This window comes from Sinohyriopsis cumingii, chromosome 15, assembly GCF_028554795.1.
Source record: "Sinohyriopsis cumingii isolate HCF-2022 chromosome 15, ASM2855479v2, whole genome shotgun sequence".
Lineage (NCBI taxonomy): Eukaryota > Metazoa > Mollusca > Bivalvia > Unionida > Unionidae > Sinohyriopsis > Sinohyriopsis cumingii.
This window is the reverse complement of record NC_142975.1, coordinates 50,383,614-50,527,792: the sequence shown is the minus strand read 5'-3', so window position 1 is coordinate 50,527,792 and position 144,179 is coordinate 50,383,614. Positions and strand designations below refer to the sequence as shown.

Genomic DNA, 144,179 nt, shown 5'->3' with positions numbered 1-144,179 from the left:
TGAAAAAAAGAAATTAGCACCAGTTATGAGGAAATGCTACTGCTCCAATGATTGATGACACAACAAGGATCTCTGTAATTTGTTGGCAAACTTTGATCAGAACTTGGCCAGGTCACTAGCATTGTTTCCCAAATGGAAGCTGTTTTTGGTTCTTGTGTGGTGTCCTCAAAGTTGCTTCATACAAAACATGATTTGTGATAGCAACGTCTTCATCTTGCTGGGTGAGTGAATTGCATGCCCCTTTGGTAGACGGAGACTATCTTCAGTTTCACGCAGATGTTTTCAGTAGTTCTAGTGATGCAACCAGGATTTGTGGCCAAGTACGGGTTGTTCCTTCTGCACCTAGATATTCTGAAACCTGCTTTGTGCTTTCAAGTGGTATGTGAGACAAATGGAAAGCATTCATTGATGCTGGCAAAGACCTTTTCTCCCAGTGAAAGAGGGAAAGCAAGACATCACTCCTCATGCTTTGGATCAAGTGGGTGATTTTTCGCTCAGAATATTCTGAGACACCTCATGAAAATATCAGTTCATTAAATTATAGTAATCTCTGTGAGCCTCATTTTGAATGCAATTCTTTTATCTGATACATTATTGATGCTATTGGCTGGCACACTGTCAGCTGTCTCTAGCTTTATCTTCACAAGTTAGACTTGGAGAAGTCAACTGAAGAGGATGGGTCTAGTGGCAGTTACCCAGAGCTCCATCAAACCTTAATATCTGTGGTGTTGGTAGCTGCCTATCAAATTTCAAGGGAGATGATTGTATCTTGGAAGAGTTAGTTTCCTTAGATAGATTTTATAGTCTAAATTGTATATCAGTAGAAAATAAACATGTTTCTTTGTGTGAGGGCTGGATTCAAAGTTAATAACAAATGTAAATGTAATCAGATAAATATTCTCAAAGTTACATAATTTGTTACAAAAGTTTCCTTATTCTAAAATTAAAAGTCAATTACTACAGTAGAATCTTCCATGTTAAAATAAAATTCTTAAATAGAAGCATTGATGAACATTTTTTAACATAAACAATGCAGTTTTAAAGGCTGACTTTATCCCCTATTTCCATGCAATACAAAATCACTTCTGATTCTTTAGTTGGTAAAGTATATTTTTTCCTGTTTATTTCCAGGTGTTCTCCCAGGCCACCTTACTACCAACCAGACATTTGGGCCTCACGTAAACTTATTATCATGTTTGATTTAGAGTTGCACTTGCACTTTTTCCAGGTTCAATACTTTACAAGTCATAACAAGCATTTAGACCTGAAAATGTATATGCTTTCTCATTCCATAAATGGAGAGTCCATATAGTTGAATTTCACTTTGCAGTACACATACCCAGTTTGCACCTAGGATCCCAGGAGGAAGAAACACTGTGTCCCTAAACCAGCAAATTTGGGGACAACATTTTAAATGGACAAAGCAGAAAACTAGTAAAGATTACACTAGGAGCAGTACAAAAATGAGATATTCATATTTGCTTTGTTAATTTTTCCACCCAAACTTTATCTTCTAAACTGAACTTTGATATTTCCTTGCACACTTACAACTCATGATAACATGTTTGAACATCTGGTTAACCTGAAATGAGCGACACCATGGAATTTTCTATTCAGGATACTTTAATATTCCCTTATTATTGACCATTATAATAAATACACTTTTTCAGAATTTCTTTTCTTTTCAAATTAATAAATCACTGATATAATGATAAAATATGTATTTGCTTATATTTAGTGTCCTTTGTTATTAATCAAACCACAATTTAAAGTTTGACTACTGTTGGTGTGACTTTTACCTAGAAAATACATTACACATGTGGCCGTCAAAGACTTTACATCTTGGCCAGCTACTACAAATCATGAATATGTTCATTGCCAGATGTGTTGTTTTAAGACGGATATTATTGCTTTCGTCGGTGGGAAATATTATCCTATAGTATTGTCTGCTGGGTATAGACCTTTGGCTCACGCACTATACATACCACACAATACTACAGGAGGACAGCTTGCTACAGGAGAACTCAATAATAGATTTATAATATATGCCAATGAGTCAGCAGTTTAGACTCTGATCTTTTGTTGCAGATTGCACCTGCAGAAAAGGTTCCACTTTATTCACTTGAAATAATAAACAGTAAATTGAGCATAAGGCCTGATCTGCCATAGCAGTAAATAATAAACAGTAAATTGGGCATAAGGCCTGATCTGCCATAGCAGTAAATAATAAACAGTAAATTGGGCATAAGGCCTGATCTGCCATAGCAGTAAATAATAAACAGTAAATTGAGCATAAGGCCTGATCTGCCATTGCAGTAAATAATAAACAGTAAATTGGGCATAAGGCCAGATCTGCCATTGCAGTAAATAATAAACAGTAAATTGAGCATAAGGCCTGATCTGCCATAGCAGTAAATAATAAACAGTAAATTGAGCATAAGGCCTGATCTGCCATTGCAGTAAATAATAAACAGTAAATTGAGCATAAGGCCTGATCTGCCATAGCAGTAAATAATAAACAGTAAATTGAGCATAAGGCCTGATCTGCCATGTAGCAGCAGCAGCAGATCCAAATCTGTGTTACTTACTGTTTGTGCAGTTTATTGAGAAATAAGTCATTACCATTGTTCAGGTCATGTGTATGCCGATATTAAGAATTATCTAACTTTGTCTATGTTGTGAACTCTCTGCATTGAAGGTGTATTCACTCTTTCAGTATGGTTGCACCATACTGAATTGATAAGGCTAGTTTTTCATTAGATATATTTAAGCCACAAAGTTAATTGATAAAGAAACACAGAGTATGCTGGGTTGTAATTTCCAAGAAAATCATTATGTTTTAGACAGATTTCGGCAGGTGCTTTTATGCCAAAAGGCATCCAGGAATCAAAACATGTTATTAATAATGGATTTTTTAAAGTTAGTGTTTATGGTTATTGCGGCATGTACACATATCAAGTCAGATACATAAATACAATATTTTCCAGTCTAAACAGGGACAGTCTCTCAGTATGGCAGGACAGGCACAGCCACAGTTGATCAGCACACAAGCACCAGTGCGGTTCTCACAGGCACAGCTTGTGAGCAGTACAGGGCAGATCATCACTTCACAGCCCATGCTAACAAATCAGATCATGCAGGCTATGGCAGCAAATCTCCAGCAAGGAATTCCCATTGCACATCAGCCCATACTCTCAGCTCCTAATCAGTCACCTACCATCATAACAGGTAAAAGTCTGAAAATTTTTATAAGAGGTTGATTCAAAAATTAAACTTCCCAGAGCTGTGTATGAATTATGTATTGTTATGTTCTTTTCTCACATACACAAAAGCACCAAAGAACCATATATACCAAAGGCATTCTAGTTATCACTTTTATGTTGGTTTTGTTGTTGACATAGGCATTATTAACCTTTTGTAAGTCATAAAACTTGATTGGTTGTAACTTGTTGTAAGTCATGAAATTTGGTAGTATATTTATTTTGGAGGGCATCTTTCACCGTGGGCAGCATAGTTCACAGTGAATTTTCTTGCTCTGGTGACTTCAATTATGCCATAGCATAGTAGATGAGACATAGTATCCCAAACAGTTTATAGAATATAAATTTGCCTCTTTAGTCATGCAACACATTTTGGTAACTTTAGCCTAGTTTTCGTGCATAATTAACATTTTATGTCAATTTCTTATGCTTGGGTCTATGTATTTCCTACACTCAAATCTACTGTGATGGAAATTACATCTTTAAAGTGTGAAATTTTTTAAAGTCTGTTGTTCAACAGCTTGCATTAAATACTTTGAATACATCAGCTTTTGTGATAGTAGTATGCTCTTGTATTTATCTTGCATCCATAAAGAAACATCACCTCAGGATAAATCTGCCATATCTTTATAGCATGCAGGAAAGTACTACTGACTTTGTATAGCTATATTTCTTGATTGTTAATACTTTATGCTATAAATCAAAGAGTAAATACATCTTAAAGAAGCATTAGATGCATTTGCTGACACAAAATGGAAATGAAAGTGTATGTTTTAAAAGAAAAAAGTCCATACAAATTTTTAAAAAATTTTCACCAGGTCTGAATATGTAAAATGACAATAGCAATAAAGACTAGAGTAATAATAAAGGGGACCATTTTGACGTTCACTTGAATAATTTTTATGGCATGGTCTAACGGATGAATAGGTATGGTGGTGTGCATGTACTCTGTATTGTTTATGTGAGCAAGATTATTATGCACTGCTGCACATGCATCGTGAAAGCGCTGCAAAACCTATTCAGATATATCGCCCAATCGTAGGAGTATGACAGCTAGTAAATTCAGCCTTCTCAACTAGTTTTTAGCAATAAAATGCTAAAAGTCATCTGCTCACATAGGTGGGAGTCATGTTGGAGTGATCTCACTTTGGATAGAGGGATTGACACTAGGTCCTGTCTGAATTTAAGTTAATGCTAGGCAGGACTCTCTTTTATAAACCTTGCAAACTTGTATTTAGTTGGTTTCTTTTTAACTTTTGGAGGGAGTCCAAGGAGTTTTCTCAAACATGGAAGGATGCTCCATCAATGTTTCTATCTATTTCTCGTTCTTCTGTTGGAACAAAGGTACTCACTTTATTGGTTTAGCTTAGTCATGCAGTATAAACATCAGCATCATTTTGGTTACTTGACCTGTTGTTGGTATATGTTGATTTTAAAATGTGAACTTGTCCTAGTATTTGAATTTGGACACTAATTCTCTAATATCAAGCCAAAAAGTTGAAATTCTTATGTGTTGGTCATTAGTGTCCTCATTACGGTAAGTTTACACAACATTGGTTTCACCTGTATGGACTTTATTTAGTTGTCTGCATGTGCAGATGTTAACACAATGGGAAGGACTAAGTGCTCAGAGTACAAAGCTTAAAGCTGGTAATGGATAACTATACCGCATGCCTGAAATGTGTGCTGTGCAGTTTGAGTCATACATGCAACATTTACACAAGATATACACAGCATCTGTGGATCCACAATCTTAGCCAGACTGGAAAGAAACACCATCAAAACAATGTTGAAATCAGATTGTTCACCTATCAAAAGAAATCAAACAGACCATTTCATCTTAGGCTTTAGACATAGCTCTAGTTCCACCTTTACCTCCACATTTGTACCACTCTGGTGGCCTAGTGGTTAGAACTTTTGCCTTGGATGTGGGAGGTCATGGGTTCGATCCCCGGTCGAGTCATACCAAAGACTTACAAAAATGGTACCAACAGCTGCCTCACTTGGCACTCAGCATTAAGAGGTTAGTGCTAGGACTGGATGGCCTGGTGTCAGGATAATGTGACTGGGTGGGGCATCATGCTACATGTCTGCGGCTTGATGCCCCAGTGCTAAACATCTCTATAAACTGTCACACTGCAGACATCGTAGTGATATGACTGAAAAATTGTTAAAGCTACATTAAAAATCCAAATCACACACACACCTTTCCACATTTGGAAAAGACCTTTCACTCGTACCTTTAGGACTAATTCCAGCTAGGTACCACATCACATCTGAAAATGCAGTGGCTTTAGAGCTTGATTGGTAGCAGTAAATACTGGCTCCCACAAGGCCTCGTCTAGTGCATGTAGGGACAAATTACAGTGATCTAATATCTTCCTGCCCAACCTTGCATCTTACATTCAACACCACTACGAAGGAAACAGTTGTCATGCTCCATCCCACCTGGATACTTTCATCAGATATTGGTCAGACACAATCAAGACCAATTCTGTTAAGTCCTTTTCTTATGCCTGAGGGGACTGGTTGCAATTATCCACTATCATGTATTCAATCCTAGCATCATATGAATGTATAGCCTCTATGCTGGGTAGTACCACGATAGACCCATGTCAGTCCATGGCAAGAATAGTGTCACAGCTTCCAGGTGCAATTAAGGCCCAAGTGTGGTACAGAGCCATTTAGCAATCCATGGCAGTTAGGAATCAATGTATGTCTGGTATGATTATAGATTCATTTCATTCCAGTTATGTAGTCTAGTAGGTCCAGGATTGTTAATGGACACATCTTTCAATGGCCATCACAGATCTATGCAGACAAGTTACAGACCAATGTCAAACAGCTCTATCATGGCTAATCATGGCCTACCAACCCAGCTATGGTGATGATACATTCCAGGATGCAAAGCGCCGTGTTTTGAACCAAAGATGGTGCACACAGCGAGAAGTAGACAACTTCTGCTTCATCGTGACTCTCAAGTACAGACCAGTGACTATACATTATGTACTTGTCAGGACCCTAAGATCCTTTTTTAGGACATAAACTTTTCCACGTAATAGGAGACACTGTTCTGATGATCTGTGGATGATCGATGTTGTTTCAGAGGGCCTCCAGACCATGTTTTGTATTCATACCATTCTGTGATGTTGCTCCTCAGATGTCACAAGAAACCTGTACCAAGTGGACATCTTGCTGCCACAGTACTATGGCACCCTTCAGCTGGTCAGCCTTTTCATCTGATCACATGGTGCACAATTGAAACACTTGAGATGGGTGATTTCATAATCAGAGACAATAGACCAATTCGTGACACTTGCTTGTGATCTTAATATTAGAGCCTGTGTCTATAGACAGTTGGGTCTTCATGAGAATAGGCATTTGGTTTGTTCTTCAGAGCCACCTCCACTTTGGTGCCCACTTCCTGTCTTCATTTCAAGAAGATAGCAGGGTGTGGCCCCAGCAGGAGCATACATTGCTTATTGATCTCCTGGAGATGATGGCCATAATGTGTTTTAAATTTATCAGGAGGTGCTGTGTGGAAAGAACATTCTCATTCTTCCACATTGCTGTGGCTATTGCATCAGAAGCAAGGGGGAACACAGTACCCATATCTCTGCCTTCTGGCTTGGGATTTTCTAAGATGGTGTCATCTTTAACAAGCCCACATACATGAGCATACTGATTGTTTACTATACAGAATCAGCTAATCTAAACTAAATAATCTTGTTCACTCCTCAGTATTCCAAGGAATCTGCACAAGCTGGTGTTGACCATCCATGGATTTGTTTGCTACATGGTGGAGTAGAAAACTATCAGCCTTAGTATTTCTAGACCTAAGTCCAAAGGCCTGGACATTCTTTGCTCTTTCCATGAACCAGAATAGTCTATATGCATATATATTCCTTTCAATCCCTCTGATTTATATCACAGTGTATTGTACTATGATTTCACAAGATTTGACTCTGCTTCAAGTACCTTAGGGGATTGGAGATGGGTCCTTAATTCCGTCCACTGACTTGTTCTCCTAAATTAATGTAATTGAAGAAAAATCTAATTTTGAAGTTAAATATATTTCTTTGATAATAGTTACCTCATCATAATATGGTCACACCCTCCCAACCTCCCTGATGATTTGTCTCAAGCAGACAGAATGTGTATTTCCGTTCAAGTAGTTACTGAAGCAGGGATGGGATTTAGCGACAGTCCCACTGTCCAAGGCGATATGACTTTTTTCTTACTCCCACCAGTGTGGGCAGATGACTTTTAGCTCTTTTATTGCTTAAAAACTAGTTTGCAATGGCAGCACTCCTAAAGTATTATGATCAGGTAAGTGTCAACAAAGTTTCTTAAGTGGACCAAACCATCTTACATAAATAGTCCACTGGAATATTAAATTGATGGGTCATTCAGATTTGCTGAAATCTTGTTTTGTTCTACTGTTAATAAATATTGTACATACCAATCAGTGCTAACAAAAACGATACAGAAATTATTTCCCTACTTTTTCCTTGTAAAAATTATATATATACAGTGTATATATATATATATATATATATATATATATATATATATATATATATATATATATACACACACACACATATACACACACATATACACACAAATCAGTTATGTCAAATTGGCAAATAATGACTCTATAAAAGACCACTTCTTCTGTGAAAGTAAATTGCTCTTTTACAACAGAAGATCTCTCACAAGAAGTCATTACCTAAGGCATATGTGCTTTAAGAATGTGGTGATAAATGACAGGTGGTTTCTCATATTGTACTGTTTTACCAACAAAATGTTTTGTAAATTGGATTTGAACAATACATTTGCTAAAACATAATGCACTATTGCATAATAGATAAAAAGAAAAACTAAAAGCTTTTAAGTTTTCAAATAATGAATTTGCTAACATTTTACTGCGTGATTGCATATTAATCTATAATGAATTTTATCTCATGAATTTTGAAGCAGTTTTATGTTTAATATGTATTATGTATATTTAATTTGTATTGTGTGATTGACCTTTATCCATAATTGAGGGTAGGAGTTGGGCAAAGCTGACTAATGTCTTTTTTTTGTAATCTAGACTAATGTCTTATTTTCAAGCTAGACTAATGTCTTTTTTTTAAAAACAACATATTACATTGCTAATTCATTTCTTTGATTTTAGATTTTATATTAAGATATCTATTACTTGGAACTAAGCATGTTATGTGGCCTTTTGACCTTGGAAGTTTCTAGATCTTGTTTATGAACTTGATGGGAAAATGACCCTCATCCTGGTTGTGTTATTGTGTCTGTTTATATTATATACGGTAGAAGTAAACAGAATTTCTCATTCCATATTTTGACATCAGTCTTAGTGGAATAAATTTTAGTTGTGTTCATTTGAGAGTTTTAATTTATTTATTTAAATTGTTCATTGGAATTACAAAGTACTCATTGATTTAGAAGTAAACCCATACATGCCAACCATTACGCTTTTGGCGTAATCATTCCGCTTTTTTTTCACTAAATTACGCTTTATGCGTATATGTATTTGGATTACGCGTTTTTGGTATATCCCCCTACTCAAAAAATTAATAATATGTTTTCTCATGCATGCACCTTTGGAAGCCTCTACTCCATTCACATACATGTGCCTTTGGACGCCTCTATGCCATTCTCATGGAAGCGCCTTTTGACGCCTGCTGTAAACATCAGCCTTTTTGAGCGGTTTTCGTAGCGTCACCTTCTGGGAAAAATCCCTGTTAGATACTACATTCATTGCTGTGAATGACCATTACTTCAGATCACGTAGTCGCTGTTTATGCTCTGGTCGAAATCTGCTATTTAAAGTAACTGGGTCGTATTCTCCACTCTCCAAAATGGAGGTCACTGAGTTCATTCGGTATTTACCAAGTTTTCTTGGTTAGAATCACAACTATGAAAGCTTCAATAGCTTAGATAAAGGTTCTGATATTTATGTAGGCAGCAATTAGTTTTTATACATTATCAAATTCAGATGTAGACACAGACAAAGAACTTGTAAATTTCGAGTATGAGAAATGGTAGATATGCTTGGTCACGCGGCTTCTCTGACTTGACGGTGAACAAATTCTCTCAAGATTTTCAAGCACATAAAAATTCTTCCGTGAAAAATAATTACACAGCTATAATGATCGGACTTTACTCTTAAATTTTTCCATACATAATATATGTGTACCAAAAATGTAAAATGGTTAAAATTGCTGTTAAATGTAACATACACTGCACTGCTTAACAGTGTATATTGGAGTCGAATAGGTAACGTGTTCTATTTATAGTGCACTGCACTGGGCAACTTTGCTACATGTGTATCGAAGAGCTAAAAAGCCATACACTCTTTAGAGTCTGTGTAAGAGACTTTGACAATGAAAAGGGCAAAGTTAGAGTGCTCTTCTTTCATTATCAGAATTAACAGTAGATTCCACTGGAGAAAACATTTTTGTATTTGCTTGATAATGCTTTTGAATAAATATAACTGTGAGAGATTGTTCAGTATTGTTAACATAAATAAAACTGAATTCAGATCTAGGCTCAGCAAACCAGCACTTAGTGCTCTACTAGTGTGCAAAACATTCATAGTCTCAGCTGGTACAAAGCATTTTGAAATGCAGTACGAGAGTCTATTGCTTTTTAAAGCTCAAAGTGTTATATACGAAAACTTGAAGCAGTAATTGATGTTAAAAGTCCAGAGGGATAGATAAATCATTTTGTATATATGCTCATTGAATTTTTATCATGTTATATGTGGATTACTCTTTTTCTGCTCATGTTACTCTTTTTGTTCACTTGGATTACTCTTTGTCCTTGCCAGGGGTTGGCATGTATGTAAACCACTATTATGGAATTATTGTGAATGAATTCAATAATATTTTGGATTATATCATTGTGATACATCAAGATTGTTGGTACATTAGCATATTTGAGACTGTTGGAAATCTTTTGGAATATTGTATACTTTTGGACTAGTGATAGATCTTTTAGAATTATTTGGGATTTAATTCACAATACTGTAAATTCTTTTTAAATTTACTTTTTGTATTCTTGGGAAATAAATTATTTGTTGAATTTTATAAAACTTGTTGTGTTTGCTCTTTTCTGTTACTTAGTTTAACTCATTCAGCTACAGAGATTTTTGCCTAAGCGGGGCTAGGAAACGCATTCTGGAGGTTAATTCTGAATATGCCCAAATACATCTGCTTCCAAGAGATTTTTGTTTAATTGGTGGCCTAGTTGTTTTAGAAACATCATTTTTTATTAGCTATTTTGCTCACGCATGTGCAGTAGGGTAAAAGTTGTTGAATCTTTTTGTTTTGTTTTATTGGACCCATTATTTTCATGTCCTGCCCACTTTTTAGTCCAGATCTCAAAGTTATCCTACATTTTGCAAAGGTTTGCTTGTCTGTGTGCAGCATTTACCAGTTTGCCTTAGATCTCAGGCCAAAAAGTCTCAATCCAGACACAATGGTACTGACAACTGGCATATTTTTGGTCTTGAAAATTAGGTTTTTCCCTCTGTATTTTGTAATGGGAGTGAAAAGTCCAGAATATATGGTATCATTGTAGAACTACTTCTGCCTACTTTTGTGTATCTGAAATGACCTGGATGTTAAAGAGCTCCAAAATAGGGCACAACCTCATCATGCCTAAGGTTGATACTGGGGCCTAATGAAGTTATGATCATAGAGTTGTAACATATGACATCTTTTGTTTATGGAATCTCCTTTGAAACTGCTTTAGTTTTAGGCCTGGGAGAGAAAGATACAATATGATGTACTGCTGTCATAATGGCTTTTCATTTTGTTTTTTAGGTCAAGGTATTTACCTTCGACCAGCCAGTGCCATGCAGCAGCAAGGCATCATGGGAGTCCAGGCAGCTGCTATTAATCCAAACATGCGGGGAAATGCCCCACAAAACCTACAGGTAAACATGTCCTATGTAAATATATGTGGAGACATTTTTGGTAACTTCATTAACACCTTTTGTGGTCTCAGTTTGTCACATCAGCACAACATACACAACAACTACAAGACTCCTATGAAAGAATCGAAGAATCAGAATTCTGTAGCCAACTACTCAAAATTTATATTACCATTTGGATGTATTGGTTAATTAATAGGATGAGTGTCGCATGTTTCAGACAGCAGTCTTGACGCTAACACTTCCTTGTTGATTTGTAACTAAATGACCATTTGACTAGTCCCAGTGTGACTCTGTGTGTGAATTAATGGGTATAAATTTTGTACCACCTTGTTACAGCAATGCAGGAATAGCATTTAATTTCTACATGCCCCATCATGACAGTGTTGCTGACATATAGTGTTATTCTCTTCTGTTTGTCAGCCCATTACACCTTGATTACAGATTTGAATTTCTACTTTGAATAAATTCCCAATCACAGTAGCATAAGTAAACTAAACTCCACTTCCTCCTGAATCCAACCCTCCTAAAAAGATGAAAAATGTCATCTCTTCTGTCTATATACCATATAGACAAAGGAAAACTCTCTTATCCATTGCCACATGTTACCACCACAAGGTTGGTTTCCATCAACTGGGTGTTTACCAGCTTTAAGCTTTCAATCAGTACTGGTGCCATAGTACTGCAAGATATCCCCAAATCCATGAATATCTTTGTGCCCAGGATCCCTCTAAGTTTAGATCTGGCCCATCCTGTATTCAGAGTGAGGTGCCCGTCGGGCTTGTGAAAAAAAAGAAGAAATAAACTTCTGTGGAAATTTTGATCACACTGATGAAGTGTGTAAATGTATTTTAAAGATGTTGACATACCTGGCATAACATGGCGCAGTCTAAATCAGATCACCTACATGAAATTGAGATCTGATTTTAATCAAATTGAAGCAGAGTGTGTCATGCTAAAAATATGATTTTGTACTCCCACTCACCCAACCCCAGAGTCGTGTTTAGAGAAAAAACAATTTCCAGTATACTTCACACACAAAAAAAACGACAACAAAAACTAACAAAAAGACACCACTTTCAATATATGTCAGTTACATGTAACTATAAACGGTAAACAGTCGTAATTGGAGCCGATATAAAACTATCCCTTGGGCAGTTTAAATATCAGCAATTAAAAGCAAAAAGGTCAGGTATAAACCACCATTTCACATATTACTTAATTGGCTGACAATAGCTGTTTGTGAAGGCTGCAGTGGGTGATCCCATTGCGCTAATTTGCATCGCTAGGATTAGGAATGGAACAACCCATTATAGGTAAATGAAAGAAATGCTACATGTGTGCACAAGAACAAATATTATTACATTATTGCCTTGAATGAGAATGTTTAAGTCATATGTATTATAGTTTTGAAAAGTTTGTGAACAGTGGCAGCATTTCTTTGAAGTCGGATTTTTCTGCATATATAGATTGCAAAGCATGATTATTTCATTTGTCAGAATAGTGTTCAAGTGTAATTCATTTATGAAGCTGATTTTGGAAGCAATTAACTATCAGCAAAGCCCAATAAAAATAAATTTCAGAACTCTTGGTTAACAGTTTTCCTTTGTGAAGTATGCCAGTGAGAAAAAGAATAAAAGGGGGGGGGGGCTATTAATTCTTTGCACATACTGCAAACAACACATTAACATGCATCAACTCTATTCTGACCAGGATTCACTCAGAGAATCCAGCAGAGAAGTTTAAACACCAGGACCGTCCAGTCCCTGCTGAGTGTAGTAATGAACACAAATGACTCTTACATTACCTTTAAACCCCTATCTGCCCAGTTGAATTTATAATTGAGTTGTAGCTATTGCAACTTTGTGTGACGGCATGCCTCGTGGAGAGACAAATAATGTAACCTCTTGACTCGGATTTCCTTGTTGCAGTCCAAGCCCCAACATAGATTCTATATGTATAGATGCAGGTGAGATACAGATAGTACACCTTATTGTACAGATACAGGTGAGATACAGGTGGTATGTGTTATTGTATGGATGCAGGTGAGAGACAGGTATTATACATCATATTATAGAATCAGGTGAGTTACAGGTAGCTATTGCAGCTTTGTGTGACGGCAAGCCTCGTGGAAAGACAAATAATGTAACCCCTTGACTCGGATTTCCTTGTCGCAGTCCAAGCCCCAACATAGATTCTATATGTATAGATGCAGGTGAGATACAGGTAGTACACTTTATTGTACAGATACAGGTGAGATACAGGTGGTGTACCTTACTGTATGGATGCATGTGAGATACAGGTAGTATGCATCATAGTATGAATGCAGGTGAGATACATGTTTGCATTATTGTATGGATGCAGGTGAAATACATGTAGCATACATTATTGTATTAATGGATGTGAGATACAGCTAGTATACATAACAGTTTGGATTCAGGTGAGATAACAGGTACACTATAGTATACATTATTGTATGGATGCAGGTGAGGTACAGGTGGTATGCGTTATTGTATGGATGCAGGTGAGAGACAGGTATTATACATCATAGTATGGAATCAGGTGAGTTACAGGTAGTATGCATCATTGTATGAATGCTGGTGAGATAAAGGTAGTATACATCATAGCTATGGATGCAATCAGATACTGGGTTCTGCTGAACACATTTTATCAGGTGGGCTTATGGCATGGCCCTACATCTGCAGTCCATTAAGATATTTGTGTGTAACATATCTTGGATTTGGCTATTTCATTGATCAATATTTAGAATTTACAATAATGTATTGGCAAATCTATTGCCTTTGATCTTCATTTATTTTGTTCGTTGTGTAAATAATCAGGTAAGACCATCATCAGCTGCCATACCCATACAGAAGCAAACTACTGCGGCTCAGACAGGGAAGGTCATTTTGCCATCCACTTCTAAATCTGCGACTGCTAAAATACAGCCCAGCATTAATACCAACGCATCAGGGACCAAAGCCAACATCCCCTCGCTGAAGTCGCCAAAAGCCCTAGGGAGACCAAAAGGCACTGGAAAGACTACAACAGCCGCCAGTATTTCAGGTATAAACACAACTATCTGTTTGCGGTAAAATGCTATTAATCCAGCCTCATGTTCTCACCCATTTCATACAGATAAGCTGGGAATCCATTAGAAGGTGTTGACAGATAACCATCATTAATTATTAGCATAGTATTTACTATAAGATCTAAATTTTCTGTCAACATGTTTAACCCCATTGCAAGAAAGTAATTTTTCTCAAGCCTGCTTTGATGGAAGATTGACCTAGCAATAACAATGGTATCATATGTTCATCCATACATGTCTGTCCATACATCCATATATGTCTGTCCGTACATCCATACATGTCCATGTCCGTACTTCCATACATGTCTTTTCAGACATGTCTGTCTGTACATCCATACATGTCTGTCCATACATCCATATGTGTCTGTCCATACACCCTGCATTATGATCAGTATTAATGTTTTGTAAACTAAGTGCATTGTTTTTTCCTCACTTTCTTGTTAAATAAATGTGTGCTTAAAATATAATTCTTTGTTGGTTTTATAGTGAAAATGTCAAAAAACATTGGATCAAAACTGCTGAAGTTATAATGGTTTAAATTGTTATGTTACAATGTAAAACTTTTGTCAGGGTGTCAGACAGTCAGTTAAGCAACATGATTTTACAGTCAGAGCTGTACAAATTGTATTGCCTGGCACCCATGACTATTCCAGTGTCTCAGTCAGACAAGTGCCTTTTAGCAAAAGTGAAAAAGTCAACATATGCTATTTAAAATGTGATACTTAAAGATTGGTTCTTTTGTGTGGATTTAATGCCATTTTGTAGCATATGATAGGCTTTGAGTGGAAGCCAATATGTTTTAGTGGAGAAAAAACCCAGGCAAATCCCATAAAGAACCACTAACCCATTGGGAGTTACTGGCAAACTTTCTCGCAATCTGACAATGACCAAGCAGAGACACCAACAAAAGTGGTGTCAGTCGTCAGTAAAGGCAAGCACCTTAGACCACTTGGCCACCTGCGACTCTCTTAATAATAAACAGCTGGTGACTTATTCTTAGCTGGAGAAGGACAAAAGAGGATTTGCAAAGGAGTATGTTGAAACATCCTTTACATGCAACTGAAATGGGCTGCCTAACACCTTAACTGTCACTTTACAGCAACAATAGTAATAACTTGGACTGGTTACTCATTGTTTCCTTCTAAACAAATGTGCTTTCTGGTATGGGGGCCCCGAAAGGCCAAGTGGTCTAACGTGCTCTCCATTATGGATCACTGCCATCTCACCTCTGTCTTTGTGGGTATGAGTGTAGGAATCGGCCAGTGTGGGTATGTGAGAAAGCTTGCCAGTAGCTTCTCGTGGGTCGGTGGTTCTTCCCAGGGTTTTCCCGGGTTCTTCCTCCACCATTAATACTGGTCACCATGCATAGTCTATTGTGTGCTGAAAAATGGCGTTAAACCCCACAACAACAGCAACTTTTCTGGTATGATTTGGAAAACCAGTCGGAATGACAAGTATCATGTGCTGTTTTTTTTATACTCAAGCATATCATGTTTACTTAGGTTATCTTAGTTGCCTGGTCAGTCAACTGTACAGTGGCAGTTTACTCAATTCATGTTTACAGCATTAAAAGTTGGGTGCAAGCTGTGTTTCAAGCCATATGGAATGATCTCAGATTTGACTTCTGTTTACCTGTCTGTAATATAAAGACAACAAGAAAATGTTCAATTTTGGACAGTTTGTATAATTTGGTTCATGTTTCATTCAGTGGTATTGTTCTTTATCGATATTGCAAGTCTCTGTCTACAGAATAAATATTGGGATTTATTAGTGATATCAGACCAAATCTAAATGTGACATATGAGAAATTGGTCAGGATGTCACTTTTCAGAAATTACTTGTCCTTGACAAGTGGGTGAAAAAATGTATTTGTACAGTCCCAGTAGTCAGAAAAACTTAGAATCCTAGATGATATTGTGTAATCAGTTCAACATGGCCCATCTTTAGAGTGAGCATCAGTCTGTTTGAATGTTGAATAAATAAAAACTGACTGACAATTTGTAGCAGGTGAGTGGAGCTTTTGGTATCATTTGGTTGTCTAGTGATATAGTACATTATGATACAGGAGTCCAGATTATCTGTTGATCTATATCTAGTCTGTATATGGTATCTGTCTATAAAAGAAGAGAGAGATGAATTAATCTTTGACATGCTTAGAAATAATTTTGAAATTCTATCTGTTGTGTAATTTTTTGGGTTGAAATGATTCAGCAATATATCCATCAGTCGATACTATTGGTGTACTGATACACATTGATACAAGAGGTGAAAAATTGATATAAAACTGTATTAGCCATAATTGATATAAAACTGTATTAACCATAATTGATATAAAACTGTATTAACCATATGCAAATTTGTTAAATTTTTTTACAGCAGTCATGGATAATTATTAGTAAAAACAGAAAAGACTACTGACAGCATGCACTTACCTTCTACAAATTAAAACAAAGTGACATGGTTCATAATCCCGCACACACACGCCAATTCCAACAGCATGTTCAGCATGAGAAACATTCCAAATGTGTTCCCGATGTACAATGGAGTACTTTACTCATCATTTAATCACTTTTATGGAAGTATCTTGATGATTTGTATCTTATCTATTTTGTTTGAATTTGTAAGCTACACTGCTGGTGTGTAACACCTTAAAATATGTTATACAGAATTTTCATTAGCGGTTATTGTTTGTTCCTGTGTAGGGTAAACAGTAACCACCAATCAGAACTTAATGTTGCTTATTCCCTGCATGACAAACATAAAGTATCGGAAAAGGAACAGAGATACTTCGTGCAAAAGTGGTCATTAACCTAATCTGTAAAGTACTTAAACATAGATGCAACCAGGGCACCTTGCAAATTTTCTTCGAATTTGTTCACTTGGAGACCAGTAGTATGTAAGGACTCACACAGATTAATAGAAAGTTGAGCATATGAAAGTGTACTTGGTGTAGTATGTAATTTTTATTTAAACATTCATCCATACAGTACTTGTTGCGATGTAAGTCATGCCAGTAGAGGTATCAGAGTACTTGTCTTCGTGTCATTATTTTTCATGTAGGCAACATTTATACATCTGAGTTCTTCAGCTTGACATGAATGGTTGTTAATCTAAATTTGATTGACACATTGTGCACTGGAATAACCATTGTCTTAGTTTGAACTTTGTTTCAAGGAAGTATCAAAATGGTAAATTTAAATGATAATTTTTTTATAAATGATAAATACCCTGACCCCACAATAAGTGACTATTTGCAGATGGTTTACCTAGTTGGCAAGAGAGTGCATGAACTATGCAAATTAACAACATTAGTCATTTTAATTATTTATTAATTTTTGCTTTATCTTTATTTTCATTATATAAGAGCAAATTTTATCAGATTTGTAATAAATATTATGGTCACCATGGAGATAATCTTGTAACTGTTGTGTGTCTTAAATCTCAAAAATATTATAAAAACTTTGACAAAAACCCTAAATATAACCTAAATTTTTTAAATTCAGTTTCACTTATAACTCTTTGTTAAATACCAGTCCAGTGTAAATGCTCAATGGACAATAATAGACAGCATGCCAGTCAATCCCCTTTCAGTTGTGATATTTCAAAAATTAAATGTAGAAAAGGCACAATACCAAGCCTAATTAAAATACAGACCATTGAAAAGTATAATGTAATTTTCATTTTTTAAACAATTTAGCCCAGCAGGATTATGTGTTACAAAACTATATATCCATATCAAGGTTAAGAGAAATTGAACTGATAAGAATGAGAAAAATGAAATTAAGAAGTAGAAATATTTATTTCATCAGATTACCTCTGCCCAACAACGTGCTATGGCATTGATAGACTTAAAATCCTGATAAAGCATTATGGAACATATAAGAAATCTGGCATTGTAGTCAGTAAGGAATGATTCAAGAAAGTGAAACTTTTAGTGAAATTTTTTATTTTGGAGAAGTATGCAAAAGTAATACCTGTGAGCTCTGGAAAATTGTACATAACGACCATAAAGAACATTACCCAACATATTCAGGCTAAAAAGTTAGGTATGTAAATGCCCCTTAAGACAGAAGTCTGTGAAAGGAGGGTTCTCAGCACAGAACAACATTCATACACAGATAAGGAACAGATTGCACACAGAAACAACAGATTAATGCTTATGCAACTAAAGGTGACATCTTTTAAATATTTTGATGCCACTAGAGCTCTTACAGAGTGGAGCAGGAAGAAAGAGAGATGGATATTGAAGTGCTAGGTAAATGTTGAACTATGGCCATTTCCTCATCCCTCACCATTTTTTCTTGTCTTCACTTACTTTGGTGACGAAGGAAGAGCCCCTTCCATTTAGATATGATCATGTTAGCATCTATAATTAAATTGTACGTGATGAAAAAAAAACTGAAAGGTTCCTTTTAATGCTGAGTTCTTTAATCAATGACTGAACATGCACAAAGGATGAATAAAATTACCACAGAATTGCCGAGGTAGGCAGATTTCAAACTTGCTACCTGCCATCTTGCGTAAATTTGTATTTTTTAAAAATAGAGTGGGAGTAGATGATGTAAATAGTTTTCCTTTCTCAGTAATAAAAACAAGTACCTGTGGCCATGACTTTTTGTTTGCATCTGCAGGAAGTACAATTTTGTTTGGTATTCATCCCCACTCCAAAACCTGGACCTGTTCTAGATTTTTATGCACGAGGAAATTGCATTATTTCTTCTGTTTTGAAGATATCATAATGTCTTCAAGGCTTGAGTGAGAGGTGTACTTGGTAATAAGATAGTCTTTAAAGTATTCATGCCCTGTAAAAAGAAGGACATGGTGACTCAGTTGAATGCGGCATATGATCAAATGGAGCAGCCTAAAATTTTGAGTAAAAATCACTGACAACTAACAGGTAGTCTGTTTAAAATGATTTTATTATCTTGCGAAGAATGGGAATGTTGTCTAAATAAATAATAAGTATACATCTGTCTGTTTTCTGCATTCTGGAAATACATCCAGTATGTTAGCACACATGAAAGGACATCATCTACCTCTGACAGACCTTCTAAAGATGGAAAGACCATCAAGTTCATATGTGTTTCTATATGTAGTACAGGTGTAGCTTAATAATTTTGCATAAATTTATGGATCTGTTTCAGACCAGTTAATATTGTTATCACATATCAGTGTGTAGAATAATTGAAGACAGATTCTGTCATATAATTCGGTCTGTTTCTCTGTCTTTATCAGTCCTTTTATTTATCATCTTTTGTGCTTGCATTCTTTTCAGTATCCTATATACTGCAGCTATGTTGAAGATAAAACTTAAAATCAACTAAACATTTTAACATTTTCTTTTACATGCTTTTCTCTGAAAAATTAAATCCACAAAGTAATTTGAACTTTCTAAAATAATTATTTTTCTCACCTCAGATAATTATTTTTCTCACATTATAATCTTAAGTGAAATTATGGTATGGCCATGTGTCCAACTTCTCAAAGCTCTACATGGTTTCAACCAGACTTAACTTGGAGAGCTTCCTAGCATGAAGGCCTTTCAAGTTTGTACAGATGACTCACAATCTGCAATCATATATAGCCGCTGTTACAAAAAGTAGGAACAAAAAATGAAGCGACTTGATATTCTTAAAAAAGATACTAAACAATTTGATCAAATTTTACACAAGACACCCTGGCATAAAAGTCTTTCAGATTTATACAAATGATACTGATCTGCTGTCAAATCTGGTCACCATTACCCAAAGAAGGAAGAACTTCAAATGACTTCTACTCAAAAACCAAAAAACATAATGGACAAATGTAATAGAAAACCATGAGAGAATTGACAAAATTTGACAGAAAACCATATGACATAAGTGGCAAAATTTGACAGAACCATATTACAAAGTGACAAAATTTGACAGCGTAAAGGCCTTTAAATTTTGTATGAATAATATTGTGCTTCAATTGCAGAATGGCAGCTTATACTAAAAATATAAAGCCTCAAATGACATCTTTACAAACACTGCTGGACAGAATCTGACCACATTTGAACAGAAAACTTAATGGAATAAAGTCTTTAATTTCATCAAAATTATCCAGTAGGCCATCAAATATGTCCACCTTTGCTAAAAAGGAAAACCTTTTGAATATCTTATGAAAGAATGCTCAAAAGAATTTTTTGTTGTAGGATTTAATGCCATTTTTCAGCACATGATAGGCTGTACATGGCGGCCAGTATTAATGGTGGAGGAAGAACCCGGGAAAACCCCGGAAAGAACCACCAACCATCGAGAAGCTACTGGCAAGCTTTCTTACATACCCACATTGGCCAAATCTGAGACTCGAAACTCACGCAGACAGAGGTCAAAAGAACTTGACCAAAAGCATTATATCATATGTAATCTTTCAAGTTAAGGAGAAATTATGCTGATCTGGTATTAAATGAAACTAATATTACTAAAATTATATTAATTTTTACAAGAACATAAACTGCTAAACAGAATTTGAATGAAATTTGTTTCAAAGCTCTTACTAATTTGGTCTTTAAAATTTGCACAAATGATGCAGGTCTGATGGCAACAATGGCCACTGTTACTAAAATGAGAAATGTTGTCTAAAATACTACTGTCAATAATTTAACCAAATTGGACAAATAATGTCCATGGCAAGAAGGCCTTTTATGTTGGATCAGTAACATCAATCTGCCATCAAATTTAGCAGTAATATTACAAACAAAAAAAATTTAAAAAATTAAAATGTTAAAATCCTTTAAACACTGTTTCTCAGGAACTGATCAACAGACTTTTCACATTTGCAAATTATAGTTCATCCATCTAATATAATGTAATTACTTAAGGTAGAAAAAAAAACTAACCCAATTTTCATAGCCAACTGCCCTTGCATTTGGCTTTATGTAGATGTGAGAAGGTTGAGTGATATCAGTCCCACTTGTGCCTCATGTTTTCCATATAATGTTGAAAGAAATTCTGAATTCTTTCTCAGGTATTTTGTGAGGTACTTATGTACCAGATTCATACAATAATACAAGTAATGAATCATGGCATAACATATATATAATTAACTTATGGTATAATACACATATAATTAATTCACAGTATAATACATATATAATTAATTCATGGTATAACACACATATCATTAATTCATGGTATAGTACACATAATTAATGGCATAACACACATATAATGATTTCGTGGCATAATGCAAATAAAATGAATTCATGGTATAATACACATAGTTAATTCATGGTATAGTACACATAATTAATTCATGGTATAATACACATAATTAATTCATGGTATAATACATAATTTATGGCATAACACACAATGATTTCATGGCATAATACAAATATAATGAATTCATGGTATAATACACATAATGGATCCTTGGTATAGTACACATAATTCATGGCATAACACATATAATGATTTCATGGCATAATACAAATATAATGAATTCATTGTATAATACACAGATCGGATCCTTGGTATACCACACATATAATTCATGGCATAACACACATATAATGATTTCATGGCATAATACACATTGAATTCATGGTATAATACACAGAATGGATCCTTGGTATACCACATATAATTCATGGCATAACACACATATAATGATTTCATGGCATAATACACATATAATGAATTCCTGGTATAAGACACAGAATTTATCCTTGGTATAATAGACAAAACAGACTGTTGTGTAGATTTAATTTATATTGTTTGTTGGCTTTTCTTAATGGATATATGTTATGAACATCTTTATTTTGTACTTGACCTTGTCCAAAATCAATTTAATGCTGTACCTGACCAGTGACATTTATTTTATAAACAACACAGTACATAGCTAATAAAACTTGTCAACATTTTATAAAACTTTTACAGGGTACCCATCCATTCTAATGATCAGTTACCTGGGTACCTGATCAATGTGAAATTTATCAAACATTTACAGACCTGAAGTTAAGTCTGCATTTTTTTAAATTCACAGTACCCAGTTAGTCCTACAATGTAAGACATCGACACTGATATTTATGTTTTGGGGGATCGAGGTCATTTTAACCTAAATAATGGTGTTGTTTACCATGTTCTGATGTCTACTAACATTGGAATGAGAAATCAAAATTTTAGAAATATTACACACTTTGCAGCACGTATCGATGCTTTTCTACAAATCAAAGTCCTAATGTTTTGGTTGGACTTTACTTTGATATCTTTTATCTACTAAATTCAAATCCTCACTCAAACAAATCGACATGATTTAAAGTTCCATTGGCCTACATTTCAGTTGGCTGGAATATGATGGAAGTGGGGAATGCCAAAATTGGTTAAAATGACGATAAGTATCTTGAATGAAATGAAGCTATCAAAACAGTTGAATCGGTATTAGTATATTTTTATTCATTTCATTAAAGAAACATCCTTCAACTTAATGGATTCTTGGAATCATACACATACACTAGATTCATGGTATAATACACCTACAACAGGTTCTGAAGTTTTGTTTTAATGTAAGGTTAAATTATTTTAAAAGGCTCCAGTGGCTCTCCAGCAACTGTTCAGACCAAGACAAGTGCCCAGATGTCCAAACCGTCAACTCCTACAAGCCAAGCAGCCCTAAGTCTTACAAATCACACATCCAAAAGCCAGTCAGATTCTGAGCTTGAGGTTGGCAAGAAGACAGCTGGTGGCAGTGTTACTGTGCCCCTAGCTGTTAAACCTGCTAAAGAAAAGAAAGAGGAGGAGGATAGTAAGGTGTGATTTCAGTCTCATCTCTTACTACTCGTCCTTCGTAGATATAGTAAAAGATGGAATGCATGTTATGTGCATGTATAAAGATTCATCAGATTCTTAAAGTAGAACTAAACTCCTTATAGAGGGAATTTTAGCAGTGCAAATTGTTAATTATTTATCAGTCAGCACAAGATTACAAAAGCGAACTCCATCAAACTGACCACTTTAAATATTATAACTTCTTTAGATCAACAGTTGCTAAAATTTAACAACTCGAAGCTTAAAGTCCTCTATATTTAAAACAAGATTGGTTACTTTTATGTCTGTCAAAAATACTTCATCTTTATGCTACATTACATAAATGTTGCAGGATTTATAACTTGTTAGATATCTTTTTATTTCTCAGCAGAATTGTTAGATTTCAAGTATGTGACTGAATGCTTTATTACTCACTTATAAGTCGAGTCCAACTGCAAACTGCACAGATCTAGAGCTGCTGTCGCATAATGCGCAGGCAGATCTGGGTCTGTGCAGTTTATTAAGAGTAATGAGTTTAACAGATATATACCCCAGTCTTCCGGTGCATTATGCTATGGCAGATCAGGATCTTTGTTGTTTGCAATTTAACTTATAAACATGAAATCTCAGTTGCAAGATAAAATCCCAGGAGTTATCAGTTAATGTATGTTTCATTGTAAGAAAATTGACAACTGTTGAACGTTTTTATATGATGCATAATGAATGATGTAAGTTTTTGCATAAGTAAAATGCATCTGTTAGAACAATTGTGTCTGTGACTTTTAGTTGATAGCTTGTTTCTCAGTTCAAAGCTTATTGTTGTATTGTTTATAGGAAAACATCTCAAAGGTTGGTGCAGTTTCAGTGCTAGATAAACCAAGAGAAACACCTATGTTAGAGTTGAAATGTGGACAAGATAGTCCGATGCCTGTAGCAGAGAAACAGAGAGCCATAGTCAAGCCTCATATCCTGACTCATGTGATTGATGGCTTCATTATTCAGGAGGGTCCAGAGCCATTCCCGGTACGTAGTGTGAATTCACTGTTTTTCTGGAATACTAATTATAGTGGATTTCTTGGTATGTAATTTGATACCGACACCCAGGCAAGGTATGGATAAGTGAGATGCTATAAACATAAAAATGACTTATTTAACAAATGAGAAAATATTTATTGGACTTGAGAAATTATATAAAATTCAAACAGAACACAAATGGTATTGTTGAAATCATAGTTTCCAGTCTTCCATACCTGACCATGTATTGGACACATGAACATGTGATAGTAAATAACTAAAAAGTGGCATTTTAAAACAAATCTAAATCTTTTCCCTAAACTTTAATTTTACCTGAATATCTTTGACAACATCCCATCCAACCATCGCATTGTGACACATAAAACATATTAAAGGATCATAAATATAATTATATTTGTAAATTCAAACTTATTTTGTGACAAATACAATGCTTTGCAAATAAAATTTAATATTTTTTAAAATTATTTTGTCACTTACAATGGAGTAAGCTGTTAATGTCATTAAATTCGTCACAAGTTTACTAGGGAATTTCAGTATATGTCATACTAATGGAAACTGCGAAAGTACTGGTACAGTGAAAAAGTAACTGTGTTACGTACCGCTGAAAAAAATCGCCATGGTATACCAGTAATTATTGTATGCTCATTTTTTTCTCCATTAACTTTACATTGTCAGAATCATTCACTATTTTATGATATTGAACTCACATGCACTTCATATTGCACTCGTAAAGAAACTACTTTGTGTTGTAAGCAAACAATGGAAGCAGATGCCATCACTTTTGAACTGTAAAGCAATCATGTACACTCATGTAGTAGGCGCTTTATGTTTTGGTTGATTAAATTTGTTTCTGAATGAACTAAAGCAGATGTTTCCTGGACTGCCACACACCAACTGCTTTGCTACATTCCGTGTTAATTTTTTTGATACAATGTTTCGGATATAGGTGGGCGATAGATGCCAGATTTCATAAAATTGCTGGGTGCCTGCGTATAACATGGAAGTGACAAAGATTCTTTTGCTCCATTATTTTCAAATAAATAAGGTACATTTTTAATTCATTAAAGTTGGCAGTGATTATGATAAATGAGCAATACCTGATGCAGTCAAAATATCACAAAACTGTCAGGCAATGGACAGCCAATATCATAGCTTATAACAGTGTTGTCCAATGCGCGGGCCGCATGCAACCCATTGGCTGATTTTAATTGCCCCTCCAGAGCTCGAGCACCTATATAGCCATTTCTTTTCAGTTTTCTGCTGCAGCACTCGGCTTCAAAAAAGACATTTTTCAGTGGCCCATGGTGTCAGAAAGGTTGGACAGCACTGGCTTATACATATGGTTAAGCCAGTACTGCAGTATGTAGAGAATCATTTGAACACCTGGTTTAATGGATGCCATTTGCCTGCCTGCACTTAGATACTATGAGTTGGGCATTGATTATTTGCACCATTTTGACCATTTTGCATGTATTTGCATGCATATTTACTGGAATTCCTTTGTTAATCAGTATTATTTCCATCATGTACAAATAGAGGTTCACACTTATAATGGGGAGATATGTCATGGATAGTTTTAGAGTGCACAGAATTTGTATTGCAGTTAAATCAATAACCTGAGGGTGGGGCTACTCTAGTAGAGACTGGATTATGGTCACCTGTGGAAAAAGCAATGTTAGGGGCCTAGATAAGTTAATGGTATCACACTCAATTTGTACCATGGGGAAGCTGCAGTACTCAGTTGTTAGAGCATGAGACTCCTAATCTAATTGTTCTTGGTTTGATACCCATCCTGACCAGACCAGGTTTTCTTGGGAAAGACACTTAGCTGTATTTTTCTCAGCATGATATATCCAAATAAACTGCTGAAACTGACGTGAAAGCCAAACCAACCAAGCGACTTTGGTCCCAGGTTCTGTCTCTGACTCAGGCATATGTGAGTGGAAAGTGATCACTCCTCAGAAGGGGGTGTTTTCTCCAGTTTTTTTTGGATATCAAGAGTGTTTATTACAAGTTGAAAGAGCATTTTGTGCAATCAGCATAAAATAAGAAGGTAAAATGGCAGTGAAAACAACAGTAAAATGTAAACTTAACCAGTATTGTTGAGAATTCAGGTTATATCCCTTTTTTTTGTCAAGGTGCAGAGATCCTCACTGATGACGGAGTTTATTCCACCTAAACCTGGTCAGCCCATAGAGCAGATTCCCACTTCACCCCAGAACAATGATGATGTCTTCCCCACAGCTTCCCCCAATGTGTGTACAGATTTTTCAGGTGAGGATGGTCTTCATTTATCAGCAATTGTATCATTTTGAGTACAAAAAAACCCACTATACCCCAGCTTTAGCATAGTCATTGACTTATCCCTTGGGTTTAAGGTAAAGCAATGACTTCTAACATTTTTTCAGCTAATACTTATTTATTATTATAGATTTACTTCAATGCATTAGTCACTACTCTTTTTGCATTGTCGTTAGTTTTATGAAATCTACAACTTACAACGTTTAAGGAAACCCTCTTTCTGATGTATGGTTCACATAGTAAATCATGATCAATACTTGTTCAAACAAACTAACAATCATACGGTGTAAATTATTCTCTTCCTTCCAGCATACTACCAATCATATGGTGTAAATTATTCTCTTCCTTCCAGCATACTACCAATCATACAGTGCATACAATTTAAATTATTCTCTTCCTTCCAGCATACTACCAATCATACAATGTAAATTATTCTCTTCCTTCCAGCATACTACCAATCATACAGTGTAAAATATTCTCTTCCTTCCAGCATACTACCAATCAGACAGTGTAAATTATTGTCTTCCTACCAACATAATACCAATCATACAGTGTAAATTATTGTCTTCCTTCCAACATACTACCAATCATACAGTGTAAATTATTCTTTTCCTTGCAAGTTGTACCAATCATACAGCGTAAATTATCTTCCAACACACTACTAGCCATACAGTGTAAATTATTCTCTTCCTTCCAACATACTGCCAGTCATACAGTGTAAATTATTCTTTTCCTTCCAAGGTAATACCAGTTGTACAGTGTAAATTATTCTCTTCCTTCCAACATACTACCAATCAGTCAGTGTAAACTGTTCTCTTCCTTCCAATGTTCTACCAGTCCAGTCATACAGCATAATCTATTCTCTTCCTTCCAACATACTACCTCAGAAAAAATTATGCAACCTGAGAAAGAAATATGCCACTAGCAATAAGGTTAGAACAGTGCTCATTTCTTATACTGTAGTATCATTTATTTTTCTAGGGCTGAATTTTCGGTTTTTTAATTAAAAAAAAGAAATTTGTGTTGGTATTTAATTTCGTTGTTTTGCCTGTCATCGTTTTCATGTTACTGTGTATTTAGTTTCATGGTTTTACAAACTAGAGATACCCAAAATAAAGAATACAAATGAATACAACTATGCTGATTCAAATGGCTGTCGCTTGAATGTTTAAGATAATAATAACTCACGTATGAGCACAAAAATCAATGCTCTGACACGTTCATTACTTACACAGTGTTTTTGTCTGAGTAAGTAACATCAGTGGACGCTGACACTGACATGAATAAAACCATGCCTGTGCAAACTGTGGTCAAGTGAATATTTAAAACAATACTACTACATGCCACATGTTTGACTACAAATCAAACACATGAAAATACATCTTTTTTTTGTTTGAGTGCTCAGCTTAAAAATTTGCTGATGCCACCAAAGTGCAAAGATTACAAGTAAATTGTAAGACAGTGGATTCACCCATTTGTTTTCACCTGCCTTATGTACAAACCAACTTGAATCACTAGATTTGACAATGACTAAAGAGTACAAAGAATTAAAATCACGAATATTGTTTATTCGTTCCTTCATTTTCACTGTAACTGGTGTTTGAATACCTTATGCTTTTTCTTGTTTCTCTATTTCTTGCTTATTTCACATGTTGATATAAGGCAGTGAGTGGAAATTAGTTTTTTTTAGGTGAAATTCACACCTGTTTAATTGACAATCATGTTTACCCAAAGAGTATTTTTATCGTAACGGTGTGTTATATCAGTGTAACAAGACTTTGTTTACTTTATGATTTTCTAACCTTAGTTGGGCTAGTCTCTCATTTGCAAGACTAGGCATCACTACATAGGTTTGTGAACCAGAGCATCCTACAGTGATACAGCAAATATCACAACAGCTTTGGCAAGTGAAAATACTCTCTATGTCCCAGAAAAGCAGGGCATGGGGAAGGTATTGCATTTCCAGTTACAGCCCATATTTTCCTGTTGTGCCTTTAAGCTCAGATTGTCTGTTGATAGATTTGTCTGTGACACTTTTTGTTCCATTCTGTAACTGTTATGCCATTGCAGATTAAATTGATAACACTTTGTACAATAATGTACCATCACGATGAGACGTGTTAGGGTCATGTCTTCAAAGGTTATTGCTTTTGCTTTTTACTTTCTGCCTTGTAACTCAAGACCTGTCTGTTTAAGTTTGGTTAAACTTAGTGCAGTGTATGTCTTTACTAAAACATGTGTCAGGTATCCTAGTTTAGAAACTACCTTCAAGACCGAAATTGAAAGCTCAGACATGGTCATATTTTTTCAACACACTGTCTAATAATATTTTATTGACATTTAATGATTATTAGGTTCATTCATTTTGTTGCATTATAGAGAGCAACAATTTCTATTGGTCAGATTGTATTCCTCTTGAAGTACACAAACTAATTTATTTTTTAAATTTAGAGATAAAAGAAGAAAAAACATTAAGTTTTTTGGCCATGTCTTTGATAATTCTAAGGAAGGTGTAACTGTATTTGTAAACTTTCTAGGGGAAGCGGAGCCCATGTTACGTTGTGAATATTGTCTCAAGTACGACCTAGCCTCCCACTTCCAATGCACGAAACGCTTTTGTTCCAAGACCTGTGCTAAGCGTTATAATGTAGGATGCTCGCAACGCCTTGGTCTCTTCCGAGGGAGGGGTTCAAAATCTACCTCAGGTACAGTCATGTCTTTGTAATCCAGCACCTTTAATATACTTTAATTTTGTGAATCTGACACAAAATTGTGAGTTGTCGGAAAAACAATGAATTGATTGCAGACCAGATTCTTTCCACACATACAACAAACAAGTAATATAATATGTTTTGAACCACAAATTTTTACATTGATTTTTTATTTCAGGGTAGAAAAAAAATGGCATTTTTAGTATTATTTTTTAGTATGAAAATTTTTTTTTTATTGTGTTCTGTATGACACCTAAAAATATTGGAGGTTGATATAGCTCTGCCAAAGCAATAATGCAGTTTATTGAATCACTTGAATGTTTTAATGTATTTACTTGTGTAAAATATGCACCCAACTGCTACCAATGTAGACCCAGATCTGCTTCTCATAATGCTCCGGCAGATCAGGCCCTTTATTCTCATATTGCACTGGCAGATCAGGCCCTTTATTCTCATTGCACTGGCAGATCAGGCCCTTTATTCTCATATTGCACTGGCAGATCAGGCCCTTTATTCTCATTGCACTGGCAGATCAGGCCCTTTATTCTCATATTGCACTGGCAGATCAGGCCCTTTATTCTCATATTGCACTGGCAGATCAGGCCCTTTATTCTCATATTGCACTGGCAGATCAGGCCCTTTATTCTCATTGCACTGGCAGATCAGGCCCTTTATTCTCATTGCACTGGCAGATCAGGCCCTTTATTCTCATATTGCACTGGCAGATCAGGCCCTTTATTCTCATTGCACTGGCAGATCAGGCCCTTTATTCTCATTGCACTGGCAGATCAGGCCCTTTATTCTCATATTGCACTGGCAGATCAGGCCCTTTATTCTCATTGCACTGGCAGATCAGACCCCTTATTCTCATACTGCACTGCAGATCATGCCCAGTATTCTCATAATGCACCAGCAGGTCAGGCCCAATATTCTCATAATGCACTCACAGCACAGGCCCAAAATGCTTACAATGCACTGGCAGATCATGCCCAATATTCTCATAATGCACCAGCAGGTCAGGCCCAATATTCTCATGATGCACCAATAGGTCAGGCCCAATATTCTCATAATGCACTCACAGCACATGCCCAAAATGCTTACAATGCACTGACAGATCAGGCTCAGTATTCTCATATGGCACTGGCAGATCAGGCCCTGTATTTTCATATTGCACTTGCATGCACAGGCCCAAAATGCTTACAATGCACTGGCAGATCATGCCCAATATTCTCATAATGCACCAGCAGGTCAGGCCCAATATTCTCATAATGCACCAGTAGGTCAGGCCCATTTTTCTTCCATTGCACTGGCAGATCAGGTCCATTATTATATTGCATTGGCTCATCAGGCCCAGTATATCAGTATATAACTAGCAGATCAGGCCCAGTATTCTCATAATGCACTGGCAGATTAGGCCCATTATTCTTGGATTCGGCTAATGTGGTTATGTGAGAAAGCTTGCCAGTAGCTTCTCATGGGTCGGTGGTTCTTTCCAGGGGTTTCCCGGGTTCTTCCTCCACCATTTATACTGGCCGCCATGTATAGCCTATCTTGTGCTGAAAAATGGCATTAAACCCTACAACAACTTATAATGCACAGGCAGATCAGGCCTAGTATTCTTATATTGCACTGGCAGATTGAGCCTAGTATTCTTTTTTGACTGGCAGATCAGGCCCATTATTATATTACGCTGGCAGATCAGGCCCATTATTGAATTGCACTGGCAGTCAGGCCCATTATTATATTGCACTGGCACATCAGGTAAATTATTTTATTATATGCTCATTTTTTTCCCTGTTAACTTTACATTGTCAGAATCGTGCAGTATTACCCGATATTGAACCCGCGCGACAATACACATATAGCATTCACGTGCATAAAGGAACTACTTTATATTATAAACAAACAATGGATGCAGACGCCAGCACTTTTGATTTGTACACAAATCATGTACACTCGCATAAGATGCTCTTTACATTGTGGTTGTTTAAATTTGTTTCTGAATGAACTAAAACAGATGTTTCGTGGACTGCCACATACCAGCTGCTTTGGCACATTCCGCATTGATACAATGTTTTGGATTTAGGCTAGCTACAGTATTTAACAGACGCAAGATAAGGTCCTTACAAATAACATACAAGTAACAAGTCATATACTCTCTTCTTTAGCTGGTGATAAGAATGGCAAAATAAAATATACTTACAGTTTTACATCCTGAATTTCCTCAAAATGTATTTTCTTAATTCTGCAAATCTGAATTACATGAGCCATGTCATAGGTTCTCAATCTGGATTACACATTTCAAAATTGTACTGTAATTTCGATGATAAGTGCAATTTCATCCTCCTTACTGCACTCAGAATGAAATAAGCATTAAATTCCATGGCGTCTTTTTCATAATTGCAGTTGAAAGACTTCATATTTTTCCCACATTATGATTTCAAACATTCAATGACAGAAACAGAAACACATTTGCAGATGTCAACACGCTTCTCCCGCGCTGCTTCAGGCCGATGTATTTCATGTATAATTTGCACAGATGAGTCCAGTCCAAAATCACAAACTTCCGTAGAATCAAAACAAAATACCAAAATCTATTCATTGCAGATGAAATGGAAAAGTTGTTGCAATGCATATTCATTCACAGTATGACTCCAAATTTCAATTTTAACTAGACACGCCATTTTCTTTCGAAAGTTATGTTGAGCACACGACTAAGTTCAAATTTATCTGGGCGGAGTTATGTGCGCACTAATAATGTTGATTTGTGTAATGATGAATATGCTCTTGTGTATTTAGTTTGGCATGTGGCATACATTCATTTACTTTGTTTATTGTAGTGTATTTTGTTTATATAATTAAGCCTTAGGTAGAATTTAAAAAATGAGCATATAATAAGAAAGGTTACGGCATTTGTATGGGAAAATATGAACTCGTTTTGTCAGAAGGATATACTGCACTCCCAAGGTTGTGCAGTATTCCATCCAAAAACTCGTTCATATTTTCCCATACAAATGCAGTAATCTATAAATATTGCAGTGGCAGATCAGGCCCATTATTATGTTGCACTGGCAGATTAGTTCCATTTTCTTATATTGCACTGGCAGATTATGCTCAGTATTCTCAAACCTTTTGGACTCAAAACTCAAACTCAGGCTTTGAAACTAAATAAGATATGATAGTGAATATGATATTTCATATTTGTTATGAAATTTATGTACCTCTAATTGCATGTAGGATTACAGACTGTCATAGTTGGTATCTTTGAGCCTGTGTTTTGTGCTAAAGAAGTTTTGAGAATACCAGGCCAGGCAATCATAAGGTTATAAAACAGCATAGACCCCAGAAATTAACCAGGGTATATGTGTACACAGTTGTGGGCAAATGAGAAACATCTATAAATTGTGAAGAAAATTTGATAAATTTAAATTATTTTTTTATTTCTCAATTAACAAATATCAATGATGCAGTACCAAAAATAGTAGTATTGTAAGTTGGATGCTAAGGTAAAGAATGCAACCCAAACAGTTTTATTCCCATGAAACTGTCCATTTATTCTGAATCCACAAAATTTTGTCCCAACTAATATTTATGATTTTACACTAGATTTAATGGGTATCGATGATAGTTAATGCAAACCATGCAAGTAAACAAGGTCCTAAAAAATCTTTTAATAAAAGGAAAAGTGCCAAGATACTCAGTGAAAATAATCTTTCACAGGACCAGTTATATCTCCAACATTTAGTTTTTTGAGGCAGATTATAATTTAAGTCAGGCCGGTGTTTTTTTAACATGTTTTCTGGCTTGTTGTTATGAAATACACTTCATTATTTCCTCATGACCAAATTGCGGTACAAAGAAAAACTCGTCTCCATGGAAGGTTGCTAGCATACAGTCAACATTAAAATTGGTTTTAAAAATTAAAATCGTTCACTGATCAAATATTTCGAAGTGGCTATTAAGACTTGTACAAATATTTCTTCAATGGAGAGCTTAATTAGGAAGTGTCAAAAAAGTGAAAATCTTATAAGAGTAAAATAGCCATGCATATTAATTTATATGTGAAAATAAATTTGAATGTTGTGTTGGATTACAAGAACTGATTGTACATATTTGTTTTTGTCAATGTTGTTTTGGATAAAACCATTGTATGGACATGACAGTTCTGCTCAGCAGATTTGTCCATCTTTGTCAGCTTACTGAAATACACCATTATACATCAAGTCAGCAGACAGTATGGCTCTGTGCATTGCTGCATATGAACCACACTCTTGTGTGGCACCATGAACTGAAGTATATCAACCAGAGTGTCATGTGGCTCTGTGCATTGCACCATATCAACCAGCAGGCTCATGCCTGACTCTTTGTTGTGACGTATCAGTTTTGTGTGATTGCGACATATCACTTTTTGATTCCATGCATTACAACATATCGACCAGCAGGCTCATGCCTGACTCTGCATTGTGACATATCTGTTTTGTGGGATTGCAACATATCAGTTTTTGATTCCATGCATTACAACATATCAACCACTCTCATTGTGACATATCAGTTTTGTGGGATTGCAACATATCAGTTTTTGATTCCATGCATTACATCATATCAACCAGACTCTCATGTGGTTCCTGACATAGCTGGATGCCTTAAAGGTATGCTTATGAAAAGCAAGCAATTGATATGAATGAAATATTAATATGTTTGAAGTACTGTAGCATAACTAATTTTCATGGAAGTCTTTGTTCCTCTGAATGGTGTATTTAAAGACCCAACAAAAATTGGCCGCATATTATAAAGAAGTACTCTGCTATTTTGTATTATTTTACTGTGTTTCATTCCAAGAGTTCAACAAAGCTGTTTGATAAATCCATGTTATTTACGTAATCTGGTTGAAAATACTGGCTTAGTTAGCACCATTGCACTTTGATCGGCTCTGAATAAATCAAATGTTAACACAGCATACTAATCGCATTGACCAAAGGGCAGCTGGTCACATGCTTGGTTCACATGTGGAATGGTGACTTTATCCAAACTAATCAGGTATCAAAGTTGTTTTTTTTACCAAGAGACTGTTAATGCCATGGTTGTCAGAAAGTAATTGATGGTAAAATATTATGGTCATTGCTTTAAGGAAGGGATTGTACACAAGTATGTTAATATCCTTAGTTTCTTGGCTGCATTGGCTCCTTTTGATGCAAATGCAAGTGATATATTTTGACAGATGTTTGATTTGTGCTGATACAGGTGGTAGCATTAATCAATGAAGCATATTTTTGTTCTTTTATGTTCTTTATTTGAGGTATTTGTCGAAGTTAATCCATGAAATTAAATACTTACAGATATGCAAAACTTGACAGGCAAAACCACAAATTGGTCTTTTTTTCTTCAAAACTATGAAAATTCATACCCATGAAAAAAAATGAAATTACAGTAAATCAGCTTAAAGTTATGTGGTCAAACTTGCAACATTATAAGAGCAACTGGGTGCACTTTTAAGAGGGCAGGATGCTTCTCGATGGTGTATGAAGGGCATGGTGCTTCTCTATGGTGTATGAAAGATAGGATGTTTCTCCAAGCTGTAAGTAGGGTATGTTGCTTCTCCATGCTATTCTTACTTGGGACAACACAGATCCTGATTTACTGGTGCATTTATGCATATTGTTATCATTGCATTATGAAGACAAATTTTTCATTTTCTTCAGAAGGCATAACACGAGGTGTGAAAAAGAGGAGGAACATGTTCAAACGACGAGGTTGGAGAGGGAGGGGTGGAAGAATGACTGGACCTGGAAGGAGAGTAAGTGTTGGGGAATGTATATGGGAAACTGATAGTCTGGGTACCTGTGGGAAGAAGTTTGAAATAATGCTGTCTTCTCACCAAATGTCCCCAAGTTACTTTATTGTGACTCAAAGTACATATATTAGCAGGGCCAAAAAAATTAGCAGTAGTCTGCTAGTCTACTGCATGGTTAATTTCCAGTCTGACAAGTTGTTTTCATAATTTTAATCTGATGGCCAGTTAGCACTGGTGGGAAGAACTAGTGAAGATTCATCAAGACAGTGAATTTTTCAATCTACTAGTCCTTATGGCTACAAAGTAACTTATGTTAAATTCTAGGCCTGTGTTTGTGATGCGTTACTTTATCATTTGGCATTGATTTCGGGGTTGATGCATCATTGTCGTTTTCTTATGTATCTGCAACATTCTCTGAAGGATCTCCAGATTTTTCTCATTTACCAGGAACATTTTCTTATATATTCAAAACATTTCCTCTGGTATTTCCCTCACGTATCTGTGACATTTCTTCTGGTATCTTCCTCAGGTATCGGTAAGGTTTCCTCAGGTGTCTGGAACATTCCCTCTAGTATCAGGATAAATGTTTTGAAGTTTATTATCACATTAAGTAGTCACGACAAAAAGCAGAAAATGTACCCAGATGTAATATTAGTGAATCCATGTTTGTTGGAAATCATCCTTTATCAGTGTACTGGTTTACCACTGTATTTTTTCCAATTTTACATACCATGGTACTTTTTCACTTTACTATAGTAAGTAAGGAATTTATGGAAATTCCCAAGGAATCATGTTACAACTTTAATGATATTATGAGTTTGTTTTATTATTCGTGACAAAATAATGCAAAATGTATTCTTTGTTTACAAAAATGTTGTATCTGTCCCAAATGAATGGTAAATATTATAGTATAATTAAGAATATGTCTGACACATGTAACATATACCAATGCAGTGGACAATTTGAATATTGTGAAATCCAATTTAAGGACAAATTTTGGATTAAGAAGACCAAAATTCCATGTCGTGTTATTTGCTAGTGTATGTGAATGTGTTAAGTACATGTATTCTTTTGTAAGGACTACCAATCATCGAACAATTTTAAGTAGCATACTTGTTTTCCGACTGAACATTACATTTTTTCTCAGGTCCACTAAATGTTTTCATTTGTTGAATGAGCTTTATGTATACTGTTTATCGCCGATAAATATCTTGCCCTGGCATTGACATCCCACTCAAAGCTTCCCTGTTTATTATATTAATAGTTAAGCTAGAAAATGATAGGCTTCGATATCAACAGGATAGGCTGTATAATGTCAACATGATGTCTTTCACAGTATCAGCTATAGTGTAAGCTTACACAGCCAACTTTAGTTACAGCTTTTAGATTACAACACATACAACAATTAACATACACATAGCAAATTTGTCTACTAAAAGGTACTGGCCATTTAATTGGGGTGGCAGTGGGAGGGGCTGTGATTTTCTTTTGAGCTGAAATATTTTATTTTTTTATCTCAAGATAATTCATATTTTTCCAGATAATACCATGGATAGAATATGATGTTATTTTGCTATAAATCGGAACAAGATATTTTTCCATCTATTGACAAACAGAAGACAAAACAATTGTCACCCCCCTGTCCCAGAACATAAAATTTTTGGTACATAAAAATTGTGACATATCATGGTACGCTCCAAAATAATGCAGTTCAAACATTTTTTCTGGTACCCAACTCTAGTATTTTGGATGTCTCTTCCATTATGTTGATCCTTGTTTCTGTGCAGGGTGTAGAGAGGGGGTTATTTGTCAGTCATATTATTATTATTGTTCATATCCATATTTGTTTGTTTTGCAGACCTCCTCACACTTGGAAGATGAGGGTGATGATGAGCCTATGGAGGAGCAGAGTAGTTCACAGAGTAGCCAAGAGTCCAGTTCCACAGCCGACTCCCCCATACACACCCCAGTTCTCGAGATGGAAGTGGACAGGCCTGCAGCACCCAAGACCAATCCTGCCAGGTGGAATGTAAGTCCATACATAATATGATATGGTTTGTATGTGTTACTAATAATTTCCTCGTTTTTTGCCCATATTCTGTAGATATCTTGAAAATATGAACATATTTCCACAAGCAGTAGAAGACATACACCTAACTGGTGCCCAAGATTGGTCTTTCATCTCTGAGCCAGCGTAAAGCAAATTCAGTAGTTTTGGCTGAAGGTATTTTTCAACAGCTTGCTCATAAGGGCATTTTCATTTTAGCATACATGCTACCCAGGGAAGGCAGTCTTTAAAAAATATATGACAGGATTTCACAGAGTTGATATTAAAATGATAAGAAATTTCTAAATTGCATCTATGGGTGAGTACCCCACTTTAAAAGTGCCTTCCTTGGGTCCCATGTATGTTTTAATGGAACACCCCTAAGCTAAATAGTTACTAGGGAGGCCTCATTAAAGTAAACATTGTTAGAACTTTGGTTGTAATGGAACCCACATGCTGTGATACAAACTGTGAAACTGTGATTCTTCCAGGGAAGAAATATGATCCCTCCCATTTCACCCACATCCACAGATTTATGCACAAACCACAAAAAACTGATAGCAGTGAAAATAAATGAATTTACGGTAGTTGCTAGGGAAGGCACCAAAAACAACATTGTGAGAACATATATTGGGGATGTTGATATAACATATTTAAAAAAATGTATTTTCCATCTGCTTACTGTGTAAAACACAGTTACTACAGAAACAACCCAGAAACATGTTCTTAGAAATATTCCTTCCAAAAATCGGTTTAGTAGCTTTTATATTTGGGAGATGGCAAAAATACATAAAATACAGACTCTCTCTCATTGTTGTGCAATCTGTATGGTTGTCAGGAAATGAACAAAAACACAGCTTTGGTAAACTTATCCTTATTTACATTCCTACAAAATTTGATTACATTGGTTTTGGTAGATTTGCAGACATCAAAAATACATTCCAGCTTGCTTGCTATGGAAGCTTGATAAAGGAGCTGAAAATACCTTAAGCTTGAGGTCCAGGAAATTTTTTTAGAACATATGACCCAGCTGTTGTTTCTATAAAACAGTCAGATAGTCTCTGTGTGCCTATAGATTTTTGTTTAAAGTAAACATGTAACCAAATGATGCTGGTATGGCATTATTGAAGGGCCTCTTTCTAAATATAAGTGAAAGTTGATTGCAGCATGAAAATTGAAATACTTTAAAAACAAATACTTTGGGAATTGGTGTTGCACTTGGGTAAGGTAGAACCCTCCCCATTTTGGGCTCAAACAGGCATCTCGACTGAAAGAAATTTGGTTTGCACGCAATATCTTCAATTCTCCATTATCTGCAGTTTCCAAATTTTTGTTGATGGATTGCACTTGGTGTAAAAAGAAAATGACTGTTGAGTTTAAAGTCCAAAAGTCATAAGCCAAGGCCATTGTGACTGAAGGAATAAAAGTGGTTTCAGGACAATAACATTAGTTCTACATGACATACCTCAACCAAACTTTGTGGTTGGCTTGCACTTGGGGAAATGAAGAAGGCGATTGAATTTTTTTGTCAGAAGGTCAAAGGTAAGCTTACCAACTAAAAGATGAAATTTGTTATGGCTGGCCTTTTAATATTCTTGAATTGGTTGCACTAAATTAGATTTTGGCCATAGGGTAAATTTTATATTGATGAGACATTCGTACTTTATCTGTTTCTCATTCTAATTTACACTGGTATTAAGAATGCATGATTTCATTTTGTATGCACAATGGTTGATTCCAGTTCTAGCCTGGTTTGAGATTAAGTTTCTGCCAACAATATGCTTAAGTTGCTGCCAGTTTTCTTCTGGCTCTGTTTTTATGCATGTCCCAAACGTTTCGTAGTGATTTTTGGGGAAAATCATTCTGTTCACAATGCATTTTTCTCTTTATCTAAGTAATATCCAAAATGCATTGTCTCTGCCTTATATCAGTATAGGTTCTTTATGGGGTTGAAAATAGAGAGACATCTTGCACATTGCCATCTTTTTATGGACTCATTTTCTTCATTTCCTGATGAAGATGTATACATGTTTATCTTTACAGAGTTTTATTTTAATAGCTTATGTTAACACATTAAACAAAGAACTCATTTTTGCAGTTCATTTTATGAAACAGCAGGAACTAAATGACAAGCAAATTAGGTCAACATATAGCTGAGAAATTCCTTGATCCTTCAAACTCCTTACAATCAAGATCAGCTTATGAGTAAGTAATGTCGATTTTAATCAGATTGCCATTTTAAAGTTTTTAAAGGCCCACAAAACAAACGATGATGAGCATGTGTAATGCAATTAAGGGCAAGTCATAGTGGCAAGTTTTATTAGCAGTTGACAAAAGATAAAAAAAATATGAAAATGAAACTTGAAGAAAATTGAACTTTCACTGGAAAGAAGAAAACGACCCTGGATTGAATATGATTTTTTTCTTAAATGGGACATTTAAATGAATGAGTGGTTTTAAAGGTATCTGCAATAGAATGGATCAAACGAAGGTGAAACTCCTTTCATTTTCTGATCTTAATTATATTATTTTTGCTCACACACTTAAATTAAAATGCTCATGAATTTAGTAACATTCATACACAATGACATTTATGTCATAGTTTGTGTAACTACATTTCCAATGTGATCCAGCCACTTAGAGGCCCAGACCTAAACTAACCTTCTTCAAAGAAATCTGAAACAAGGATGGAAAAAAAATAATCAGCTTCTATTTTAAGCACCCAAACAAAACTTTGCTAGAATATTTCAACAGGACTATCTTGAATGTTTATTAAAAGTGGCTCGGCTGATTTGGAGAAGATATCAGAAATGTGGTAAGTGTTGGTGCAGCAAACCTTTCTGAGATACCTGTGCATTAAATCATTATATCCAACTTTAAGAATTTGAAGCAAGACAGAGATGCTCCATACTTGGATCATTATCCATATATTATTTGTACCTTGTTTGTTGTTGTTGTTGTTGTAGGTTTCAAGGCCATTTTTCAGCACAAGATAGGCTATACATGGAGGCTAGTATAAATGGTGGAGGAAGAATCTGGGGAAAACCCTGGAAAGAACCACCGACCCACGAGAAGCTACTGGCAAGCTTTCTCACGTACCTACATTGGGCGAGCCCAAGACTTGAACCTATGCAAACAGAGGTGAGATGGCAGTGATCCATAATAATAAGTGCTTTAGACCACTAGGCCACTTGGGGGACATTGTTTGTAATCTGTTTATGAAATTTTTAGTGGAAATAAATGCTCAATGCTTGTAAAGAAGCACAAATTAGATTTCTGTTTGTAAAACAAGTTTGACCCTTACTGGACCTATGCTGACCAAAACGTTTTAGGTCCCAAAACTTCAAACTTGAGAAAAAATTTGAAATATTAATATATATGCAAGATCTTATATTATGTTTATAAATATCGATACCAGATTTCATTTGCCTACCTGAAGTGGTGTTTGCATACTTGTGTTTCCAAGGTTTTTAAAGAAAAAAGCTAAGTGCAAAATGTTTTTAAAATGTATTTTTAAAAACTTAACATTTATTTTATTGACCAGAAAATCAAATCATTTCATCTACATATAATGACAAATATTCCAACAAAATTTTATTTGTCTACCTCAAGTTGTTTTTTGGTAAATCATGCTAACAAGATAAGTGTCAAAAAAGTTTGGTAATGAATTATTATTTTAAAGACCGTAATTTGGATAAGTTCGTCTGCATGTGAATTCAGATATGATTGTCAAGTTTCATTTAATTCCAAAAGCGTTTTTTAATTAACTGTGGCTGCAAGGTTTAGATTGCTGTAATAGTGAGAATCAAATCAGGCCATCTGCATTTTCAAATAAATAATATCCTTAAAATTACTTTTGCGATCCTCATTTAGATTTTATTTAATCATGTTAACAAGATTTTTTTCAGTCTAAGTTCAAAAAAGTGTTCACAAAAATTGAAAAATTACTGTAATGGCCTAAAAACTCGAAATAGGTGATCTTCATATGCACACAAATATGAAATATGATAACCAGATCTCATTTGTCTATGGTGTTTATTTATGCAGTTTTGCCAACAAACTTCACTGGGTAATGGACAGACAGAACCTAATCAAGATGCCCAGTTGGAGTCCTTAAAAAAATCATATGCAGAAGACAGTGAACATTGATATAGTGATCAAGGAATTTACAATTAACAAAACTATCATTGTACATCAAAGCTTCCAAAAAATAGCAAAAAAACAGACATGTTTCTACTATTAGGGTGACACTTTGTGCTTGAAATAGGGTATTGATTTTAAGCAGGATATGATCTCCAACAGGATGAGTCCCAACTGACCCATATTTGATATGCTGACCCAGATTTGATATGCTGACCCCACAGTAAGTGATAAAATCAATTAGGTTCTAGTGAACTTGAATATGTTTTTGTTTTCTGGAACCAGTGTTTATGTGCACATAATTTGTCTAATTTTGTTACAAGTACTTTCTTTTCTTTTTTTTTTCTTATGTTTATCCAGATGGTATATGTGAAACATGGAGATTTCAAATGAAAAGGTAGCTTTTCAAGGTCAGAGGTTAAATCACTGAAATGTGATGAATTAGGAGAAAAGCAAAATCTGATATTTTAAACTCTCCAATTGAAGAATAATGAAAGTTATTTTGCAAATATGTTCACCAAAGTCAAGAAAAAGAATCCATGTGGTCTCAATACCCATGAAACATACAAGTTGACCTACAAAATAAGCTAGGTCAATTGGCAAACATGTGTAAAACATGTTCAGTTTCCATTCTGCTGTAACCAACTGATAAACTGTAGAAAAATCATTTACTTTAAACAGCTAGGAGGAAAATGCAGCCATAAGTGCAAAGGTTTGACATTGTTATTTCAATGGCAGATAATTTTCAATGACAAATGCAATATTTTTCAGGTCATGGAAGTGTACGAGTTTATCCAGTCTTTACCTGGTTGTGCTCCATATGCAGAGGAATTCCGTTCCCAAGAGATCGACGGCCAAGCTTTGATGTTGTTGAAGGAGGATCATTTGATGACAGCCATGAACATGAAGCTAGGACCAGCCCTTAAGATTTGTGCCCGCATCAATTCTTTGAAAGATGAATGCAGTTAAACACGTTCCTCAAATCCAAATATCAAGCTGTGCTAGCTTTAATGATTCTAAAGAATACGTATGGTTATCATAAGCATAATCTAAATTTTCTCATGTTCAGCTGTCCATCATTGTTTTTCTGCTTAAGGTGATTCGTACAGTATTTTTACAATGTAGTCTTACCAACTGAATCAAACACTCACTTATGTAATTTCTTAAACTTTCTTAAACTTTCCATACTTTACCAAGTTTTAGGTCAAGTCCAACTGCAAACAACAACAATAACTTATGAAACAGTTTGAATAATAATGAATTACAGAATCCATTTCCAGTGAATATCATGTTGTATTATTTAAAGATCTTCATACATTTGATGTCAGATGAACATGAGTTTAAGATTCTGTACCTCACAAGGACTTTACAATACTCTGTGATGTTACTAAGCCATATTGTCATGAAAGTAATAAAGATCCATGTCGTGTTTCAAAAGTATCTTTTATATCAACTGATAATTTGATGAATAGTTCTGTCATCCAGTAATTTAGGGTAGATAAAAGATGGCAGTCTGCTTTATTGATATAGTCTAAATTTATCAGAAATTACAACAGGCAAGTAGTTCTAGTAGATTTCTTTACTAGGTGCTTCAGTGTGTTCACAGTTATTGGGTAAATACTTATGTAGAAAATGCACTTGGAATCAGTATGAATGCTGTGCTATAGTTTGTCCTTGATTAGCAAAGTAAACAATGTTCTTGTGTGTGTGTGTGTGTGTGTGTGTGTGTGTGTGTGTGTGTGTGTGTATGGTTCTTGACTGTTCATGCAAGTAAATTTCTGCACAGTTCTTTCTATATCTGTTGAGTCAAAGACATCATACTAAGGTTAGAAAAAAGAATGCAAATACATAAGGCAGTTGCTAAACATTCTGTATAAATTGGGATAGTGGGACAGGAGAAGGCCTGAATTTGGGATAGTGGGACAAGCTGAATTTGAGAAATTTGGGCACCCTGAATTAAGTAGAGTGGGACAACAGACAGACTAGATTTAGGAAGGTGGGACAGGCTGAATTTGAGATAATAGGACAGAGTGGTCTGGATTGGGGAAAGTGAGACAAGGAACGCTCTGAATAAGGTATAGTAAAAAAAAAGCTGTATGTGGTTCATTGAAATGACAGTAGGCATTCATATCATGTTCTGTCTGACTGATTTATTTTTCCAAATATTCTGTACTTTTGTTGTTAAAAAAATTGTGACTTATGTGTCTAAATGTGTATTTGTACACAAATATTTTGTGGAACATAGTTGCATTAGTTCTATAAAGTGTTGGATGTATTTGAACATGATGTTTGTGGTATAACATAATATTGGGTGTTTTTTTTACAATAAATTTTGTCATTTGTATGACAAAAGGATAAATTGTTTGATCCTTACATAAATATTCATATTCTGTCCCGTTTTTAAAATGATTGGGACACAATGAATATAAGATTACAGTTTGCAACATTTTATAGACAGTAGCTTTTATATAATTTGAATGTTATATTTTACATAAGCTGTGTGAACATATTTTCAGATTATTTTATAATTTGAGTAGCAGATGGTATTAATTGCATTCAGATAGTTGACATTTTAATGGAACTGATAGTTTTATCCTTTTTTTTAAACTAGATCATTGATGATATAAATTCTTGCAGATTTGCCATCAGTACTTAACATCTTGGACAGGGAATGCAGTTATTTTATCCTCACAAATGAATTATTGTTCATTCAGTCTTTAAATTCCTGATCTTTGTAAAGTACAAAAGGCACAGAACTTTGGACCCCTCAGTTCACAATGTAAATTTATGAACATGTCTGCAATGATATTGCTCCAACCTTATTAACACGACCCCCCAAAAAAGAACTGCGACTTTAGCCTTTGACCTTTTAACCACCCCATTCCTCTGTTAAGCTGAAATGTGCTAAATCTGTTTGCAATCCATGTATGGAAACAGAAACAATAGCTCAGTCCGAACCAGTGACCTTGATCTGACCATTGGATCATCCGTCATCCCCAAGAATGCTCTATGTACGCTAGTGAATTTGGTCCAGTTCTTTGCTAACATGGTCATGATATATTGCCAACTTGTTTTGCAGTCAAACATTTATTAAGCCTGTGTCACCTTTGTTTGTCATGCAGTTATTTTAATTCCTATATTTGTCTCTATTCTGAATGTATGATTTATCCACTGCCCACAAACCACTCACTGTTGTTCCTTTCTATCATCCACATGTAATGATGTAATCCCCAAAAATCAAAAGCTTACAAATACTCCGTATGAAAAGTGTACATGTAATATATTGTTAATGTAGTTCAGTTTTCTTGTTAAGGGAATGGGAGTTATGTAAGTGCTTTGCATTTCTTTTCCAATCCTGAGACAATTTCTTTGTAATATTTCTTTAATGAATAAGCTAATAAATATTGTTTAAACCAACTGACCATCGTGACCTTGACCTTTGCCTTCTTGACCTGCACTTAAGCTGCAGTATTTTATATGTGCTGGTAAACATCTTTACTATATTTGAGTTATGTTACCTCCAACAAGAGCATGTTAAAGCCCCCAACTTATGGTCAAAGGATGGCTTATTTTTATTGTGAAATATTTATGTTGATGTTGTAGATATTCTTTTTTGTTATAAAGTTACACAACCTGAAAGGAGAGTAGTTGACATGTAAAGTTCTACAGATCTAATGTTAGATATGTAGTCTGCCCAAAACAGTTTCAGAAATAAAAGCCATGACAAAGTGTTTCTTTTAAATGACATTCCAGATTTCTTCTTTCTTTACCGAAAAAGGCATGTATCCATTATTCTTTGAAAGAACTTTATTCAGTAATAGTGAGAAACACAGAGATAAAGAATACATCTTCACAAAGATGTTTAATAGTATTTATTAATCACTGAAAATATGACATATAATAATTTTACTGCACTTGTATATTCTTTCTTCTTCTTCTTCTTCTGCCCTTCATGTTCATTGGATTATATAATAACTATAATTCAGTTTCAATAAGCGCAGGATCTGTTCATTAACTAGTTTATTAGCAGTGACTTGTGCAAAGAATACCAAAAACAGTCCATAAAATTTGGTATATCCTTATATTTTGTTTGACTAATACCGTTCTGGTCAGTTTTCAGCTTTGGTTAGAATTATTATGATAATGAATTTATTGAAATTACTAAACTGACTACATTTGAAACCTTTTTGCAGCTATTTGCTGAAGCAAATCGTCCAAAGAAAACTTGAGGGATATGCTTCATCAGTCATCTTGTAGAGCTGAAATGATTAATCCTTCGTATGAATCAAAATATTTTTTGGCTTACTGTTGAAATAGAAAATTGGTATTACATTATTATTATACAGTAGTCCCCCTCTTGAACTGCCCCCCTGACCAGCACCCACTCACTTCTTAGGCAAGAATCCCTTGGCACCTACGAGTCTGTATTCAAAAGTACCCCTCAAGAATGGCCACCCCGCTAACACGGCCAGCATATTTATACAAAAATGTTAAATGTTCCCCTTACTAGCAGCCACTTTGTTTTTCAAATGTATACAGAACCTATAATTAATTCATATTGCGATGTAAGGTAAGTAATCAGATTATCTCTACCGTCGATACATGTCTCCCAATGTCAAGTTTCCGTTACTGAAAGAAGTATTGACTAAAGTACATGTAACAGTAAAATTAATATTGTATCATTGTCTATAAAAGCCAACATTTACAAGAAATGGGCTTAACGATGTTGTGATAGAGTTTTGGGCTTCACACATCTGTCGAGTTCATCTCTTTGATGATTACAACCAGACGTAATTAAACCGCTCCGGTGGCCTAGTGGTTAGAGTGTCTTTCTCAAGGCGGGAGGTCGTGGGTTCGATACCAGATTGAGTCATACCAAAGACTTACAAAAATGGTACTAACAGCTTCTTTGCTAGGCACTCAGCATTAAGAGGTTTGTGTTAGGACTGGTCATCCTGGTGTCAAGATAATGTAACTTGGTGGGATATCATGCTACATGTCTGCGGCATGATGCCCCAGTGCTAGACATCACTATAAACTGCGACACTGCAGACATTGTAGCGATATGACTGAACAATTGTTAAAGCTATGTTAAAAATTCTAATCACACACACCAGACATAATTGTCATCATAACCGGGTCAGCATAGGCTAAAAATAGATTTTGTGCATTAACACACACAGGAAACAAAACAGAGTACCAGACAAAGACCGAAAAATCACGTGACAACACATTTATGGCTTCCTTTACAAAGAATGCATTTCATCCAATCAACAAAAGTTTTGTCTGCATAATTAAATCGCATACAGTTAGCAACATCCAAATAAATCATTACCAAACATTAACATGTCATCATGTAATCAGAGACTTATTTTAGAAGAAAGTTGGTTATTTTACTAGCAGACATCAGGGGATGGGGGACTTGCCAAACAATTGTATGTAGAAAAGACTAGAATAAAACACTTTTTATGTTGAAAAGACTTGATTAATCAACGTCATAACCGATAAGGTGTTATTCAGCAGCAGTAGGAAAATGGAGCAAATGGAAAGAGAATTATATATGTACCAAAATTTAAATGACATTTTTTAATGGTTTTGCAATGTGCATAACAACAGTACCCCCTTGCATATCATGCTTACGCCAAGAATAAGAACTATTAATGTATATCTATTTGAAATAAGTCTGTTATTAGAACAAGAAGAACCTTTTTATAATTAATGTTACTTTTAAATGAAGATATTATATGCTTTGAAGTATGTAGCTTTCTTACTACGTACATTACATATACTTCTCACAAAAAATTAACACACACCCCCCCCCGAAAGGTCACCCGTCTTATAAGGCCACTTTCCCGGTGCAGAAGGGGTGGCTGTATAAGAGGGGGACCACTGTATATATATAAAAAATATTATATTTCATTAGTTACCTTGCAAATTTGGTATTATTGTGCAACAAAAACAAAGAAAAATGTAAACTCAGCAATATTGAATTAGCTTACAAAGGGATGACTTCAAACCTGCTAAATTTTAAACTTATACTTACAATGTAATGATAATATTGAGAAAAAAACGACGTATTGGTCATGGTTTTGTACTGCTTGGTTGATGTTGCAAGACAGCTGTTCCATTTGTTTAAGAGCAGAATAATTTTCTCTCTCATGAAAATTACTATATATTAAACTTTATATATTTTGTGAAACACCTAAATTGTCTCGGCATTCTTTGCTCAGAAATCTTTCATCTCTTGCAAAATACGCGATTGTATTTAGTGGGCGAGTCTTTGATTATTAATGGAATTGTGTGCAAGTAAAAAACAGTATTTTGCACTGTGTACTGCAGCTGAGCTGACAAGTTCCACTCATTGTAGTGGACATCTACGATTACACAGTTATATTGCTGTGACTATTAACTGGAGCAGTAAAACTTAATCCTTCCACTAGAAGCCGTGATGTGGACAATCCACGACTATCACTATGTCCTGTCTGCAAGAGACACAGCACAAAAAGGAGTAAGTTCACTGTTGGAATGTGGATTGTCCATAAAATGAGATGCGTCCACAGAGTGTAGACAAAGGGAAATAACTTTTCCATTACCTCCCCTTGTCACCTACAGGTGGCACTGCTTTTTAAGCTTTCACTGTGAACTGACAACAGCATTCATTTGGCCTCATGAAATCCATTGGAAATTAATGCTACTTTTCATCCCATCCATTGAGAATTTTGTTATTTTTGGATGTATTAAGAATTAATGTACAGGTGGTGCACATTATTTTTTAATTTTGACCAAAAAATTCTGTGAAATTTTTTAACCTATGCAGACTTAGTTTCTGCCCTCTCAGACCATGTGGTTCTACACAGCTACTTTGTAATAGAATGTGTTGAAGTTTTATTTATCTCTTCTGTTATTGCAGGTGTATCTGACGTTCTTAACACAGTTAACTATGCATTTCTTTCTTGCTTCTTTGCATTTTCTTGCTTTGACGTTTCCGAATTAACTATGATGGCTGTCTATGCTAATGCAAGAATTAAAAGCCAGTGAGAAATCTCATGACTTGAGTCTTGCATGTACAAATTGTACTTTAATCATCAGCTATGCACAGCTAGTGCTGAAAGAATAACATGGTCAACAGTTCTACGAAAATTCTAAGAAATCGAGTGATTTGGAAAATCAAAGAACCCAGAAAATACTGAAAATTTGAATATTCATCATAAAGTGAGTATTTGGCCAGCCTTGTGGGGGATGCCATTACATCTTGGGGAATGGAGTAAGCTGCTTCTTCCCCACCGTCTACACCGTCTCTGGATTTATAGGTTCGTTGTTTGGTACAACAAGCAATGACAGAGTTGATAAGTTCTGGCCATTTTTTTTTTCGTCGTCCGGTCGAGAATTCCTACACTTTTGGGGAGTTTCCACCCAATTCTAGGCAGCCCAAGTAGCGTAAACACACACACACACACACGCATGGCCGTCGGGCCTGTAAATCTGGGCGCAAGGGGTTTATGAGTGACTGTAATGAGCCATGCGCTTCAGCCGCACCTCAGTTTTTATGCAGTTTTGGCTGTAGAATGTACCTTCCAGCCGTCTGGCACTAGATTCATAACGTCTAGTGACACCTTAGATTTGATGATTTATCTGCTGCTGACCGTACCATCCAGTAATCCGACTCTCTATCTATTCCCTTTAGTGACTGTATGGCTTCCATTATATATCATCCTATGCCTCTTCGGTTTGATCCATGCAAAGATAACATTACCGGGGATCTTACTGACAGATCCATCCATCATCCTACCATCACCATTACACCGGCAGTACCTCCGTCCATACACTTGACACCCACACTGGCTGCTTTTGATTTCGACAAGCCGTCTGGACCGATTGGTGATTACATCCTACGGTTATGTTTAGCCATTCATTCATGGGTTACTCTTTTGGATGGTACCATGACAGTCTAGGAGACGAAGATCATGCCTCGTCCTTGTCTCTGGGAATATATTATATGGATATAGATCTTGATCCCGACCAAGGCAACCCACAAACTGAATGTGGGGATAAACCTGACGATGGTTCATGCTCAGGTCCCACCATAGAGTGGACTGAGTATTGCATTAATGCAGAAATAGGGGAATTTATGGGATGTTGCTCAACTAAGAACATCCGCCCCTCCCATCCCCATGTGCTATACCGGCATACAGGATCAAGGCCTCTGTTGTTTCTGATGGTGAGGAACTCAGTCCTTATTTTCATCTTTCCACGCAGTTGGGAAAAATCAAGGAAATTGCCGAGAGCCTATCTGCCAATGTATATGACCCAGGCCATTCCGAAGCTTTTATTTTTTTCAGAGGGTCAACGTCCAGTGTTGTTTGCGATCTCGCTATTATAAGACCTATTCCAATGACTTCACAGATCTCGCGGTGTTAAACAAGAACTATGTTGTGGTCAATCCGACTTTGCCTGCTTATATATAGTAGGTAAAAATATTCTGCACACCACTTTGAAGCTTGTTCGCAATATAGTAGTCACGTTTATGTTTTTGGACTTGGCGTTTCTTGCAATTTTTGGGGTTTGCAGACAAAGTCGGTAATGCGCATCCCTCCCTGACCCTGCGAACATCCCTTCGGATCACCTAAGCCGTTCGTTGGAAAGAAAGAGGGTAAGCGTAGGGATAGGCAGCCCCCTCCCCAAGAACTTCCCCTCCATTTTTATGCGCGGCACTCATCGCCTTGTACATCATCTCCTATTCATCATGAATGACGTCATCACCGGTGACAGTGATACACGATCGTTTGCTACACGACCACCCAAATCAGCTGAGATCCCACTCTTATGCGCGATAGGAAACAACGTTTTTCTGTTCCCACGTCTCCGTTTTCTCGCCGTTGACTCGTGTCCCAGACCGACTGCAAACAACTGTCCGGTAGGCGCCCGACTCTGGTTTGGTTTTGTTTTGTTTTGTTTTGTTTTTTTTTTTTGTTTTTTTTTTAAACAGCGTTGGATCGATCTCTCCGCCAACGAGTGGGCGATCCAAATTGTCTCCGAGTGGTTTCGGTTCTCGTTGTGCTAACCCTCTCCGCTTTCATCCTCATCACTCAAAACTGAAGTACCGTTGATCTCTGTAAAGAACACAATTCAGCAGGAGATCCGAATGCTCATTGGTAACCAGACAGGGGATATACACAATCTCCTGAGTTTTCATCAAGCTTTTTCTGGTCAGGACGGCCATCGGCATTCAAGATGGAGACGACAAGATGAGTCCGCTTCTTCATCCATCTGAGCGAATTTGCCATCTGTTTCAGTCCGACAGGCGCATATTCTCACGTTCCCGTCCATCCGCTCTTACAGAAATTACTGCGGTTTACATAACAACGGATTTTTTTTTATATCAGTTTCTCGCTTTCTCCCAGCTTGAACACAAGTCTGTAGGCCTTTACAACTCTACTCTATTGTGTCATATCCCTGTTCCGTGCGACTTAATTTACTTCCACGGTGGCTTACACGGGCATCCTCCAAAAACATATGATCATTTCCAGTGTAGTCAAAGGAAATAATAATCTCATTTCCCTTTCTTCATCTATATTTCTGATATATTGAGACCCATCTTTGTCCATCCCATCAGTTCGTCCATCTGGTTATCGATTTTCTCACCCACCTTAACCTGTCACGTCGTCCCCATCATAGGGTGGTCTGAATCGTTATCCTCACAGAATCCAACACGAAATGGATCACAACCAGGGAGTTTCTGCAACGCCTCTTATTTTATGCAGCAGCGGATCTATCCTGCTGCGTCGCATCTGCATGAGACACTTGTAGATGACATTGTTATTTCAAGTGCGCCCCTCCTACATGCCGCTTGATTACAAGATCTGCGTAACGAGTGAGATAGTAACATTCATGGACCAGTTGCGCAACCGAAGTTGGCTATCGAAAAGCCTCAAGTGCATCTGACTGTGTATAGACTCAAGCACCTGTAAATGGGACCCATCTATTACCAGATTTGGACACCAGCAGCGACCAGTGGGTTTCGGTGGACACGTCTCCACATCAGTCTTTTAAAGATGAAAGCGATCATCAAAGCCTTTAAGTTTTGTCAGAAAACTCTGGTTGTTGTTGTTGTTGTTGTTGTAGGGTTTAACACCATTTTCAGCACAAGATAGGCTATACATGGCGGCCAATATAGGAAGAACCCGGGAAAAAATTCGGAAAGAACTACCGACCCACGAGAAGCTACTGGCAAGCTTTCTCACATACCCACATTGGCCGAACCCGAGACTCGAACCCACGCAGACAGAGGTGAGATGGTAGTGATCCGTAACGGTTAGAGCTTTAAAACACTCAGCCACTCGGGGCCCCCAACTCTGTGGTAGTGACGTACCTCCTCAAACAGTGGTACCAAATCACCCCAATTAAGTAAACTTGTCATATCTCCTCTGACAATGTTGCTGAAATCTTGACGTATCTCCTCAAACAGTGGTAGCTAATCACCCCAATTAAGTAAACTTGTCATCTCCCTTATGACGATGTTGCTGCAACGTTAATAATACATGACAAAAGAACTGTTAACTTGACCTAATACATTTTAACTGCTCCTATTTCTTGATAAACTGACGTGTGCCAAATCTAATAATAGCCCATGTATAGAAACAAATGTAGCCAGTCGAACCTTGATCTTTTGTCCTTGGATACATGATTCCTGATCTCATGGATATTTCATGTACGTTAGTGAATTAGGTTTAAAATCTAATACTTATTCTTTGACAAATGATATAAAATTTTGTTTTCCAAACAACAGACTTGTCTTTGTCATATGTTTTGATCACACCTTGGTATTAGTATGTCAGAACGAACACTTCGACGTTCGTGTGCATGTTTGTTTGTGTGTCAGTATGTCAATAAATGTGCAAGTCCACACACTAGATTAGGTTCAGTGTTTAAGTTTCAATGTTGACGCTTTTAACCATCCTTTTATGCATAGCATAAATATATACAATTTAAAGGAGAGCCGGAAGGGGTCTCATTTTATTTTTTAGGTTTTGGGATAAATACTTTCATAGCTTTATTATGACATATTGCCTACATATTTTTCAGTTAAAATTTGCTGCACGTTTGTTTTACAACAGTGAATTGAATTTTTATATTTGTTTCTATGTTGAATGTATTATTTATCCGCTTGCCACAAACAGCTCACTATTGTTCCTTACCATCAGTTACATGTAAACCTGATCGAAAGCATATGATTTCTCCATATGAAAACTGTACACGTAAAGTATTGTTTATGTAGTTCTGTTTTCTTATACGGGAACGGGATTTATTTAAGTGGTTTGCACGTGTTTCCAAATCCTGCGACGATTTCTTTGTAATAATTCTTTAACAAATAAGCCAAAAAATATTGCTTAAAAAACTGACCGTTGTGACTTGGACATGTGACTTTTTGAACTCCACAATGTCCCCTAGTAAACATCTTTTTTTTAAAATTATTTTGTATTTCCGACGGATGATCTAGAAAGGGCATAGTAATCATTCTCCAGCAAAAACACGTTAAACGCAAAGGTCAAGGCCTTAGAACATCTTGTTTTTATATCAAATTACCAATAAGAATGTTATTGTTGATATTCGTTTTATGATGTAGTTGAATTATTAATAAGGATGTTCTTGTTGATATTCATGTTTTATGATGTAGTTGTTTTTCAATTATTAATAAGGATATTTTTGTTAATATGCATGTTTTATATAGTTGTTTTTGTAAAATAAATTATTAATAAGGATGTTTTTGTTGATATTCTTGTTATGTGATGTAGTTGTTTTTTAATTATTAATAAGGATGTTCTTGTTGATATTGTTTTTGTACGATGTAGTTGTTTTTGTAAAACTTCACAGTCTGCAAGGAGAGTAGTTGTCCTGTAAAGTTTTAAAAATTTAAGAAACACAACCAAAGAAAACTTCTTTTCCAAAATATGTTAATAATAACTATCACATAAAAAATGTTTGCCATAGTAAATTCACCACACATTTATAGTCTTTCTTTGCTTCTCTTTCTTCTTATCTCGTGTTTTCTATGGCAGGTAGTAACATAGTATTTATTTTGATAAAGGCACGATCTTTATGTTAAACTAGTTTAGTACATGTGCCTTGTACACAGAATACCAAAAGCAGTCCCTAAAATCTGGCGTAATTTTGGGTATTGCTTGACTAATAAAATTAAAGAGTGAACTTAAATTACTGAACTGACATCATTCAGTAACCACTAGAAAACTATTGCGCAAGAAAATTGCTATACCCACCATAAGTGAGGCTTGATGGGATATACGGGAGTCAGCCCTTAGAGGGATATACTTAAGTCGACTCTTAGAGTTGAAATGTTAATTGAACATTGGAATTAAAATACTTTTTGGCGAATATTTAAACAGAAAATTTTTATTGTATTATGCATCTGGACACATAGCAAGTTTTGGCAGTATTTTCTACGAGAAAAAATGTGAAATATAAACAAAGCAATGATGAATTACTTTACATACGAACAGCTTAAAACCTGCAAAATCGCCAGAAATCCAAACTCTTATTCACAATGTAATGATAATATCAACAAAAACTGAAATAGAGATCTCGTTTTTTTTAAAAAAAAACTGTTGATCGACATTGGTTTCCTCCGGAATAGTTGTAAAAATCCACTTTCAACATTGTAAATGAATCCATCCACGAATTATCCGAAACGACCCAGATATAGCGGTCGCCGTTGATGTCTATGTTATGGAACATAGTGGCGTATTAAGAAAACTCGCCCACTAAAGCGCATTTTGAGACATGACAGACGATTTTCTGAGCAAATCATCATGTTAGGATATACTGGGGCTTCACAAAATACACAAAGTTAAATTATAAAATGATTACTAGTGTTTGTGTGTTTTGCGCGCGCGCGTGCATGTGTGTGTGTGTGTGTGTGTGTGTGAGAGAGAGAGAGAGAGAATGCTTTTAAACAAGCAAGAAGAAATTACACCTATTATCGTGAAAAGAAAGTTGACATCGATACAATATGTAACATGCCTGCATGGACTATTTATTAATTTCTTAAAATAAAGAATGCTAGAAATGCTCTGAGATTTTTTTCGTTATTCCTCTCGTCACTTTTAAATTGTTTGCTTGATATTTTCACACATCTATGAAACATGGCATGGAATTTAGACATTATTTTTGAAAAAATGCCAGGCACGGAATACCAAGGCCATGACACTGTACCATTCTGGCATGGAATACCAAGGCCTTGACACTGTACAATGCCAGGCATGGAATACCAAGGCCATGACACTGTATTATTCTGGCATGGAATAACAAGGCCATGACACTGTACAATACCAGGCATGGAATACCAAGGCCATGACAATGTACCATTCAGGCATGGAATACCAAGGCCATGACACTGTACAATGCCAGGCATGGAATACCAAGGCCATGACACTGTACCATTCTGGCATGGATTACAAAGGCCATGACACTGTACCATTCAGGCATGGAATACCAAGGTCATGACACTGTACCATTCTAAATCTGGCATGGGAAAGCACTATGATTAAAATTCATCAATGCTATTAGTAGACTGTAAACTTCGATTCCATACCTGTAACCAATGTCCACTTAACTAAAGATGAAATAGCTGCTCCCTCTTGATGCGTTTCTGGGCAAAGTCCGCTGATGATTGTATGACATTCGACCCAAGTGAGACAAAAAGTGTATAAAGAGTAATAATTTTAATTACATTATGCAGGTACATATTACGTGTGACATTTGTTATCGTTGTTGTTGAGCACACTTTGCCAGAAGCTTGATCTAGCGAATAATATGACATGTGTCCGTATATCTATATGTATGTCTATCCAAATCCTTGATTGAAGCCAATGTTAATGTTTTTGTAGATTAAACTAATTGTTAACGTGTTTTCTTAATATCTATATAACAGGTGGGCTCATTAAAAGGGTGTCGTTTCTTATTGATTTGCTAACAGCACAGTAAACAATTTATATCCAAACAAAACTAAGTAATTATGTGTAAAGCTGATTATTTCATTTTTGGTCACATGATAAGTTCATGAATAATTCGGTAAATTTTTGCATTATACAATGATAATGACGGAAAAAATATCACTCGTATTGCTGACATGACAGGTCAATGTAATGCGTATATTTATCGTTGTGAGAAAAGCATCCAATTTTACTGACACATAATAAAGAGATTATTCAAATGACGTGAGGTCATAGGTTCACAAAACATGATAACACATGGGTATAACTTACAATAACAATGTAGATATTTCATAACCAGTAAATTTATTTAGTTTATTTGTACTACAAACAGTTTTCTGCAGGTTGTGACTAAGAGGCCAGAAGTTTTAAAGGTGTGTAAAGCCTCTGTTTAAGGGGATTCTGTCTTGTGCAGATCAAAGTCTTTTTGTTTTTGTTTGTTCACAGAATATCATTTACAAGTCAAATTTAGATACTTCCAGTCTGTTGTTCTGTTGTTGCTTTGAAATATAGATATTTTAAGTTCCGTACGACGAGACCAGCTGCAAACCACAGATTATATTATGCCATCGCATAATGCATTGGCAGATCAGGTTGTATGTTTTTATTTTATTAATTATTCTTAGCAAACTGCATACACCATTTTGCAATATTTGTAAGGCTTGTTTAATACTTATTTGAACATATATTTTTATTCTGACCTTTAAGAGCATGTTCCACTTTTTTGTGTCTTTTATTGACAATCCAGTGAGCAGAAGTTTAGACACTCATGCTGCAATTCAATTGTTTCCTTTTTTAACTTAGAAAAAGTAATGTTATCTTAATTTTTGCAAAATGTTAACCGTGGTAACATGCCGGTTATGTATTAAGTGGAGCATTCTGGCCCTCAAGAAGATGTGCAGACAATGAATAAAATGTAAATTATAATTATTTTCTACTCGATTCTATGCAATCTTAATGCACACAGAAGTTTGTATAGTAAATATGTTATCTGGTGCCAGTTTAACTTATTTTCTCAAAATCTCTCCTGAAATTGTGATTTTAAATTATCTAGTTTGCTTTGAATGTTTTTTTTTTTTTAATTTCCTCCAACAAAATTGCAATCAAGCCATCAGCTAGAGTGGTCTTCCCATTGATAGAGGGACTGGCACCAAATACCGCTAATTATTACTTTGGCTTGCCTGGTGAACATACTCTCACAACGAGGCTTTGCAAATAATCTCTACTTGATGCCTTTTCACCAGTTTGTGTGAATCTTTAAAGTTCTATCACCTCAGGCAAGCATACTCAATATGTATACACACTTTATCCATACTCAATATGTTGCCTTCTAAAATAAAACGTGCTAATATTACTGTTGTATATGAATATTTTGCACTTCAATTTTAATACTTTATGGTTTGATAAACCAATAAACCAAACGGTGCTATTTTAATTGCCTTTCATTTTGGTCTATAGCACTTACAATCCATCACTGTACACAACTTTATTTGTTGATCTAATAATGGTTATTTATTAGGCAAAATAATATATATCTTTTTAAACTTTTCTCTGACATGTGATGTGATTTGAATCTCCATCTGTTAGTGTTGATGCCTTACAATATTGTCGTATTCTCCTGTGCTACCTGTAAGGCCTGAGATTTATTCCTTTTAATAAAAGCTTTGTTCTGTTCTGTAGTTTTCTCTGAAATGTATCTTATAACAGTTCATGGTGTCCATTTCACAACAAAACCAACGTCACGCTTTTCTGATTTCACCTATTATATAATTTTGATTTGCACAAAAGTGGGTGAGATTAAATATCGGGTGTGTAAGAGATTCAAGCTGGCAGAATACAATGGTAGTACCGTATACCAGGATAATATGTGGACACACACGGCACTCTGGCGACAGTGGAATTTAATACTAGGAGGCCATTTTTAGGATTTATAGGGACATGGGGAAATAAGCAATGTTAAAAATGTCCATAGGTTTTAAATATGATGGGTGGTAACAGGGAAAATGGGAATTGGACACTAGGCTGCCATTTTGATTTTTTTTATTGGCTAGGGCAAACGTGATGTACAAAAATGTCGAATGGTGAGCGCATTGGTATGTATGAACTGTTGAGATAATTTAAATTTGCCGCATTGTCTAACTAAGTCGAAATCTGGCGTGAAGCAAAGGTTTTTGGCACTCAGCATTAAGATATTAGTGTTAGGACTGGTCAGCCTGGTGTCAGGATAATGTGACTGGGTGGGCTATGATGCTACATGTCTGGCATGATGACCCAGTGTTAGACATTACTTTAAACTGCCGCACTGCGGTCATCGTAGCAATATGACTGAGAAACTGTTAAAGCTATGCTAAAAATCCAAATCACACACACATACACATGCATTCTGATGCACTGTGTGCATGGGAAGCTTTCGTAGGATCTACTATGGATAAGAAACCTTATGTTGGCTTAGAAACTTTCAGTGTTTTTGAAAATAACATGCTACTAATCAAAGGTTGTGAAACCAAACATGTTCAAAAAAGGTAATAGTTTAAATATACTGTATCATCATTACCAGTAAATCAAACCGATGACGTGCACTACAACCCATTCTCGTCAGCTTCTGCTTTTTTGTAGCAAAGAATTAGCAGAAATATCCAACTCAACAACCACCAGCAGAAATATCTAGCTCAACAATCTTTTCAAGACAAAATATATCATTTAATTGGAAGTGATAGTTACTCAGTCACTGATAGTAACGTGCACGTTCATTTACGTTTACCAAGTTTGGAAACCTTTACTATGGAAAACAATGCAGCCTTAGTACTCTTGAGGTTTATCTGTCGTGGACCTTTTTTGTAATGTGGAATGCTGTGCACACAATCGTCATCCCCCCAGTCCCAGATCCAAACGTTTACACAGGGGATGTCCTGATTCCCAAAATCTCGCAGAAAGTGAAGGAATCTGAGTGCCGACCAATCGTCATTACTCCGTCCAAACAAGAATAACGGCATAATGACCTACTCGATTTAGAGGTTGAGATTACCGAGAAATGCCTGCCTACCATCAGAATCGAGGGCTACTGTTTCATATTCTCACACACATTTTCATGTCTCAAACAAAGGCATTCACAGTATTATATGATTTCTAGATGCTGCAACTATTTATTTAGCACCACTCTACGTGTGGTAATTATTGTTCTTCATTTAATTCAAGCTTTGGAGTCGAATCTATTTAAAAATCTAATTTTTGATTAAGACAATAATTTCACATTTTGTTCTGAATTTTCTTTATTTAGCCATAAGACATAATAGCAATAATGATAATAATAATAATTGCAGAACACTTTTGGCAAAAAGCTCAACACACTTTGGCATTAGTATGCATGTCAATGCATCCATCTTTCCACCCCTAAATTTAATGTAATATTAAAGTTTTTTGTAAGATAAGCTCAATGTTAAACTTTTGACTTTCTAGCCAAACAAAATATGGGTTTGACAAAGAGTAAGTTTGCTGTAATAATGATGAAATAATAAAAACAGCTGCAAAAATGATGTACATTGACAGAAATAAAAAAAGTATACAGATATTTGCAAAACAAGCATACATGAACTTACACGTACTAATGTAACCATATTTGGATAAAGCAAGCAAAATAATTAGCGATAGGAATCTGGCAGGTGATTTTACAGCAAACAAGCTGTGCTTAATTAAAGGTGTATCATATTTGGACATGAAACTGGTGGGGTGGAGGCATTATTTAAGATTCATACCACACTGGCAGGTGCATAATTAATTTCTGATACTGCACCATTTAAAGTCATGCGAATCAGACTCCCACATTAATGTCACATGCTATTTCTGAGTGGTCATGTAAAATGTGCATACAGTGGCCTGTTATTCTTACCCAATTTTCTGGAAGACAAGTAGCATATTAATTATCAGGTATTTTAAGTTTGGAAGTATAGTTCTGAACATTTTGAAATTCTATTTGCATAAAATAGTAAAAACCTAACAAAAAATCCTTCCAAGTTAAAGATTTTATCATCTACTCCCTTTAACAGATAAAAAATTGATAAGGTAACTGCTGACTATGATATGCGCCTGAAGTTTGCTTTCCAGGTTTTATTGCAGTGCAATAAGTTCACTTTTATACATTATACATGTAAAGTACATCATGTAAAAAATTTAAATTTAAATTTGATCAATATCTGATCACCCCATTATTTGTTAATTTCTAAAATAACAATTATTTTCAAACCAAACTAGATTATACATAACAGAAGTTATATTTTTTAACCAAAGTACAAATTCAAAATACTAACAGCCATACAACTTCATATTTTCACTTTCATTTGAAAATAAAAGCACAAATCACACTGCATTGTTTCCAATGGACATTGTACTTTGACATTTTAATGCTAGTTGCAATGGAATACAAACATCAAGAATATAGAATAACCTGAACATGTCCTTGACACAATACAACAGGTAATACCATCCAAACTGCCTAAATGGAAATCACATACATGAAAAACACAATACATCCGGCAATTCCATCCAAACTGCCTAAATGGAAATCACATACATGAAAAACACAATACATCAGGCAATACCATCCAAACTGCCTAAATGGAAATCACATACATGAAAAACACAACACATCAGGTAATATCATCCAAACTGTGTAAGTGGAAATCCCATAGGTGAAATACACAATACATCAGGCAATACCATCCAAACTGCCTAAATGGAAATCCCATACATGAAAAACACAACACATCAGGTAATATCATCCAAACTGTGTAAGTGGAAATCCCATAGGTGAAATACACAATACATCAGGTAATACCATCCAAACTGTGTAAGTGGAAATCCCATACATGAAAAACACAATACATCAGGTAATACCATCCAAACTGTGTAAGTGGAAATCCCATAGATGAAATACACAATACATCAGGTAATACCATCCAAACTGTGTAAGTGGAAATCCCATAGATGAAATACACAATACATCAGGTAATACCGTCCAAACTGTGTAAGTGGAAATCCCATAGATGAAATACACCATACATAAGGTAATACCATCCAAACTGTGTAAGTGGAAATCCCATAGATGAAAAACACAATACAAGTAGTTATATGCTTCAAACTGCCTAAGTGGACACCTCTATACTTCAAACTGCCTAAGTGGACACCTCTATACAAAAAAAATCTACTCTTACAGGATAACATTCATGAATCCATGTTATTCATTTCTTTCAAATATTTAACTAAAATTGAAAAGAAAACTGTCCACACAGGTTAAAATGCTGTCGTCCCTAAGAGTCCTTTATTAACAGGATTTATGACCTCAATATAATGCACTTGAACAATCTGGTAAAAAAATAACGTGAACAATTCAACCACAATTTATAAATCAATAAATTGATATGACATTTACATTATAAGTCGTAAAAGAAACTAAAAAGTAGAGGTCATTTCATTGGATTTGAGGGGGTTCAAGTCTGAGTATTACCTAATTGAAATTTAGGAATAAAACAGCTCATCTACATAATTAACAATGTTACTTGTGATCATTCATCGGGGGAAATGAGGCATTTGTTGAGCATGTTTTACAATTCATACTTTGAACAATTTTGAAGAAAAAAACCTGTTATGTTACTAAGAACTTAAATATAACCGCTTTAAAAATGCTGTGAAATTTTTTCCAGATTACCATTTACAAATGGACTTTATGTCAACATATATCTAATAAAAATGGCTGTGACATTATGTTCAACAAATATAAAAGTCTATATTCATGAAAAAATATTGAAGCAGGATGATATTAACATGTATTTACTACATAAAGTAAGGTTTCAGATCATTTTCAAAATCAGAATGAAGTGTTGTAGAATGTCAGTATAAATACTCATATTGGGATAAAGGTATCAACATTAAAATGTGTTTTAACTGTTTTAATTTCAGACTCGTGTTTTAATATTTACACTCATTCATATCAATGTAAGGTGTAAATACTGATTTAAAAAAAAAGTGTTGCTGTATTTACACACTCATCCATATCACTGTAAGGTGTCAATGTAAATACAGTTTTCAAAGACAACTGTTATGTATTTATACACTTGTCCATATCACTGTAAGGTGTCAATGTATTACACAACCATCTACATCAGTGAAAGGTGTCAACGTTATTACTGATTAAAAGGAAAGTGTAGCTGTATTTACACAATGTAAGGTGTCAATGTAAATACTGATTTCAAAGACAACTGTTATGTATTTACACACTTGTCCATATCACTGTAAGGTGTCAATGTATTACACAACCATTTACATCAGTGAAAGGTGTCAATGTTATTACTGATTAAAAGGAAAGTGTAGCTGTATTTACACAATGTATGGTGTCAATGTAAATACTGATTTCAAAGACAACTGTTATGTATTTACACACTTGTCCATATCACTGTAAGGTGTCAATGTATTACACAACCATCTACATCAGTGAAAGGTGTCAATGTTATTACTGATTAAAAGGAAAGTGTAGCTGTATTTACACAATGTAAGGTGTTAATGTAAATACTGATTTCAAAGACAAGTGTTTCTGTATTTACACAATCATTCACATCACTGTAAGGTGTCAATGTAATTACTGAGTTCAAAGACAAGTGTTGCTATATTTACACAGATGAATAAAAGGTACATACAAATTACATTCGAAAAAAAGAACATTCTTGTGATGCTTGTTAAATACTGATAAAGCACCAAATAATAATAATAATAATAATAATAATAACAATAACAATATGGGCCTAGGATATTGTACTAATATATTTTGATGAGTACTGTCAAGTAGAACACATTATGGACATGCATGTAAGAAAAGTAACTTAACAAATTCTGTCTATTGTTTTTTGTAACTTGTCAGTTTGCAAAGATTTACAACTGAACCATTGAAAGGTCAATTAAAAAAAGAAATAAAAAAGAACTCACTGGGTTTATTATCGTGCTTTCCAAGTCTTTCCTGGAGAAGAAACAACTTTTAAGTTTGAGTTTTAGTTTGAGTCATGCAATTTCAAAGACTTGTGCAATGTTTTGATTGGTTAAAAGTTGAAACTCAATGATAAAGGACATGTACAGTGATAATTTTGACTGGTTAATAGTTGAAACTCGATGACAAAGCACATTTTGCAATGTCACTTCTGATTGGTTAAGAGTGGAACTCAAATCTCAGTTTCATAATTTCAGTTTTATAATTTTCTGGCCAAGTGATACACAGGATTAAAGCTTTCCATCATCAGAAAGACACAGCATGATGTCCCACCCAATCACATTATCCTGACACCAGGCTGACCAGTCCTAACACTAACCTCTTAATGCTGTGTGCCAAGCGAGGCAGCTGTTAGTACCATTTCTGTAAGTCTTTGGTATGACTCGGCCGGGGTTCAAATCCACAACCTCCCGCTCTATCAACTAGGCCACCAGAGTGATCATGCAAATAATATCTTGTCCTCTCAAGATATCAGACAATATACACTCAATAACCTTAAAATTATACAATTTGTAGCCAACTCAAAACAGCACAGACCCAGACCTACCATCACTTAATGCAGCAGCAGATAAGGGTCTACACTGTTCCATTTAAATACAAAACAGAAAGAATATTCAGTGCCCTGCAGATCAGGGTATATATTATATATCTGGAAATATAAATTTCTTTACTGTTTATTCAAAACCAAAACCTTGTCTCCTCTTACCAATTATTATGGCTTAAGCCAAAATCTTTCCTGCATTCAGTCGATCACATTTTCAAGTTTCTGTATGAATTATACAACTACCTATCATCACACAGTAACGAGGTCACTTTAACCTAACTTTTCCCAATTGTGACGCATGCTACAGTTGAAGAAAAAAAACTAGTTAATACAAACAAGCTTTACCTAAATTCAGGTGGGCAAATAAAGCTGATCTTGCAACTAAACTGTAATCTTTTTCTTACTAAAGAGACACATACTGATGTAAGCTTGTTTTGCAACATGATATCTGTTCGAGGCAGAATGTGACAAAGTGCCAATATCAACAATGAATCTTGCCAATTTGAAAACACCATCCATGACCCTTTTATGGTAAAAACCTAGCATTAGCATTCTAAAATAAGAAACAATTGAAGATGCCAGCATTTGCATGTTTTTCTAAACTGATGCTTACACACTTCTTTGAAAATCTACCTTAAAGTCTTGACTCTTCCTAAATGCAAAGAGCGATCCTATAATTCAGTCATAGCTTAAGCAGATATATCAAATAGTATAGAAGAATTATATGGACGGAAAAAGAGATATATATATATATATATCCTTATGGTAAACGAGATTAGTACATTGAATATTCTATTTTGAATAAAAAATCTATGGTGAAGCAATGAATATTTACATAAAATGTTTGAAAAAAAACCCAATTTATACAAGGAAGATTCTATTAAAACATTATTTTAAACCGGGCATATATTGCAAAGTGTAAAATTGTAAAGTATTTTAAAAAGCTTCTGACCACTCAACTTCAAATTTTTTTTATATAAAAAACCATGTACAATGAAACGTTTAGTAATTATGGAATCCGAATAATGAAGCTGTCTTGGAGACAGGTTACAAAAATAAATTCCATCAATATTTATCACCTTGAATATTATAACATCCATGATCAATCAATAATACCTAGCCATAATTAAAATCACATTTCTGAACAAAATGCAATCCAAAAATCTTACATACACATAAAATACAAACCATATGGGGTGTAATCTATTTTAGAACCTTTAGTACAGTTTTTCTAAACCACAAAAATATGTTGAGTACCAGCTTTTTAAATAAGGATGAAAAGTTAAATAATCACAAATGATTAAAAATGTAAGGAAAGATAACAGATGAACCTAACTCATTATGGGGAAGAAGCAGGGATCTGAGGGAAGAAAAAAAAAAAATTTTAAAAGAAGCAAAAATTTATCATAACTTATCAAGAAGTAAAGAATCAATAAAATAATATCATCAGTTAATAAAACACACAAGTGAAATATATTATTGAGAATAATGCAAATCTGCAATTTTTTTGTGTTGCATAAGTAATAATTATGACTGTATCTCAAAACTTCACGATATTCATAATTCCAAAGAAAATGCTGCAAAAATGTATTGTGTTTAAGGGATCTGTTTTTGTGTTGATTCCAAAAGAACATTTTTCTCTGCACTTGAACAATGGACCATTTATTTAAATGCTACCTTTTTATTAACAGATGGAAGTTTAATGCAGCCATTATTACATTAATATTGATAGGTCTGGGGAAAAAGTTACTACTCCGACATAAAACCTACACACAATTTAAATAAGCACACACCTGCCTCTTTAGCTAAAAATATCTTATGTGATCACATCTGAAATTCCAGTTTGGCATATGGGAGGGAAGCAGCCAGTCAAACCCAACATTACAATATATTAAAACTTACTACCATGCTTACTTGGTGGTTCCACACACCTTAACAATGAGACATTATAGCTACAGCCAAGATAAGAGAGAATTCATTTCCAGAATGAAGAGCTCGTCACAGCATATCCAGAGAGCTAACTCTTTTAGTATGTACATACATCAGTGGTTAACTATTTTTTAACATCAGTGTGTGTTTATAATTAGCTTTAATTGCATGAAATTTACATATGATTTTTATGTGCACTGTGCAGTTATTAAGTCAAATATGGCACATTTCTTTAGTCTCTTGTTGCAAAACATACTTAAGATTTAACCTTACCCTTAATTTTTTCCCCATGCTTTGCTTTGTAATTGCAAGGTGTTTGTTTTTTTAATCTTTGAATATTTGTCAGTGTGTGTTAATGTTGTACATGCTTAGAGGTTGTAATGATTAACTGCTGTACTAAGTCCTCATCATTAGGCACAAAGAGGTTTTAAATGTTTTAAGTCCTCATCAATAAGCACTTAGGTTTTAATTCTGCAAAGTCATCCTCACTAAGCACATAGAGGTTTTAAGGATTAAATCTTGTATAAGTCCTCATCATTAGGCACTTAGAGGTTTTAAGGATTAAGTCTTATACCAAGTCCTCATCACTAAGCATGTAGAGGTTTTAAGGATTAAATCTTGTACTAAGTCATCCTCACTAAGCATGTAGAGGTTTTAAGGATTAAATCTTGTACTAAGTCATCCTCACTAAGCATGTAGAGGTTTTAAGGATTAAGTCTTGTATAAGTCCTCATCATTAGGCACTTAGAGGTTTTAAGGATTAAATCTTGTACCAAGTCATCCTCACTAAGCATGTAGAGGTTTTAAGGATTAAGTCTTGTATAAGTCCTCATCATTAAGCACTTAGAGGTTTTAAGGATTAAGTCTTATGCCAAGTCCTCATCACTAAGCATGTAGAGGTTTTAAGGATTAGACCTTGTACTAAGTCCTCACCATTAAGCACTTAGAGATTTTAAGGATTAAGTTTTGTACTAAGTCCTCCTCACTAAGCATGTAGAGGTTTTAAGGATTAAGTCTTGTACTAAGTCCTCCTCACTAAGCATGTAGAGGTTTAAAGGATTAAGTCTTGTACTAAGTCCTCATCATTAAGCACAAGATATAATCAAGTACTTACAATCATTAATCTTTAACAAATACAAGTTCATGAGACACTGGGTAATGTTGCAAGAATCATCAAATAACATTATATATTTATATTTAAGGACTTTTAATATTTCCATGACATTTCTCGTCCTCAGAAAGCAAAAAAGTTTCTCCAGGATTATGCGACAAAAAATAAATGTTAAGTCACTAATATATTTTCGTAGATATCAGAATCCAATATCACAAAGGACAAGGGGACTGACTATGAAAACTAACAAACTGCTGAATTATGTTAAAAACTGTCTAGCTGATACAAATCATACAGTGAAATCTGCTGTCTTTGATCTCTAAAAAGTGATGATATAAATGTAGTCTTGGTGGGCAAAGTAATAGACAGAGTAAATTTGTATAGAAAAAACACTAAAAAGTAACCAAGTCTTTTATTAGAACAAGAACATACATGTACTCTCATTTTTTACATACATAAAACTTTGCTGAGAATCATAAAAATCAATGTATATGAGTTGACAGATCTACGCTAAAAAAAAATCTTTGGGGAAATTTTATGGATCCACAAAGGACACCATGATGTATCTGGTTCCCTTGGTGATAGGCAGACCTTCATGATAGTGTGTCAATCGTCCAGGATGCATCAACATCCAGCCTTTCTTTGTTGCTGTTATACTGCAGTTGTATCGCAGGAATCGGCAACCACCTCCCTAAGAACCAAAAGAAAGAGAGTTGAACACACTGTCACTGCAAATTGATCAAGTTAGAATGTAGTAGAGATACATCTTTGTATATCTGAAACACTTGGAAAAAGATGTCAGTGGCTGCTACCTTTGATTAGCCTGTCATTGGATTGTAGTTCTGACCCTAACCATTGCCCAGTTCAACAAGTGTACTTGTGTAATCTTTTTGGGGGCTGTTCCTTCTGCTACTGTCAAATATGCATCTAAAATATATTTATTGTGATGAACAAAATTTGAATTTAAAAGATAACATTGCCAAATGCTGATGTCAGAGTTTGTATTTAAGATTCCATACAAACAGGCATAAAAACTGTTGGATCTGTGCTGTAATTTTCCTGCTATTTAAATCCAATGTCAGGTCAATGTCAATCCTATGGTTTACACATTACAAGTATCAAGTGCTACACCACTGCATATTGAATACTGAATAGGAATACTGAGCTATTTAAATTCAGGTCAAGGCTAATCCTACAGACTATGCATTACTTGTATGTGTGTGTGTATATGTGTGTGTGCTGATGGATTTATGATTCTTCCACCTAAAAGGCACTGTCAGCGTTGCTCCACCCAACAAGATCTTAATACAAGAGCCTTTAAAGTCCTTTGCTCCATTCAGTAATGGAAAAATGTAACTAGAGCTTTCTTTTCTATAAAATAAAGACATTTTTTAACAATGGCAGGTTATCATACTTTAAAATCTGCCACACCTGAAATTTACCACACTAGGCAGCTGCCTTGTCTGCCTAATGGGAAATCTGTATGTGTGTGCATGAGAGGGAGAGAAATTGTTGAGCTACAAGCTGGGAAATATATAGAAATTAACGTCCTTGTTGAAGGAAATAACTAAGCCATACTTCTTTATTTATCTGTATCAAAATGGTTATCTAATCATTTCAATATTTTCATCAACTTCTATTACCTTCAAATACATGAACATACTTGAAGTCCTCAGGCTATCATCTGACCAACAACAAACCAGCAGATTTCACTATCGTGAATGGGATGGTAACACTATCATGAATGAGATGGTAACACTATCATGAATGGGATGGTAACACTATCATGAATGAGATGGTAACACTATCATGAATGGGATGGTAACACTATCATGAATGAGATGGTAACACTATCATGAATGGGATGGTAACACTATCATAAATGGAACAGTAACACTGGTAACACTATCATGAATGGGATGGTAACACTATAATGAATGGGATGGTAACACTATCATGAATGAGATGGTAACACTATCATGAATGGGATGATAACACTATCATAAATGGAACAGTAACACTATAATAAATGGGATGGTAATACTATCATGAATGAGATGGTAACATTAAAATGAATGGGTTGATAGCACTGTAACTATGACAGGAACACTATCATGAATGGAATGGTAACATTAACATAAATGGGTCGATAGCACTGTAATGAATGGGATAACACTCATGAATGGGATGGTAACACTATCATGAATGGGATGGTAAGATCATGAATGGGATGGTAACACTATCATGAATGGGATGGTAAGATCATGAATGGGATGGTAACACTATCATGAATGGGATGATAACACTATCATAAATGGAATGGTAACACTATCATGAATGGGACAGTAACACTATCATAAATGGAATGGTAACACTATCATGAATGAAATGGTAACACTATCATGAATGGGATGGTAATACTATCATGAATGAGATGGTAACATTATCATGAATGGGTCGATAGCACTTAACTGTGACAGGAACACTATCATGAATGGGATGGTAACACTATCATGAATGGAATGGTAACACTATCATAAATGATAACATTAACATAAATGGGTTGATAGCACTGTAATGAATGGGATGATAATGCTGATAAATGGTATGGTAACACTACCATGAATGGGATGATAATACTATCATGAATGGGATGATAACACTATCATGAATGAGATGGTAACATTATCACGAATAGGATGATAACACTATCATGAATGGAACAGGAATGCTATCATGAATGAACAGGAACACTATCATGAATGAGATGGTAACATGAACATAAATGGGTCAAAAGCACTGTAATGAATGGGACTGTAACACTATCATGAATGGGATGGTAACACTATCATGAATGGGATGGTAACACTATCATGAATGGGATTGTAACACTATCATGAATGGGATGATAACACTATCATGAATGGGATGATAACACTCATGAATGGGATGGTAACACTATCATGAATGGGATGATAACACTATCATGAATAGGGTGCAAGCTTTCATACTTACCTGATATTCATTGTTAAACTAACAATGAAAGCTTGCCAAACCTTGGTAAAAAATTACATCTGAATTTCCTTAGATCAGGTATAATTTCATAATACTTGCACTCCCTTTCTCTCTCAGACACACACAACATACTTCATACAGTCTCTCAACACTAGGACTAAGTTAAGTTAATCACTATTGATTAATATTTATAAAACAATTTTTTTGGCAATGTTTTTTTTATTAACTTAATAATACATTAATGCAATGAAATAAAACTTGATAAGCTATTATTTCCATGTTTTTAATTGTTAGGCTTAGATCCATTTAAACAAACAATGAGTTATTTTATCTTCCTATTTATTGTATCCATTATGCTCTAGAAATTCTGACAAGTTTACTACACGACAAAACCTTCAGAGCCTATGTTTGCATTTGCCAAGATGATAAATAGATTTAAAAAAGTGAAAGGAACATATATACACTTCCTTCATGATTCATGTGGCATAAAAGTTACGTGGAAAAGAAAATTAACTTTCTATTTTTAAGAACATTTAAACACCGCAGAGTATGCACATTCTTTCCAATGATGGAATATTAGTTTGTTCACTTGGATGTCATACATGATGTATTTTTTTTCTTCTTTTCTTTGTTTTTGTTAACATTATCTTTGAAAACTAGCATACCTGAAGTAAAATGCCATTTAGTAAGGTTCAATCAAATAAAAACAGTCAAGAGCTACTATTTTGATACATCTAAATGCCCTAATTGAGAAATATACAATTTAGTTATAAAAAGAGGCAATATATAGACTTATAGAATATATACTGACCCTGAAGTAATGTATACAGAGGGTTATTTTTCAGTCATGCTTTGATGGAAGTTTAGTCAAGCTGGTTGATTTTTAAGTCAAACCTGTTTATATTTTGGGGTAATCAACAAAGTAAAACGCATCATTGTGTAGATAAATCTGTACTTGCTACCCACTATACAGTACACACTGTAATGTCAGCAACTCAAAATAAAGATCTCTCTCTCTCATTCTCAATGAACAGACTTACAAAAAAGCTTTGCTCTTATGCCTACCTGGCAGTTGCAATAATATTATGTAAAAATGTACTTAAAACTTACAAAATTATTCGGTAATTCTCATTAGCAAGACACTCATAATCAAAAACAAAAGTCGTATAAAGAAACTTAAGAAAAGAAAGGGCATATGTTGCTTTGTGACCCGAAGGCATTAAGCACAACATGCCTACCTTAACGTTTTGGAGTAATTAATGCCTTAACCTAACTCAACAACAGGGTGCTGAGTGCTATGCACTTACCTCCAAGTCCTTGAGTAAGGAATACCATATACTTTCCTCAATATCAACCTCTGATACTGAACACCATATAACATATAGTCTACCTCTGGAGTAAGCTGTACCTTTTACCAACCTCAAACCTACCTCAGGTGTACTAAGACCCATATTAAAAGCTCAACATTTTAAGTACTGAATGCCATATACTCACCTCAAAGTCTACCCCTAGGCTATTGAGTGCTATATTAACAGTGAAGGTAGAGGAATCATGGTGAGGTCTCAAGCTTCGTTGTCTGTTGATATCATACTTAACAACAAAGTTCAGCAAGGCTGCTGGGGGCTGAAATGCAAATCAGAGGTCTAATGTAATTTGAGTTTGTAAAACAACAATCAGGCAGTTTCTGAAAAGATGTGTGAACAATGCTGCACTCAAAAAAATTAACACCAAAAAAACCCACAAAACTAATCAACCACAAATTGTTCAAGGAACATAAAATGTTCTCCCATGATCGGTGTTAAGGAACTAAGTCCCAGAAGAATCTCTATAACTTACAGAGAAAAAAATCTGCAATTTCCTTAAATAGTTATCCCTCAAACTCTCTAAATTACCATGCAGTTCCAACAAGAGGCTTACATGGATGTCATATTGCCCACCTGGCTGACATTTGCCTAACAGCCAAGTACAGGTGATTGGGTATGAAGTCTAGACCAGTAGCATGTACATGTTAATAAAATAATTGTTTCATGATTTGCCATTTTCTTTTTCTTGATGTTAATTCAGCATCCTTGATCCAAAATTGTAAGGCCCCTATGTTGGGATACTTTGCATCAAATTCTAATCTGTTTGTAACTGAAATCCTCCCAGCCTGGATAGTTTTTTGCCAAATTTGGTCAAACACAGCTGGGAGGTTTCGGGGTTTTGAAGGATACATTAAAACAATTTTTATTTTAAGTAACTGTGGCTATATCTGATGGCATGTCAAAATCGGTTGTACAAAACTTAATGCCCTCTGTGCAAGGATGTTTTCTGTCAAATTTGGTCATACTGAGTTGAGCATTTTTGTTGTTTAAATTTTTAACCTATTTTTAGTTTTAACCTATTTTTAGTAACATTGGCCATATTTAATGATAGATCAGCATCAATCATATAAATCTGAAAGGTTGCTTTCTGTCAAGACAGGCCAATTCTATTATGAGGTTTTGGAGTAGAAATCATTTAAATGTTCTTACATTTTCAGGAATGGTAGTTATATTAGTGAATTAGCATCATTTGTACACACTTGAAACCTCTTCATAACGTCATTTTTGCAGTTATTCTACATTTATAAATGGTGGCCATATCTTTTGATGAATCATCATTCTTTGTATAAATCTTAAATGTTATTAGGCCATCAGTTTGGCAGTTTTGGAGAAAAAGTTGTTGAAAGGTTTTTGTATATTTAGAAACAGTGACCATACATGATGCTGGATCAGCACCTGCCATATAAACTTGAAAGCCCAAAGCCCTCTACAACAAGATGTTTTCTTTCAACTTTAACCAAATTCTCTTGAACAGTTGTTGAAAAGAACTTGTTTAAAGGTTTTCTAATCTTAATAACAGCCACTACATTTTGTACTGAATCTACAGCTTTTCACCGACTGAAAAGTCTTCATGCCTGGATGCTTTCTATCAAATTCTATTTGGCAGTTCTGCAGAAGTCACATACAGCATTTGTATTTTGAAAAATGGCAGCCATATAAGATAGCAGATCAACATCATTTGTACCAAACTGAAAGATCTTAATGTCAGGATGCTTTGTGCAAAATTTGCTTAAATTCTATGAAACAGTTTTGAAGAAATTGTTCAAAGGTTTTTCTAATTATTAGTAATGGCAGCCATATTTGTTGCCAGGTCAGCATCATATATTAAAAAGGTCTTCATACCAGGAAGCTTTTAATCAAATAGGGGCCCCAGCTGGCCAAGTGGTCTAAAGTGCTCTCCTTTAGCAATTAATGCCATCTCACCTCTGTCTGCTTGGGTTTGAGCCTCAGGCTCAGCTGATGTGGGCATGTGAGAAAGCTTACTAGTAGCTTCCTGTGGATCAGTGGTTCTTACCGGGGCCTTCCCAGGTTCTTCTTCCACTGTTACACTGTTTGCCATGAACAGCCTATGCTGTGCTGAAAAATGGCATTAAACAACTTTCCATCAACTATGGTCACATTCTATTGAGCAGTTTTGAAGAAATTATTTAAACTTATTTCAACTTTTAGTAATGGTACCCATACTTGACAGGAGACCAGCATCAGCTGTATAAAACTTGAAGAAAAAAATGCTATGCCTGCATGCTTTCGGTCAAATTTGTTTAATTTCTGTTGAGTTGCTTTTGAGAAGGTGTCAAAAGACTTTTCTATTTTAGGAACAGCTGTCTCATCTGAAGGATGATCAGCATCTTTGTACAGATCTAAAACACTTTGATGCTAGGAATTCTGCTGTCAGTTTTTATCAAATTCTATTTAGTTGTTTGGAGAAAAAGTCATTAATGGTTTTTATATATTTATTAACAGCAGCCTTACTTGAAGACACATCAATATCATTGTACAAATTTGAAAGGTCTTCATGTCAAATATGATTTTTACTGTGTTCAAGTAGTAGTTTAAAGGGTTTCAGCTTTTAATAACAGTGGATTTTCTGCCATATTTGATGGTGTATTGGCATCATTTCTAAAACCATTAAATCTTTTCATGCTTTCTGGCAAGGTTTGGTCCAAATATATTCAGCTGTTTTGGAGAAGTTGTTTAAATATTTTTCTATTTTTAGTAATAACTTTTCTATTTGTAGTAACCACAACCATATTTAAAGGCCAAATGGCATTAAATGCATAAAGTATGCACCCTTACATGTTTATATAACACATTGATTTAACTGTAAATGCAAGTACATATTACCCACATATGACCTTAAACAAGATATGATGGACAGACGTATGGACAAATACAGGTACATATGGATATGGGTAAGACTCTGTATGTCACTATCGGGTAAAAACATAACCAGTGATAGGTTTTCTTATTCAGATCAAAAAACTGTTTCACCTCGAACTGCTGTTCTAGTGTTTTGTTGATAAGGTTATAGTGAAAAGAAATAAATTTCATTTTTATCGCCTGAACAATATCGGAGTGGTGACTTAGGTCAAACCATATTTCCGGTTAAAAGTGTCAAACAAATTATACTTGCATCATGATAATATCCCAGGAAGACTTTTTGTTGTAAAGGTGACACATAGACCTTGAGGAAGTGAAGCCACTGCCGCTCTAGGTCAACTTGCTTCAAGTGGATGTCATCTGTAGGAACATTTTCATAGCCACCAGCCAACCTGGGATCCTGAAACAAGACACAAGGGTGGACTCATTAATATAAAAAAATTCTAAGCAACTGTTGCATGGCTGAACTGCAAAGCATCAAAGGTCAAATATGTAAATTAACTGATGTAGATGTTTTGTATAACCAATGAGAAATTTCTTATACACTGTGCAGAAATGACAGAAAGGAAAAATATTATAAAAACAATGAGAAAAGTTCAGTACTATATATAAAGCAACTATATATGTCATGTCTGTGTGTGTGTGATTTGGATTTTTAACGTAGCTTTAACAATTTTTCAGTCATATCACTATGATGTCTGCAGTCTGACAGTTTACTGTGGTGTCTAGCACTGGGACATCATGCTGCAGACATAGCATGATGTCCCACCCAGTCACATTATCCTGACACCAGGCTGACCAGTCCTAACAATAACCTCTTAATGCTGAGTGCCAAGCGAGGCAGATGTTAGTACCATTTTTGTAAGTCTTTGGTATGACTCAGTCAGGGATGAAACCCACAACCTCCCACATACGAGGCAGACACTCTAACTACTAGGGCACCGGAGTAGTCTATTTGCAAAAATATTTCTTTTTGAAGACTTAATTGATATGATGAAGTTGTAGCATTTTTTGGGTTGGGATAGAAAGCCTTTATCCACAGTTTCAGGTAGAACAGAGATGGCAAAATTTTCCTGGGTATTTCTGCCACTTAAGTGAGTTTGTTTATTAAAGATTTCTCACACTCATGGGGAACAATTGTGATTATCTGGCACTCCAATTTCCCAATTTTATCAGCATTGAGAATATTTATAATCTGACAGCCACCAGTAAAGATTCATGTTCTGCCAACCTTCAGAATTCCAAGTCAGATTTTTGTAAAGTGTTACATTTTGAGTCAGGATGAGTTATTGTCAGAAATGATATTTTCCTCTTTCACCAATGTGAAAGATGTTAATCCAGTTGGTGAATCAAAATTCAACAAAATATGGTCTTGTATCAGTGTTTGTTAGATCCCTTTTCTGTTAGAGAGCTAGATTTGAATCAGATTATTTGATTCCCTTGGCTAATGAATGGCCTTGGGAAACAAAGGATTGAAAAAAGGCATAAACAATAAGATGTTCCAATTTAGTAAAAGGGTACTGAGTTACTAGGTTCTTATATCTGGAAAGGGTGAGATTAAGGTTAGAAGCTTGGCATTACACCTCACTGCAAAAAGGCCCGAGGATCAACCCTTCTGTGTTACTGATTCCATTGAATCCATCAGGACAATGAGCCTTCCAAGGATGTGGAAGACTTGAATGTGGTTTTGCTGACAATGGTACAACCTAAAATAAATCTCCAACAACTTGTAAGTGACAGGGCGATTTTTATTCTACCTTGTCTTCAAGATAAATGATGTCAAGTTGTCAAAAATAATCTGAAAGCCATCTCCAGAGAGCATCCCCTGACTATAAATCAAAAGGTATTTGCTATGGCTTTCTCTCCAGGATGTTGCTGTGCATAGAGCACTTCTGATGGACCTAACTTCATAGATGTGGGAGAACAGGTTGATGCCCCAGCCAATTGTACAGATTCCTATACAAATGCATGTTCTGTGCAATTGGACTTGACTTAAAGGTCAGTATATACGGTATATCATGTGAAGAAAATATGTAATAGCACCTAACCTTTCCCCAAGGACACGTCATTGCAGCCAACGGGCAATGGTGGGTACTAAACCCATGACTGTCTGATTATAGAATTGCTGATCTACTAAACCATGCACAAATGTGTAATTTGAAATCTCAAAATAACTGCATACATGGACGAAATCAGTTAAATGTTAGTGCTAAGCTAACTGAGGAGTGAATGTTAAGAAATGAAATAGATGTCAGACTGCATTATTGAACTGATCTTAATAGAGACAATGATTTATCATTTATGTCAAATAAGATGCAATATGGCCGAGTGATGAGATAAAGTTAAGCCCCTTAGAATAGAGAATTCAGATGATGCCATACTACTTATTGGAAAATAAAGTAGAAAACTGGGATGCAAAATATTTGCCTATCATGATAGAAGAGAGCTCAATGAGAAAATGGATAGAGTATACTCCTTTATTATTACAAGACTCCATGGATTGCTTTAACTTGAGAATGAGCACTAAATGGATAATGAATTTGTTCCTTTAAGATAAGGGGGCGCTCACCAATTAATATGTACTTTAGAGAGAGTGATGTATGTAAGGTGAAGTAGTTTGCATTTAAAACATGCACAATGGAGAGAATGTTGGCATACCTATATGTTACAGTAATGTAATGTGGATGATATTTCTTTGGATATTGTACTTTTGGAAATTTTACATGATTTAAGCACACTGCTAACTAAAATGACTGCTCCCTTGTGTTAAAAAATCAGCCTGAATTAGTCTAAAGTACACTATACATAGCAGCTTTTAAAATAGGGAAAATGAATTTTGCCAGACTAGACAATACCAGCTTCTGAAAGTGCAATGAATGAATTACCAATTATATAAAATGTAAAAAAAGTTATCAGCTCCTTTTTTATACAATTTACCTCTGAAGTTCAGGAAGTGAAAATGATCAAGTAGAACTAGCACTTTTTTGAAAGGTGCACATTTGAAGTACGGCCAAGCTGTATACTCTATAACCCATAGTACACCCATCAATCATACACGAAAATAAAGGGAATTAAAGGTTCTTTTAATTATACCTAAGATATACAAGGTCTTTTTTAAACAGCCAGTATAACCAGTGAGGAAAGCCAGGGAAATTCTTTTTCTTTAAAATCCTAACCGTATGCAAAATACGAAACTGTAGAGCGCCACCTTAAAGCAAATACAAAAATGTTTGGAATTATTTTTTTTATTTTCATATAATTATGTATGATGTTCTGAATAAAATGGTACATTCATATTGATGTTAAGCATGAAAATAAGCTAATTATGCTCATTTTGCTCTTGCTTACATAATATGCCATGAGGCATGTTTGTGTGAGTAGTGACCTTAATTATGGGGAAATTAGAAGTCTTAGAATATAGGAATAGAGTCAACTTAAATTTAAAACTGTTGCAATAAGAAAAAGAAATATATGGTGAAAATGTTTCTTTTCATTTATTTGCAATGAAATTAAAAAATAAATGATGAAAAAGTGAATTCGCTTCTTCCATATTAAACAATAGGCAAATATTTTACACTTTGACCTTTGACCTTTATGAACCTGATGAGTTACCTCCCTTTTCAAATTGTAAAATTCATTGTTGATATCTCAGAAATAATTCTGGCTAGTTTCATGTTCCTGTCATTCATCATAACACTGGTTGCTATGTTTACAAAATGTAATGTGCATTCTTAAAATAGCTCACTTTTTATCATGGGGGGGGGAGGCTGGACTTGTTAGAGACTCTGACACTCACAAATACTGTTCTGTGGGGGGAAAGGCAGGAGAATTATTCAAAAGGATTGTTTTGATGCTTGCGACTTAAATGTTTCAGCCATATAAACATAATTAAATCATACAAAAATAATACCTATATACTCTTTATGGGGGCGCTCACCAGATAATATGTACTTTTGAGAGAGTGACGTATGTAAGGTGAAGTAGTTCGCATTTAAAACATGCACAATGAAGAGAATGTTGGCATACCTCTATGCTACATTAATGTAATGTGGATGATATTTCTTTTGGATACTGTACTTTTGGAAATTTTACATGATTTAAGCACACTGCTAACTAAAATGACTGCTCCCTTGTGTTAAAAAATCAGCCTGAATTAGTCTAAAGTACACTATACATAGCAGCTATTAAAATAGGGAAAATGAATTTTGCCAGACTAGACAATACCAGCTTCTGAAAGTGCAATGAATGAATTACCAAATATATAAAATGTAAAAAAAAGTTATCGGCTCCTTTTTATACAATTTATCTCTGAAGTTCAGGAAGTGAAAATGACCAAGTAGAGCTAGCACTTTTTTGAAAGGTGCACATCTGAAGTAAGGCCAAGCTGTATACTCTATAACCCATAGTACACCCATCAATGATACACCAAAATAAAGGGAATTAAAGGTTCTTTGCATTATACCTAAGATATACAAGGTCTTTTTTAAATAGCCAGTATAATCAGTGAGGAAAGCCAGGGAAATTCTTTTTCTTTAAAATCCTAACCCTATGCAAAATACAAAACTGTAGAGCGCCACCTAATGAATTTATCCGTAACAATCCATCTACTGAAATGGAGATCACTCTCATGTCTTGGTAAGTAAGCAAAGACATTAAAATCTTGTATTGCTTGGGTGGGCAAGATGTGTAAGGTAGCATAATGATCCCAAAGATATTATGGTCAGGAAGCATATTTGAAGAAAAGAAAAATCACCACAAAGGTTAACCACAAAGTTTTGCTGATAGATGGACAGATGTATTCAATCCATGGGCTAAAATCTTGACTAACTAGATATGTATTCATGCAACAAGGATACTGCTTCATTATGGTACCATGTAAGTAAACTAAGGCAAAATTCTAAATCAAATTGGGGACAAAAGTTAAAAATAAAAATGTATCTATGTCTTAATACAGCAGTTCCCAACTTTTTTGGTTGTGACCCTACACATTTTTTTTCAGTGTATCATTCCGCATTTTGACAAGTTTTATCATCCTCAAAAACAAATCCTGACAACCCTCAGTGACTGTACAGTAAGTCCTCACAACCATCAGCTTGGTCATGACCTGTCTTAATATAAAGTCTCATACCAGATTCAAGCTTAATCCACAAGCAGTCTTTTGGAAAATGTAATTTGATGCAAGGCAGAGTAATGATGACATCAAACGCGTAATGGTTAACATGTATGCATGAAGTCCCTCATAAGTTACTGAATGGTTAACATGTATGCATGAAGTCCCTCATAAGTTATTGAATGGTTAACATGTATGCATGAAGTCCCTCAAGTTATTGAATGGTTAACATGGATGCATGAAGTCCATCATAAGTTATTGAATGGTTAACATGTATGTATGAAGTCCATCATAAGTTATTGAATGGTTAACATGTATGCATGAAGTCCCTCAAGTTATTGAATGGTTAACATGGATGCATGAAGTCCCTCATAAGTTATTGAATGGTTAACATGTATGCATGAAGTCCCTCATAAGTTATTGAATGGTTAACATGTATGCATGAAGTCCCTCATAAGTTATTGAATGGTTAACATGTATGCATGAAGTCCCTCATAAGTTATTGAATGGTTAACATGTATTCATGAAGTCCCTCATAAGTTATTGAACTGAGAAAGAACTGGAGACTGATATGAGATACCATGGGACATGGCATGTCTGGATGAGTGAGCAATAGATAACACCACAGAATAAGGAGATGGCATATTAAAGACAACAGCTTGGAAAATTTCTACTGACCTCGTTCTTACCACCTGACCATTGGCCAAATAGTTCCATCTCCTCAATCAGATGATCACCAAAGGTGTCAGTGACAATTGGAAACCAGAACACATCAGGACATGGCTGAAATATTGCAACAAGAAATGTTACCGTAAAATCTGAAACTTGGATATGGATAAATTCATTATCTTAATGGAACAAAGGATTTTTTTTTATCTTACTAAACAAATGAGGGGATGTAAAGATCCAAAAGATCTTATTAAATTACTGTCATGCATGAAAGTAATGGAATTGTTAATAAGTGATACTAGCACCTATATGATTCAATACACCATAACAGGCGATATAAATCATAAAAAGCTAAAACTTGAACTTTACACATTTCAGGGATCTTCTACTGTGATTATGACTGAGGCCAGAGCCAATCATTTTGGAAATTTATATTGTAATCAGGGCCTATTTTTAGCCCCAGAGGATCCCTAAAAAATGTCAATTGTTAGAAGGTAAAACATGTTTCTTTGATAATGCAAATCTTGCCTTCCCAAGCCAAACTGTATTGACTTGATTAGCAACAATTGTACTAATGTACCATATGCTTGCATAGAGGGATTGGTGCCCAAAACTCTATATAGTTGTGAGTTACTGCTGACATAGAGGTACATGCTCTATGGGATGTAACTTCAGGAAGGGCTTAATAGGGTGTGCACATACTGATTGGGTACGTTTTATCAAAGAAACAGTTTATCTTAAAAAAATTGATACTTCTAATAAATTAACTTATCATAATACAGTACGAAAATACTTAGGAGAAGAAAAAATATATGTTCCCACATCCCAGCATCTGACCAGACTTAACTACACTAAACAACAATGGCAGCAAAGATTTAAAAAAAAAGGCTAATTGTTGGCAAATTTAACAAAGAAGAGTCAAGTACTGAACTGACTTGTAATGATCACCATGCAAGATGATGACAAATAAGGTTATAAAATATTCATAGAGAAAATAAGTGGTGGAAGAAAAAGATAAGTTATACATATTTATGGACATAAAGTACAAAAATACTCTTAAAATAATTCATTTTAAATGCATGCATTAAAACACTGCAGAACAAAAGAGAACAAGGTCAGGAATAAACAACAATCCTTTGATTAAATTTTTTTTAAAAATGACATACATGTATATATAGGGTTTAACAGCATATCAGCACAGTCATGGCTATACAGTGTGGAGTAAATGTAGATATCTAAATGAGACACACAAAACAAAGATAATCCAAAATAAAATCCTTAAAATATAAGGTCCAATTTTTACCTGAACCACATTCTTGTAAAAGTCAAAAACTTTCCCAACTGGAACATCATAAGCATGCAGGGCATAACTGTTACTTGCCTCTTATGACATGCAGGGGGCACATCAGACTTATTCTATATCCTTGCTGGGAGGGGTAGTAGAAAACTGGTGGAGTATATTTCCCAGAAGCAAGAAAGCTCCAAGAACATATTCCAACAGCAAAACTGCACTCATATAAGTGGAATGTATGAAGCCTTCAAATTATTCACTCCAGTACAAGTGACTACAAGGTTTTTTGGTGCTAATACCTACATCCAAGTAAACTATTCTTATCTGACTTACTATTTCAGCAAGCAGATGACATTTTTGAACCAATATTGCAGAACCTTGAGAGGGTTGCATTTGTCTGGTAGTGTAATCCTCTTCATTTATTATGATCAGGTACTGTATTTGATGAATGCGTGTAGTTCGCCCTGATTTGGTTCCAATTCATATAATACTTCTAAGGTTATCAAGTGGATTCAAAATTAAGAGGTACAGGATGGATGGCAGCTTTCGAGATGAACATACAGAAAGACAATAGTGGGTTCTAAAATTAATCTGAGAATTTGATCTGTACACAGATTTTCTCTTATTAATTCATACAATGTATATTGATTAAAGAAACAAACAACAGTATTTATTACTATAAAACATTTAGGGAATGTTGTTGTTGTTGTTGTTGTGGGGTTTAACGCCATTTTTCAGCACACGATAGGCTATATATGGCGGCCAGTATTAATGGTGGAGGAAGAACCCGGGAAAACCCCAGAAAGAACCACCGACCCACGAGAAGCTACTGTCATGCTTTATTTAGGGAATAAGTTAATGTTGATTAGTTATTGGTAAGCTACAGTGCACATGTACAAGGCTATACCTGAGAAATCACAGCTCCCTCCTCCAAACTCTTTGAGTAGTTCTCATGAATGTATCTTTTCTCCCAATCCTAAATACAGGAAATTAATTCATTAGAAATCTGATGAAAATAAATAAACACAAACACAAAAATAATTTTCCATCCTATAAGTCAGTAAATTTTTACCCCTAATCAGAAAGAAGACAAAAATATATTTCCTTGATATAAAATGTCAGTATATTTTACATGTGTCATGCTCTCTCAGCAAGTCTAGAATGTTATGATTGTCTCTTTGGAAGCAAATGTCTTAATGTTGAAGTTACTGAATGTACACAAGATAAGTTGTCCATAATATGTAATATGTACAAGTTATTGAATGTACACATGATAAGTTGTCCATAATATGTAATATGTACAAGTTAATGAATGTACACAAGATAAGTTGTTCATAATATGTAATATGTACAAGTTACTGAATGTACACAAGATAAGTTGTCCATAATATGTAATATGTACAAGTTATTGAATGTACACAAGATAAGTTGTCCATAATATGTAATATGTACAAGTTAATGAATGTACACAAGATAAGTTGTCCATAATATGTAATATGTACAAGTTACTGAATGTACACAAGATAAGTTGTCCATAATATGTAATATGTACAAGTTACTGAATGTACACAAGATAAGTTGTCCATAATATGTAATATGTACAAGTTACTGAATGTACACAAGACAAGTTGTCCATAATATGTAATATGTACAAGTTATTGAATGTATACAAGATAACTTGTCCATACCATGTACAAGTTACTAACAGCACACAAGATAACTTGTCCATAACATGTACAACTTACTAACAGCACACAAGAAAACTTGTCCATACAGTGTACAAGTTACTGAATGCACACAAGATAACTTGTCCATACCACACACAAGATGCAATCAGAAGAAGCCTGTTTTGCAAGCTGACTAAAACCTCATGAATACTTCAGGAAGCAGAAATGACAACCCCTCAAAAAGTTAACAGGAATGCAAGCTTTACAAAAATGGGATCTAAAAATTAAAATATTAGAACAAACGCATCTGGAATTCAACTATTTTAAGTAGTAAATCTTACCAATTTAAAGTGGATTTTAGTTTAAACATGTATCCTATACTAATCTCTCCCATCATGTGACAGACGGAAGTCTGTTATGAAAAAACTAACAAGACATGGCATTTGTTTAATGATGATGCTATGTGTATTAGAATGTCTAAACTACGACAGTTTTCTCATCATGATAAATTCTTATCCATCACTTTTGGTTTGATCTCATAAAGATAAGTTGACTTGAGATCTGATTGGTCAGTATTCAACTGCTTTTTCTGAAATAATTATAATAATCTGACAAACATAACCATATGGGCACAACTTGAGAATGGGAATAATTCTGCTAAAATTGGAATGGCTGGCGTCTGTGCTTGGAACGGCTGTGTGGCGAGATCAGATGAAGAAGACATTCCAATAAATCTAATATCAGTTACATGATTCTATGTACTTATCATTCCCTCTAAACCTGACTTATATCTGTGCACCTTCTAAAAATTAATTCACATCTCCAACTTGTGCAATACAAAAATACACCTCTTTTCATTTTAACTTTTGACTCATTATTCCCCGATATCAAATAAGCCAAATGATGCACCATTACTCACTAATGTCCCTGGATAATATTTTTAATTTTGCAAAAAGTGTTTAAAAACAAAAACTGTGGCAATCCAATTTAGTGGCTGTGTTTTGGCCTTATAATTTACAAGATTAAACAAAACTTGAGACAATTTTGGTTTAAATGAAACAAAAGTCATTTAATTCTGGTCCGGTTACAAATAAGGTACTTTGGATGCTGTGATGCTGATGAAATCTATATACACATTAAAATCTTACATGAGGATTGTTAAAGATGTCCCACAGTTCATTGTGCTTGTGACTGGTATCAAAGTTCTCGGTATCAACCAGATGTCCAAAGAAGTGTAAATTGCTGACATACATAAATATACCCTGAAAAAAAAGAATTAGACCTACATTTTCAAATAAAATGTCAGCAGTCCATTGTAAAACATTGCAAGTAAGTAGGTAGTTTTATTGTACAAGCTCAAACTTTTTCAACTATATTTCTTCTAAAGGAAATGTTATAGTGGAATATGGTTGAAAAATCCTTCAGTAAAAAAATACAATGTAAAGTTAGATCATACAAAAATCTATGATGATGTAACCATCCATTCTGGAGATGTAGCAGTAAGAAGATTTTCCAGATGGTTGCCAAGGTGACTGGCATGAATTAAAGTTAGGCCCAACTAGACATCACAAAAAGTTTTTATGTAAAAACCCCATGTTGATATGACCCTCAATTCAGGAGGTGTAGTGATAACTTTTTCAAGATGGTCACTGTGGTGCTAAACTGTATGCCTGAGTAACCTGATTTTAATTTAGAACCAACTAGACATCAAAATTAGTCTTCTGGTAAACTCAATGTCAATATGACTTTCTGTTCAGGAGGAGTAGTAATAATGAAGATTTCCATGACTGGACATCAGATCAATTACATTTTTATTTTGGACCTATGAGACATCATAAGAAGTCTTTCAGGATGTGTAGTAATGAGATTTTCAAGATGACTGCTTTGGTGTCCATACTTGATGTCCCAGCAGCATCATTTACATTTAGGACCATTACAACTGTGGGATGAACATGTGAAAAGTTTCATGGCAATCCTCCAAGTAGTTTAGAGAAAGTAATGATAAACAAATTGTGCTAACAGATGGACAGATACTGGACAACATACCATGCCACAATCTTGTATGGTCTATGACTAGTAGAATCCAAAGAATTTTATATCAGAAATGACCATCAGGCATGGGAGGGATTCTATGTATGTTTATAAAAAAAAAGGAATCTTTGATGTCTGTCATTCTGTCTGTGACTACTCCACCACTATCATTCTGTCTGTAACTACTCCAACACTATCATCCTGTCTGTAACTATTCCACAACTATCATTCTGTCTGTAACTACTCCACAACTATAATTCTGTCTGTAACTAATCCACAACTATAATTCTGTCTGTAACTACTCCACACCTATCATTCTGTCTGTAACTACTCCACCATCATTCTGTCTGTAACTACTCCACACCTATCTTTCTGTCTGTAACTACTCCACACCTATCTTTCTGTCTGTAGCTTCTCCACACCTATCATTCTGTCTGTAACTACTCCACACCTATCATTCTGTCTGTAAGTACTAAACATCTATCATTTTGTCTGTAACTACTCCACGACTATAATTCTGTCTATAACTACTCCACAACTATCATTCAGTCTGTAACTATTCCACAACTGTCATTCTGTCCATAAGTACTCCTCAACTGTAACTACTCCACAACTGTCATTCTGTCTGTAACTACTCCACAATTATCATTCTGTCTGTAACTACTCCACACCTATCATTCTGTCTGTAACTATTCCACATCAATAACATTAAAAAGTACAAAATAAGCAAAGAAACAGGCCATCTTTGTCCTATGGCAGGTTCAAATCATTTTGCTTTCATTGAGTCACCCTAACCCTATATCTACATGAAACACACAAATATGAATCAATTAATGATTTTGGTTTAATGTACTTCATAAACCACAAATAATGTGAAACCAGTTAACAGTTTTGCTAATACAGATAATATTCAGTCATGTTTTTACACAGTAGGATATCTGGAAGTTTTATTTGCAATGTATTTCTTAAATGTTGAAGCAGTAGTATGCAGAAATCTCATTATTTTCCTTTGATTTCTTCATACATGGAGTACATTCCACATATTTAGCTATCAAGATGCTGAGTATTAGTGATTTATACTGACACTGTCTGATTTGTGTTCATACCGATGGTTGTGTATTGTTTAACCACTGTTAACCATCATTTGTTGTTATAGTTTTGTTCTTTTGTAATCTTTATTCTGATGTATTTGTAGATGTTAATCCGAGAAAAGAAATACCTACAAGTACGCAAACTTTAACATATTAACCCTAGCGACGACTTTATGGGGCAGGAGGTAGTAGCCTACTGCCGAGCTCAGTAGCATCATTGTCATGCATGATACACTAAAGTGGGTGGTATTATAGAAAGGTAGACACATGTAGCTCTACAATGATACCAAATAATCTTCAATATCTAGTTGTACTACAAAATACAGATAGAAAAACCTCATTTTTTGGACCCAACTGTTTTTTAACCCAAAATCTGCCTGTGGTCGGAATCTGATTTTGTGTCCAGATTTTAGAATTTTTTGGTCTCAGATCTAAGGCAAACTGGTATGACCTGACTGCAAACAGACAGATGAGCCTTTGCAAAAAGTAGGATAAGATGGGCATTTGGAATAAAGAATGGTCTCCATACAAAAATAATGGCTCCGTTTAGCAACAAAAAAAAAAAAAAAAAAAAAAGGAAGGAAGAAAGAAAGAAAGAACGCGCAAGTCAAATAGCTAACGAAAATCTATGTTTCTAACACCACTAGGCAGTTTGTTATTGAAAGATAACCGGCGATTTGGTGTTTTCGAGTCTATTCAGAAATAGCTTTCAAAATGTGTTTCCTACTTGATTTTTAGGCAAAAATGACAAAAAGCTCCAGGGGTTAATGTGTTAACAAGTAAAAAAAAACCCACAAATTTAAGCACCCACAAGAATGTCTTTTTAACAAAATACAAAAATTATGATAATAAAAAACATGACATTACAGTACTTACAGCACTTTCATCCTACTTATCAAGTTCATGACACTATCATGTGCAAGGATTTACAACCACCTATCCTAGGTTGATAATTTACATTAAGGCCTGGGGATCATAAAGCCCTAATTTGAGACAGTGATTTTGAGTCTAACCAATCGCAAGGACTATTACTTTAGAACAGTGAATTTTGATTGGCTGAGGTCTGCAAATCATTATATGTTGGAGGTGGAGTTACAGCTTGTGGCAACAAATCACAAAGTATTTCACTCTTCATTTTTAAATTTGCTTTTGATTGGCTGATTGATGAAATGCACTCTTGTACTCAAGGTATGTGTGTTATTATCTTCAGACCTGTTGTTTGTAACCCCACAAAACACACCTCGTACTCAAGATAAGTGTATTATGATTTTCAGGCCTGTTGTTTTGTATCCACACACAGTACACACCGCCTACTCATGTTAATGTGTTATGATTTTCAGGACTGTTGTTTTGTATCCATATAACACACACCTCCTACTCAAGGTAAGTGTATTGTCATTTTCAGGCCTGTTGTTTTGTATCCACTCAAAACATGTACCTCCTATTCAAGTTAAGAATGTTATAATTTTTAGGCCTGTAGTTTTGTATCCACACAATACACTTACCTCATATTCAAGCCAAGGTGTTATGATTTTCAGGTCTGTAATTCTGTATCCACAAAAAACATGTAACTTCTATTCAAGTTTAGAATGTTGTGATTTTTAGGCCTGTTGTTTCGTATCCACAAAAAAACATGTACCCCCTATTCAAGCTAAGTGTGTTATGATTTTCAGGCCTGTTGTTTTGTATCCACACACAACATGTACCCCCTATGAGTTTGTACTATCATATGTCAAACTTTCTTTGAGGGAAATCAATTACACTTTCAAAAACTAGCAAAAAAGAAAACCTTGTTCCTGAGATATCTGCAGAGTGCCATGTCTGGATCTACATCCAATGCAGTGTACGGATTGGTCAGCTTGGACACAATATGACCCTGGATTAGATACATGCTGGAAATGTACGGCACATTCCATAGACCACTGAAAAGAAGGCAATAAATATATTAAAGATGGCAATCGCTACTGCCAAATTGAGACTCAAAATAAAGGAAGATTTACTGGATATTTTGAATCTGAGCAATGAATTTAAAGGTAAATTTAATTTTACTTAAAATATTAAACAACCATTATCTAGAGAACATTTGAAGTAACATTAATGACACATTTCAAGTTAAATTAGCCTCTATACGGACATCTGAAATTTTTGCACTGGAACAATTTCTCTTCTTTCAGTCCCACTGACACTAACCTTTGATATTTTGATCCCTAAATCAATAGGCCTCTTACTAGACATATTATTGTGCAGAAGTCTTTTATCTGCTCTGCACCATAGTAACCTTGACCTTTCATCTTTTTAACCTCAAAATTGCCAGGCTTCTTCCTTAGCCCAAATGCAAGCCATCCTAAAAGTTTAGGCATGTGATGTCGAACTGATGTTATTGTGCAGAAACCATTCTTATTCTTTCAGTCATAGTGACCTTGAACTTTGAGATTGTGACTCCAAAACTGATACGGTTATTCCTTACCCCATGTGTAAGCCATCCACAAAGTTTGGTAACCATATATGATGGAGAATAGAAATTATAGTGCAGAAACAATTTTTTTTTCTTTCAGTATGAGTGAAACACACATTTAACTTTATTTGTGTAAAGCAGATATGTCTCTTCCTTACCCAAAGTGCAAGCCATCCATAAAGTTTGGTAACTGTAGATGGTGAGGAAATAACAGTTATTCTGGTGAAAACATTTTTCTTATTTCAGTCACATGACTTTGACCTGAGCTTTTGATCCCAACATCAACAGGATTCTTCCATATCCTAAGTGCATGTCATTCAAAAAACCTGGTAAATGTAGATGGTTGGCACCATGACCAATTGACCTATCACCAGTTGTCAATCATTTTGCTCGATTGACCAATCAGCGAGCGCTATTATACACACCTCCAGACACTGTTTACGTCTGCCATTTTCCTCCGACAAGCTGCTTCTGTCGATATCGACTCAGCTATTGTATATATTTACAAATTTCGCAACGGTTCTGAGAAGTTGCCTCAATTCGCCAAGAGAAGTCGCCCCAAGGATCATACATAGTAATTCTGAGATGTAGCCACATGGTTAAGGCTTTATTTATTGTTGTTTTTCTTCAACTTAATAACTTATTAAATTTATAAAATTTGCAATTTTTCAATTTTTCCACTTGATCAACATTGCTTCTGTACTTAACAAAAAATAAGTGTTATCTGTCCCTTTTGCTCTGCTCTTCAAATCATTAGATGCATTTTAATAATATTTGTAGAGATAGTGTTATCAATATTTTTTATTACATTTACATCTAAAAATGAAACATGCGTACTAGGTGCAGTATAATTGTCGGGTGAAAATGATTTAGGCGATCAATCATTTTTTTCAGTTCTTCATTTGAATGCTTGCAGATCATAAATATGTCATCTAAAAACCCTAATTCATATTATTAAAATGAAAATAATTATTTTCCAAGATAAGTTTTTATTATTTATCAAATATCTTCGCTAGATAGTGTGCTATTATTAGGAATGTTATCAAGAAAATATTTGCACGCTTCAATACCATCTGCATGCAGAATATTGGTATATAGTGATGTTACATCTAATGATACCAGGATTTAAATTATCAGATAGATGTGGAATAGACTTCGACTTTTTAATGAAAGTAGTTGTATCTTTAATGTATGAAGGAAGTGATTTCATTAAAGGTTGTAAAACACTATCAATAAATTTGGATAGGTTTTCAGTATATGAATTACAACCTGATATAATGGGTCATCCTGGAAAACTGAAAGGTAAATTATGGTCAGGATTTTCAGGAGTTTTGGGTAATATGTAGAATTGAGGTGTACGTATGTTAAAAGAGAAAGTATCAAATTCCTCATATATGGAATTATTAATTTTGAGGTGTACGTATGTTAAGAGGGAAAGTATCAAATTCCTCACATACGGAATTATTATTTTTAGCGATCTCATTAACACATGTTGAAATTTTGAATTTAATTTCTAATTGACGTTCAACTTCTTTAACATAATCATCTTGATTCACAATAATAATAGTGTTTGACTTATCATCCCTTTTAATCACTATACTGTCGTCATTCATTAGATTATATACAGACTTAATTTCACCCTTATAAATATTACTATGATATTGCTTTAATTTAGTTCATATCTCTTTTGTGATCATGTATGTATATATATATATATATATATATATATATATATATATATATATATATATATATATATATATATATATATATATATATATATATATGAATAACGTAAAAGATGACTTAATTGTGTAGTGCAAGCGATGGATAAATGCTCTCGCTTTCTGTCTTTGTCTCAATGTTGTTTCAAAGGCAAATATTGCTCACCAATATCATCTGGTATATCTTTTAATGTTATCACGCACGCCATTTTCACAGAATGTTTGTCGGAGGTTAAGACGTTGTCAAGTCACGTGTTCGGTAGGTGGAGCGATCTACCTTCTGGCGTAAGGTCAAGTGTGGGGGAATAAGATTGATAACAGATAGATGTCAGATCAGCACAATTTTGTATTTAGAAGCAGCTAGATATCATAGGAATCCTGCAGTGAAAACCAGCTGTTGATCCAATCTGAAGTAGCAACAACAAGACATTCATGGTGGCCACATCAGACATCCGATTAGCACCATCTTCATTTAGGACCAACTATACCTATCATATTCACAATAGGCTCTTAGAGAAAAATCCTACTAACAGTCCAATGCACGTAATAAACTCAATAATGATGATGTGCTCTAGATGCCTCTGTCTGAAATATGGGAGTGAAATATTCGCGCTGACGAAAATATTCTGTTTACTCTTCAATATCACACAAGACTGAAGATGTTGATTGTTGATCTTGTTTTTCCTGTACTATTCGATAAATAATTCAAATAATCTACCATATATACTCACTCATAAGTAAAGTATAGCAGCAAACTGCACAGACCCAGATCTGCCTTCACATAATGCACCAGCAGATCTAAGTCTGCAAAGAGTAAAGCAAACATTATTGACTCTGATATGCAGGTGCAATATGATACAGCTGATCAGGATCTATGCTGTTTGCAGCTGGACTTACAAGCAAATACAAATGGTAAATACTTTAATGGGACAAACTGTACAACTATCTGAAGCCTAGTTCTTATCCTATCATTTAACAAGAAAATGTTTACTTGCACTTTGTATATAATTTACATCCACTCCATATCGTACTCAGACTTGCCATAAAGCAAAATTAAGTGAATAAGACTAGTAATCAACATCTTTCCTGGATCCCTCTACACGGGGCACCTGACTGTTAAATAGATCATATACTACAGTAAAACTGAAATGCTCATAGAACACAAATGATAATCCAGTGCCTGACATGGACAAATGGACATACTATTGGTTCATCTCTTCAGGCCATCAAATTTCAAGAGGTGCCAAGAACACACATCTTATGTTTCTATGCTAAATTAAGTCTCTAATTAACTGAACACACTCCACAGTAGTTGACTCACATTTTTCTGCCCTCCACAATGTCAACATAATCCTCAGATCTTGCATAGAAGCCATTGGTGCCGAGACTTCCCCAAAAGTTGGTCCAGAGCTTGCCAGTCCGTGCAATCAATGGGGCTATGACAGACCTGTCGAACATACAAAAGTAAATTAGGCACACAGAAAAACAAATCTTATATACTCATATATAAGTTAAGCTGCAAACAGCATAGACCTTGATGTACTGTCATATAATAGGCTGGCATATCAGGGTTTGTGCTGTTTGTTTTACCGATTACTCCTAACAAACTGCAGACCCAGATCTGATGGCGCATCATGTGATGACACCTGGGTCTGTGCAGTCTGTAGTTGGACTTGACTTATTAGCAAGTATATATAGCACATTACACAAGTGTACATATTGTCCAGTTACCCCGGAATACATGGTTTCAAGCCAGTAGCATACAAGATTATTAATCATGTTAACAACAGCACTGAACCATTATGAGGTCTACTGACAACATTTCTTCCACAAAGGCAACCATTTTTATTTCAGCTGTGGGATGAATGCATGTTTCAATCTTAAAGACAACCATCTCAGTAAGCCAGGAGGAATAGTGATCACAAGCTTGTTCTAGCATGTGGATGATTTAAAGACAAGAGAAATAAGAGACTAATGTACCAGAATTTAAGGTGAAGAAAATTTGCAGTTAGCTGTAAGCTGGAAAATTGAAGAGAAGGCCTATTTACCAACTTCAAATCTTTTCATTATCCAAGTTAGATACGTGGGAAGCAAAAAAAATGAAGTTGGTAAATATTGCCATCTTCTCAGTTTTAGAGCTTTTTGCTGTCTATACATATATTTATACAGAGTGTTATTTCCATCTATGTTACAAGGTTCATTTACCTATTCATCGGTTATCTGAACATCAATTTCAAAGTCACAGTGATGAATTCACAAGTATTTCAACAAAACTTGGTGTAAGTGTTTCAGTCAGGTCTGAGAAAAAAGGGACAAAAAATTGGCCCTCTTCTAGTAACAAATTCTTTCTGACATGGTATTTGCTTAAGAAATCCAATAAATAACCATTATTAAGGTTTTATTTTTGAAAAATGGGTCTGATGTAGAAGTTATAGGACTTTATAAAATAAATTTTTTAAAAGAATGGCAGTGATAACACTACCAATAAATGATATATATTTCTCTTACTGTTACATACATGTGATATAGTTTGCACAGAAGACTTGACTTTGTAAATGATTCCATTATGCTTTTGACACCATTAATGTATGTGTCTTTGCTGCTTTTGCAAAGACACAATTTTTCCTGCATATTAATAGCAATCCTAAATATATCAATTTCTCATTACACACATTAATCCATATATCAAATAAATTTACCCACTATACCCTGAATGCCTATAAACAGTAATCCTTACTATATTCATTCATTATTACCCATCACAACAATATGCCTATAACAGTAATCCTTATATTATTGCACACCTCACCTGTATGCCTTTAAACAGTTGTTGTTGAAGGGCTTAACACCATTTTTCAGCATAAGATAGGCTATACGTAGCGGCCAGTATAAATGGTGGAGGAAGATTCTAGGAAGATCCGAAAAGAACCACCGACCCATGCTATGGGCAAGCTTTCTCACAGACCCACATTGGCCGAACCCGAAACTCGAACGCACACAAACAGAGACAGAGGTGATATGGCAGTGATCGTAACAGTGAGTGCTTTAGACCACTCGCCCCTCCCCCCCCCCCCCCGGCCAAAAAACAGTAATCCTGATAAGATCCATTCATTATTATACTCTGAACCTGTATGCCTATAAACAGTAATCCTTATATAATTTCGTAATCACACACTACACCTCTAATAGCAGTCCTTATTATATAACTTCATTATTGCACACTACACCCTGCATTCTCTAATGACATAAAAAAATTCTGAAAATACTTGGTATGAGGAAAATAAACCATCATGTGAGAAATACGGAAATCCCACTGTCTGGATTCGAATATGATGGTGGAAACTTGACAAAGAATCCTTCTAATACATTATAACCCCAACCACAACCACCCCATGGCATTTCCTTCTCCCAAAAAGTGCAAATGATGAATTCCTTTACTCTATCTGCTGAATGCAGGTTCAACAGGAAAACTTTTCTTTTATTTATGAATTCACCAAGAGGAATAAGAAGGAAAAAAAAATGAATTTTCCAACCTGTGGACCCTGATCTCATCCCATTCCTAGGAAAAGAAGTCCTATATTTTATGATTCACATTTTCTTATTTGAGTCACATTTAAAAATAATATATTTCTGCTTTATGTATCAATTTGTTCTTCAGATGTTGTAAGAACAAGATCTGTAGAAATCCAAACAAATGGTGTAAAATCATTACACAAATAATAAACCCATCTTTAATTTAACTAGAAAAGACATAAAAAATGAAATAACTTTGAACTTAACCTAAATAAACACTGACTTTAATCTAATCTAGGGTGTGGATGGAGAGGCCGTATAAATATATGGATGGACACACAAACACTAAGTGATCACTATGCTCTGATGGAGTCAACAAAATGCTGGTTTTGTATATTACTGACAGCATGGCATCAGCACATTTAACTACATTCTACACACCTGTTCTGCTCTATCAACAGCTGCAGTGTCATGCCATTGTCAAGGTGTGCATCGGAGTCAACTGAAAAGAAATACTGGCAGGCTTTCTTCCTACACTCTTCTCTGAAATACAAGAATTATCAAACTCCAATGAATAGTCACACTTACTATCCTGTCCAGAAGAAACTTCCTTTTTTTAATTTTTTTTAAGATATTCAGCTCCCTGTCGAAAGAATATTTGATAAGGTAAATAACTACGTAACATTGCTTACAAAGAGTAGGTTACTCTTATGATTGTATTTTTCCCATGAACAAACAGTACGATAACATACACATCATTTCAAAAAACTTCTAATGTTGCAGACAAATATGATGGTATCACTGCTGTAAGCAATAAAGAGACTGTATTATTTGTAATTTTTTATACCCTTAATATTTAATACACAATCTCTTCATCAAAATTAGAATCATTACCACCTGGCAGTGAAGAGTTGGGTTATTCCCCCTGTACTAGTCTGTTTATCTGTCTACCTGTGACAAACTTGTTATTGCTTCTTCTCCCACACTACTTTACAGAATTTAATTCAACACTGCAGACAGTACCTGTGATTGGTGTAAAAATACAATAAAGTTTTACATTTTTTTCTCTACCCTCTGGGGGAAAATGTTTTTAAGAAATTGTAAAAAGTATTTTGAAAATTAAGCTTCTTATTACTTTTCCTCCCACAAATGATGGCATTCAAAACTTTATAGCAATAACATAGATGTGAAATAAGATTTTAATTTTTTCCTCAGCCCAATTGTGGAGATTTGTGAAACTTTCTTTAAAAAATTGTCAAAAAGGGGTTATTTTTATAATTCAGATGCTTTTACTTCCTGGAAATTTTACTGAATGTTCCTAAGTTAAGTATGTGATGCACATGTGCAATCTGAGACAATTAACATACCACAGATGTGGGGATATACATTTCTGTGGCCACATCTATATGCAATTTTCTTCTATTGTCAAATTATTGCGATAACTTTTTCATGAAAATGTTGAAAATTTCTGGAACTTAGGAAAGTGAGAATTATTCTTTTACATGAATTTGTTTTATATTTGATAGGAAAGTGAGAATTATTCTTTTACATAAATTTGTTTTATATTTGAAATAAATAATAAATCGTGTACAAAGTTAAACAGTATAGTAATTGACTCACTTTTATAATGCGCATAAAACAGGAACCAGTAGGTATTTCAAATTATTTTAGCTAACAGGCTATATTATGTAACAGAACAAATAAATCAACTTCAGTTGTTGAAGGCATGTAAAAAAGTACAACACATTTTGCAAGACACCCCATAAAAATTACACCTGTTTAAAAGGACATTCAAAACCCAGTGACTTAAGTTAACCTATGCTTCACCTCTGTTTCAAGAGCATCTGTTTATAAAGGATAATCAAAATCCAGTTTGCTAATTCAACAGATACATTTCACTTCTATTTCACCGTTAAATATGAATGCCATAACCCTTTTTCTTCCGGTACTTCTATAGTTCACATCTAATTAAAGTACATGTGTCTGATGGAGAATGATCAAAACCCTCTTTCTGACAATAAAAATATAAAGTCATCTCTATTTAAATGACAACTTTTTTGTAAGTCAACCTACATATTTTACCTCTATATAAAGGACATACTATTGGTTCCTCTCTTCATGTAGCTTTCTCTTAAGTTAGACTTAATATTTTTCTTTGTGACAGCAACCCCATTAAAAAAAAACAATCATATCCCCTTAAGTTATCCAGATTATTTCACCACTATTTAAGGGACACCTGTATGCAAAGGGTAAACTTTTAAGGTCCCAAGCGTCCTTTACAGAGAAGGCTTCACTGTATTCTATACAAAACAGTTCATTTTCAATGTAGCTATGGTAACTTACATGGCCCAGTTCCTGGCATTGATTTCTGACATTTTATCACCTGGATGTAGGACATTGATGGATCTGTAACTATCAGCTACAGTGTTCACAAAAACTTGTGTAGCTTCTTTGTGTAGCTCAAGCTGTAAAGACAAGTTACATAAAAATCCAATTAGACCATTCCATGATTCAATTTACATTAAAATACAGTTAGCCCATCAAACAGTCCACCTGAAAACTATGCTTAATAATGAAGTCAACATTCAGATGGTGAAGATTCTGTACACTGACATTACACATAGTTTGTTTATAATTGCAATCAAGACATATTACATAAATATAAAACACACATTTCGAAAGAAAAGGACATAAATAAAATTTAATACATTATAAAACAAAGTTTAAGAGATCTTTACCTAATTCAATGTTAATATATTTCCTGTTACATAATTTAATGTTTGTTTTATTATCATTTCCAGCAATCTGATTGTTCAGGTAATACTGAATTTCTTTAGTTAACCCCAGCATGACCTAAAAAATATTTAGTTTGTTCTACTGGCAGCACATTTTGGACCATTTCCTGAGAATCATTGGTAAAATAAAGAAAGATGGCTTACATAACTCCAAGAGTTGACATTTAGCTAAGCAGACATATACATCAAGAACACAACCTATATAAACTCTCTCCCATATTTTTATCTAATATTAATTTTTACTGTTTTATTGTATACACAGTTTATTGCTCATATTGAAGGTAATCTACGATCTTTTTGATATAAACTCATTTGAAGTATTCTAGGACTTAATGATATAAACTCATTTAAAGTATTCTAGGACTTAATGATATAAACTCACTTAAAGTATTCTAAGACTTAATGATATAAACTCACTTAAAGTATTCTAGGACTTAATGATATAAACTCATTTAAAGTGTTCTAGGACTTGATATAAACTAATTTAAAGTATTCTAGGACTTAATGATATAGACTCATCTAAAGTATTCTACGACTTAATAATATAAACTCATCTAATGTATTCTAGGACTTAATGATATAAACTCATCTAAAGTATTCTACGACTTAATAATATAAACTCATCTAATGTATTCTAGGACTTAATGATATAGACTCATCTAAAGTATTCTACGACTTAATAATATAAACTCATCTAATGTATTCTAGGACTTAATGATATAAACTCATCTAATGTATTCTAGGACTTAATGATATAAACTCATCTAAAGTATTCTAGGACTTACTGATATAGACTCATCTAAAGCATTCTACGACTTAATAATATAAACTCATCTAATGTATTCTAGGACTTAATGATATAAACTCATCTAATGTATTCTATGACTTAATAATATAAACTCATCTAATGTATTCTAGGACTTAATGATATAGACTCATCTAAAGTATTCTACGACTTAATAATATAAACTCATCTAATGTATTCTAGGACTTAATGATATAAACTCATCTAATGTATTCTAGGACTTAATGATATAAACTCATCTAAAGTATTCTAGGACTTAATGATATAAACTCATCTAAAGTATTCTAGGACTTAATGATATAAACTCATCTAATGTATTCTAGGACTTAATGATATAAACTCATTTAAAATATTCTAGGACTTACTGATATAAACTCATCTAATGTATTCTAGGACTTAATGATATAAACTCATCTAAAGTATTCTAGGACTTAATGATATAAACTCATCTAAAGTATTCTAGGACTTAATGATATAAACTCATCTAATGTATTCTAGGACTTAATGATATAAACTCATCTAAAGTATTCTAGGACTTAATGATATAAACTCATCTAAAGTATTCTAGGACTTACTGATATAAACTCATTTAAAATATTCTAGGACTTACTGATATAAACTCATCTAATGTATTCTAGGACTTAATGATATAAACTCATTTAAAATATTCTAGGACTTAATGATATAAACTCATCTAAAGTATTCTAGGACTTACTGATATAGACTCATCTAAAGTATTCTACGACTTAATAATATAAACTCATCTAATGTATTCTAGGACTTAATGATATAAACTCATCTAATGTATTCTACGACTTAATAATATAAACTCATCTAATGTATTCTAGGACTTAATGATATAGACTCATCTAAAGTATTCTACGACTTAATAATATAAACTCATCTAATGTATTCTAGGACTTAATGATATAAACTCATCTAATGTATTCTAGGACTTAATGATATAAACTCATCTAAAGTATTCTAGGACTTAATGATATAAACTCATCTAAAGTATTCTAGGACTTAATGATATAAACTCATCTAATGTATTCTAGGACTTAATGATATAAACTCATTTAAAATATTCTAGGACTTACTGATATAAACTCATCTAATGTATTCTAGGACTTAATGATATAAACTCATCTAAAGTATTCTAGGACTTAATGATATAAACTCATTTAAAATATTCTAGGACTTACTGATATAAACTCATCTAATGTATTCTAGGACTTAATGATATAAACTCATTTAAAATATTCTAGGACTTAATGATATAAACTCATCTAAAGTATTCTAGGACTTACTGATATAGACTCATCTAAAGTATTCTACGACTTAATAATATAAACTCATCTAATGTATTCTAGGACTTAATGATATAAACTCATCTAATGTATTCTACAACTTAATAATATAAACTCATCTAATGTATTCTAGGACTTAATGATATAGACTCATCTAAAGTATTCTACGACTTAATAATATAAACTCATCTAATGTATTCTAGGACTTAATGATATAAACTCATCTAATGTATTCTAGGACTTAATGATATAAACTCATCTAAAGTATTCTAGGACTTAATGATATAAACTCATCTAAAGTATTCTAGGACTTAATGATATAAACTCATCTAATGTATTCTAGGACTTAATGATATAAACTCATTTAAAATATTCTAGGACTTACTGATATAAACTCATCTAATGTATTCTAGGACTTAATGATATAAACTCATTTAAAATATTCTAGGACTTACTGATATAAACTCATCTAATGTATTCTAGGACTTAATGATATAAACTCATCTAAAGTATTCTAGGACTTAATGATATAAACTCATCTAAAGTATTCTAGGACTTAATGATATAAACTCATCTAATGTATTCTAGGACTTAATGATATAAACTCATCTAAAGTATTCTAGGACTTAATGATATAAACTCATTTAAAATATTCTAGGACTTACTGATATAAACTCATCTAATGTATTCTAGGACTTAATGATATAAACTCATTTAAAATATTCTAGGACTTAATGATATAAACTCATTTAAAGTATTCTAGGACTTACTGATATAAACTCATCTAATGTATTCTAGGACTTAATGATATAAACTCATTTAAAATATTCTAGGACTTACTGATATAAACTCATCTAATGTATTCTAGGACTTAATGATATAAACTCATCTAAAGTATTCTAGGACTTAATGATATAAACTCATCTAAAGTATTCTAGGACTTAATGATATAAACTCATCTAATGTATTCTAGGACTTAATGATATAAACTCATCTAAAGTATACTAGGACTTAATGATATAAACTCATTTAAAATATTCTAGGACTTACTGATATAAACTCATCTAATGTATTCTAGGACTTAATGATATAAACTCATTTAAAATATTCTAGGACTTAATGATATAAACTCATTTAAAGTATTCTAGGACTTACTGATATAAACTCATCTAATGTATTCTAGGACTTAATGATATAAACTCATTTAAAATATTCTAGGACTTAATGATATAAACTCATCTAAAGTATTCTAGGACTTAATGATATAAACTCATCTAATGTATTCTAGGACTTAATGATATAAACTCATTTAAAATATTCTAGGACTTACTGATATAAACTCATCTAATGTATTCTAGGACTTAATGATATAAACTCATCTAATGTATTCTAGGACTTAATGATATAAACTCATCTAATGTATTCTAGGACTTAATGATATAAACTCATTTAAAGTATTCTAGGACTTAATGATATAAACTCATTTAAAGTATTCTAGGACTTAATGATATAAACTCATCTAATGTATTCTAGGACTTAATGATATAAACTCATTTAAAATATTCTAGGACTTAATGATATAAACTCATTTAAAGTATTCTAGGACTTAATGATATAAACTCATTTAAAGTATTCTAGGACTTAATGATATAAACTCATTTAAAGTATTCTAGGACTTACTGATATAAACTCATCTAATGTATTCTAGGACTTAATGATATAAACTCATTTAAAATATTCTAGGACTTAATGATATAAACTCATTTAAAGTATTCTAGGACTTAATGATATAAACTCATCTAAAGTATTCTAGGACTTAATGATATAAACTCATCTAATGTATTCTAGGACTTAATGATATAAACTCATCTAAAGTATTCTAGGACTTAATGATATAAACTCATCTAAAGTATTCTAGGACTTAATGATATAAACTCATCTGAAGTATTCTTGGACTTAATGATATAAACTCATTTAAAATATTCTAGGACTTACTGATATAAACTTGTTTAAAATAATATATGATCCTAATCATATCAACTCACTGACAGTAATCCAAGATTTTAATGATATAAACTCATGGTTATCTCATTAACATGTATAGATGTTGCTCATGGTTATCTCTTTAACATGTATAGATCTTCCTCCTGGTTATCTCTTTAACATGTATAGATCTTCTTCCCGGTTATCTCTTTAACATGTATAGATCTTGCTCATGGTTAGCTCTTTAACATGTATAGATCTTGCTCACGGTTATATCTTTAACATGTATAGATCTTGCTCATGGTTATCTCTAACATGTATAGATCTTGCTCACGGTTATCTCTTTACCATGTATAGTTCTTCCTCATGGTTATTTCTTTACCATGTATAGTTCTTCCTCATGGTTATCTCTTTACCATGTATAGATCTTGCTCATACTCAAACTCAGCCAACATCTTGACTACTTAACAAGTCTGATCAACAATCTAATCAGAAAAATAGATGCTAAATAGCTGACAAGCTTAGCCAATCAGGTACAGGATCAAACCAAATAATATACATGAATTTTACTCATGATCATATTCAGTCAAGGTCACATAAAAAAATATAGTGTAATAAATGAATCATCTGATTCCTTGGTATACATTTTTGCTTTGTCATAAAATGAGTTTTTGTGTGTTTCTGAACTCAATATATTCCATATTGTGCCACTGTCATTATTTTTACAGATCCAGATGCTGGGAAGAGTTACTGTTTTTCATAGCAAAAGGTCGGTCCAAGAATGTCAAATCACATAAAATCCAATGAAATTAAAATTAATACTCACTAGCACAACACAAAACTTAAATTAATGAAATAATCCATGCAGATTAATCCTCAACAAGTCAGCAAACTCCAGTCAAAATTGCATGGCCTTCTCCTGCAAATTTATCAGCTATACTCGCCTTGAGATTTTGCGTTCTACAGTAACAACCAAAGAGCTCCAAAAAGGGCAGTCACGTTACCGGTTTCCAGAACAAAGAAAATTTAAAACCTTTTCCAAAATTCTAGTACTGCGTGGGAACCCTGGTTACTGTATTTTGTATTGGTAGATTAGCATTTATTATTGAATTAAAATCATTACTTACTGAATTGTGTAAAAGAAGATCTATTTTTTGTTTGGGATAATTCAGTGATGCTACTTTCTGAAAGAATTCTGTGATAAAGGGAGTCTTTTTTTCAACAAACACACCGATCATCACTGTGGGAAAATCATCTTCCTGAAATTTATAAAAATTAATAATGTAAGATGTTAAAAACAGCATACAATAAAATGTTGACAACATATCTGGCATAAGATTTCATAAAATACAATCTAATACTACACGTGACATAATACATATAATATTTTACATAACAGAAAGAGAGAGGAGAGATAGAGAAATACTGAATCAGATAACCACAAAATGAAAGTCAAATAAAATGGAACTGAATCAACCCTCCTGCACTTTCACTCAAAACTGTAAAAAATTACAAATATTATCCTTCCCTGTTACTAATTACAAATATTATCCTTCCCTATTAACTGGAATGGGATATGGATGAATCTACTATTTGACTTCAGTTCTTATACTGCAGTGTTCATAGTGATCATATGTTTGAAATTCATTTCAACTGCCAGTTTTATTCAAAACTGAATGTACTTTACCATAAATTTCAGGGGTGGGAAAAGAATACCTCTCTCACAGCTCAGGACAAAAAAATATTTTCTTATAAATTTTTATTTCTATCTTACATGTAAGAGTATTCAATTAAGCTTTTTATGGTAGCACTAATACTGGTTTCTTATGATATGACACTCATGCTGACATGTGCTCCAGGTCAGACGAATGAGCTTGTTGCAAGTGAATGCAATCATCAACTGTGAGAGAAAGTGAGAAATTGAGAGAGAGCTACAGATGTGCTCCATATCAGATAAATGAACTTGGTGCAGAACTAATTTGCTCCTGATCAGACAATTTAGCTTATTTCTAGTGAATGCAATCATCACTGTGAGAGAAAGTGAGAAATTAGGGTGGGACTGACATGCTTTAGATAAAAAAATGAGCTTGGTGCAAGTCAGTGCAATCACAACTGTAAGAGAAAGAATGAGAGAAAGAGAGGAAGGGATGCCAATACTGTATGATTTGTTTCACATTGTGTGCAATACATTATCTTTTGTCTGATTACTTATCTTTTGTCAATAGGCATTTGTAACATTTTCACACCAACAATTTTTTTTAAAAAATTCTGAGCAACTAGAAATAATCAAATGGTGTTTGCATCAAATATCATAGCACTGAATTTATAACCAAATAATTCCATAACTGAATTAATTACCATGAACTGTTTAAGATTGATAACATCATCTTTACAGGACTGGCAACCTGCATTTGTTGTCCAGCCATCTGACAGGTAGTTTGCCATTCTATTGAACTCCACCTGTAAATAAAAACAACAGAATTACAATTAAAATAATTGGGAAATCATTTTTCATGTTTTTTTTCTTACAGTATGAGAACATAACATAACTTCTATAGTGATAACAAATAATGATATATGTCAAATAACAAGCCATTCCAAAGTCTTAGAAAAGCTGAAACCAAAGAGTTTTCCTTTTTAATTGTTGCCTTCCTCCAAACATTGATTAGATACACTAAACAGAGATGGGGTCACGCGTGTTAAGCACTTGTCATTACTGATCACTATCATATCACCTCTGACCCTGGCTTGGACAGTGGGGGGTATTTAAGAAGTCAGCCAGTAGCTTTCTGTGGGTTGGTGGTTTGTTCTGGATTCTTCCGCCACCAGTTGAACAGGCCACCACATATAACCTATCTTGCACTGAGCAATGGTGCCTTTATGGCATGTGACAATAGTGAGGAGGGTGCCTCAATTTGGCATTTGGCATGAAGTGAAGAGGGTACCTCTATGACCTGTGACAATAAGTGAGGGATGTCTATATGACAATAAGTGAGGAGGTTGCCTCTATTTAAGGAATGAGACAATAAGGGAGCACTCTATAGATATTACAAACTTTGACAGTGATAAGTATAAGGTGAAGTTATTTGCATTTGCAAAAGGCATAATGGAGATAATGTTGGTATACTCTAGAGGGTGACTATGGCATGTAACAGTAAGTGAGGAAGGTAAATTTACTTAAAACACGTGACAATATGGAAGGAGGGTGACTTTATGGCATGTGACAATAAGTAATGAGGGTGACTACAGAATGTAACAATAAACGAGGAGGGTCCCTTTATTTATGGCATGTTACAATAAGCACAGAGGGTGCCTCGATGGCATGTTATAATATGGGAGGATGGTGACTATTTAAGGAATGTGATGGTCCCTCTATTTACAGCATGTGACAAAAATTGAGGAGGGTGCCTCCATGGAATGTAACAATAATAAGGAGGTTACCTCTATTTATGACATGTTACAGTAAAATAAGGACAGTGACCTTATTAAGACTCCTGTCCTATATTGTTCTCACTGGCTGTACTTTTAAGAACTTGTACTTTACAGGTATCAGTTGCTGATATGGTCCACTCACAATAACAATAAAAACATCATTCAAGGTCTAGAAACTTAACACAATGTAAGCACATATAATTTTCCCACCTAAATATGCATGTGTACTGAGCTGATTGCAATCACATATCATTTTCCCACCTAAATATGCATGTTTACGGAGTGAACTGCAGTCACATATAATTTTCCCAACTAAATGTGCATGTGTACTGAGCTGATTGCAATGACCATTTGTCACATTGTGTGAGAAAATTTGTTAACAATTCCTGCTCATGTTTATAGATGTCGTAATTCAAAGTTCTTTGGGTAATGACAATACATGTTATATAATATTACAACTTTAGACCGATTCTGAAACAAAGAAACTACCTGTCTGTGAATTAGCCTTACATTATGGTCAAATTTGCAGTCACTTGCCATGGGGTGAGAAACTCTGCATGTTTGCAATTAGCAGTGATGTCACCAGTCGGCTTAGGCTTGGAGGCCAGAAACCTGACAATTTAACACCTAAGTGATACTACCCCAGACCGTTTTCAAAGAGACCACTGCTATCCAATCAGAACTAAGATAATTTAATTTTGGGTGGGTTTATCATACAGCCAGAGATTATTCTGTTACTGTCAGTGGAAATGAGGGTATTGGAAGTACCAACAAGGAGGCAGAGAGAACGGAAACGAGGGTACCAGAAGTACAAATGAGAGCTGGGAAACGGAATAAGGGTACCAAAAGGAATACAAGACAAAAGTTACAGATGAGTAACACAGAAGGGATACGGGAAGGAAACCTTTAATTTTGCAGGATGAAATAATTGGCAATTTGGATAGGTCGTGTTCTGACATGTTAGAGGATGCCAACTTTTTATCGATTTTCTTTCTCTAGATATATCTAAGTCAAAATTAGGCACTTGCTTATATTTAAATGGGGGAGGGCATTTATTTAAGCAGAATATGAAATGAACACTTAAGGGAGGTCAATTGCTATTTAATTTATATGATGGTGTAAGCATACTAATGCAGCATATACGCAGGAAAGGCAAATATTTACCAGAACTAATCAAAATGTACATAGGGTATTATTTAAATACATCAGTAAAAATTATTCATCACATATAAAAGGCTAAAAGTTTCTAAATTTCTGTAGTGTGAGTTAGTAGATATCATGTGTAGAAGAAATGTTTGCATGCTTGTTGTTAATTTCCTTTGGGGAATTTAACTCATTATTTTTATAATGGAAATGTATTGTTTACCCTCATCAAAATCCCTTTGCAGGTTCTAAAGAAAGTGTTTAGAAGAAACGTCTACATTTTACCCGATTAGCATTTTAACTAATTTCTCAAAACAACTTGACCAATTTGAACCAAATCCATCAACAATGGTAAACTGAAATATGAATGTTACATACTGTATGTTCCCCCTCCCCCCAAAAATTGAAATATACATGTTTAATGACATGTCCTGAAAATATTATACTTTTTAAAAACCTTTCTTTGCACTGATTTCCTTGCTATATTCCTTTTTATTCATAATTTACATTAAATTTAAAAAGATTAAAATCACAACTCGCTTTGACTGAATCCTCATTTTACAATCACGTTGAAAATAATTTTTAATAATGCGCTTTTTCAAAAGAAGTTGTTCGTTATTCTCTTTAAATAACATTTTTTCTCTCAAAATATCCAACATATGAAAGATAGTTCCAACTGGTTTGAACAAACATCACGTGTACGCAAAAAATCTGTGTATTACGTCACTGCTTTTTGTTTTCCTGATGAGTCTGGTTCCCGTATTGGTATTTATTAGTATCTTGCCAAATCAGTAGTCCACAATTTGGGGACTAGATTAATTGTTGATACACCACCAAACAAGATTCTTTTTTTTCTCAAGAATTCTCTGAAACTCGCTTGCCCACAATGGTCCATATCTGTGAAATCATGCTCTTTATTTTACGAAGCATTCATTTCGCTTTGCTGCCTTGTTATCACAGTTATGAAAGAGTCGGTTAATTTAAGGTAGTTTCTGTTACATACATAATAACATTTATTACAGTGTTCGATTGATCAAAAGAAGTGAGTTCACCTAACATACGACCGAGGTCGCTAGATTTTAAGTGAGTCCGATTTTTGTGCAAATAAATTTTATTTTATTCCACATCCTTTTCTTTTAAATTCAAAAGACATAATTAACATGATAATGTAAAGGAGGCCAGCCTTTAATTCAGTGCAACAATACAACAAATACTTCTGCAAGTCAGTTATCAAAGCACGGTCAGCACTTAATTAGGTTCTCAGAGAAACACTTGTGGATATAGCTGTTACGGTAGATTGACGCATTTTACGTTTTGTTACAAGAGGACACATTGCACTTATGATGATTACATTTAAAAGGAACTAAAAGACTGAACTAGAACACAAATTTTGATTGATAATATTTTTATTTAATTTGTATTTATTTATTAAGTACTGCCTGCACTCAGCATAAGTGACATTTTCATTGATCAAAATTTCCTTACATATCGTTAATTGCAGTGTACTTGGAATGTCGTTTGGAAAGAAATTGTAAAAAATTGTATGAGTTATTTTTAAATTTGATATTTTATTGTGTTGATTACAATTTCCAGGTCCTAGCTTCCGTTGTCAATGATAAAGCGAGCGATACATCAAAGTCTCAGTTACCAATTTTGATTTTCTTCAAAAGTTCAACAAATAGGGATACATTTTTGGGGTATTTTTGGGTTTTAAAATGGGATCCATGCCTGACACTGTGTTATAAGTGGGTTCGCGAGTTATCGAGGGAGTGGTGTAATGGGCTTGGTGGCAAATAACAGAAAATCAAATGAGTTTAACATTATGATCCATTATTAAGGTAAGATAATATACAATAAGAATTTTTCAACAAACGAATGAATTACTATACCTTTACAGGACCATTGCCATGGAAAACAACAGGTGTTGTTCCTGAGATAACATTGTATATGTAGCTTGTAGAACCCTTGAATTTTAGAGTTAACTCCCCTGAAAAATATACAACTTCTATAAATAACCAGATACCTAGCCATAGTGTGAATACATGCTGAAATGACTTGATAAATATTAATTCCATAGATAGAAATATTAATTTCATTATCAGGTCATAATATTTCTGACAATGTAAAGCTGAAACTTTGATGAAAAAAGGCACATACTCAACATTCCATTTATGTACAATGCATACATTCCACTTCTGTACAATACCTATAGTCTGACAATACAAACCTGTTTGTTTGTACCCCCTACTGATTTAAATAATGGAAACCTTTAATGTGATAAAAAGTGCATGGAACTTAGTCAATTCATTCAATGATTTATAGTTTCTAACCTGACTGAGTAGAGTGGCTCTAACACCGTCATCTTATGTGCGTTTCATGCTTAACAGAAGTTTTCAGTGTAACAGACGGGCATGCTTGGATCCATTTTCAGTTTCTGGACATGTCCATTTTCAGCAAAGGGGTGTATCACGACTACAGATGTACATATGGCACATTGTTACGATGGAAAGTCTGTCATGCATGAAATGGTGCAGGGGATGCCAGCATTAGTGTCATTCTGGTCACAGTCAGGTTAGAAACTATAAATCAATGATTCAAATGACTTCTGTGCACTTTTTATCACATTAAACGTTCTCGTCTTTGAAATCAGTACGGGGTACAAACAAACGGGGATGTAGAGTCAGACTATAATAACATTCCACTCTGTACAACACCTGATAACATTCCACTTTGAACAATATCTAATAACATTGCACTTTGTACAACACCTAATAACATTGCACTTTGTACAACACCTAATAACATTGCACTTTGTACAACACCTAATAACATTGCACATTTTTTTACAATGCCTAATAATATCCCACTATTGTACAATACCTAATAGCATTCTTCTTATGTGCATACCTAATAATATTCTAATTATGTGCATACCTAATAATATTCTAATTATATGCATACCTAATAATATTCTAATTATGTGCATACCTAATAATATTCTAATTATGTGCATACCTAATAATATTCTAATTATGTGCATACCTAATAATGACATTTCACTCAATTGTAACACCTAAATCATTCCACTTAGTGCACAGCTACCAACATTCCACTTATATGTACACTACCTACAAAATGTCCACTTAGGTCCAATATGTAATAAAATATTCCACTTGTATATGCAACACCTACTAAATTTCCATTAAGGTTACTATCTAACAACATTCCACTTGTATATGCAATACCTACTAAATTTCCATTAAGGTTAATATCTAACAACATTCCACTTGTATATATAATATCTACTAAATTTCCACTTAGGTCCAATACCTAGTAATATATTCCACACTTGGCACATGTATCAGAGATGTCATGTCTTCAATGCATGAATATTAACACAAAGGAACAAAAGGATTCTAATAACAAGCAACTTACCAAGAGCTCCATTCAGGTTCTGGAAAATTTCTGCCCTGGTGTCCAACTTAATTTTCCACTTTTCCTGTAAGTTTGATGAGAAACTGTTAAGTCAGATTTTTAAAAAATTTCTTAGTCACATTTCTTTGGTCAATGATTATATTAAATTATTATCAATTGTTTTGATTAACAATGAAGTTTACTAAAACTGCATGAAATCTAAACCCACATCAGTAACAGTAATTTAAATATAGGTAAAGTGCATGCAATTAAAAGTAAAGGTACTGCTTATTGACTAATAATTTAAATCTACAAGGAACTAAATCAACTGAATATTTTCTGCAAGAATTAGGCATTTTATACCATTATACATCTTTCGATAATTCAAAACTCATTACAAATTTATAAACTGAAAACTTGCAACATCATTACAATTTTCATGAACACTGCTTTTTTCATTGTTTAATTTGTGTCTAACAATAAGTTCCTACTAAGTAGTCTGATTGATACAAGCTAGTAAATTGTGTCAGCATTTAAGAACATGTTTTACATGTTCAGTTATACTAATACATTTTACAAGCTCATTCATGGATTCATTTTTATGTGAAACAATTATTTAAATATCTTTGCAAGTAACAGTTCAAGAAATGTAGTGGTCAGTGGATCCACTGAGAAGTCAGAAACATGGATCCTCAATATCCACTACATGCCCTGAAAACATACAAAATATTTCAAAGCTGCTAAAGAATAATACAAGCCGTGACAAGGCCTAAATCAAAGAGCTCTGAACTGTGATTCACCCCAGGTTACAAAAGATTTCTAGTTCTTAAATTTAGACTAAACTAAAAGTTATGACTTCAGAAGTTTGAACCAAGTCCACATTCGAGCACAAAAACGTTTTTATAACCTATGAACCTGGGCATGGTTCACTAAATTTATCAAAATGTTACCTCAGATTATGATTTTACCACTAAATTTCTCAACATATTACCTCAGATTATGAGTGTACTGGTAATTGTCTCAACATAATACCTCAGATTATGATTTTACCACTAAATTTCTCAACATATTACCTCAGATTATGAGTGTACTGGTAATTGTCTCAACATAATACCTCAGATTATGATTTTACCACTAAATTTCTCAACATATTACCTCAGATTATGAGTGTACCAGTAATTGTCTCAGCACAATACCTCAGATTTATGACTGTACCACTAAATTTCTCAACATAATACCTCAGACTATGACTGTACCACTAAAGTCCTCAATGTATTAACTCAGATTATGCTTTTAACATGCCTAGCTTGCAATGATTCTGACAGTAAGTGTCATAGAAAAAAGTAAAAAATAAAATGAAAATTTAAAAATCACAAACCTGGGAATCATTTTTATTTTTGGGAAGGGAGTCTGGATATTCCTAAAGTTTTTCAATCACACATTAGGACCCTTTCAGGAGAATTCAGGATAGTATAATACCTTTTAATTCCATATGTCAGTGAAATGTTCAGTAAAAGTTTTAACTGTCAAACAAAGAAATAATAAAGACATTTACATTTCTATGCATTTCATGGTTGATACAAACAACAAATTAAAACATCCAATAGGATGTCTTCCCCTATTACCGAATGATGTCCCCAAGGACTAAAGCACTGACAAAAATATAATTTTTCACAAAACAACATAGACTGACCTACTTTAGACATGACGGTGTATTAATTCGATGTACAAAAATCAAGTTTCATAAGAACTTAATATCTGACAAACCTCGTAGGATCCTAATTACCATATGATGAAAACATTCTATTCCAATAGGCCATGGAATTCCTTATCAGACATTTTTTTATTATAGCATGGTACACAACTCAGAGTATCTAGGAAACAAACCTAAACACACAAGATTTACAAAGTTACTGAAACATTAATGGTTGTAACAAGGACTTACGATAGACGTCAGCACAAATGCAGTTTAATGACTAATTAAACAACAATGTTCGGGAAACTGATAAAACATACCACTGTTGACAACTGTAATCACCAATGCATGGTCTATTCCAGAACTATACATTATGGAGAAAATTCACCCTCAATTTGAAAGATGGGAGATAATTTTCTGAATGAGAGAGGGACTGAATGATGAAATAAAGACATGTAGGACTTTTCTGACATTAAGTTGATTTTTCGGCACAATGTGTTCTAAATTAGCACAAATCCTGCATCATAGAATAGTCAATGACACCAGAATACAGCATAAGGTCTCCTCTAGACTCATGCTCAGTATAACAGAACTAATGAATTCAATGTAGACTTACCCGCAGTTCTGGATCCACGAAGATGTTAGTATAATACAGCTGGTCATCATCAGTGTTAGTGACTGAACGATAGTGGGTGATTTCATATATATCTTTAGCGTAGCCCATAAATCCTGGAGAATAGATTTAGAAAGTCAACATAAGCCACTTTATTTAAATGAAAATACCTTAAGTGGCTGTGCCATCTGAGCTAAACCAAATCCTCACAAATTAAATATTACTAAATTTCTTAAACACTTACTCATCTAAACTTATTTTAGTTTTTGATGAACTTGTTCTTTCTTCTGCATTTTAGTTATAGTTAAAGATGTAGGTCTCCCATAACCTATTACACCAAAAAGACTCATCATTTCCACACTTTTCCATTCCAAGTCTGCATGCCAAGACAATGGTTGAAGTACTCCTATTAAATACATAGCACTGACCCAAATATCAAAAGGCTGCACCATTAAGAGAGTAAGGGTTTTACGAAATATAAGCAAATGAAAAACTAAAATCATAACACAAATTTTCTAGTACTGTGAGATCAACCCAAAGATCCAGAGGGCAGATGAATTGTCCTAGCTACAAAATATTTAATTCAGCGTATGATGAGAATTTATCAATGGATTTAGGAAATATATGCAAAGGAAAAATAAGAACCAAACCTTTCAACTGTTGCCACCTTCATCTATCCTACCAAAAGATTGACTGCTATGCCTTGCTTCCCACCAATGTGGATTGGATTAAAACTATCAATCTATTTAGTTTGTTTTCTTCCCCTTTCTGTTTTTATATACCAGATTTACTTCATGTGATCTAATACCTGATGTTCCAGCAAACCATGATATTTTCTGACCTACATATTTAAAGAATTGTTAGTAACATTTTGCCAGTGAGCCTGCAGAGAACCTGAATTAGAAAAAGTTAATTATTTTGTAACTTATCCTTCCCCGAGAATACTTACCTTATCACACTAACATCCACTTCCTCTCACATTCAGCAATCCAAAATCCTTTCCAATCTAAATACCATAAAGACAAAGGATACACACTTTTTTACCTCCCCTTGCCACTAAAAGGTTACTAAACATTAAATGGTTGGTAGTCAGTTTAAGCTGATGAGGCTAACTTTTGTGGGGAGGTTTAACAGTAATGTGACAGTTGACCATTGTCTGACAAACATAACTGACTAAAAGCTTACAATCTCCATCAAATGCATTTCCCAATCAGATTAATGTAAGGGGTATAGGAGGAGTTAATACAGAAGAATCCACCATTCAGCATGCTTTAAGGCTGAATTTCCTATAATAAAAATAAATCACTCTCCTAACATGAAGACAGGATGACCAACAACAAGGTAACATATAACAATAGCACTCAAAAAATGAGAAAAAGGTGACATTCCCGTACTTGGCAAACACCAAACTCTGGTTCAATCTACTGAAAGTGATAAGACCACACCCATAAGGAGACTATGCATATCAAATCAAACTGGACTCACCAGATTAAATTCTGTTTTCTGCCATGCTAGCTATTGGAGATTTTAAAAAATGTTGCATGTACATGGTAGCCACTGCTATAGATCAGTCTGAAACATGGTTGAACATGAGACTTGATAAGATAGCTTGGTATGGAAAATCCTCAGGACATGAGCATGTCTGATCCTGTGATAATTTGGAATGTGCCAAATGTACCCCACCCACTTCAGTCACAATGCTAGGGATTTAGAGGTTATACATTTTTCTGCCTTAACTGCAAGAAGAGAATGGGATCTTCCCTATGCATTTCAAGTAATGCTTAAGAATATGAACCTGGTCTTGGATTGCTGCACTTTTTCAACATACTGATGGAGAATGGATGACAACTTTTTGATTGCCTGCTCATAGCTATGAAACCGGGTTGTCTTTAGGACCATGCAACCATCTGATCTGTACTGGAGATAGTTCAACACGTCTTGTAAGATAGCAGCTTTAATGAGGTTCTGGCTAAGGGCTCCAATGTATCTGACTTGATCCAATTCAAGTCTCAAGAAAGATTCCACACTGGAAACAATGTGAATAATTTAGGTCCATTCAGGTCAAGTAATTTAGGTCCATTCAGGTCAAGTCTGATATGTTCACGTCATAGGTATATTCACACTACCATAATGCCTGAAATCATGGAGTATGTATTATCATCATAACAGTAGCAATGAGAAAAAGTTAGCTAGGTGTGAGATACATATAGAAGCATTGACTAGGATGAGGTTTTTTGTCTCTACACAAGTCTCTGGTTAACTTGCCTCTTCCTCTTGTAAGTCTTCAAGGTGGAGGGATTTCTTGCTCATGAGATTCTCTTCATAACTCAACATTGTACCTAGTAACTCAGTTCGAATGCAATACTCTCCGGACAAAAGCCAAGCATGAAGAACATGGCTGTCTTAGATGAAACACCAGCAAAGCAGTTGTTTGAACCAGCTGAATTTCATTGGGATTTCCCAGATGACCACTATCATTAGGTCAAGCAGATATAAAAAAAAACACACATCCGGAGGATGGGCGGCAGTGGAAAGAGCACTTTGTTCCAAATCTTCAACATACAAATTTGCCATAACAGGAGACAATGGTGAGCCTATTGCCGTCCAAAAATTATGTTGATAAAATTCTCCCTGTGTTCAAGACCCTGACAAGATATGCATCGTTCAAAACCCAGACAAAATAGTGTTCAAGACCCATTTTAAGAGAGCAATTATCTTTTTCAGCACCAAGGTAGTGTGGTTGTTCCACCCTGTATCTTTTGAGAGTCTATTTCGAATGACTATCAAGGCTTTGTCAACAGGTATGCTGGTAATAACAGGAATTGCTGGTAACAAGGGTCTCACATCACAGGATACTGATATTTTTGGGAGTGACTTCCAAATCGTTAATTTTCAGGATAAAATATGCATTATTTTTTATGTGTGATGACCAACCCAAGGACCCCACACTTCTGCCAGGTATTTTGACATAGAATAAGTAAACAAAACCAATACCTGATACAATAGGACACAAGGGTGTGTTTATCTTATGTACCTTGGGGAGTAAAAAAAAAAAACTTTGTGCCTTCTCACTGGTGAGATAAATTACAGTTGTACAATGTTTTATCAATGTTATTGTCTTTTCTCCCATGTCTTTAAAGTGTCAATGAACTTATTTCTATATTTACTCTTTTAAGGCTCTGAACTTCAGGACTGGACACATGGTAGCCTACCAGTTCCATGGATGTCAAAATTTCCTTAACCATAATATATTTTGACGTTATTGCATAATTCAATACCTCCATTAGCATGTTGATTTCTGTTTCTGATAAATTCCTGTCTGAAAAACCGACCAACCAGTTTTGACTATCAATGTACAATTTGTTCAAATTGGATTCTTCAGGTTTATTTTTTTGCACCAGCATTTTAAGGTTCTTTAACCATGATTCCAGATTGGAACTCCCACCGTGATTCCGGATTGGAACTCTGTACAGAGGGTTTTTGTCACATTATCAACATCATGTGACAACACTCCAGATGTCATTCCTCTGATGAAGACCTTTAGAAATGGTTGAAAGCTAAGGAGTCAAAAACTTATTTTATTGCAAATGGCTGCATCTGGTAACACTACTCATTCTACAAAGGAGTCTAGATAAACACTTAAGACAGCAATGCAGTGATCTCCTTCACAGATATCTGATTAATAGCATCTGTTGGGATCTCTACCACTAAAAAGGAAACCTAAAAGGACAGGAGACTGGATAAACATAACCTGAAATCATTTCAAGATTATGTGGATCATCTATTATATGTGTGAATAAAAACTGTTCCATGCCTGACACAAATGTAGAAGTCTTGCACCGATTCTCTGTTGACAGCAGGTTTAGTTAAGTCATTGATGGTTGTTAGGAGGCTAGGGGGAAAGAGAAACTTTGTTTCCTGCAGACAGGTTTGAGCATACATGTAAACAAAACCAACAATAACTTGCACTCAAAAGTCAACACAATCATCTTGTAACCTAATCAGTTTTTTGTCTTGGGCAAGCCTGTGGGACACATCACTGATGAAAATTTTAAAATGATTAATTGTAAAAACAAATACATAGATTAAAATTCCCATTGTATCTATAGGTAATGGATGGTTACAACACCTTAAGTTTTTGGGGCCATGATTGACCAAGGGTTAAATTCTTGGCTCAGTCAATGCTGGTTTATGGAAAAGCTTGCCAGTAGTTTCACATGTGTTGGTGGTTCATTATGGGGTTCTCTTGGGATCTTCCTCCATCAAACATACTGGCCTCATTTGTCAGATACAGGTGTGTTCCTTCTAACTTTGGCACTTGGTTAATCAGCGACATTACAAACACATTATCTGTTCAACATAATCATTATAAAAAGGAATGAAAGTGTCTAAAGAAAATCATAATGTTAATATCAGTAGAATCAGATTCTGTTATACTTACCACCAGAGTTCAAAAATCTTTTTTCATTGGCTGTCACTACTGGGTATTTTTCCTGCAGATAAAGAGAATGCGTATAAATTGTCAAATTAATTCAGACAAAGATGCAAACCTTACATGACTTTTGCTTATTTGTTTGATGCTTTACCTTTGCTCTCTTTTTATCAATGAATGTAACAGATCTGTAATTCAGATCAATATTCTGGTTCATTTAGGTACCAATCTGCTTCAGTGAAAGATATGAGAATTCTGACTTTATTAAATTTTATAACTATTGAATGCGATATCTGAAAATGTGTTTTCCCTATCTTGTTTTAGGAGGCTGCTACAATCTGCCAACACTTAGGCAAGACACTGCTCTACCTCAGGCGTAACCTGCCCTTCCTGAAGGTTGCTATAACTTGTATCAACAGAGGTTTAACAAATTCTGCAGCGGTCTCCACAGGGCCTTGTACTGTAGGAGATTAGCTAAACTATCATTTAATCTGCAACGCTTTAGAACCCACCATTATGCTATGCAATAGTGATGCTACACTTATATTTCCTGATATTTTTAGAAAATTATTCTGTGAAATAAACACCCTGGCACCTGATTCACCTGATAAACACCCTGGCACCTGATTCAAAGCGTGATTACTCAATGACACTTACTCTTACCTTTCTTGTATAATTAAGACAAGCCATGATACACATTCACGTAGCCATTATCTTGTGTACCTGCTTACCTGAATGTAGTGCAAGACCCATGATGTGGTGTTTGCCTTTGTGCTGACATAAGCATGGATCCATTATCTTGTGTACCTGCTTACCTGAATGTAGTGCAAGACCCCTGATGTGGTGTTGGCCTTTGTGCTGACATAAGCATGGAGCCATTATCTTGTGTACCTGCTTACCTAAATGTAGTGCAAGACCATTGATGTGTTTGTCTTTGTGCTGACATAAGCATGGAGACATTATCTTGTGTACCTGCTTACCTTAATGCAGTCAACTAGTAAGGTGTGTTTGATGTACCAGTCTTTTACAAAACCAGCTAAAAAGGCTACATATGACATTTTGAAGTTCAGCAAATTCAAATGCAAAATAGACACACCACCTTAAAAAACAACACTAACACCATGCTGATCTGACTATGGAGATAGATCAGAGATTGGTTTCAACAATTGTGATACTTATATACTAATGCTGATTACATGATTTCCCCAATGAAAGAGTGTAAGAAATAAAGAACGGGCTTCACAACTGAATTAAAGTCTCACAACCTTGGACGGATTAGATGGTAAGATTTTAACATTACAAAAGTTGGGTTCAATCATACATGGTTACCAAATAGTGAGCTGGTGGGGGGGGGGGCTTGGGGGATGATGCAATACGTAAACCACAAATACATTATACTTTTTTGTAATACTACTAGTAGCATTCATTGCAATTTTGATTCTTGTCATTCTTATTGATTTATAGAAAATGTGAAAACAATTGAAAGCTGCATTTTTGTCCACAAGCTGTAATTTCTATTTAGACTGTCCTAGCAAGAGGAAAATAGTTTGATCAGTAAAATCTTAACATATGTGGGTACTCTTCTAATAATTTCTCCTTTATGTCCATCCAAGCAGGAAACAGAAGCAGGGTTAGTAGCATATTTCATTCAAAATTTTCAAGGTTTTTTTTCTCAAGGTTTTCCAAGGTTCAAAATCGTGTTTTTTCAAGGTGCATTATTACATTAATTTTAAAGGATACATACATGAAACTGTACGTAAACACAAGTTAACACTTACTATTACTCCATATGAGAAACATTTCTTGCACAAAAAAAAATAACAAAAAAATAAAACATGAAGTCAATAGTATGATCATTGATATCTTTCCCATTAATATTAAACATCCTACATCTGGGCATTAGAATAATGTAGTCACTGAACAAATTTTCATTTTACTTTGACTACACTACACTATTTACAAAATCCAAAATATGTGTGAATTTTTCAGTTCTTGTAGCTGGTCATTAAGCTGTTTTTCAAGAGCTCCAAGTCAAGCGATTCTGTCCTTTCCACTTTTCCACAAATTATGTTGATGTCGTGATAAAAGAAATTTTCCTATGGATCTCTTGCTTTCAATGCATAGTCATCAGCAGCAGCTGATGTTGTCTCAATGTCTTTTTTCAGTACCTTTCTTTATTCTTCGCTCATCCCATTAAACAAAACAAAAGATTTTTCTATTATTGCTTATTTAAAAACAGCATATGGATATTTTAAACTATTTCATATTTGATATATTAATATTTCTCTCAGCCGTATTATATATTTTTAGATTTATCATGTTCATTTTAATTATCATCTGTCCTATTTCTACTCTATCCCAAAATAGAACCGGACTGAACTAATTCATAATTAAGACTATAAACAGTTTCTATTTTATAACATTAATCTCTTTGTTCACAGACATACCTCAAAAATGATTTCATGCTGAAGGTTTCTTGTTTTGCCTGTATTAAGCGTCATTACAAGAGCTTGAGTTTCTTTTCAGCTGCATGTGACCGTGGAGCACTCTCTCCCATTGCACGCGAATCAATATCCTTCTGGCATAATATGCATTTTGCAAAGCTCTCTGAAAAAAATCTCATAATCCGAACTTTTTATTTTTCTTCATCTAGCCACCGAAGTTGGATTCGGCAGCCAGCCATGTTGAAGTGAATGATTCAAATTTCAAACACTGCTACATCCATGCTTCACACAATCGGAAGTTCAAAATTTGCAATGGTGCAGTGGCCAGCTGTGGAAAAGTTTCTGTTCCAGCACAAACTTAGAAACTTTGTTTTTATTATTTTATTCCCTTTTCTTTTTTATACAATTCTGTAAAACTATATATTAAATCTTTTGGTTTCAAGAAAATCAAGGCTTTTCAAGGTACCCAGAAAATATTTTGAATTTTCAAGGTGTTTTCAAGGCCTTGAGGGACAATTCATTTTTCAAGGATTTTCAAGGTCCCTTATATAAATAACAAGTGTTGGATCATTCCTCCATTCATATTTGAAATATTTTCTCCAACAATAAACAATTTGTTTGCAACTGGAATTTATTAAATAATAAAAAATATTTAATGATGTAGTGGTATTTTTTTCAGTATACTGCTTCATTAATACCAATGATCTTTTTATCTGTCAGAGTTGCTAAGAAAAACAAACTAACACAAATCAGCGCGATATTGTCTGCAAGCTTCATAATTGCTAAATATGAACGTACAACAACACTATGACCTTGACATTTGGAATAACTTGGATAGTTTCATCCAGATAACCTTGAAAGTTTTGAACCTTTTATGACAAATAAATTTTATGTTCCACTTTTATCAGGCTCTGAAAAGTAATTCTCTATGATGAACAGAAGCTAGAGTGGTTAAGGAACTGACACAGAGGGTGCTAATTACTTAATGGCACTAAGTGCAGAAGGACTTTGCCTGAAACTCTTCATGGCATTAACAAATGCTCAACATGATGCTATCACAAATCTATACTGAGATCAACAGCATAAGATACCACAAATCTATACTGAGATCAACTGCATAAGATGCCACAAATCTATACTGAGATCAACAGCATAAGATACCACAAATCTATACTGAGATCAACTGCATAAGATACCACAAATCTATACTGAGATCAACTGCATAAGATACCAACAATCTATTCTGAGATCAACTGCATAAGATACCAACAATCTATACTGAGATCAACTGCATAAGATACCAACAATCTATTCTGAGATCAACTGCATAAGATACCAACAATCTATACTGAGATCAACTGCATAATATACCATTCTACATGTGCATTATGGACATCAATTTGGCATCACTTACTCCTATTTTCCAGCTGCAGTGCAAACATTATCTTGCAAAATGCACATGTGGAGCAGAAGTCAACATTAACTCAGATCCATTTACAAGATGACAAATGATTCTGCTGATGGATAGCTGAGACTGCAGTAGTAAAAAATGTCTGCCAATCACAATCACAGCAGTTAACAAGTTCCCTTTCTTGGTAAAATGATCTGTTTATTATGTTAACTGAAAACCTACCAACATTTTGCACAATGAAAATGGATAGGTGTTACTGATTGTATCATGTAAATTATGGTGATTATTTTCAAAACAGCCTTTGCAGACATGGAATTGCCCTGATGTACCAACCTCAAACACTGATTCAAATAAAGACGATAAAAATGCATAGTGGGTATTCTTCCTTATTGCATATGTAAAGGTACTAACAATGTTTGGTCACTGCTATATAAATCGAAATGGAAACATCTATCCTTCTTTCAGTCCAAGTGACCTTAATCTTGGACCTTGCACCCAAATCTAATCAGATTCTTCCTAATCCAAAAGGAATCTACTTACAAAATTTGGTGATGGTAGATGATGGAGAAATGAGTTTTGTTCTGAAACGAAACAGGAAGCATGCAAAGATATGGATGGGCAGAATCATAAAAGTTGTGTACTCTGCCTTAAGATGTGTATAATAATGAGAACAATGTACCTACAATTGCAAATTAAATGAAGCAAAGCAACAGACTATGGACATAATTGTCCGATAAATCCCCAACACCCAAATCTGAACTGATACTGATGGATGATATGTTGGTCTGATGTCACCTGTTCACTAAAATGTGCAATTTTGCTGCACAGATCTTTCTGGAACAAACCTGCACATTGCACTCACACATACTGGTAATTGGTAACAGCCATATCTAGTACCACAGGATAAAAGATTGTGTTATTTCATGTGGGGTTACAGGTCACCAAACACAGGATTTGCTAAAGAAATATAATGTACATGTCACCAAAAGAACCCTTCAGCTCCACACACATGAGAAATACTGGTAAGTGTATAAAATGCACACCAAAATTGGTTGCAGATTTTAATGAAAGGCAATAGCATCCCCATAACCGTCAATCAATATCGTCACAGGTGAGAGGCTGATTCATTGGCTTATGAACACACATCTTACCGCTAGACTTTTATCTGGCCAACAGAAACCTTCAGCAGCAAAAACAACCCTGGCATCCATCTTTCTGAACTTCTCCAGTATCTCTGATGCTCCATTTGTAAAAACTACATCATAACTGAAAATTAAAAAGAAAACAATAGAAAAGCTTTAAAAATAAGCATGCTAAAAAGACAGTGTTGTACACACTGTTATAACAAAGCAATAATGTATAAAAATATTGAAACTATTTATAAAGTACCAAACTTTTTCAAGCCATCAAGATGGACAGCAAATTCATGATTGTTCTATCTGTTAATACATTCATGAAAAAGTTGTGCAAATATGATCTGTTCCATACTGGTCTAAAGGTTGTATAATTTTACCAAGCTGTCTGTAATAAACATATCAAATTACACTACACCCAAAATATAATGTTACTCATGGGAGACAATAAAATGTAAAATTTTACAAGTATCATTGCCTAATCCTTCATATTAACCATTATCCCCAAAATGGGACCCAAGACTACACCAGTGTTACATGAAGTACTGGAATATACTGAAGAAGGTTGAACATCCTATCTACCATTATCCCCAAAATGGGACCCAAGACTACACCAGTGTTACATGAAGTACTGGAATATACTGAAGAAGGTTGAACATCCTATCTACCATTATCCCCAAAATGGGACCCAAGACTACACCAGTGTTACATGAAGTACTGGAATATACTGAAGAAGGTTGAACATCCTATCTACCATTATCCCCAAAATGGGACCCAAGACTACACCAGTGTTACATGAAGTACTGGAATATACTGAAGAAGGTTGAACATCCTATCTACCATTATCCCCAAAATGGGACCCAAGACTACACCAGTGTTACATGAGGTACTGGAATATACTGAAGAAGGTTGAACATCCTATCTACCATTATCCCCAAAATGGGACCCAAGACTACACCAGTGTTACATGAGGTACTGGAATATAATGAAGCCCAATGAACATTGTAACTACCATTATCCTCAAAATAATGAACACACCAGTGTTGAATGAGGTACTGGAATACGTAAACACCGAATCTACCATTATCCCCAAAATGGTATCCATGATCATAACAGTGTTACATGAGGTACTGAAATAAACTGAGGTACTTTAAAGCAAGAGACCACTTCATTATCAACTCAGAAGAGTACACAGGTTCCATAAAACTGTACACTGATGAACCCTTGCAGGACAATCAGTATGTCTTCACTCTGCCATTACTTGTACTTACCTTGCAGTCCTTGAAATCAGACATGAAAAAAATAAATATCTGAAACATATTACAGCATTTTTCATGTAAGATAAGAGGGACGGTCAAATTTTTAAAAAAAGAACACTTTATTATCAAAAGAAAGTTATCATTATTAAATAGTTGCCCAAAAATATGTTTAGGCTGTGTTTATCGCATCCTGTAATATTTTATTTTGCTAGCAAGAGCTAGGTTGGCACCAGAATCTACTCAGCAGTTGCCAAATGCATGTGTGTGATTAGGATTTTTAACGTAGCTTGAACAATTTTTCAGTCATATTGCTATGATGTCTGCAGTGTGGCAGTTTATAGTGATGTCTAGCACTGGGGCATCATGCCACAGACATGTAGCATGATGTCCCAGCCAGTCACATTGTCATGACATCAGGCAGACCCACCCTAACACTAACCTCTTAATTCTTAATGCTGAGCGCCTAGATTTTGGTGATTGCTAGTGCAAACACAATAGGATATTAACGTGACCAGCATATGTTTTTTACCAACCTGTCAGTAAACATAATGATCAGATCAACACAATAGGATATTAACGTGACCAGCATATGTTTTTTACCAACCTGTCAGTAAACATAATAATCAGATCGTCACAATGTGATATTAATGTGACCAGCATATGTTTTTTACCAACCTGTCAGTAAACATAATGATCAGATCGTCACAATGTGATATTAATGTGACCAGCATATGTTTTTTTTTACCAACCTGTCAGTAAACATAATGATCAGATCGTCCCGTCCTGCATACTCAGTCAGTCCTGCCTTCAGGAGATTAATTTTATAACCTCCTCCAGCCGAGTTTGCCACATCTCCCCCCTGCCACGCTTCCCCAAGTCCATACACCTGCAAAAACAGTAGAAGATTTGAGTAATCAACTGCATGCGGGTGCTTGAATATAACATCGCGGTTCATATTTATTATATACAATATGCATCACATGAAAAAGTTTTCTCAACAAATTGTTTTAAGTGATTAAACTGATGCTTTGATTTATTTTACAGACTGGAATGGAGCTCACTACCAGTACTGTTTATTTACAAGTTACTAAATATGGTTCATTACTAATTTCTAAATACAATGATATTTTTAAAACTAAAATTGCTCTGGACAAATTAGACAATATCCACAGTAATTATGCATATTGAGCAAAAGTCATTATATATTTTTTTATAACTGGTTGCATTGGTTTAAATTGTTATTATTTAAGGACACTAGCATTTCAACTGTTAGTATCTTAGAGTATGATTAAAGATGTCAAATTTGTTCATCTTTTAATTTCTTGTGAAAAACAAACGACCTCTGTGAGGAAAATTGATCAAAAAGCTTCACTTTCTTCATAAGTACTTTTAACTTTATCATATAAATTCAGCTGGTCCATTTGCTACATAATTTGTTTAAAAAATTGGAACCTAAGAAAAATCAGCAAATATCAATATATTAAAACAGAACACTCAGGGAGACACACTTACATGTTCCTAAATTTCATTAATTCAAGACATTACATGCATATTTTACAAAGAATAAATACAGAAGAGCTAGCAAAGGAATGGAGTTCTACGAACTTTTCAGTACTTCTTACATATTATTCACTTAACATCAAAATGCATACACTTAATTTAATTGTATATACATTACTCACTAAAACTAAAATCAAAAGACATTATACGTATATACAGTACTCACTCAATAAAATCTCAAAAGACACTTATTTATATGTATGTAAATTACTCACTCATTACAATATCAAAAGACACTTATTTATATGTATATATTATACTCATTACAATATCAAAATGCACATATAGGTACCAACAGCACCCACTCATTACAATATCAAAAAACACTTATTTATATGTATATATTATACTCATTACAATATCAAAAGCCATACACATTTATATGTACACATAGTACTCTCATAATATCATAAGGCATAATAATTTATATGTACACATAGTATTCACTCATTACAATATCAAAGACATATACTCAAATTAATGACACTTATTTGTATGTACATGCAGTACTCACACAACACAGTACCCTTCATTATAACTGATTTCCAGCTAAAAGGCAGGTATGGTCATCGATTGAATTTCATGATGTAAAATACTAAAACCTGTCATTTAAGACCACTCTCATAAAAGACCACCTGTCTTGAAAGACCATATTCTCAAGATGTGGTCTCTCAAGACAGGTTCTACTGCATTTAAATCATATGTATATGTATATTCAGTACTCAATAAATTATGTATTTACATAAATAATTTTTATTTTATTTTATCTGCAGTGTTTATTTTGTAAATGAGTACCACATATACATAACTGTGTCTTTTGAGATTATATTGAGTGAGTGCTGTATACACGTCTTTTGAGATTATATTTTGCATATACATATAATGTCTTCTTTATAAGACAATCTCATATAAGGTGGTATAATTCATGACTGCCATGGACAGCATTATAATTAGGGAGTGCTATATACAACAATTTAAATACATTATATGAATTTCCTAAAAACAGTGTCAGTGTTACCAAAAATATCAAGGTGTATTTTACTGATCATGGAAGTGAAATGTTAGCAATGTGATGGCTGTAATACATTCAACTATCCTACATACAGTCAAACAATCTGAATAGGAATGTATGTAATACATTCAACTATCCTACACGCTGTCAAACAATCTAAACAGGAAATTCCATATGAAGTTCTTAGCACATACCTCATCAACTTATCTATCTTCACTGTGCTTGTCACCAAACTAAATCCATCCTAATTGTACAGGTTATGAGTCATGATATTTCTAACTTTTTTGTGTGCATGAGAGAAACAACCATTATATTGTGTATGTGGTCATGGGAAAAACAACCCTGCTTTGTGTGTGAGGGAAGTGGGGTGGGATGGGAGAAACAACCCCTGTAGTGTTTTGAATGTATTGCAGTTTTAAAACGTTTGGCCGTGAAATATGATAAGAGTGAGGTTTGTAAATAGCTGCTGATGTTTTATAACTTTGATCTAATGTGGAAAAAATTCTTACAAACTAAAGAATGGGATGCAAAGTATGGTACCAATTAAGGATCAAACCTGCATTCAGGTGCAGACCCGTTAAGACTAAAAACATTAGACCTTGACTAATTACACACCTCACCCCTTGGCTTAACATTCATCACCAAGTGTTATTCAAATTCACCATTCAGCTAAATGCAGAAGAATGCATCCTCTGTTTCACCATACAGTTAAAGTGGCCAAAAATACAATTTCCTATGTGTCACCACTCAAGCTAAAGTGGTCAAGAATGCATCTTCCACTGTGTCACCACTCAGCTTCTTCCTAAAAGTCAAAGGAGCAGGAGTGCTTGGTGCAAAATTGTTTTACCTTCAGAATGATTCAAACCAAGCATAATGATATAAACACACATAAGCACAGAAGTTGACAACATTATATAATAATAAATAATGAGGACTTTGTATAGTGCCTAATCTTTAGAAGCTCTAAGCACTTTACAACATTAGACAACACCTATAAGATAAAAATCATATAATATTATTACAAAAACAAACACCATGAAATTAGAAAAACATTAAAAAATAAAAAATATGCTGAGAATATTTCAGGTAGGAAACATTAGGTCTTTAAGTTTGTTATTGCAGTTGAAATAAGTGAATTTTGAGAGCCCTCTTGAATGTGATCACTGTGTCTTTGCGTCTAAGTTCAGTGGGCAATTCATTCCACGTTGCTGGGCCTTGGTATGCAAAAGAACGCTGTCCATATGACTTTGTTTTCATAGTGGGAATAATGAGTATACGACTGTCAGAAGAGGAGCATAAGTATCTTGCTGGTGTGTAAACATGGGTGAGGTCGGATAGGTATGTTGGACTAGAGTCCGACAGTGAAACGTAGCACAGAGAACAAATTTTGTGTTCGATTCTGGATCGAATGGATAGCCAGTGTAGGGTACATAGCAGTGGGGAGGTGTGCTCTGATCGAGCACATTATTTTAGAAGTTGAACACTGCAAATATCAAAGTACATGTACTGTCTTATTTTAATTCTGTCCCAATGGCATGGGAGATATAAGGATATGTGATTCCAATGATAGCACCTCAAAGGCTATTCATTAAGTTGCTATTAATTTAAAAGTATTCTCACCTTTAGATCTAAGTCGTACTTTTTGGTAGACCGCACATATCGAAGAAAGCCATCCGTTTCATCTGTTGCTACAGTAACTATAAGTAAACCTACAAAGAAAAGAAATATATCACTGACAAATGTGGAAAATATAATTATGCATGTTTGTGATGTAGAGATTATACCCAACAGTAGTATCTCCAAAAGTTTAACAATGTGTGTGTGCAAGTATGTCGGGGGGGGGGGGGAGAGACAGCAATCAAGAATTTACACAGAGCATATCTGTACAATTAACAAACAAATTTTGTTACCTCCCCCTCTCAGTAGACAAATTTGTAAAAAGCGTGAGTCTACCATGCAATATGACTGCAAAATCAGGCCTGGAAATTCACAAAATTTCTCAACCTGAGCACTCACACAAACTCAGCTCTTGATATTAACAAATAAACAAACTGATTCATGTACTAAGAAAATACAGTTTATTTAGTTCCTGAATGATGTCAAATATTTATTTATTTTGTACAAATTTAATGATTAGTCAGTCCAATAAACAATAAACTTATTTGAGTTTTAGTGTATACTCAATTTGAGCATTTTCATAAATGTGTGCCAACTGCCCCAAAAAATCATTTTGAATATCGAACTAAAAAATTGTCTAACACAATTCTTATGAAACTGATAACAATTACTAAATCAAGTTTTATGATTAATCAAACTATTTACTTCATTTCTCCATAAATTAGATTTTTTAAATAATTTCCTCAAAATAGGCATTTTAATTCACATTCAGAATTATTATTAGCTTTTCCACTGATACGTATATTATGCTTACACCAATTTAAATATTTTTTGCTCTTTAAGCCAAAAGATCTTCATATGAATAAATCGTGCAAGTTACCAATCTATTTGTGATACGCTAAATTGCCTGCCTTGATTGTAAAAAAATAAATAATAGGCATAATCATAAATATAATAAATTACACTTTTCAAAAACATCATGTAAAAGGAACTGAAAGTAACTACAGGTACAATCTAAGCATATTACCGGTACAGTCTAACCAAAGACAGTCCAAAGCTGTTGATTAAAGTTATTGTGATAACTATATATACTTGAATATAACTTGAATCCAACTGCAACAAAATAGACCCTGTCACTGAATAGTGCACCAGCATTTCAGGGTATACATTGGTTATTCTGCAAAGTATTCACTGCAAACTAGTGAGACACAGATTTTCCAGCATAGTATGCAATGGCAGATCTGGGTTTGTGCAGTCTGTACTTTACTTATAAGCAAGTATTTTAAGTAAAGATGTGTTCCTGGAAACTGCTCCTTAGCTTGTTGTTGTTGTTGTTGTTGTTGTAGGGTTTAATGCCATTTTTCAGCACACGATAGGCTATATATGGTGGCCAGTATTAATGGTGAAGGAAGAACCCAGGAAAACCCTGGAAAGAACCACCGACCCACGAGAAGCTACTGGCAAGCTTTCTCACATACCCACATTGGCTGAATCCGAGACTCGAACCCACGCAGACAGGTGAGATGGCAGTGATCCGTAATGGAGAGTGCTTTAGACTACTCGGGGCCCCCCTTAGTTTGTTAATGTTGTGTATGATAAAGCATTACTATGAGCATATCCTCTGGCCATTAGGTAACCCTGAAAAGCTGCATGGATTGGGATTAATACCCATGATTCACTCTGTCCACAGTCAACCTCATGCTGGCTTGCCCAATAGATTGCACCCATCACATAAGATAGCATAAGGCTATCAAATTGTATTAGTTGTCAGAAATTTTATACAGATTATAATTTGCTGAGACACTAATCAAGAGCACATGGTTGATACATAAAGAATGAAAATGTAAGGAATAAAAGATTCAATCATAAACCATAAAGAGTGCTGTATCTATCACCAAAACAGCTATGAAGGAGGGAAAATGTTGAATCAATTGTCCCAAATCCAATTCTGGTTTGGGGTAGTGATTCAAGCTGGAGCAATCCAAATAAATGTTGTGGTTGGGACCATGGCCATAAAGCTTGATAATGAAATAGGTTTATGTGTGACCCATGTTTATTTCTAAATTAACTAATTTCTATGGGTCTATATAATCAATGGAGTGAACTTGGAATTTTGCAAATGGGTACTGTTTGGTATTATTTATTACTACCTTCATGGGACAAATGTATTACTCATAATTTTTGACCATCTTATTAGATTCCTTCCTTTTTTATCAAAATGTTTAATAACATATTTCTATGATTCTTTATTAAGTTGTATTTAGAAACAATTTAGTTTATTATTTTAATTTATATGTTTGTCAATGACTATTTGGCTCAATAAATAAAGAATGTATTCTTTTACTGTCCATCCTGGTGATTACCTATATTCTAGTCTACTTCAGTTCAATAATGTTTGTGCAGGAAGCTAAACAATGATTTAAGCAACTTCAAAGACGAACTAATCCAAACTATCTTTCCATTCTATTATTCTATCCACCATACTTTATTTTACCAAATACAGATCCAGGACACAACCTTTACTATTTTGAAAGAAACTGACTTGCAAACATACCAATTTATCAATATGCAATTGTGTGCAAAGTAAGGCACTGGCTTAATCTTTGAATGTGTAGACATAAAGCATACAAAATACAAGGAAAGGAGAAAACATATAATAGCTGTCATAAAACCATGTCCTCCGCATCATATACATGCATGTACACAAGACAAAAAAGCTAGGTTGGTTCCTAAGTAGTCTTATATATAACCTCTAACTGACTGCCACACTGTCTATGTGTGTTGAAACAAAAACATGCAATTGTTAATATTACTAAAACTCCATTTTCTTTCGTCTCAATTTTATTTTTGTTTCTTGGCTAAAACTGGATTTTTGCTATGTGTGGTCCCATCGAAAACATCAATCTTTACCCAGACATGTTCATAAATTACCAGAGTCCCTGATAAATTAATTTCATGGGTGTGTACTGGTATCAAACTGTTTTCTGCCATCATTAATTTCAAAAATAATTTAAAGGGGGGGGGGGGCATATAAATCTAGAATTATATATAAATCAATAAAAGCATAGTGATTACTAGATTAGGCATGAACTCCAACTTGGAATATCAGACAGCGAGAACGTGACAACCAGAACGTCCGACTATTCAGCTGTCAAAAGTTTTATATATCCGGAATATCATGGAACTAACATTAATCGTTACATCTCACGAGCCAAGAAGCAAGTTAGGTAAATGTAGAACAAAGAGAAAAAGTTTAAGAACTCACCATTCTCAAGACTGGATGAATGCACTGAATATAAGTTGACTAACATCACGATTGCACAACACAATACTACAATCTTCATCTTATTTGGGTACATTTTGAAAGTCGACTTTAGTTATAAAAACTGATTTTCTGAATTTTCTTCCTCAGACTCCCACGTCGATGCATCAGAAATGCCACATCTGCATAGACCAGAACCCTTCTTTGGTAAGTTGATAGGGTTGAACTCCGACCTCGAATTTTCCCCGTTTTATCCAGCTGCCGGTGTAACAGCCAATATTGTCTTAACGCTAATTTGTCTGCCCGGATAATGATGTCAAAGCTTTTAAATACCCAATACCAAAGTAGAAATAGCCAATCAGATGCAAGATTACCACATAAATATGCAGAATTGTCACTCCTAATAAACGTCATCCATCATCATGATACTATTAGTCTACTTACCAACCCATATTAAAATTGGACCAGAAATAGTCTCTCGAATGCATAAGCCGACAAGATGCAAGATTATCTCATTGGTATGTGATATTGTTCGTAATGAAAGCTGTTCAATATATTGATGCTATTAGGCCCTTTGCCAAGATTAATACAAATTTGATCAGAAATATAGCGCCTAGAGTGATCAAATGCTCAGCAAGTCAGACACAAAATCACATCATGAATATGCATGAACCTCGATCACTATCAAACTCGAAACTTCCATAACATCTGTGACCGAGGCGATTTAGTGTATGTATTGGCCGTGGAAGCTTACATTTGACTTTATTGTATTGCTATTTTCATACAATGCAAACTTGTATGACACTTTCCATTAACAGAGCTAGTAGTGACTTACAAGCAGTGATTGCATTTTGGATTGTACATACGACGAAAATTTGTGCAAAATGTTAATGAGTACAATCTTGGGGACAAATGCAGTAATCTATACTGCTGGGCAAACATATTTTCAAAACGGATTACATGGGAACCACCATGATTTTCTTTAATAAAACAATTCTGTCCCTGAGTGAGTATGTATGTTTTGAATATGGATGGAACGTGAAGTTAAACAAAACATGGCGATACTCCAAATAAATATACGAACCGAGTATTTGATGGAATTAAAATTGTGTATGAAATAAGCAAGTCTTTCTACATAAATTTTCCCGTCTAAATTCTGCTTATTCGTCCGTTATTTCTTCAATCTTTTCACATTGTGCTGACTATATTTAACATGTATATTTTAATTTAATTTCAATATTGTTATTTTGTAAAATTTAATGTACAAATGAGGATTTTCCTGTCTTTCTAATTTGCTGGAGCAAAACTAAATGGATAAGAATAATATATCACATAGCAGATTATAGGGAACTGTATAGTTACATTATGATTCCGAAAACGTACAGTTCCACTTTTACTCAGAAAAACATATTTACACTTTGATTCAGAAAATATATATTATTAAATATTTTATATAAGTCTGTAGAAAATGAAAAGATGAGATTCTTTTTATATCTTTCGTGTTATTAATATTATAGTTTTAACTATGGCTTACAAAGCACTGGGATTTGTATTCCATCTATGGGTAAGTAGACACAAATATTTGCCATCCTAAGAAAGGAGTGTTAGTACAAGATGTCACACACATGCCATATTAGCTGAAGAGCCTGCAGGCTATTAGTAACTGCAGGGGTCTGTACCTTGAAGTGGAGACATGTGGCCATAACATATAACTAATAGTAATACCAAGCTAAGTCCCCGTGTGGTCAGGCTATCTAATGTACAGCTGGAAACTGACCTCTTATTGTGAAGTATAGTAATTTTTCCTCCAATAGGCATCGTTGACCAAAATGAAACTTTAATTATATCCAGATGTTAAAATCTTTAAATCAGTGAAAGTCAACATGAAACTTGAAAAACAAAGTATCGACCATGTCAGTGAGGATTAGTCAGTTGGTCAGTTAGTTGGTTACTTAATTAAGTTTCAGTTGTACAAGGTTGATATGAAGGATTATTTTATACGTTTCAAACGTAGACAATATACGGACACTCCTTTGTGGTCGCACCCTCCCTGCTGCTATTTCACAACCAAATTTTTATTTTATCAAGACCTACACGATATCCCGACTAAGGATCATATACATGTATCGTGTCAAATCCGTGTGGGGTAGCTTGCGCACGTGAAAGGAAGTTTCTGAACTTAATCATATCCATATCCCCTGAACACCAAGTCTGATGAATATTTCGCAGAGTATGTGTATCAACTCCATCAAACACAACTACAATGTTGCAGTTATTTCTGATCACTTTAGCTATTTGTGTATATCGTCGAGTAACATAAATCAGGTCTGTGTTTTTATGCCTGCCTCGAGAAGTGTGTAAAATGTGGTACAATTTTTTTTTACAAATTAAGCATGATGTAGCGTATAATTAGGATTTACAACAACGACATATTGCAGATGTGAAGTTGATTCACTCGTTAAATTCCATAAAAAAATTCAGTCTTTCAGCGAATCGCTTGCTAATTGTTTTGGTAGGAATTGCGATGAAAGATAAACTAGTGCTAGGGTCCTGTAATTAATCATCCGATTATTATGATAATAAATGAATCGATTTATTATAGCCCAAGAGGATATTGGAGGGTTAGAGCAGCGATTAGTAAACTTGCTGATGCAGCAAATGTCACACGTTATGTTGCTGCAAATTGGCTAGCACGACAAGCAATATGGCAAATTTATCTACCACCAGCTAGAAAATTTCAGTACGCACATTTTGATGTCAGCACTCCCAATGAAGTCCAGCAAGCAGATATTTTGTTTTTACCACACGATACCATTAACAGTTTTAGATGTCAATCACGCACATACGAATACGCGTTGACTGTCGTTGACGTTGCAAGTAGATATAAAGAAGCAGAATCAATATCAACTAAAACATCAACTGAAGTTGCATCTGCTTTTGAACGAATTTATCAAGGAGGATCTGGACCACAAGGTGGTCTACGATGGCCACAGTTCCTAAAGGTTATTCTTGGCAAAAAATTTCTCGGTACAGCATAATCTCTGATGAAAAAACATAATGTCAAAATCAGACGAGGACACCGGTCAGTTTATCGCGATGAGGCAATCGTTGAACGATTTAATCGAACACTTGCTGAGCGGTTATTTGGATATCAATATGCCTCCCGGTCCATTAAGATAAACAGTCTTATGTCTAGTTACATGATCATATTCTGATGGTGCAAGTTATATTCTGATATCTGATTATTTTTGTAACAAATATCCTTAATTTCAACGTAGGCAAATTCAGAATAACTAAGTATCTTTTATTGTTTTATTCTCCATTTTCCCCATGATAATAAGTTTATAGAAATGTACGCTAGCATTGAAGATCTTAAATGAGCAAATTGCGGTGACTCACCATCAATGTAACTCAGAATCGTACCTAATTTAGTTCCGTCCGATAAATTGACATTGCTTCGACCTATAAATGTGTTTCTCTCCGTTGTATCAGTAATTATGAAATCGAGTTCAGCATCATCTATAATTAATCTTGTACAATGTCGTTTATGATCATATGATCCTCATTGGGTACATTTACCAATGATTTTTCTGCCGAGATCTTTTGCGATTTTATTCTTAAAATCGGTTATATGAAGATTTACATGATCAGAATATTTCTTTTGTTGTAGTAAAAAAAAACTTGTTTCACTTACAATCAACAATATCAATATTTTTTTTTACATCAGGCATATATCGTAATAAAACTATTGGAGCCCAGCCGCATTGGTTAAAATGTTTTCCAAACCAAACAGCGACAATCGGATGAATGTATTTCGGTTCAAATTCGAATGACACAATACATGCAAATCCAGTCAGGTCAAAATCTGGTAAGGGTCGATTTATCGATACTCTGGTCATCTCGTGTGCTGGATGTTCTAATCTCTTAGAATATACAGAACACTCTCCCATTCCATGAACACTTCCGTGATATTATGCAACCATATCAACCGAGATAACATCCTTACAATCGTATCTGGCATTCCATAATTCACCGTGTCCGTATTCAACACAAATGCGTTGTATATCTAAAAGAAATTCCAAACTTGTTTCTATGAATTTTGCTTCTGAGCAAAATGAGCAGCAACTGACGGAACGGTAAAACAATTACTCAGTAATTGAATTTGTGTATGAAATAAGCAAGTCTTTCTACATAAATTGTCCTGTCTAAATTCTGCTTATTCGTCCGTTATTTCTTCAATCTTTTCACATTGTGCTGACTATATTTAACATGAATATTTTAATTTAATTTAATTTCAATATTGTCATTTTGTAAAATTTAATGTACAAATGATGATTTTCCTGTCTTTCTAATTTGCTGGAGCAAAACTAAATGGATAAGAATAATATATCACATAGCAGATTATAGGGAAACGTATAGTTACATTATGATTCCGAAAACGTACAGTTCCACTTTTACTCAGAAAACGTATTTACACTTTGATTCAGAAAATATGATATATTATTAAATATTTTATTCAGGTACAAACTAATCATAGTTTCCCTCATTGGAACTTTGAAACAGCCACACGGATACAGGATGTATTTTAATGATATTTCTGATCAAATCAAAGATATCACCGTTATAGAACTTAACAGTTCGATTTTGTGGAAATATTGTTATAGCCGAAGTCCACGCATGCGAATTGCGATCAATAATATTTTTGGGAGCTCCTTTCGATTTATATTAAAATTCGTACAAAATCTCTCCTGTTATTGTTTTTACTTTTATTGGAAATTCTAGTTTCTTTCCCCGTTCCGCAACATCTTTGATAGAAACATTATCCTTAATTTTTTAATCTATCAGGTTTATTTCTTCCTCTAGATTTTGTCAGCGATAATAATTAAGAAAGAAGGAAATTACAAACAGCGATAAATCCATGCCTATTGCGTTAGAGACTTTTGGATTTCTAAGTATTGGCTAGCTTATAGCTCATATGACCCGTTTTATCATTGGGGTCCGTGCCATTGCTCGAACTTCAACAGAAAAAGTCTACCCTCCGACCATGTCACCACATGGTGGGTAATCTTTTGCACTCCCTGGGGTTGATTATGAGGGAGGGTGTGCATAAATCTGTTGAACGTAGAGAAGGCCATGTATGTGTATTGTGCCGTCCTTAGAATTAAGTTATAGAAGAAGTCCTTATAATTAAATTAGATACGATTATATGTTGTCTTGTCCATAGAATTAAGATTATATATGTATCCTCTGAACCTGCTAGAAATCTAAGGGTTTACATGGGGGTTGTCCCGTCCTAAGAACTAAGAATGTGCATACTGTAAATACTGTAAATATGCTACTATATGTACGTCCTTTGAATTAAGATTGTACATAGTGTGTATATGTACCCTCTGAACTTTTTATTCGTATCTCTCGCACGCGAAACTTGCTACAATGTCGTTTGGCAATCCATGAGTTCGCATGGGATTTGTTACTGTAAATATTTCACCCTCTGAATATCGGCAGTCTATGAGTTTTCATGGAGGTTGTGTGTGTAAATACTTATTTTATTTTGATTAATAAATTTATAATATATTTAAAATAAAATAAGTATTTACACACACAACCCCATGTATATAATATAATATAATGAATTTCAAAATATTAATGCTATTATGTATGAAATTAAAAAAATTACATAATAATAATATAAATATTAATGATCCTGAGAAATTATTTGTGATTTTGAATCATTACAGCAACGCAAATTTGAAGATAGATATTTAAAGATAGATATACACAACCAGCAGAATACAAATTCATTAAGCTGATTCAACAATCCATGGCGACAGTCAAAGATACAGAAGTTGAGCTATTTGTGTCTCTCGCACGCGCAATTTAAAAATAAGCCTAGAATTAGCTCGCGAATACAAAATGTTTATTTATTTGGAATACAGGTGTAAGACAATCGAAAAGGATTATGTCTGCAAGTAACTCTGTTACTGGTAAAAATGAAGGCGCTGTCACCAGTGACAGAATTGATTGTGAAAGCTAAAGTAGTAAAATCTTCACTAAAGGGGATCATGAAAGTGAAAGTATTGAAAACGTCACTGATGAAAATGAAAGTTATGGCAACAGCGAGTGTTTCAGCTTTGTCTGGGGTAACGGATTGTGAAAGTGAAAACAATAACAAAGTCACTAGTGACTGTGGTAACAGCTGATCAGAATAATTCATTTCTGAATATAGTAAAACAATATTTATTCAGATTATAATATTTTTTCAGATTACAATGTTTATTCTGATTCAGATTTATTTAGATTATGATATTTATTCTGATTATAATTTTATTTTTATTCTGACAATAATATTTATTCTGACAATAACGTTTATTCTGACAATAACATTTATTCTGACAATAACGTTTATTCTGACAATAACGTTTATTCTGACAGTAACATTTATTCAGATTATAATATTATGTAGATTATAACATTTATTCAGATTATGAAATTTATCAGAATTAGAATATTTTTAAGCTGACCAATTCAATACAAGAATGTGCATAATTCAGAATTTGATCTCTATTGCAGACAATCGTAATAATATGTTCTCGCTTCAGCTCATTTAACTGTTAACTAACTGTTAACAAAAATTCTTCATCCCCGTATTCATCAAATAATTATATTAGCACTAAAAACAATTGCGTGAATGTGTCAGTATTGTTCTGACGGTACTTTCGAGTATCTCTTTGTTGTATAAAAAAAACTCTCACGTGTTGATACATTATATAATACCCCTTGATTAAATCAAGGAATAGTTATTTATAATATGCCAGTTTCGACTCAGAAACAGAATTTTACAAAATCTTCTACGAACATGAAGATCCATGATCTTACATACAGATTTAAATTCAAAACTTCATAACAGAAGGTGTCCGGTTTGAATAGTAAGCTTGAAATGTATCATTGAAAATAACGGATTATGACATCGCAGATAAACCGGATTAATGGGTTCATTTACGATGAAATATCCAGGAGGTACTTAAGGTGTAAGTGTATATAAAATACATCCCTGCTGATCCTGACTGGATTGTTCAAAAACTACTCGATAACTGCCATCAATTGCATCACATCAAATCCTGGTACTATGAATGTTAGCAATTGTTCTTCTTAAAAACAACTGTTTAAATGTTTTGACCTTGGGGTATGGAGGAATTTGATACTTTACATGATTCAATCACAAATGCAACGATCTTTTTATTGATAAACTCGAGTCTGATGCAACCTGGTTTTTAATGTTGTATTGACTCAATGATATGTTGCTTTATGTCATCGTTTTAATGTTGTGTGACACTGGAAAATAAATTTAGTAGTTTATTACTTGTTTACTTTCAGACTTAATGACGTTGGAAAATGATTTGATTCTTTTTTGGTCGATGATAAAAAAATCCTAGTCTATATCTTGTAAATTGTTTGCATAAAACGATCTAGGATGTCTTGTGCCATCATAATCAGTAATATAATTGGATATATGTGTTATGTTCCATGGATGAGTTTTTTGATACTCTGGAAATTTTAAAGCATTTTCTTATCCGTGAGGAAACCATCTCGTTTTGGTACTAACGGTTCTTGGTAAGCAGGTGGTATCACTGGCCATCCTAATAATGTTCAGATTGACGATTGATATATACCTACAGCATAATCTAGAGAGTTTATTTCTGTCGCGGCTGATAATGTTAGTTTGTGAAAAGTGATAGCTATTTTAGATTCTTTTTCCGTCGTCGATTTAATTTTGCGCTGAAATTCATCGTTGATTTATTATTACCTGTGGGAATTTCAACAACTTGCCAATCGGGGCTTCCACCTGGCTTATATTTATGTATAAATACCAGTGAATTATTTGCTTGAAACCAATCGAATGAATTTGCTCTTATATTTGGCCAACTATGATATACCCATAATTGTGCTAGTGCTATTTCTTTAGCTAGAATTGCAATTGGAATGTTGACGCTGAACTCAGGGTTGGTTGAGTTTGCTGATATCGTCGTGGTTTTTGACGGAGTTGCATTTGCGACGATCTGTTGCAGCAATTCTTGTGATGACGACGGTATTGTTAAATCCTGATTATAAATCCCAATTTTCTAAATCGGACCTAGATTCTGATACAAACATTGCATCGTTGTAAATCGTAATCAATTCTGTAAACTCAGTATCTGACATTATTCCACCGTAAGGTATGATGATATCAACGAAGATAATTTGCAGCATGCTAGAATCGCTGTATGCAACTTTATTGTATACTCATGCAATTTTGTATTTGTACATGTAGATATTTTTCGATGATATTAAGAATACCAGCAATTGTTGTTGCATCTGAAACACAAATTGCTACGACTGCTGTGATGTCATTGTTATTGTTGATAGCAATACGCCGGTTTCAGCGATAACAGCGGGCGCCGACGAATACACAATTATGTCAACGACAACTACACGTCTGCGATATTTTTTTTTTCCTTTTACTGTATACTCGTCAACGATATTTTTCAGTTTGGTTTGTCACTCACATACTTGATTGTAATTGTAGTGTTGAACGTCGATGGGAGAGTTTATTATATTTTAAGTAGGTGGTAGTTTAATAACTAATTTAAGACACAAATAATACAACAAAACCTTTAAAAAATTATTTGGGTTCTACCACGAATGTTTCCTCGTCGTTTTGCTCCAACATCACTAACATATATCCAGAGGATCCAGTTAGCGGATAATGCCTTGAAATTGTGGTAGATCTCGGAAATATCGTAGTGCCGAGAACTAAGAACTTGTATATACAGATAACATCAGCGCGATGTTATTAAGTGGTGTCCATACTGCTGATCCAGACTATGCTGTATATACTACACTGTCGGTGATATTTTTGATGTCAGCGAGTTTAATACCGATACATTTTGGCTTTCCAAAGAAATCGGTCGCATCTGGAACTCGTAGAATAATATGTCAACGGGATATTACTCGTCTTTAATTGTCCTTGTTTATCCTGAAAAATAACGACTTCATTTTGATCCATATTTGAGAGACTCAAAAGATTAGCGAGTTCGTCATTGACCTCGTGAAAGGTTGCATATTTAGATAAGTCGCTGAGTTGTACTCAGCCGAAAATATCTTCCGTAAATATCTACCATTATACTTTAAGATCTGTTTAAAACCACGGTGGACGGTTATACCGTCTACTTGTATACTCGTGCACGACTTTATGAGGTGGTGTCAGCGACCATGACACAGCATCGAATACGTCAATTGCTTCACAGCCACATATTGGTGGATTGGTTGTTGTTGTTGTTGTTGTGGGGTTTAACGCCATTTTTCAGCACACGATAGGCTCTGCATGGCGGCCAGTATTAATGGTGGAGGAAGACCCCGGGAAAACCCCTGGAAGAACCACCGACCCACGAGAAGCTACTGGCAATCTTTCTCACATACCCACATTGGCCGAATCCTAGACTCGAACGCACGCAGACAGAGGTGAGATGGCAGTGATCCATAACGGAGAGCGCTTTAGACCACTGGGCCACTGGCGGGCCGTTGGTGGATCAGTTATTGTATGTGTTGGTAATACCAGACGGGAGTGTTTCGAAGATGAGTGCTTTGCACTCTACCGACATAATTTAAACATTCTTCTGGTGGCGCCAACCTATACTAATCGAAATAAATAATTCCACATGGATCAGTCGCGTATGCAACCCAATGAGTACCTGGGTCAGAATTTCCACCGAGATTAAGGATACAGGCTTCAATACGGTTTGATTATTTTGGTAATTGATCACGCATACAAACACATCTGAAGGTTTTGATGTTTAATTTCTTGTAGCAGCATCAAACAAATCAAAATTGGACATAGGTTGGAGTGTCCCAGGAAGTCTCAGACCTTTTTCGTACCACGAGAGGGGAGTCCCTGACAGTTGTAGACCTTTTCCCTTTTTTGGGAAGTTTTTATTATGTGACCTGCTGCGTTCTGTAGTGCCATGTAGTGGCGAACCAGGTATTCTTGGTAGTGATCGTGCTACACGAGCTTGGAAGTGTATATGAACGACAGATTGCCTAAGTGAGTCTTAATGTTCCAAAGAAAAGTAATAGATTGGATACAGCGTTGTAAAATCACGCTGAGATATCTGCAAACCAGAGCCAACAGTCTGATCACGCCCCATAAATGTCATCAACCGATGATAAGGACGTGCTACATGATTGTGATCAAAATTCAATAAGGCTTCTTCTGATGGTTCCTGATGTCTTAAAGAAACTTCACCAACTCCAAGCGTGTCAAATGCCATTGGATTTTATGTGTTTTCTGCTGCATTTTCCTGAAATGCGATAAATATATGTCGCGGTGCAGAAACACCCTGCTGTGATGCTATCTGCCATGTAAATAAACCAGCAACTTCACTTGAAATACTACCTATTATCATTGTCAACCTTGATACTGTTGATTTACTCTCATAAAAGATAGTAGACGTTCTTCTTCAGATATTGTTGGAGTCATTACTGGCATCCACAGCAAAAGTTTTGATAGGCTTACTATACACGCACCAACTGCATCGAGTCGCCAGATTACATCATTGTCATTGTCTTTCCTAACAAGTACAAATGTATGCGTGGCTCCGAAAATAACCTTATATATATAGACCACTCTGGTGGCCTAGTGGTTAGAGCATCCACCTCGAATGCGAGAGGTCGTGGGTTTAATACCCGACCGATAAATACCAAAGACTTACAAAATTGGTATTAACAGCTGCCTATCTAGGTACTCAGCATTAAGATGTTAGTGTCAGGGCTGGTCGGCCTGGTGTCAGGATAATGTGACCGGGTGGGACATCATGCTACATGTCTACGACATGATGCCCCAGTGCTAGACATCAGTACAAACTGTCACACAACAGACATCGTAGCGATATGATTGAACAATTGTTAAAGCTACGTTAAAAAGTGAAAATCACACACACACACACACACACACACACACACACACACAATCCTAAGTTGAACTCATCGTTCATATATATTAAAGCATCGGTAGGTCCATCCCCAGCAGCGTTTTCTTACGTTATCTATATTTTCGTTTCTGCCATCTGGATGATCAGTTGCATCCTTTGCAAACATCCTTAGCGGACCAGCTGATCTCGAGTAATCATCGCTGTATCTTTCAAGGCCAAGCATCGTCGTGGCAATATCGACGTTTTCCAGGCATCTTTTAATGGGTCTTCCGGTAATCATGTATATGGCACTTTTAAATAACGCCATAATACCATTGTTAACCAGACCAGGTCGATCACCAATTCTGATTCTGTACCATCTGCTTGTAAAAGTCTACCATCTACTTCAGTGAATGCCTCATTGGGTAAGAAATATTTGCTTGTATCCTGAACTTGCAGTTCGATTCATCCACGCTGATTTCGATCTCGTGCGTCATAAGAATAATACTGATAATCGCGCACAGATTCATCTTTGATAAACTGGTGCATCCATGTCAAATGCTAGATCAGATATACGTTTGAACATTTTATTATAATTGCTATCGTCTAACACGAAGACCACTTCCTGCTACTAAACTTGCAGTTATATTTTTTGATCTATTACTTTAGTAACATTTAAAGGCATAGCTTCAGTGCTGTGTAATTTTACTGGCTGCGGTTTTCGTCGTATTGACCTGCTAGTCTATCCTTGATTGCTGAGAATGCTTTGCTGGCAACATACACCAACAGCACCAATACCTTTATCACGAACAACATCAACATTTTATATTCCCAGGTCCATTGCAATCGGTATTGCTTTTGGGACTATTCAACTAAATAAACCCTAAACAACATCACCTTGTCATTCACCGTAGGTAACTTTATACGTAGGTAATCGTGCATTTATCACCCTGACCATTACAGGACCACCTTGAGCATTATATTTAATTATCTATTTTCTTGTCACGGATCTAATTGTATACCCTTAGCACTGCGGTAATCATCAACGATTTCATCAATGAGAGACCGATCAACATTCATGTCCATGATACCGCCTGTAAATAATCGTCGACAAATATCAGCTGCTTCATTAATAATTACTGGGGAATTATTACCGGCTCGTCTTTCGCCAATAAAAAATTCTAGTCGATTAACAGCAGCAAGGACGTTGCTGGGACATGGAGTAACAAGGCCACTTCGTCGAGTAGCAATACCACTTCCAGTTCCTCCTTCTTCCTCACTTGTTGTTTTATCTGCTTTTTTCCCCATGCTCTTGAGGTTGATTTCCTTTCTGCTTTTGCTTTTTCAAGTTGCTGCTTCAATTTTTCTTCTTTTAGTCTCGTTTTTTGCCTTACATGTTCAATATACTGATATAAGTATTGTTGAAGAGGTCAAAATTATTAATATCTTGCTCATATCTAATTTGCAGTATATATATATATATATATATATATATATATATATATATATATATATATATATATATATATGCAGGGCCTAAGGCAGCAAGCAATGAAAGCAGGGCCCCAAGCAAATAAAACAACTGCATTGCGAGTTATCGCGGGGCCCAAGGTGGTTGCCTCATTCGCTTTGCCCTATGGTCGGGCCTGGAGAAGGGACAGTGTTGACCCCCGATCAGTTTCGGATGAAACTCATATAGATAGAAAATCCCTCTCTCTTCATTAAATTTGTATTTAATTCTTATTCAGAATCTTTTAAAAGAAAGGAAAGTAACAATTAAAACGACAACGATTTTCTCCTCCATTTTAGCACCTACCTTCGAGCATTGTTGACATTATGGCTAATAAGCTCCTATCAGGGTCTGCTGACGGCTGAAAATGATCCATCTAAAATTATGCATCTGCACACTCTACACATAATAGTCAATGACATTATATATATATATATATATATATATATATATATATATATATATATATATATATATATATATATATATATATATATATATAAGGCTTTATGTCTTGCAACTTTGCTTAAATGATGTGTACATTTCAAATAATTTCGGTTGATAACCTTCGACACATAATTTCGTTCTCATTCAAAACATTTCCCTCTGTTATGTTTAGCACGGATTCAAAATGCAGCCCGAATCGCCGCATGTATTTCTTAATTCAATTTAATCAAACGGCAACTATGCAGACTTTTAGTATATTAGTAATAGCTCGATGATGCTATAGTGTTTAATTAAGAATTAAAACCAAATGTTAATAACATAGGTAACCAAAGCGGTTTTGTGATGTATCTGCCGGGGAAGCTTACATTATATTTTATTTTGCTACCAATTTGATAAAATTATTCCTTATATTTATCAATAAAAGCAACATTTTTCACTTTTATATGAGCTTTATGGGAGAGAGAGGGAGAAAGAGGGACGGAGAGAGGGAAGATTAGTTGTAACCCATCTGGTATCCGAGACACGTGTGCATCATGTGAGAGAACACAGATGCTGCGCAAACTATGGATATAAGTTTTAAACATTCATTGTCACGTTGATGATTCTATATCAGATGGCTCTCCAGAATGTAGGAAAGCAAACAAGAACTAAAACGTTGACAAGTTTAATATAAACGTGTTTGTTTCAGTGGAAACTACCTTTCATTCATCCATTATTTTATCGTCGATATTACTGTACTTTACCAGTTAGAATTCACTGTCATATCCTATTAAAAAGACTACATGGCATTATCCCTAAAGCATGGTAAATAGAAATATCAAAAGGCAATAGATTTTGTATTTTTGGGATGTATTTTTAGATTTATTTCCACATTTTTCGTAACTTGATATTAATGTTAGATAATTTTACATAAAATGGTTAGGGAATTAAAGTTGTTCCGTTATGAAAATCTACATATACATCTCCCTATAAGCTTGTCTTTGTATGGTGCTAAGATTTCAGATTAGCCTACTGTGAGCCCTAACCAGTGTCGGTGATTGAGTCAAAAATTGTTTTACACTCGTGAGCCCTTGGGACATTTTACTAGTCTTTGTCTCACAGATCACCCCATGACAGCACATGCCAACCGTAAATAATCTGTTCTGGGGTCTGGCAGGAGTTTAGCTCGTAAAATATATTTCCAAGATTGGATTAAGTTTCGTTTTTATAAGGGGTGGGGGAGGGATGGGAAACTTAAAATTGAGATTTGGATCGAAATTTGCTTTGATATTCGGAGTTGAGGGTTTTAGCTTACTGGGGGTAAGATAATGACGTTAAAGAAGGAAAACGTCGGCACAAAAATATCGGGCTTGAGGGGATTACGGTAAATTGAGGTTTTGATAGAATGGAGATTCAATATATGTATTAAAAAAAGTAAATCCATCAAGTTTTCTAAAATTAAACAAATAAATTAATTCTCTAAGTTGTAAAGTGACAATTTCTGAGGAACTTATGGTTTTGAGAATTAAATCCCATAAAATGCTAATAAAGTATCACAAAGAGCAGAATGTTCCAAATAAATCATTGAATGTGCTCATATACCAATAGTCTTGAATGTGCCGATGTACTAATACTCCTCCTGCATCATAATGATATAATTCAGAATTCTTTAAATGAATTGACAATACTCCCAAATCAAAGTTTATTAAAAAATGTCAATGAGCGCTTTGTAATTTCTCCCTCTAAAAATCATTTAAATAATTCCTCTCAGTTTAAATCTAAACACAACTAAAGCGATTCCACAAAGACTGATATTAAAATAGGTATTAATAATTTCGATGACAAAATCATATAGAAACCTAAGACACGACACGATGAACAGAACGTGGGTTATTTTCCAATCAAGTTTATAAACAAGTTCACTTCGAGAACTACCTTAGGTCATAATGCCATTTTAACTTCTTGCAAATATTATCTTGAAGTATAACCTCCAATACAGTACAAAAGTTAGCTATATAAATAGGTTGTTTACAGATGAGGATTAGCTTAAACTACAGCTCCAATCGTGAATTAAGGTTAGGCATACAATACAGATATACATAACACCTCCCCTCATAAAGAAATGGAAAGGTTTATATAATAAAGCTTTCTTGTACATGTTTCTTAAATATACATATGCTAAAATAATAATTATCTTTACATAAGAAGATGCCGAATGAGCAATACGAGATCTTACAAAATAAAGCAATATAGTACTTCTAAACAAGATAAAGTGCATCAGCCATGAGATTATCTTCATCCTTGATGTGCTTAATGTAAGTATTGTATTCTTGCACCATGAAAGGCTATCCCAGTAATATCTGATTTTTGGTTTTCATTCTGTTAAAGAAAGTAAGGAGGCTGTAGTCACTGAATACAATAATCGGAGTAGAATCTTAACTAATATAAGTTTCAAAGTGTTGCAAACGCCAATATTAATGCCAGGTATCACTTGTCAATTGTAGAATTTCTCTGGTGGTTGTTTAGTGTTTTAGAAATATAGAACACTGGATGACCAACGTCCCTTCTGTTTTGAATCAATGCTCTACAAACCCATACATCACATGCATCAACACACGTTTTAAAAGATTGACTGAAATCTGGAGCTGAAGGAACTGGTGCACCTTTACGTATGGCCATTAATGTATCAAAAGCCGTCTGACATTATTCAGAACAATGAATCTTGAATTTATTACTCAAAAAATTGATCAGGGGTTCAGCAATTATGAAACAATTTGAATAAGATTTCTCGTAATATCCAGTCATACCCCAAAACCGTATCAGTTGCCTTTTTACTTATATGCACTGAGAATTCTGAGACAGCTTTGACCTTAACCTCTACAGGTTTAACTTGACCATGTCCGACAATATGTCATATATATGTAATATAAGCATGGCAAAACCGATGTTTACCTAAAGGAACTTTCAAATGTGCATCACTTAGTCGATCAAAAAATTTCAGAATAGTTTCCAAGTGATATTTCCTGGTATCGTTGTAGATGACGACGTCATCTATGTATCCAACACAATTATCTAGGTCAGATGTGGTCATGTTCCTTAAACGATGGAGCGTTGAAGGAGAACGTTTCATACCAAAATGGCATCACATTTCCTCCTTCCATGAATGGAATTTGTCAAGCTTGGGAAAATGATTTGCATTTCCAATTTTGCAAATGAAGTCATACATTCTTGGCATTGGAAATAAATACGTTTTGGCAACACTGTTGACTTTTCCATAGTTAGTAAACATACGGAAAGTGTCGCATGGAAACAACCATTGATTGTATATGTTTCGGAGATCGGAGGAATGTGAATTCAAATAAAATATGGTATGGGGGTACTCCCAAAAAAAAGATACAAATCAAGTATCTCATAAACTTATATTTGTGGATGAAACAAGTAAGTC

General features: G+C 34.6%; 2 protein-coding genes across 11 annotated transcripts in view; one reads left to right on the top strand and one right to left on the bottom strand.

The window, feature by feature from the left end:
- LOC149781782 (uncharacterized) overlaps window positions 1–44,835 on the top strand; it is a 67,863-nt gene extending 23,028 nt beyond the window's left edge. For 5 of the 9 annotated variants that reach the window (XM_089935937.1, XM_089935938.1, XM_089935935.1 and 2 more), the window contains 11 exons: window positions 1,132–1,178; window positions 2,988–3,228; window positions 11,108–11,220; window positions 14,058–14,283; window positions 22,862–23,082; window positions 23,914–24,102; window positions 26,253–26,388; window positions 28,953–29,120; window positions 34,826–34,920; window positions 36,776–36,946; window positions 41,876–44,835. In XM_089935937.1, the coding sequence (XP_089792063.1) occupies window positions 1,132–1,178; window positions 2,988–3,228; window positions 11,108–11,220; window positions 14,058–14,283; window positions 22,862–23,082; window positions 23,914–24,102; window positions 26,253–26,388; window positions 28,953–29,120; window positions 34,826–34,920; window positions 36,776–36,946; window positions 41,876–42,073 (1,805 nt within the window). In that variant the 3' untranslated portion in view covers window positions 42,074–44,835. The remainder of the gene's footprint in view (window positions 1–1,131; window positions 1,179–2,987; window positions 3,229–11,107; window positions 11,221–14,057; window positions 14,284–22,861; window positions 23,083–23,913; window positions 24,103–26,252; window positions 26,389–28,952; window positions 29,121–34,825; window positions 34,921–36,775; window positions 36,947–41,875) is intronic. The other 4 variants (XM_089935936.1, XM_089935941.1, XM_089935940.1 and 1 more) reach the window with 4 other exon arrangements.
- A 21,285-nt stretch (window positions 44,836–66,120) lies between these two features.
- On the bottom strand, window positions 66,121–128,154 carry LOC149781781 (procollagen-lysine,2-oxoglutarate 5-dioxygenase 2-like). 2 transcript variants are annotated; one of them, XM_089935930.1, is made up of 20 exons: window positions 127,859–128,154; window positions 124,597–124,685; window positions 121,154–121,290; window positions 119,164–119,278; window positions 114,167–114,218; window positions 109,729–109,841; window positions 107,438–107,501; window positions 105,892–105,989; window positions 101,786–101,887; window positions 100,555–100,686; window positions 94,878–94,999; window positions 92,976–93,077; window positions 90,343–90,468; window positions 86,632–86,764; window positions 82,869–82,982; window positions 80,961–81,029; window positions 78,772–78,876; window positions 73,237–73,383; window positions 70,234–70,362; window positions 66,121–66,415 (listed from the first exon to the last, which is right to left on the bottom strand). In XM_089935930.1, exons 1-20 carry the CDS (start codon window positions 127,950–127,952, stop codon window positions 66,260–66,262), a joined length of 2,199 nt encoding a protein of 732 aa, XP_089792056.1. In that variant the 5' UTR covers window positions 127,953–128,154; the 3' UTR covers window positions 66,121–66,259. The 2 variants fall into 2 exon arrangements, with proteins under 2 accessions (XP_089792056.1, XP_089792057.1); XM_089935931.1 differs by lacking the exons at window positions 121,154–121,290; window positions 124,597–124,685; window positions 127,859–128,154 and adding an exon at window positions 120,938–120,957.
- Between the last annotated feature and the right edge of the window lie 16,025 nt (window positions 128,155–144,179).

Excerpts from the sequence above, each read along its gene's own strand:
- LOC149781781 (XM_089935930.1), bottom strand. The coding sequence starts at position 127,952 with ATGTACCCAAATAAGATGAAGATTGTAGTATTGTGTTGTGCAATCGTG. Across the intron at positions 114,219-119,163 it reads GGCCAGATAAAAGTCTAGCG|GAAAAATACCCAGTAGTGAC; the intron begins GTAAGATGTGTG and ends CTTTATCTGCAG. Across the intron at positions 82,983-86,631 it reads GCAGATATCTCAGGAACAAG|GGTATATTTATGTATGTCAG; the intron begins GTTTTCTTTTTT and ends CTTTTTTTTCAG.